At 39.9% G+C, this 122,507-nt stretch overlaps 7 protein-coding genes across 10 annotated transcripts in view; 6 read left to right on the top strand and 1 right to left on the bottom strand.

Moving 5' to 3' along the window:
- Nucleotides 1-22,856, top strand: part of LOC140947359 (uncharacterized) — a 27,773-nt gene extending 4,917 nt beyond the window's left edge. The window contains exons 4-22 of the mRNA XM_073396433.1: nucleotides 2,188-2,269; nucleotides 9,646-9,700; nucleotides 9,826-9,881; nucleotides 11,116-11,180; nucleotides 11,707-11,766; nucleotides 12,089-12,179; nucleotides 12,777-12,846; nucleotides 13,092-13,142; nucleotides 13,771-13,839; nucleotides 14,933-15,013; nucleotides 15,861-16,601; nucleotides 18,687-18,815; nucleotides 18,980-19,028; nucleotides 19,528-19,681; nucleotides 20,034-20,127; nucleotides 20,799-20,848; nucleotides 21,246-21,291; nucleotides 21,371-21,424; nucleotides 21,969-22,856. Coding sequence (XP_073252534.1) covers nucleotides 2,188-2,269; nucleotides 9,646-9,700; nucleotides 9,826-9,881; nucleotides 11,116-11,180; nucleotides 11,707-11,766; nucleotides 12,089-12,179; nucleotides 12,777-12,846; nucleotides 13,092-13,142; nucleotides 13,771-13,839; nucleotides 14,933-15,013; nucleotides 15,861-16,601; nucleotides 18,687-18,815; nucleotides 18,980-19,028; nucleotides 19,528-19,681; nucleotides 20,034-20,127; nucleotides 20,799-20,848; nucleotides 21,246-21,291; nucleotides 21,371-21,424; nucleotides 21,969-22,448 — 2,477 coding nt within the window. The 3' untranslated portion in view covers nucleotides 22,449-22,856. The remainder of the gene's footprint in view (nucleotides 1-2,187; nucleotides 2,270-9,645; nucleotides 9,701-9,825; nucleotides 9,882-11,115; nucleotides 11,181-11,706; nucleotides 11,767-12,088; nucleotides 12,180-12,776; nucleotides 12,847-13,091; nucleotides 13,143-13,770; nucleotides 13,840-14,932; nucleotides 15,014-15,860; nucleotides 16,602-18,686; nucleotides 18,816-18,979; nucleotides 19,029-19,527; nucleotides 19,682-20,033; nucleotides 20,128-20,798; nucleotides 20,849-21,245; nucleotides 21,292-21,370; nucleotides 21,425-21,968) is intronic.
- A 5,112-nt stretch (nucleotides 22,857-27,968) lies between these two features.
- On the top strand, nucleotides 27,969-31,306 carry LOC140948318 (carboxypeptidase D-like). Its single transcript, XM_073397546.1, has 2 exons — nucleotides 27,969-29,496; nucleotides 30,455-31,306. The coding sequence occupies exons 1-2, from the start codon at nucleotides 28,504-28,506 to the stop codon at nucleotides 31,220-31,222; spliced, it is 1,761 nt and encodes a 586-aa protein (XP_073253647.1). The 5' UTR covers nucleotides 27,969-28,503; the 3' UTR covers nucleotides 31,223-31,306.
- A 5,026-nt stretch (nucleotides 31,307-36,332) lies between these two features.
- On the top strand, nucleotides 36,333-43,252 carry LOC140947529 (uncharacterized). Its single transcript, XM_073396659.1, has one exon. It carries the CDS (start codon nucleotides 36,333-36,335, stop codon nucleotides 40,020-40,022), a length of 3,690 nt encoding a protein of 1,229 aa, XP_073252760.1. The 3' UTR covers nucleotides 40,023-43,252.
- A 3,816-nt stretch (nucleotides 43,253-47,068) lies between these two features.
- LOC140947391 (uncharacterized) lies at nucleotides 47,069-54,525 on the top strand. Its single transcript, XM_073396476.1, has 9 exons — nucleotides 47,069-47,196; nucleotides 47,281-47,425; nucleotides 47,536-47,701; nucleotides 47,815-47,965; nucleotides 49,572-49,707; nucleotides 50,087-50,266; nucleotides 51,492-51,583; nucleotides 52,103-52,175; nucleotides 52,895-54,525. The coding sequence occupies exons 1-9, from the start codon at nucleotides 47,110-47,112 to the stop codon at nucleotides 52,993-52,995; spliced, it is 1,131 nt and encodes a 376-aa protein (XP_073252577.1). The 5' UTR covers nucleotides 47,069-47,109; the 3' UTR covers nucleotides 52,996-54,525.
- Nucleotides 52,207-66,451, bottom strand: LOC140947393 (uncharacterized). 3 transcript variants are annotated; one of them, XM_073396480.1, is made up of 4 exons: nucleotides 66,310-66,451; nucleotides 64,616-64,685; nucleotides 55,843-55,888; nucleotides 52,207-52,393 (listed from the first exon to the last, which is right to left on the bottom strand). In XM_073396480.1, the coding sequence occupies exons 1-4, from the start codon at nucleotides 66,446-66,448 to the stop codon at nucleotides 52,337-52,339; spliced, it is 312 nt and encodes a 103-aa protein (XP_073252581.1). In that variant the 5' UTR covers nucleotides 66,449-66,451; the 3' UTR covers nucleotides 52,207-52,336. The 3 variants fall into 3 exon arrangements, with proteins under 3 accessions (XP_073252581.1, XP_073252579.1, XP_073252580.1); XM_073396478.1 differs by lacking the exon at nucleotides 52,207-52,393 and adding an exon at nucleotides 54,272-54,529; XM_073396479.1 differs by lacking the exon at nucleotides 52,207-52,393 and adding an exon at nucleotides 54,272-54,524.
- Nucleotides 66,404-77,154, top strand: LOC140947392 (uncharacterized). The gene is made up of 4 exons (XM_073396477.1): nucleotides 66,404-66,681; nucleotides 72,706-72,775; nucleotides 75,766-75,811; nucleotides 76,765-77,154. The coding sequence occupies exons 1-4, from the start codon at nucleotides 66,546-66,548 to the stop codon at nucleotides 77,035-77,037; spliced, it is 525 nt and encodes a 174-aa protein (XP_073252578.1). The 5' UTR covers nucleotides 66,404-66,545; the 3' UTR covers nucleotides 77,038-77,154.
- Nucleotides 77,155-91,535: 14,381 nt separating this feature from the next.
- Nucleotides 91,536-111,656, top strand: LOC140947280 (NEDD4 family-interacting protein 1-like). 2 transcript variants are annotated; one of them, XM_073396338.1, is made up of 8 exons: nucleotides 91,536-91,715; nucleotides 92,270-92,402; nucleotides 99,871-99,959; nucleotides 100,498-100,534; nucleotides 101,600-101,644; nucleotides 102,447-102,571; nucleotides 107,376-107,439; nucleotides 110,053-111,656. In XM_073396338.1, exons 1-8 carry the CDS (start codon nucleotides 91,683-91,685, stop codon nucleotides 110,160-110,162), a joined length of 636 nt encoding a protein of 211 aa, XP_073252439.1. In that variant the 5' UTR covers nucleotides 91,536-91,682; the 3' UTR covers nucleotides 110,163-111,656. The 2 variants fall into 2 exon arrangements, with proteins under 2 accessions (XP_073252439.1, XP_073252440.1); XM_073396339.1 differs by lacking the exon at nucleotides 101,600-101,644.
- The last annotated feature ends 10,851 nt before the right edge of the window (nucleotides 111,657-122,507 follow it).

The following is a 122,507-nucleotide window of genomic DNA, read 5'->3' as shown; positions in this document are numbered from 1 at the left end:
GGTAACCCTAACTGTGAAATTTGCTTGTAAACCAGAGCTATAAGTTTAACCCGCTTGCTAGGGTAGCCCTATAGCTAGCACAAGGGTAACCCTCTCTCCTTGTAAACTGGCCCTAAGTGTTTCATTTCATCAATCCTGTCCAGGTCTTGATGGTATGCTTTCCATCGACAATGCAAGCCACCAAGTTCTTTTTGAACAGAGAATATTTCCTCTGATCTTGATTTCAACGATTCGACCAATCTTTTGTTGGTGTCCACTTCTGCTGATGGGCATTTGATGTCAAATCATTCCTTTGTGAATACTGTTTGAACTCTCCAACTTTTCTTTGGGATTACAGCCACATATAGTCCCACTGAATTAGTAACCTCCAAGATCTGATCTTCGATTATAACAGTTAGTGATTTAATTATGAGACTTTCACTGCCTTTTATTGTACATACATACATGTTTACAAACAATCTCCTGTTTCCTTTGATTGACAGTTTTCTTGCCCAACGCGAATGTTTATCCACTTGGGAATCTTTTAACCAATAGGAATTTTCTGCGCTCAGAAAGCAAGTAAAAACGATTTTCATGGTCCTCTTGGGCAAGCGCTCCCTCTCCCCTCACATGTCTCCCTCGTGCACCCCTTTCTTTCATGTGTCTGCTACTTCCAAGCACCTGCTATGCAAGCTAGCAAGAGATATGCATCTTCAGCGGATATGCATCTTCATCTTCAGCTTTTGCCTATTGGAGTACCCCAAGGCAGTATATTTGGACCTTTATTGTTTTTAATTTATGTGAATGATCTTCCTGACTGTCATCTGGCAAGCGATATTATTCTTTATGCAGACAATACTGTACTCTATTACTCATCCAAAAGCGTCAGTGATCTTGAACATCACATCAATGTTGACTTGGGGACAGTGTCTGAGTAGTTCTCTAGAAATCTCCTGACATTAAATGTATCCAAATGTAATTTTGTTATCTTTGGAAGTCCTCAGAAACTGAATCGTATTCAAGGCATTTCGGTTAAAGTAGAGGGCACTAATATTGAAAGAACACAATCATTCAAATACCTAGGCGTAACGCTTCAACAGTCTATGTCCTGGGCAGATCATGTCGATGTTATCAGTATGAAGATTAATCAGAGAATAGGCCTAATGAGAAGAATCAGGAATCTATTGCCGCTACAAGCTAGAGTTGCCTTGTACAATGCCCTAATCCTCCCTCTTTTTGATTACGGAGACGTTATATGGGGGGACAAGAACAATGAGACCATCATGTCAGAATTACAGATTATACAGAATAAAGCTGCTAAAGTTATGCTGGGGCAACCACCCTGAAGCTCATCAACTGAAGCACTGAAGAGTCTAGATCTGAAGTCACTGTCCACAAGAAGGTTTTTTCATTGCTGCATTGCAATCCACAAGTGTCTTATTGGAGAAACTGATTTCAACTTTAATGTTACTAAAACTTAAGCTGTTCATTCATGTAATACAAGACGCTCTAATGATATTCGCTTACCCCTACCCAGAACTAACTGGGGTAAACAAACTTTTATTTTTCATGCCGCGAATGACTGGAACAGCCTTCCAAATGATTTAAAAGAGTGTAATATTTTATCTATTTTTAAATCCAAGTTAAAAACTTTTTTAAAAGATCTCAGCTAATTTTAAACCTTGATAGTTTTTGTATAATCTATTTGAAGATTTTAAATTTTTATATTTGTTTTACTTGTAAACATATTTTACTTTTTTCTTAATAATTAATTAATTAGTTAGATTAATGCATGAGGGCCCCAGTGAAAACCGCCTTGGCGAGTTGGGCTCCCTCTATAAATATTATTATTAATATTATTATTATTATTATTATCATTATTCAGCGGTGTCCAGACCCTTGTCAGAGTAGGGCTGGTTTTGTAAGGTTGGTTTTGTAAAGTTGGCAACCACTTTTATTTTTGCCACGTGGTGACCAAAATTGTTATTTTGTTGCCAGATGGTACCCATATCAAAAAAATTAATTTCAGACCCTGTTCAGTTTAATTTCATTTCCCCTTATAACATGACATATTTCAGTTAAGATATATCTCTTTGTTCATGAAGTAGAACACAATATCAGCTCCTGGAGCTTTAAATTGACTCTAACTTACGAAAGGGTTGGCAAGGAACAGGTTTTTTATTTATCTATGATTTGACTTTCTGTTAGAAAATGAGGATGTTAAGAGGACCACTTTAAGAGAATTAAAGGTACTTCGCATGCTGAAACAAGAGAACATTGTGGAATTAAGGTTTGTTATAAATAGATATATATCTTTAATTGGAAGGTTTAGTGTGTAGTATTATGGGATATTTTTATGAGCCATGCCATATTTTGGCAAGCCCATAGGGTGAGTCAAAATACAAGAGACGATTAAAAATATCCCATGATACTGTTTCTCCTTAGGTTCCTAAATTTTCTCAGTCCTCTTCCTAAAAAAGTCCAGAGTTCCCATTGAAAAAATCCCGTAAAAAAAGACAAACATCCACACAAGATTTTTTTTCTATGGCGTAAGCGCTCCTCCCCTAAATCCGGGGACTTTTATTTGAAACTGTCAATCAATCTTCCCGCGCGTAATGTAATTTCCGGTAAAAATGCACTTCCGGTTCGCTCTTACAAACAGTTCTTTTAGAAAAAAGGCACAAGAAATAATCCTTAACATTTTCCCCCTCCTGGATTTACATTTGACTGAAAATCCAACACTTCAATCGATCTCTTTTACAAACATAACCAAATTGTTCAAATGTTCCAATAACTGTTCAAATGTTAAAATTCAAATGTTCAAATGTCAAATATTAAAAGGTTCAATCTTTCAGATTTAGACTTAAGAGTCTCTGTCTGACTAAACAAATCATGAACTGTTCAACTGTTCCTACAAGTGTTCATGATGCAAATCTTTACGACTATAGCTAGTTAGTTCACTGTTCCGTCCGGTCACTTAGTAATCTTCAAATTCCAACGGTGAAATTCTGGAAATTGGTCTTCGTTTCACCCCTCCTTTGGTTCTAACGTCTACGACTCGTACTAGTCCATACATTAGCTATACGGGTATGTGCTGCCCAATGGGGTCGTGATTTTGAAGCTCCTAATTTAGAACAGGGTATCCATTTCAGAGGCGTTTCCTGGAACGGGGTATAATATTTTGAACGCACGAAAGCTCCAGTTTTGTAAGCAGCCATTTATCTTCTACTTAAAATTGTTGCTGATTATGAAGAAGCATTTATTTGATGTATAAGTTGAACAAATTTAAAAAAACGGGGCTATTTCAATTTACAAACTTTCTAGAACGAAGTATAAAAATTTGGCCCATTTCTAGAACGGGGTATCTGTTTTAGGGCGAATTCTAGAACGGGGTATAAAAAATTGGCCCATTTCTAGAACGGGGTATCAATTTTAGGGGAAATTTTTTTTAGTATGGGGTGCCAATTTGGAGTCCCAGGCGGCACATACCCACCCAAAAAATACCCAAGTGCGCCCCCCGGGGTCTGGATCAATTACCAACACCACGTCCCCCACTGTTAGAATCTTTGAAGGTTGGAACCACTTTTGCCGGTATCCAATACTTGGCAAATACTCTCTCATCCAACGACTCCATACTCTACGAATCAGTTCCTGTATTCGTCTCCATCGTCTACGCACACTGACTGCCGTCGTATCGACTGTGTCTGGGGCTAGCTCTCCACCCATTTGGCCAATTAAGAAATGGTTTGGGGTCAGCACAGGCTCGTCATTGACATCTCCACTAACCGTAGTTAAAGGCCTCGAATTTAACAAACTTTCGGCTCCAGTAAACATGGTTTGTAATTCTTCATCATTGACATCAAGTTCGTTCAAAATTGCATAAATTGCCCTCTTGGCTGACTTGATCATTCTTTCGAAGACACCGCCAAAGTGTGGCGCTTCGGGTGGGTTAAACTGTCACTCAATTCCTTGGTTGGAAGTAAACCTTAAAATTTTGTCTTGGTCCATGCTATCCACTAACTCCTTGATTTCTCGTGCTGCTCCGACGTAATTACTTCCATTGTCACTGAGCATCAACTAAGGCCACCCTTGTCTAGCCTCCATACGCGTCAGCGCATTTAAGCAAGCATCCGTCTCCAGGAAAGCAGCCATTTCCAAATGACAACAGTGTGTCTGTTAACACACAAGTAAGCAAAGGTAGCGCTTCACTCGTGGTCTACCTCGTCCTTGCATTGTGTAGAATAGTCCTGCAAAATCTGTCGCACAATTTGCAAATGGTTTCTGAGTTATCTCTAATTGAATTCTAGGTAATGGTGCCATTTGTTGTCGTGCTGGACAGCCCCTGAATCTTCGGTTACATTCTGCACATTCCTTGATACATTTCTTCACTTGTTGTCATCCTTGAATCACAAAGTACTTCTCTTGTAAATGGTTTAATGTAAAGTTCACTCCCATCTCGTGACCTTCCCTTTCATGATGATACTTCATGATTAACTTGGTAATGATGTGATTCTTTGGAAGGATGATTGGAAACTTTGAATACTCCATTGGGTCTGGTGTGCTCTTTGGTTTGACTGTTTCCACGTAATAGCTGCGTGCATTCATGCTTAGCTCCTTTTCCACGAGCTGTTCTCGTTTCTCTGATTTAACTTCTTTGTAAGCTTCTGGGGCTTTTCCAAATTTCCTCTCTGGCCACTCATCTTCTCTACGTTTTAGAAATGGGGGCCCATACCACCAGCAGTCATCCTTAACTAGCTCTTGAACTGAAGCTCCTCAAGTATGTCCCTTGATCCGCAGGGTTGAGTTTCGTTGGAACGTACCGCCATTGGTCTGGACTGCTCTCGTCATGAATTTCCCCAACCCGGTGGGATACAAAAGGTTTAAAATTTCGACTCGGTCCTTGGACCCAAAACCCGACATTTTCGCTGTCCACCCAAAATGTGGCCTTGTTCCTAGGAATCTCCAGTGCTGCACATATCTTCAGTGTCAGTCGGAGACCAGTCAGTGCTCCCATGAGTTCTAACCACGGAATGCTCATGGCCTTCAATGGCGCCAACCTTGACTTTGCTGCGACTAATCTTGTGCTAAATGTTCCATCTTCATACTCATGGCGAACGTAGGATGCTGCGGCATAAGCCTTCTCAGACGCGTCACTGAATGTGTGAATAGTAACATCTCGAAGTTCCTTGTCTTCCTTCAGACCTCGTAAAACACGGACCGCACCAAGTTCTCCAAGTTCCCCGAACCATCTTTTCCATTCCATTTTAAAATGATCTGGCAATTCTTCATCCCATCCGAGAGCTTCAATCCAAGCTTCCTACATCAGCATTTTAGCTCGCACTACGAAGGGCGTCAGAAATCAAAAGGGGTCATAAATTGAGGCCGTTTTCTTCAGCACGTTCCTCTTTGTTAATACCAATTCGTCTGGGGGTGGAACAAAGGAAAATGAGAACTTGTCTTCCTGAACAATCCACTCGACTCCCAAGGTCTTCGTCACTGGAAATTCTTTCTTTTCGAGATCCACTTTAGTTGCTCGATCAGCTTCTGGTATGTCCATGATAACTTCAGGCTTCTGAGAGATCCATTTGCAAATGTGAAATCCTGCTTTATCTCCAAGCTCGGTTAACTGCTGTCGCATCTCCTTTGCTGTTTCCACCGTTTCCACTGAAGGCATCAGGTCATCCATATAACAACTGTTCTTCACCGCTTCAGCTGCTAGAGGATACTCTGCTCTGTGATCATCCAAATGCTTCTGCCACACATACTGCGCACAAAATGGACAGTAACACCCTCCGAACACATATCTCAAGAATTCGTAAACTTCTGGCTCCTTGCTCTGATCCATATTTCTCCATAGAAACTGGTGTAGTGGCCTGTCTTCAAGAGTAAGGGCAAGCTGATGATACATTTGACTTACGTCACCCACCAGGGCAACCAGTTCCTTTCGAAATCCGACTAGAATGCTAAACATGTCCACTTGCAGTTTTGGTCCCGGTAACGCTTCGCTGTTCAAACTCTTTCCTTGAAACTTAGCTGACGCATCAAATACAATCTTCGTTTTCGTTGTAGTCTCGTCAGCACGCACAACGGGAAAATGGGAAAGTAACCATTCTTCAGTGGGTGTCGGCTCATCTGGCGGCACTCGGCGGATGTTATTCTTCTCCAAATATTCTTCAATGACTTTCTGATAGGACTCTGCTATTTCTGGATTCTTTGCCAATTTTTGCTCTGTGGACTCCAAGTACTTCTCAGCTAACGGCCTGTTGTTTGGAAGGCTTGGTCGCTCATTCCGCCAAGGAACAGCTACTATGTAATGATCATTCTCGAACTTGATTGACTTGCTCACTTTATGCCAGGCTGCTGTTTCATCAGTAGTCATAACCGGTTTAGGAGGTGTAATTCCCATGGTTTCCAGGTCCCAGAATCTCTTCAACAACGCATTCAAATCATCTGACTGTTCCACTGTCGGTGCCACTTCTCCAAACTGTTGCATGCGAAAAGTATGACACAAACTGGTGTTGTGATCTGCTCCTGTGTTCTCCATATTTATCCTCCCCACTGCCGTCCACCCCAGAGGACAAAGTCGTGCACATGGCTCCTCGGCTCCACTAATCACTTCTCTCTTGGGGTACATCAATATTGATAGTTATCAGTTCCGAGCAACACATCAATCTTTCCCCGACTCGCAAGCTTTGGGAATGGAATGTCTTACAAATGGTTCCAATTGCCCTTAATCCTAACCCAGTCAACTGCTTTCATCCCACCGCAGATTTTCTCAGAAGACTGTACTACAATCTTAGCGTCCTCACTACCGTCAACACTCTCTAATCCAATAGTGAATGTCATTGATGGAAAACGAGCTTCCTGATCATTAGCAACGTTCACAGTTATCAACTCTTTCTCCCCTTTGACTCCGAGCTCCTCAACTACATCTTCATTAACATATGTAGTGTCACTTCCCTCATCCAAGAAACAATTGACAAGAATTCTCTTCTTACCATGTTTCAAGATTGCTGGATCAGTTCGCAGTGCCACCTTTTCTGCTTTCTGTATTTTTAGCAAAGTTGAAATGGTGTTAGCATCCCCCTCCGTGCTAAGCCCGCCGCTTTGTTCTCGAGTTCCTTGTGACAGAATGTTGTCATCTCTGTTTGACTGGATTTCCACGCTTCCTTGAATTGTCCTGGCCAACTGAAGCTGGGTTGACTGGGACTGGGCTCCCTGAGGCCGTGTTCCTTGAGGCTGAGTTTCTTGAGGCTGAGTTCCCAGGGGTCGAGACTGAGAGTTGTTTCCATTTTGATTCCCATGTAACAACCGGTTGTGTCGGTCCCTGCAACCATCAAGGTTACACACCCTTCTTCTTGGGCACTCCCCTCCCAGATGATCATCACCCAAACATCTGTAACAGAGTCCTAGTTTTTTCGCCGTAGCCCATTTTTCCTGAATTTTTCTACTTTTAAAGACATCGCAATTCCATACAGCATGGTCTTCCCCACATACTTTCCATCTTTCCCTCTTTTTGTCATCAGTTCAGTTACCTCCAAAAGACTTACTTCTTCTGTTGTGAAATTTGCCGCTTGAATTTCCTGATTTTAAACCATGTTTAATTTCAGTTGCTTGAATCTGATATTCAGCCTCTTCTGCAGTCCAATCTTTGAGTGTAATCAGAGACTCGACCCTTCTATTTTCTTCTACCCAGCGAATGTATTGAGACAATAATTTCTCTGGCAGTTTTTCAAGAATGATAGTGTACAAAGCTCCCGTTTCTAAATCTGCCGCTCTGTTGTTCTCCTGTAGATTTATCACTGCCCTCTCCAACATGTCTGCAAATTTTTCCACTTCTTTTGAATTTTCCTCTCCGATTGGCTTCAGTTTTATTAATTCGTCTACATGACACTGAATTTCCCTACGATTTCCACCGTATTTTCTCAACAACCTCGACTAAGCAGCCTCATAAGCAGCCTCAGAATATCCTAAACCTTTAATCGTTTCTAAAGCTTCGCCCGCTAAACATGCCTCCAATCTCAACATTTTAAACTGAGCAGACATTGCAGTTGCATCCATGCAACTCGTAAATGTTGCGTTCCAGTGCTGAAATTCAGTTTTGTTCCCGCCAAATGTTGGAATGCGAATTCTTTCTAGGTTATTCACCCCACTATCAACCTTTCTTTGCGGCAAACTAGTGTTAGAGTTACTCGAGTAAGATGGTGGACTTACCGGCCGTGTGTTCCGTGTTACTGAAGTCAAGACGTGACGAGCGGCGCTAGCTTCACCTTCAATTCTTTCGTTTAATTCATCCGCTTCCGTTGTTTGTGTCACAGATTGCCGCCATCACCATCTCTATAACACTTGTTCAGGGAACTGTTTCTCAAAAGTCCCAATAATTAACGGGCCGGTAAAGCTGTTGATGTTTGCATGCAAGATAGAGCTTTCAATGGTTTTGCATCTAACATGACTAAAACTGTAAGTTAATGAAACAAAATGGAGTAGTTTGCTAGCCAGGAACTGCACTCTTATTCTTTATATTTCAATTTGAATAATTGATTTCGGGCTTGAAAAGTTACCTGGGCCCAAGGTCTGTTTTCATCTTCTCTGTTGTATTTTGATGTTTTAATGTTGTATGCTCAGGCTATTTTTGATAAATGTTGACATTTCATTGTTGTTTAGGCAACTTTATTCTTAAGAAAATTATATGGTTTTATTCAGTTCAAGCTTTCGGGAAACGATGCATTTTCTGCCACTTGCGACGTTTGTAGAAAACTGGTCAAACCAGTCCTCTGGAGTACAAATACTGTGAGATATTTGTATTCATTTTAGGCGTTATTTGTACAGTACTCTACTGATAAAAGTTGAATAATAAAACATAATTATATGAAAAGGCTTCTAGCAATGTGTTGACACCCATAATTTTCCATTTCCTTTCAACTCCTCTCTAATAATTTATTAATGAGTCAGTAAGATATGTACATGTAAATAAAGAGGTTCCTGGAAATATGACAAAATGATGTCTGTTAAACTTCTAGATTCGCATAATTGCAATAAAATATAATTACAATAAAGTATAATACAGTGTCTCCTTGTGATAAAGAGGGCCAATATTTTATTTGAGATGAGATGGTCAGTTACTTGTAAAAAGAAACAAGAAAAATTTGGAGTAGCAGGGTGGAAAGAAAGTCAGTTGTACAGCTTGCCCTTTGGGTAGCTGTGGGTAGCATGTATATACTAGCCCAAAAGTCATTTTATACTATCCTGGAAAACAATTTTGATGAGCAGGATTAATAATTGATTATTTATTTAACTAATTAATTACACCATTAGTTGATAAATTACTTGTTCAGTTAATTCAGTGCTGAGTGTAAGAATATCCTGGTAGGGACTGATAATCACTTTGTTACACCATAGCAAGGTGATGAAAGCTCAGTGTTTATTACAAACCTCCTTTGGCAGCGAGACTAGGAAGTCTTCCTTTCAAGTCAACATTATTCTTATGAGTAAAACTTGGCTTGCTTAAAAGGCCTAGACTTGGAAAGTTTTGATGTTACTAGTAAAAGCTTTCCAAGTTTTCCCATTTACACATGTTAAACTTCCCTTCCAAGGAAAACTTGCCTGAATTTGTAACTGGGTTCTTAGATTTATTTAACTTTTGACTTGATTTTTCCTTGTTTGCAGGGAAGCTTTTCGCAGAAGAGGAAAACTGTATTTAGTGTTTGAATATGTGGAAAGAGTAAGTTAGTGTATCTAGAAACAATTTTGTGCATGCAGTACAAATCATTGCGTACTGGTTCTTTAAAACATCATATGACAAGACAGTAATAACAGGATTTAAGAAGTTTAAAAATTTGCTTGTAGAATATGCTTGAATTGCTGGAAGAAATGCCCAATGGAGTTCCATCACACAAAGTGAGGTTAGTCAAAATTAAATTTAAAAAATAAATAAATAAAAAGCAGGGGTCTGATCCTACATGTAGGTTGTTTTTCTCCTCTGTTAACTTCTCAGGGTCTCTCGAGAGTATGGAATGGGTAATTATTAATATTTATGGGTCAAAAGTATAGTATGTAAGTTAAGTATATACTGTTCATGCAGCACCTCTGGCAAAAACAAAGTGTACATAATGTCCACAGTTTAGTTATCGGTATTCACTGATTTATAATTTGCTTCCCATAAACAAGCTACATCGTGTGTCTTTTGGTATTATGCATCCAATTCAAAATGATTGTTTTACCTTAGTTTATTCAGATGCACTTTTATGCTAAGTGCTGAAAGTTTAGTTGCAGTGTTATGCATGCACAGGTTCACCTGATTGGGATTTTTTATTTGTAAATTCCAAGAAATGAAATTGCATTGCATGGGAGAACTACATTGTATAAATCTTGACCTTTCCAATCTTGATTGCCAGAAATAGCTGTCAGCAACCAAAAAAACCACCTACATAGTTTTTAATAAACCTATGGGATTCTTTAGCTGCTAAATCGAACATTATTTATCCACATTCCTCCAAACATTCTTACAAACCTGCTCTCACAACTTCAGTTGTTGTTTTTGTCACTACTTTTTGACTTGTGACCTGATTGGTCTGATCCAGATGACTGGAAGGTTGTACCTTCTCCAGACGCAATTGTCTGCGGACTCTGATGTAAATTACTTCCTGCACTTCCCTGGTAAACCAGTATGGATGTGTTTCTGTGTATTCTTAAGTTCTTTGATCTGGTTCTTAGGAATATTCAAGTCCAGGAAAGTTTGCCAGCCCTACACTTAAAAAAAAAAGTGAGCGGGTTGGAATTATTGCAACACTGTAGGGTCCTAACCGTATTGTTTCTTATGAAACTTAACTACGATTCTGGCAGTTTTTAGTAATTGTTGCTAAAATTTATTGGGTAGTCCACAGACTTGCATTTTGTACTGGTGCCAAACTATGTGATGATATGACCAGAAAAACTCACAAATGTATCTTAATCAGTTGATGGATGGATCGTTACTAACTTAGTCTGTGGTGTCTTGTTTCATTTTCACCCTCCCATGTTTTGTCTCCTTGTGGCAGCTGGTTTGCAAATAATACTAGTATACATGCATTTTACATAATTGACTCTTTTAGAATACATGTAAGGTCACTGCTTATGCTTTAAATCTTCTCTCTCTAGGGGCTATATTTTTCAGCTCATTAAAGCCATTAAGTGGTGTCACCAGAATGATGTGATTCATCGAGGTATTATTCCCATTTTAAAACTTGTCATGATTGTTGGCTCTCCTGAAAATAGTATGTTTGCTTCTTAGGAAGATCCACTTGGCAGAATTGTAGGGGACAGTGGTGTCCTTGGGGTATAATGTCTTGTGCTTGATTAGTAGGATCAATATTTAAACAAATGGTTTTCACTATATTATGAAAAAAGGAAGTTGGGCTGTTTATTATATTCAGCTCATTTCAACTTGAAGCATGTCCAAATAGATTATATATTAGTATTCAGCCTTCAATAGTTACTGTAATGTGCTTTAAAGAGAAATAAGTGAGTTACTGAATATGTTATTTTTGTTTGAAATATTGACAGGACAGTCATGAACACAATTTAAAGTACATTAAATTACTTGAATGGGAAAAGTTAAATAACATCATACACCTCTACCTAGTAGAAAAACCTTTCAGTGCTTGATGCAATTGAAAGGTGGAACACGATTACTTGATACCGCAATGATTGAATTAATCTTATATATTCATTTCTACTTTTTGTTGCCAGATATTAAACCAGAAAATTTGTTAATTAGCAATGATGGCATCTTGAAGCTTTGTGACTTTGGTAAGATAAAATAAAATAAAATTCTTTAAGAAAAAATAGATGAGATTGTAAAAGTAAAAGTTGAAAAGTATTTGTGAATTAAAAATTATTATAAATTGTTGACATGTTATGTATGTTATGCATTTTACTTTCTGTTGCATTGTTAAAAACAGTTTTTTAAATGCTCCTGTCACCCAGCATCATCAAGTGTTGAGTAGAGTCTTACAATCAACTGTTGACTGATCAGTATGTTTGTTTATTATCTAAGCCTGTGGTATGAGGTAATAGAGAGCACATAGGTAATTTTCATTCACATTTAATCCTATATTTATTATAACCGCAGGTTTTGCTAGAGCCATGACTGTTAATGGCAGTGGTCAGTTTACAGATTATGTTGCTACTCGTTGGTATAGGTCTCCTGAACTTCTTCTGGGGTAAGCTAGGAAAACACATGACTTTATAACAGCAACCTCACGTTGTCATGCTTTTATTCTTAATTTTCATATAATTTCTGTGCTTGACACTCAAAATGAAATGATTTCCACACAAGAGGCACAAACTTTAATACCCTTCTTAGAGAGCAATTGATGTGCTCTAGTATTGCTTGGTGGGCCAACACTTGGCCTTTGCACAACACTGTATTAAGGAATCTTGCAGTTTCACTAGAATAAATATGTATAACTTTTAGCGACTAGAATTGCTCTGGTGACCAAAAATGAAAACTTGGAGGCCAGCTGGCCACAAGATTTTTTTCTGAAAGTTGAGCAATGAAGTGCCCTAGTAAACAACACCAGAAATATTGTTATTTTTATGAAAAGTTCTTGTTTTGAAAAGGAAAAGCCCATCAGGCGTGCAAAAACTTAACCACAAGCAGCTGCAACATGGTAATAAAGTCTGTAGTTTTCTTGCTTACTCGCATTTGTTGGTCATAACACAGTAAACATTCCTAAAATATTTTAGAGTGTTCACAGAACCTTTTATTTGGTTGATAGTAATTGCTACAACTCATAAAAATTTGGAAACTATTGCAGGGCACCTTATGGTAAACCTGTGGACATCTGGGCTATTGGTTGTATTCTGGGAGAACTCAGTGATGGCCAGGTAACAAAAGCATCAATACTTAATGTATGGATGCTATATAATAGAGTTGCAATTATATTGATTTTCTTCTAAGTGCTTCTAATAGAGTTCAGGTCATGAGATTGCAAAAATTGGCTCCCTTTGTGTAGATTAATTGTTTCCAACATTTACAATGTGTCTTCTAAGTAGTTATTTTTGTCGATGTTCTTGAAAATACTGTTGATGATAATCTCATGATACTTACTTTATTTTGTCCTTCCTGATAGCCTGTCTTTCCGGGAGAGAGTGAAATAGATCAACTATTTACAATACAAAAGGTTGGTGCATGACAAAAAAGTCATATTAGTTTAATCATGCTATGTTTTGTGAAAGGAAACTCAATAATTGGTTAATTTACTACCTGGTTAATTACTCAGGGTGACTGAGAACAATATTTCTATAGTTCTTACTGCACTAAACCTTTGCTTATACTGTTTGTGCTATAATAGACGCATCAGATACAAATGAAATTACCGTCCCAGGCAGTTTTGAACAATTCAATTTAAGTTCCTTTTATTAGCATTTATCAGGTTGTCAAAACAATGATATAACCTTCGATAGCCAAGCTTGGTCATTGCCATTTCTGTTATTAAAGTAAATTGTGATCAGTATATTACATTTAAAAGACAAGTTTTAGTAAAGGAAAAAGTTTGATGATTTCGTGGGGACTGCTCAGAGCCACCTCTAAAATGTCCAAAAAGATAAAGTGAAAGACATAAAATTTTCTTTATATATGCTTTGATTCTCCAAGATCCTACAATTTTAAGAAATGAGGGAGAAGTATAGAAACCAGTTTTATTACTGAATTTGACAGCCCTGAATTACCAAAACAATTTAATTGTAATATTACTTCATAGGTTTGTGGCAGAGTAGGGGTGTAAAATGGCAATATGTGAAATATTTCAGGTTCTAGGTGCTCTTCCACCTGATCAAATGGAGATGTTTTACAGTAATCCACGATTTAAAGGGCTCAAGGTAAACAATCATCTGATTAGCTGTTTAACATAGGTAATGGGTATATATTTTACAGTACTATGATGCAGAGTCAAAACCAGTTGACAAAAACTTAGGTTTTCAGGGTTTTGCAGAGCTCACTAGTGCTTTCATTCAATTTGCTATTCAGTTATATTGATGACATATATTCTCTATATCATGACATCTGCTGAAACAAAAAACTGCTCATTATTGGGCTGCCCGTGAGGGCAACGCCCAATCAAGAATAATTACCGTATCCATCTATGTCGAAAACAGACAAAATGGCGGGCGGAATACCCTGAGGGCTTTGCGTGTCCCATTCCCCCTTCAGTGGGGCCGATTTTTCGGGAAGGGGACGGCGAACAGATTTAGAAGTCCGTTTTGAAACGAACTCAAAATTATTGCGTGGATTTATTGGCCCTATATCTATGCCAAAAGATTATCAAAATACACTATTCGAATAAGGTAGTTAACCTGCACGGGAGCTGCGGAAACAATGCCCTTCCACGTCCTCACAGGGAAAGCTTCAGCTCGTTGCAATATTCTGTACCTGCATGTGAAAAGTCTTTCCTTTTAATACAAGAAAGGAATATGCTGTTTGCAGATCTTACCGTCAAATAGAAACATATTCACTTGGATAGTTACAAAGGCTTTAAATCCAATATCCGACAGAAAAAAACTGAAACTAAATTTGCTCTGCGAGTTTTAAGAAACAGTTATATAACAGTGTTTGAAACCCAAGAAATTGACCTTGTCACGTTTTATAAGTATTGAACGACAGTAAATTTATTTTCTGTCATGGGCAGAGCTGGATTGAAGGCGGGAAGAGGGTGCGTTATTTGAAGTCCCAGTTAAAAATAATGCCAATCGTTTCTTGTTTCAAAAGGATAACTTACCTATTTTTATTCATAGTGGTAGGAATTACTTTTCAGCCCTGGCTTAAAATGCACAATCGGCAGACCAATGAACCCCCAGCATGGGGGTCTTACTGTGGAGAGATGACTTTTTTTAAAGTGTAGTTGAGGTTCAACCGTTTATTATTTTATGCTTGTTGTGACAATGCACTAAAGGTTAATGAAACTTCTTTCCACAGTTTCCCACCACAATTACTCCTCAGACTTTAGGAAGGAAATATGCCGGAGTAATCAGTGGAATTATGCTTAGCTTTATGCAAGTAAGTGTTTTGGGTTCACATAGGCAGCTATATTGACGAAATAGTCAAGCAGAATATCAACAATTGCATTGCCAAAATAAGGAGGGGTGCCCAAACAAGAAGCTTCCAATATAGCAGCCAGCTCTTACATGGATACTGCTCTCGTGGCTGGCCTACATAAGAGCGCACAATCTGTGCGACTGTCTGGAAACCGGTCGTTTCGATACGAGTACAGTACGCTAGTACTGTTCGATACGGTTTCGAGCAGTGAAATTGCACAAACATTTCGTTCACTTCAATTATAGTTTGTGCGTGAACAAGGAAAACATTTTGGGTGAATATTCTTCGTTCTTTAAGCCAAGGACGTGAAACTATTTACACCTCGTCTGAGTAAGCGTGTATCGAAACGACTTTGAAATGAGCCGTAACCGAAAGTCTGAACGAGCAAATAGTTATCCTTCCTTTTCTTGAAAAATATATTGTTTGTTTGAAGTCCTTTCGAGTAATGCATATTCAAGTTTGCCTTGGGCCGTTAAAACGCTCAAGAAGTACAGATTTTGTCGAAAAAAGGTAGAACTACTCTCTACTTTCTGGAACAACTTTTAGCAACCTGCAACAGCCTGATTTGTTGCAAGCTGGACAGGCTTGCACGTGGGTGGTAAGATGCGCAACTTCACTTTTCAATTCATTTTTCAGCAATGTTACAGAACAAAAGTTGCAGGTTTTTGTTGCCCGTTTTACTTTTCCTTTAGCCTTACATGTGGTTTAATATGCGTAGGCGCCAGGATTCCTGCCGACCCCAAAGGAAATGCAGGCATACTTTGTTGTTCACTCTGTTGAATTAAAACTTACCTGGATGTGTTTTTAGGCAACACTACAGCTTGATCCAAAAGACCGATTTTCAATCATTGATGCTTACAATCACCCTGCTTTTCGACAAGAAAGGGAAACATTTGAAAGTACATTAAAGGACAAAGAGGGAGTTGAAATGAAACATGTCACAAGAAAGAATGACAGTGGTGTTAAATCACGACATTTTACCCATAAGGGAAGCTATTCACATGGTCTGAAACCATCTGAGAGTTCACAAAGTGTAAAAACACAAGCTCCTCAAGATGCAAAGAGTAATGCACATGGAAGTCTTCCTCTTGGCAAAGATTTTAGTGATGAAAAGAAACTCGTGATGCAACAAATGACATCTAAAGAGAAACATAAGGACACAATCGTCGATAATGTGCAAGTCATGAATAGAACTAATGAACATGAACCCTCGGAAATGCCGGATATTTCCTCATCTGTCACTAATGCAGAAATGTCAGACAGTAGTTCTTCATCAGTCAAGTCTGTGGTTTACAGTTCTGCTGATATAAAACCCCGTAATTTTGTTTCGCAAGGTGGCGGAAATAGCAGTTTGTCAAGAACAGGTTTTCAAGCAGAAGAAAGAACAAACAGAACTAATGTTACCCAAAGTGATATAGGTAGTGAAGAAGACTATAAAATGAAGGGTAAATCAGCTGCTATCTCTCACGCCAGTCATCTTGTTGCTGCTAATTACAGCTTTTTTCCTGGAACTGAAGAGTCTGAGTTTGAACAACAAAAGAATCCAAAGGTATTCTGTGAAGGTCAATCAGGCTATGTGTACATTATACTGGACAGCTCAGCATCCTGTGGACATGAACACCTGTCCAGTACGTGCGGTCACGAAGATTGGCACTGAAACCTATCCGATACGTGACAATCCACTTTTAAGACCAGTGCAGCACAGCCTCCCACCTTTACTGACAGAAACCGCTCTAAAATCACCGTTGTCATGTGTGAACAAAAGTCCGATCCGATTGGGCTTTGGTGCCGGCACAAGAGGTCCGTGGTATAATGTAGACATAGCCTTAACAAACGCGACAACGGCAGCGAGAACGGCATTGAAAAAAACAGTAGCTTTATGAACAACTGTGCGCTAGCCTGCGAGCGTTAGCTCTCTATTTCGAGTGGTGAGTAAAGCATGCCGCGCGAGCGAGAGGCGTAGGACCAGGGCGGATAAAGGTTGGGCGGTGAAACGAGCGCGTCCGAGCAAAAAGGTGTGATGCAGTGGACTGGGACTCTGCTTAGAAATGTCGCTTGTTTTCGACTTCGGTCAGGGCTTGCGATGTGGTTTGTACATTAGACACTGCCGCTGTCACTGAATTATGGCAGCTTGATTTATTTTCTTGCACTTCTTCCTCGTTCCTTTGTGCTGGTACGCTGTCTCCGAGAGGCAAATGTTGCTAATTTTTGCGGGAGGTTTAGTTGGGGTAGACAAACATCTCTTTCAAAGGGTTTCTTTTATTACTTCCATGACTCTACCACTGAATTATATTTTCGTTCTGCTACTCGCCAATGTCGATGTTATTTCAAAACAAAAACAACTAAGTACTGTCTAAAACACGAAGGAAAATCTCATCCATGTCATCCAAGGCAAAACTAAATGACAGCGGATCGTGTTTCATTATTTTATAAATGCGTGCAGCTCGCGCAAGGTGAAATTATGCTAATTTCAATCACCATCATCCTTCTTTTTAATTTTGAAAAAAACATCTCATACGTCTTTCTGTTTGTTCGAAACTTCAAAATTAGTTTCCCCTCAGTTTTTACTGTTTACCTTGTTTAGTTTTAGAGAGAAAAACTGAGAAAAAACCTTACAACTAACCTCAATAAATTTTGTTTACATGCGGTTGCCGGATTTGCAGCGCATTGCGCGAATCGCCATGGCGCGTTGCACCCGAGAAGCAAAGTTTGAAGAAGTACAACGCCACTATATCAACATATATCAATCTAATTTTCTGTTATGTTATATAAAATTTATCCCCCTTTAACATATGTAAAAATTGAGGTTAAGAAGTGTTAAGCTTTTGCAAACGAAACGGCGAAAGACGATTAGGTGATATTAAGTGGAAGGAGGAGGTATTCAACACTTTCAAATTAAACTCAAATTTTGGCATTATACGACCAACAAGTTTGACTTCTAGACGTACAGACACAAACATATGAAACTGTTTATTCATATTGTTATGAAACGAATTTATCTATTTAACATTGTAGCCTGAAATTACAGAAAGAAAATAGGATTTCCGGTTTGCAAAAAGGAAAATTTCGCCGGCCTTGAAGCGCACCGGAAGCGCGGAAAGAGCGCTCGTGCCAGTCCTACTCCGCATCACACATTAAATGAAGAGCGGAGCGCTCGTTTCACCGCCCAACCTTTATCCGCCCTGCGTAGGACGGACTTCTCACGCGGTTCCCAAATTGAAAGCTTGCTTGCAGGTTAACTCTGCACGTTCAGCACCCCTTTTTGTTCATGTCTTTGCCGTCACTGAGCGACTACGATGTGAAACTTTCTAATTTCACGTTTATGGTGGCCGTGAACCCAAGACAATGATTTTCTTTCTTTCTCAGTCACAACTTGGATGCAATTTACCTCCACACCAGTTCGTCAACATTTGACAAATTGCACGACGTGGAATAATATTGATGTATTTAAAGAAGCGCGAATTCACTGTGACCTTTTCGCTGCCAACGCCGTCGTGGTTTCTTTAGCTCTCTAACGTTACGTTTAAAATGAGAATAATCTTGTATGACACTCTCACATGCAGTCAGTCAAGAAATGGCTATGCTTCCGGCTAAATACATTGTGGCTATTTCATGGTTTGGATATTATTTTCAGGCTTATGGCTCATCCACAATTGCAGAGGAAATAAGAAAAACAAAATCTGTCATCCTTGGGAAGAAAAAAGACAGAGATGGGTCAGCTTCAGTCAAATCCAGACCACAACAGCATATTTCAAGAAATGAGGTTTGTAACTGTTACTGACCTGCACTGCTGCAGGGCAAGTTTTGTAGGGTAGGCCCGTAATCATCTATGTTGTAAGTTATGTTCCAGTTTTCCTTCCATTTCCTGTAGCCTCTCTAACAATATGTACGACTTGTTGTCTTAGTGTTAAAATTTATTTCCTGCAGGCCTCAGAGCATCAAACCAAACAATCAGGAGGTAATGTTCGACAGCAAGGTAAACCGGTTTTTATATAGCTGACTTGTAACTGAAACTTTTAGTTCACAAAATCAAGTATAGTATAATTATTGCTTTGGTTGAAGTTATTGGTTAGCCGTATTTTATGTTTGCTGTAATTGTCGAAACATAAGCGTTAGTTTATGCCACCTGAAGGACTACTAAATTAAGGACAGTGAGGTTCACCAGGATAATTTTGCTAGAAGTGAGGCGTTTATGCTCTACACACGATTTAAAAGTGCTTCTCAGTCACACATTAACACCAGGAGTAAGGGAGGCTCTAAATACCCTCCTTATCACCTGTAGGAAAAAAACAGCAAATATCTTCCGGTTACTGTGTCAGGGGAAAGGGAGACTGCAAATATGTCGGCCTCGCTATCCCAGAGAAGAGGAGAGATTCTAGTACCCTTGGAACAAACACCACGTCCAGAATGAGATGCACAAGGGAAGGAATGCCTTGAGAATACAGCATGCTAATCTCCCTTTTTGTTGTTGCTAGATTCTGGCACTTCCAGTCGAGAAGAAGCTCTTCAGCCGAATTTTTCCATTCCAATGGGTATGAGCACAGAAAGAAGAGGTTCTAAGTCAGACTTGTCAATACCAAACTATGATTATGGAGCTTCTCATGTGAAACAGCGTCAGGATTCACTGTGGTAATGTTTTCTGTAGATTGTGCAACTCGTTCCAGATGCGACAAGAATGCAGCAAGCTTGTTTCAGTTGAAATTCTTGCCAGCGCTATAGGAGCTACTTCAATTTGTCTTTTTTTAAGCTTACAATCCAACTTCCGACTCCATTCTTACTCCCCATTTTCATACTATCTGGCTGCCAGCCTAACAGCTTTATGGTTTTGAGCGGTTTACAACCTGATGGCCGTTCAACTTGCAAGGCAAAGCTAAAAAGCTCGCAAAGAAAAACAAGTCAGAGTGAAAACGGTAGATTACAACTTGGTTGGTAGCATAACCTCAACAACAAATGTAGCGAATGAACTGTGTTGTCCTTGCAGGAGGCAAGACTTAAGTGGAGAAGAAAACCAACCTAGGAATGTCTCAAGCCAAGAAAAAAGAGACAAGAAGAAAAAGAGGAAAAAACTTCAGCAGGTCAGTTAAAGGTTGCGTGCCTGATTCTCTTTGAAAGTCATGTGTTTAGGAGGAGATAGCTTCTCAAATACTCTGCCGTAGAAGCTTTCTCATTGTGAGGGAAAGGGGGGTGGGGGGGAGGCGTTTACTGCTATCTTTCCTCCACCCTTCACCAGTAAGTTGGCTGTGTTCATTAACTTATTTTCTCTTCTTTGGCCCCTGGCGTGATATCCGGTTGCGACCCTTCCTGCACTTTACAATGGGGACAGCGCAAAAAATCCCTCATATGGCCTATATGGGGATCTGCCGCTGAGCGTAAGGTTTTTGTCCTCTCCTTCTCAAACAGGGTATATAATTTCGCGTGAGTCTGTCCTAAACGAGGTATATAACTTTCGTACGAATCTGTCCTAATAGCTTCAAGACAAGACGGTGTGCATATTATTGTCCTTTTTCCTAAACAACGTAATAGAATTGAGGTTGTTGTCCTAAACAGGGTATGTATTTCTAGGATTTTTTGTTCTAAAATAGGGTCAGGGTTTGAAACCCTGAGCGGCTCACCTATACCTAAATTTTGGTCGAGTACCCCCTGGGGGGTTAGGCTATTCCAGCTTTTGGTGGGAGCAAGGCTGTGGTTGACTTTTCGTTTCTTCTTAGTAGTAGAGGGTCAATAATTTTGTGGTTTTTGTCTGCAGATGTCAAGTTTACCTCCTCAGTCCAAGCATCATCCTTTAGAATCACAAGGGTAAGCAAACTTTTAGGCCTTGTTATGAAAACAGAGTTTATTCAATGCTAGTCAACAAAACCGCGTTTTGAGTCTTTTTTCATTTTGGCCATCCCGGTGTCAAGACGTTAGGTAGCCAAGACTAAAAACCTTCATCTTCGTTGTAATTACACGCCCTTATCCTTAAGTGTGAAACTCTTAACCTCTGAACGTGTTTTACTGTTAGGCGCGGGTTTAATTTATCCCTCATCGATTTCTCTTCGCTCCTGTTACCAACACACTAACCCCTGAAGCAGATTTTTTTCCATCCCTGCCGAGTCTTATCGACGTTTATAACACTTTATGTTTATTGCATTAAAATTCCGAGGGAAAATATATCAATAAAAAAAGGTTTCTTTTTATTATTTTTTCCTTGTAGCGAATTAAGCAGAATGGGAGAGTGGAGTAGAAACACCGAAGTGCAGGTAGAATACAAGAGATTGCTTTATTTTTTTCTGCTGAAAAAGGAAACTGAAAAACTATCCGGCATTTTCTTGTTTGCAGTCTTTTGATATGCGTCCGCATAAAGCCATCGGAAAACTACCTTCCAGTGAAAAGGTACGTTTATATTATGCTACCAGCGTTAACTTTATCCCTGGTCATGTTGAGGCAAGCCTTCTTTATCTCTTAATGAACCGAGTACGTTTGGGGTTTGATTTGAGTGGCAGAATATAACGTCGTTGTTGTCAATTCACTCAGTCCCACGAGTTACAATTTTTCATCTATCGTGACAACTTTCCGTCCCATGCGAAATTGACGGAAAGTAAAAGTGGCTGGAAAGTTTCTCATTGGCGCGATTCATTTTTCCTTCAAATTAACGGGGCTTGAAGAAAAGAGAACCCTGGGTGACTCCCACCAATTTCCCGTAGGATGGAATGTCGTCATGTTTGATCTGATATGGCGCTTTCCTATGCTGAATTTTTATAGTCTTTGTAGAAGAATTTCATTGTGATCTGATGGAATTTGAAGGTTCAGAATAACTAAAAACATTGGCGTCCTTTTATTTATTTATTTGTGTTTTTATATTACAAAACAATGTTTTTCCCTAGCTGCCTTGTTCGTTAAATGCCTCGTTTTTTATTCAGTGTTTTCTTTTGAACAGGCTGTGTCTCACCTTGGGCCACTAACAATTAGTTCATCTCACAAACCTCTTGGAGAAGTTCGCCTTCAGCCTCTTCAGCATAAAAACTTCGCTCATCTAACGCATAACACTTATCCAACCCGCAAACCGCCGGCGGCCAAACGTGAAAGTCCTGAATCTCGTACTTTCGGTGCTCTATCCCCCTGGGCAGGACAATCCGCTTTGTCGCTTCAAGGCCACATTCATAAACAAACGTTATCAGAACCAGTGAATTTCACTTTTCCGGACAGACCTGTCAGTCCTTCTACTGAACATTTAGCGCCCTTACCGAGAAAAACTTCCCGACCTGCGTCAGAAAGCGAAATTGGAAATGAAGATCGAGACACTAAGTTGGGAACTCCATTTACTGGACTGAAACCTCTGACTCCTCCTAAAGAGATAACGACCAAATCAGGAACTCGTGTACCGGATTTAAACAAGCTGGAAGAAACTCCATTATAGCATATGCTCCCACCCGGAAAACACGGCGAACGCCGTTTTACCTGAAGTGTAATCTTGTCGAGGGCGTATATGGTTATAGTCCAATGTTATCCTTGGTTCAAAATGTTTCTTTTTTTATTGTCGTTGACCTTAAGACTATTAATGTTCGCAAAAACACAGTGGAATGAAGTTGAACACACGACTCATTGAACCCCAACATGCACACACCGTTAAACACTTTAATCTTGCTTTGACACATTTTTTTGTGGCTGAACACAGTTTTGCGGGCGGTCAGCGGTAACTTGCGTGACGGCGCGTGTTTTAAATTAGACAGACAAACATGGCGGCGTAAAAGCAATGGTGCACAGAAGACGATTTCTCAAAATCTACTCATTAGAATTTTGTGATATTTGGCCGAATTTTTCCATTTATCGTATTTTAAGTAATGAGAACTTTAAAGTGGAATTTGAACAGACAAATTTTTGTGACACATTTCATAATTACAGTACAATTAAATTATTGATTATCTGAAACCCTTCTGTTAAAATTTGGTCTAATAAGTTTCAAATGGTAATGATTAATTATAGTAAGCTGTGTGCAAGTTTATAGGAAAATCTAATGAGCGAATTTTATGTAAACTGAGAAAAAGTGAAATTTTAAGGTTGCATTCAATCGTTCATGTTGCCACGGAAACTACGAAAAAGTCAATTTTTACCTGTCAATCAAAATCTTTCATCAGTACATTTTTCACTTGCCAAGTTTCAGCTCGTGAACTGCAACCTTTCTCTTGCCATGATTTGGCAAATAACACATAATCACAAACTGTCAAAACTGTGTTCAGCCACCTTAAGGAATGGTATTCACTGAACAACAGCTCTTTGGGGTATTTATACAGTTCCGGCAGTTCATGCGTGGGATCAAAAACCTAACGACAGGGATTCTTTTTCAAAGACCTTGGGCAAGTAGGCTTTAGCTGTCTCTTCTCGACTTAGGTAGCCATTTTGATGGCCGCGTGTTTTGCTTAAAGGGACTATGTAACGAAGATATTGCTGTTTTAGGTCAATTCTGTGCTAAAGTCATTACTTAGTGTCTTTACTAATTCACAAACTGCTCCTGAAGATTTATGATGAACACATCATACATACAGCATCAGGGGGCGCTAACGATCATTTTTCGATTATTGTGCAGGCATAACATTAAAACTAGAAAATCCTTGCTATCCGTTGCAACAGACCATGGGGAACATTTTCCGTGCCTAAAAAAAGTCTTAAATAACAAAACTGGACCATTTTTTTTAGAGTTCAATTGATGCGCCGACAAGTTTTAGCTGAAAAAAAGATAGCAAATAGCGTGACATAGACCCTTCAAAATAGAATTTGGCAAATCTTTGCGGACAGCAACCTCGTTCCCAGGGTCTCTCATCTTCCCGCCCAAGCGAGAGAGGAGAGAGGGTTTCTCCTCTCTCGCTTGGGCGGGAAGATGAGAGACCCTGGGAACGAGGTTGTGCGGACAGTCTAGCACTCATGCAGTATAGTGACTTTTATATAAGGTTGCGCTGTTGAAACGTTTAAGGGCTTGTTTACATACATGTAAGTGGGCGACCCCAGGTAGGTAAGGCAACCCGGTTAGATAGGGTAACTCGCCTGTCCATATAATCTCTCATATGGTCACCCCAACTATGATGTAAACGTGATCAAATTGAAATGAGAGATTATATGGACAGGCGGGTTTCCTCACCTACCTAGGTTCCCCCACCTCCATGTAAAAAATGCCCTAAGTTAACGTTTCCTTACATGTTCAAGTCATAACTGTAAACTGAATAAAGGTTAATGACTTTGTTTTCTTGGTTTTTCAAAACCATCCAGTCCAACCCTGTTGACTTAAAAAAGTTTCCGTTATGGATGGCTTAGTATCGTTTCATTGTTAATTTATTCGTTTTTACGTAAACTACGAGAGAAAATTGTACAGCAGGGTGGCATAAATGTTAAAAATGACGTATGCAGACAGAATTCGCCGCTCGTCAGGAATATGTATGCCCTTTGATCTCACCAAGACGTTTTTAAATGTTATAGGTCAAGCAACGGTATTGTAGTGAAAAAGAGTTTTTGAGCCGGAATTCTCCTAGAGGATCTTGGATTTTTTCAGTCGCCGTTATTGTCAGTAATGTTTCTCAAATATTGTATGCCACGTTGCTCTGGCGCAAGGTAAATACCTTCATTTCAGTCTTCTTGTCTTTTAGGTGTATCTATCATGAGTTATCATCATGTCTGTCCACGCCGGAAGGGACAGAAGACCATAAAGTAAATACGCTACCTTTATTAAAGTATACTTTTAGGGTATGGTCCGTTTAAAGTTGTAAATATGTTGAGGTGTAGCGAAGTGTCTGCTGCACACACGTTATTTATACGATTTGTGGTTCGTAGCAGAATTATTTTGTAAAAGTTCGTGAAAGTTCGAATATAAAAGACAGTTTATTGCACCCTTTTGAGTGACTTTTTTTGATTCATGAACGATAGACAAAACTGTAGACCAGTACACTGTGGACAGAGACTTTCATGGAAAATCAACCCTTGCACCGCGTACCTGGACAAACCGGTCAACGACGGTAAATTTTGGGTAGATTAACTGCAACATACGCGAATAGCCGTAGCGTTCACCCGTTAGAAATGTTAGTCTTTAAGCTCAAACGCAATGAAAAACGCCAGCGATCAAATTCGACGGCTATATACAAAAGCTTCTGTTGCAAATGAATCCACTCTTTGTATTGTCGTCGAATTAACTGGGCTGCCTCAAGGTTTGCCTGCGTGCAGACGTCTCCTATTTCCTTTGTTGCACGGAGACGTCTGCACGCAGGCAACCTCAAGGTACACCCAGTTCGTAAATTTGGTTTCGGAATTTTTCGGTCTGCTACATAGACTTGCACACAAGTCGAGCTCAAAATTTTTCTCGAGCGCAAAGCGCGAGCTAGAAATTTTTTATGTTTTCGGTGGCAAAGCGAGCGAGAGAGCGGGAGCTCTCGCTGGGGCCTACTACCGAAAACGAGAGGCGAAGGACTTTGAGAAAGTATACCTCCTATGATGAAAAATGAACGCTTTTAATTATTAACCCAGTAACGCAGAGGGCGTTGCGTGATCCATAAAGAATGTTTGTCCATCTTCGCCAAGTCTGTTAGCAGCAGTTATTAGGGTCGTCACGCAACGCTCCTCCCCACTAAAAGGAATGTGTCTCTCTCGTGAGCAGCCGTTAGTGGGGAGGAGCGTTGCATGACGACCCTAATAACGGCTGCGAGGGAGACTAGTATAAAGATTGATTTCTTCCTGTTTAATGCAACACACGCCTTTTCGGAGGTGTAAATTTTTGATTAGGATAAAGAAGACTCGTTCGACGAAAATAGGAACTTTGAGAATTTCGCACACAAGTTCATCTCATAAGCCTAACTGGCGAGAGGGCAAATAAGCTGCAAAGCTTCGAGAACGCGAAGCTTCACCGGGAACTTCAAATACCAACTTGAGAGAAACAGAGCTGAAACAGTAGTAAGGCAAGTTACTTCCTAGTACAAGATTTGGTGACTTAGCATCCTAGAGCTTCACAGTTGTTCTCAATGTGGCCCAGAGTTTTTGCTTTTGTTTGTATCTGTATTATTAAATTTGTGCGTGATCTAGTGTTTTGCGTGTCTCCGCCCATTCAACAAGTACGATTGATGTTAGTATTAGTTAGTTTCGATAAACTTTGAAATTTCACAGCTCGCTTTAACATACATATCCTTTCATTGGGGTGGAAACTAAAAGCCATCGAGAATGGGAACTTTAAAAAACCTATATAAAGACTATAAATAGATTACCTCACATAGACCCACACACGAGATAAGTACACAACCCCTTAATTTTATTGAATAACGTGTTCTGAATACGTACACTGTAAATGTGAGGAGGTAACGGTATATGTAAGGTTTAAACTATAAAAAGGTCAATTATTGAGCTTCGAGATGAATCGCTTGAACAAAAAACAATTTAGGTTCGTGTCATCAGCACTATTACCCAGACTCACATTACGGTAAAAAAAACTGTCTTCAGCGACTGTTTGACCTATTTACATTTTTTTAAGGCTGTGAGTAATCTTTAAACTTTTCGAGTTCGCAAAATGCAAAGAGACAAATTCGTTGTTTAATAAGTTGAAGCAAGATAACAAGAAAATAGGAAAGAATCTTTAAACGTATGAATATTTTTGTCGACCATAAAATATAGATTATCTATGATCATCTATTTATAGTCTCGGTTGAATAAGGATCGGGATGGGTTGGGTGGGTTGTTTCCTTTTATAAGATGGTCGCTGTCTGTTCTGGTTAACTTGTCATTTTCATGTAGTACAATATTTCTGTATAGTCCAGGTTTTATGGCAGCCCAGTGAAGTCACCTGGCCTTTCGACGAGTCTTATTGTATTGTATAATGGCCCTTGGTATTACTTTCATTTGAAACGTCACACCGCACTTGTATATTTCGGAATTCTTCACTTTAATAAATGACTTTGAAGTTTTATTGTCCTGTTTAGAAACATATTTTTACACCTGAAGAAGGCTATTTTGGCTAGCCAGAGTAGTCTGAGTTTCATCCGATTGCTTCGCAACTCGAAGTAATCGGATGAAATTCAGGCTATAGCTTTCTCGCGTGGGTTGATTTTAACGCGCGCTCGCGTTTTGCTCGCTCTACTATCCCTGAGTAAAAATGGGGGACTACTCGTAGTCTAGGCTATAGCCTAAGCACTTGTGAAAAATTAGTATAGGGTTTTCACATGACGGCACAGTAGCCATTGATAATAGGGACCTTAAAATCCGACGACGGCGACGGAAACGAGGACGTCAAAAAAGCAAAGGTTTAATAACCAAAAAGAACAATATTTCACGTGCATCACACTTTTTTGTACATTTCTTTGCCGTCACTGCAGGACTGCGACGTGAAAACGGCGTGAAGATCCTAATTTCATGTAGTTTCAAGCTTTACAGAGGAAGATTTCTGAACTCAATGGATTTGGTTCTTAGGAATTCAATGTTAGGAGGGTTCACCTACATTTGACAAAGTTAGTGACTTGGAGTAATTGCAATGAAGATTAAAAGAACGCGAATTCACTTTTTCAGAGACGTTTTCGCTGCCGTCGCCGTCCTCAGTTCTCAAGGTCATTATTGATGTTCAAAAACAGTGAAATGGCGGCCATGTTGGCCGCTGTTCCAACCTGTGTCTGGTGGCAGTTCCATCGTTGTGCTTTAGCTAATTTGATCAATGCATTTGTACTTAAAGGAAGTGAAAATGTTTTTCCTCATCATATGTCTACTAGCTGGGTGAACTTGACGTTCATGGGATCAGATTCTGAATGTTAATAAATAGTCGAGGCTAAAAGTGTGCGAAAGGTGGCACATTTAAGAGAAGAGAGGTTTGTCTTCTGAACAAGATCTTTTAAAGAATACACTATGAAAATATCAGCCTCCTCGTCATACTGAGAAATGATTTTTTTTGTGAGGGCCAGAGAAAGATGATTCGCTTGAGAACTGAATACAAAATTTAAATTTCAGCAATACTTACTTTATAATCTTTACAGTGTCACGAATCTAAAGCAGTTAAAAAGCTCAAAACGCTCAAATGTCGGTGGCTCAAAATAACCCATTACAATCTTGGGAGATGATGGTCAGATTTGTCTTGTCAAAAGGAAACCAATTATCACAAGTTGTTCAAGAGGGCGAGGGGTAATGGTTTTAGTCACATCTTTATTCAGCCAACCTGTTTATTTTGGTTGGAACACTCAATCGCTGTAAAGTGGCAAGTAAACAATACCCGTGTCTTTCCCACGGTACCAGCCAATCAGGAGCGGACTTGTCCTTGAATCATTTCCACTTTTGAGGTTCTGTTCATCAGCTGCAATACAGGAGAAGGAAACTCGAAACATGACGTGACAGAGGCTATCGTAGGTTGAGGTTAAGAGGCTTTTCGAGTAGAAAGAACTAAACATTGTTTGATATCTTGGATGAACCCCTCAGCAGACAGTGAAAGCGTGTGCAGGTACCTCGTAAAGTTAATTTAGTGGACAATGGGCCGATTATCGCCTGTCCTGGTGGTGATTTTCATATTCTTACGGGTGTTTCTAGTCTCCTCTCGCCCAAAAAGCAGTAGACGCTCTTTAGGTGAGGAGGATTGGACGTACCATAACTATATGCAAATGACTGGATATCTTCAAGGCCTCCACAGACAGTATCCCAAAATCACTCGCTTGTACAGCGTTGGAAAATCTGTACAGGGTCGAAAGATGTGGGTCATAGAAATATCCGACAATCCTGGAAAACATGAGGCTGGTGAACCGGAGTTCAAGTACGTCGCTAACATGCACGGCAATGAAGCAGTCGGTCGAGAACTGCTCCTGCATCTTGCAAAGGAGTTCTGTGAAAATTACGGCCGAGATACAAACCTTACTAAGATGTTAGACACCACCCGCATTCATCTCATGCCAAGTATGAATCCTGACGGATATGAACTCGCCGCTGAGGGGAATAATCGCAAGGATTGGATCATTGGGCGTAGTAATGCTAACAACGTTGACTTAAATCGGAATTTTCCAGATCAGTTTTTCGGGAGTGTGACAGGACCACCTCAGCCTGAAACACTGGCAGTTATGAAGTGGATTCATGACTATCCTTTTGTGCTCAGTGCAAACCTACATGGGGGTTCTTTGGTAGCAAATTACCCCTTTGACGACGCTCCGAATGGCAAAAACGAATACAGCAAATCTCCTGATGATGACGTCTTTAAGGAGCTGGCCAAAAGTTATTCTATGGCACACCCAACCATGCACCTCAAAAACCCACCATGGCCGTGTCCTGAGGTCCCCCCGGATCACTTTGACGATGGAGTAACAAATGGTGCTGCTTGGTACAGCGTGTCAGGAGGGATGCAGGATTATAACTATGTGAACTCCAATTGTTTCGAGGTTACTATAGAGCAGGGATGTAAAAAATTCCCAGAGGCCGCTGAACTTCCTAAAGCCTGGGAAGAAAACAAAAGAGCGCTGATCGCTTACATTGATCAGGTAAGTATTTAAAATACCTTTAATTTCATGGCTTAAAAAACAGTGAGTTAGTTTTAAACAGTTTACCTTAACAGAAAATTGGATAGTCACTTCAATCTGGATCGTTTATGATTTCGGCGATTTCGTTTTTAGACTGGGGCTCTACTTTCCATTTATGGTTAAAAAGTTATCAGCAAAAACTCTTGTCAATATCTTCGCAAGTCTTTGCGAAAGTAAAAAATAGTTCAGATGCAATATACTGAATACGGTTAAGATATATAGCTAGACAGGAACCGAAGACATTTAGAGCACTTCGGAAAATAACGTGCGACGAACATGCACTAAAACGTTTGGATGACTTATTAATCAGACAGGCTACTTTTACATCAGGGGAGGATATAATTACAGCAAGGAGACCAATTTTAACAAAATTTACTTTAGAATATTACCTATAAATTTGGTTTTAAAATTCAACTTGTCGACCAAATTTTTTTTTGCAAGTCGAAAGAACATTTCTTGTACACCAAAACTTAGCTTCCTTAACGCACTTAATCGCATATAACTGAATTCAAACTATATCCAAGTAATTTAAGGCACCTTGAAAAAAAAAACTTAAGATAACGGAACAAAATTCACCGTTCGTTGGCGTCAACTTGATTTTTCCGCCTTCGCTAACACCGGGAAAACTCAGAAAGTTTCGTTTGTATTGTAACCTTATTTTCTTCCCGAAAATTACACCACAAAGTGAAACCGGCCGGACCAAGGACAACATACTGTACTTCTTTTTGCAAGAGGGCGATGTGCAAGTTCTTCGACAGGGAAGACCAGTAAAGCATTGCTGTGAAGCTTCATATTTGAAATAAAAAATGACAACAAAAACAGGTCCGCTATAAACTGCAAAAATGCTATGTTCTCCGATGAGGCTTCTTCCGAGGGAGAGTTGAGTTTAACATTCTTGCTTTTTGTTATATTTACCTAGGTCCATAAAGGAGTAAAGGGTTTTGTAAAAGACAGCCAGGGTTCTCCAATTCCTGGTGCTGCTATCTATGTTGATAACCGCAGAAAAGAAGTCATCACAGCTAAAGACGGTGATTATTGGAGACTTCTGCTCCCAGGGGGCTACAAGGTCACCGCCACCGCTCGGGGATATGAACCTCAAACTAAGGAAATTACCGTCACTGACAGGGATGCAGCGGAACTGAACTTTGTTCTGAAGAAATCCACTGGGGAAAACAGTAACATGGATGAAGAGCAACAAGACAGCGAGAAACCAAATCCGGTTGAGGATTCCAAACCAGAAGCCGGTTCACCAGTTCCTGCTGTCGACCTGAATTCTGCTGCCGCTGGAGAAATGACACAGGTGGGGAGTATGATGCCGAGTGGAGGAGACTACGGAGTGGTTATGAATGGAGGTGGAATGGAAAGTACCATACAGAACGGGCAATATGGGATTTCGAATAGTATGGGAAGCCCTATGGATAACATGGGAGGGGATATGGGTTTGGGGAGTAATGTTGACATGGGGGGCCCCATAAATGACGCGGAACTTGATAGATTTGCTATGATGTCACCATACGAGGCTGAGTCTAAGGATAACACCAAGGGATTCGTTCATGTTACAACTGACGAACACGAGCCGGCGATGCAGCATGCGAATTATGCTAATGCAGAGTCTAATGACCAAGTTGGTATGAGTGACAGCAACAGTAACATACTGAAAAAATCTGTCCTTGGACGACCACGTTAGAAATAATTCAACGTTATTTATCTCAGATCTTTATTGTATTTGTTGAAGTAACACATACCAATAATGTGAATGCCTCCAGAATGAATCGGGGGGGGGGGGGGGGGCAGGGAGGGGGGGCAGTTGAAGCTGCTCATTTTCCTTAATCAGTTAACAGCTATTTCGAGAAAGGATGTCGGAAAAAGTGCACGCGACAATCCCAAAAGGTATTGTGGGTGGTTTTAAGTTCATGGTTCTTCAAAGAAATTTGAAAGAATGGCAGGAGAGGCCATGGGAGTATGTTTGCGAGTGCTAAAGGAAAGCAACAAAAGTAGGTTCGACAGCTACAGTGTCAGGAACAGCGTATTGATCATATCCCATATTACCTTTCAGGGATTGTCGAGTGCACATTTTTTTCCAACAACCTTTCTCCAATTAGCTGTATACTGGTATTCCTTTATCAGTCGACACTCGGCTTGAAAGGCGTCTTTACTCTGCAATTATTTCGATCATCAATATATTCATAGACAGATACGTAAGTATATGTATATACAATGAAGTAAAACTTCGGTATATGCAAAAGCCAATTGCCTTAATGTGTCAGATGAGATTAGTGAGATTCGATTTAAAAAACAAACCTTCCTCGGAGGCTGACAGAGATAAACTTCGTCAAAGAAGCTGTCAGAATGATTAAAATGTTGTGACTGTAGCAAGGGGAGTCGCTAGGTTGAAGGTTGGCTATGTTTTGGTTTCTTAGAAAAGCTCTCTGCTGCTCTGGTTAAATTCATACACTATGATTTACAAGCAAATATTATATTCTTCTGTAGAAATACCTTCTTTCAATTGTAAATATGAATTTTTTACTCGCGGATATTTTATTTCAAGTGAAATGATAAGGATGTGTATTTGAATATTTTGATAATGAAGTGATCAATAAATTGATGAAACAATTGGATTGTCTAGAATAAATGGGTACAATACTAATTTTTAGGTTGTAAATTATGGTAGGCGGAATGGTGCAAAATTCAACGAATCAAAATCACTACCAACATCAAAAACCAATCTGCAGTTCAACATTTTTTTTCTGCATCAACAATAAAATCCGTCCAACTTCAACGATTAATATAATAATCAACATTCGCATGCCTAATTCAACAACTAGAGAAAATCAACATCAACAAAAAATCATCTTTTCTTCAACGACGATTTGCCTCACAACCAACATCGGACATCGACTTCAACAACAAAACACGTTCAACAATTTGGGGACGAACGACTGGCTATGGTCGAGGGAGGTTGGTACCCAGAAATTCTAATCACAGGGCATGCTGGGAAATAGAGAGACCAGGAAACAAACATGGCGGGATGAAGAGGACAGAATCAGGCGATGTGTCCGAGAGGAGTTAGAGCTAAATCTTGTATCTAGGACTAGAAATTTTATTCATTCGGCGGCTTCGAGTCCTGTACCTGAATTAAATAATGTTTTTGCGGGCCAAACTGCGCAAAGGAGCTCTTTTGGGTCGTCATCTCGACCGACTGTAAAAAGACAAAACATTCTTGGCCCGCTTCATGTGGTACTTTTACGGACAGAGACGCAGAGACGAATTCAAAAAGGCTGTAGAGGGTGCTCTCAAGTTCTTTCCTGGAATAAAAATAAAACCCGAGCAAGAATTGCGTTTTCAAAGCTCGTAGTTAAAAGGAAAGATGTTCTCGGAGTAGAGCTATAGAAAAGCCTCATATACCCGGCTTCTACGAGTATTGATTTCACAAGACCGGGACAAAGAAGACGATATCAGTGCTTCAGATGTCTAAGATCTGATTTATAACATCCTGCCGTTAAAAGCCGGGTGTTGTTTATACTGTAAATAAAATTAGAGCGAGGTTGCCATGTATTAAAAATGGATTTTCCCTCGGACGATTCTCGGCCTGATCTACATCAGCTTTTTAGCTGCCAGCCTCTCAGGAACCTGCTTATTAATGAGCGCCTGTTGTAACTGTGTAAACAAAAGCAATTTACAATTTTCCGGGCACACATTTATTTACAAACAGAGTGTTGACGATCTTACACTAGCACAATTCCTAAAACATGTTATAACTCCTCAAAAACGGCAGGTTTTCCATTGCAAGTATTCGAAAACTCCTCATTGGAGGTTTCAGAAGAAAACGAAATCGTAGCAACACAAGCACCGGAGGTCGGCCAGACAGTAAGGTGAGATTTATTTTAGGTGAGCTTTTTGAAGTTGACAACCCAATGACCGGAAGTGATTTTGGTTGGATGGTATCGAATCAAGCTATGTGGGGGTGGAAGGCTCCAGTAAAAGCATCTGTGTCAGGCGTTTCGCTTCTTCAGCTCTCTCCCTTTTTCGCTTCCATCTGATCCTTCCTGATACCCCAGGCTACAATTGCTCCTAAACTAAGACTAACTGTTCCAAATCTGTAAAAAAGAAGTTCCACCCGATACTTTGCATTTGGTTGCATCTATTTCCCAGCAAGCCCCATGATTAGAATTCCTGGGTCCCAACCTCCCTCGACCATAGCCAGTCGTTAGTCCCCAAATTGTTGAACGTGTTTTGTTGTTGAAGTCGATGTCCGATGTTGGTTGTGAGGCAAATCGTCGTTGAAGAAAAGAGGAAGTTTTGTTGATGTTGATTTTCTCTAGTTGTTGAATTAGGCATATTTCGAATGTTGATTATTATATTAATCGTTGAAGTTGGACGGATTTTATTGTTGATGTAGAAAAAAAAATGTTGAACTGCAGATTGGTTTTTGATGTTGGTAGTGATTTTGATTCGTTGAATTTTGCACCATTCCGCCTACCATAGTAAATCGCAGGGCAAATCACGCAATGCAGGATAAGTGGGGATTCGTTGCGCGCCCCTCGGAATCTCGTACCCAGATCTCTTCGTCCTCTTCCGGAGTTGCTTCATAAAGCTTTAAAAAATGTCGTTTTCATGTTAGGGTTACAATAAATTCCGACAAGCGACATGAAGATGGATTGAAACTGCGACAGCGACGAGGAAAATCACAAATACAATAGTGACAGAGCGACATGTTCTCCCTTTTCAATTCGCGAATAGACCTTTTTTTTTTAATTCAGGCTACGGACATACATACCACCCCCCCCCCCCCCCCGCCACCCCAAATAAGAAGGCGTCTTTAAATGAGTGGTCGTTTACCATTTACATATTTACACGGGCAAACCGGTCGGTTCACGGTTTCGGTAATTTGATCTAATTTGTGAGGCAAAATTTAATACTGGTAAATTTCGCCTCGGAATCGCGTTTACCATTTGCCCAAATCAGTTCCATTCAACGAAAAACGGCCGCGAAAGCCTAAAACTGGTAGCCTGCGTGGTATCAAACATGGCTTTCAAGCAACTTTCAAGCTGGGAACACGAATTCCCGATTGGAATATTCTGTCTGGAAAAACAGGACCACCTTTTCAGAAATCTCTTGCTCCAGAAAATGTTCCACCGGAACCAGCCGGAAAAATCCGAATTCCTTTTACTGTCGACTTTACTTTCCAAACAGATTTTCTGGGAACTTGGGTAAACAACCCACTTGCTTCGGGCAAACTGCGGGTCGGTTCACGGTTTGGATAAATGGTTTGAAAAGTTCGGGACTGGTAAATTTCGTCCCGGAATCGCGTTTACCATTTGTTCAAATCAGTTCCATTTACCTGAGAATGGCTTTGGAACACGAATTTCCGTTTGTAATTTTCCGTCCGGAATAAAAAGGACTACCTTTTTCAGATGTTCCGTTGCGCCCGGAAATTTTCTGTTGGGAAGACCCAAAACGTCGTGTTCCACTACTTTCCAACTGGATTTCCCGGTAAACAACCAGTGTGTTCCCAAATCAGTTCCGGTTTTAAAGATGTCTTTAAGCCAAAATGAACGTCTCCATAGGATGACAGAGACCATTGTCAAGTAGAAGAAAATGTGCACAAGAAACGTTTTACTAAAGCCTGTTTCAAAAAGATTACAATACACTTCTTGCCATTCTTTGTCCTTCAGATGCAGATTTTCAAGTTAACAGTTTGTTTCATTATTGAAAAAACCCAAAACTGTAGTCGCACATTTATTGGACGTGTGTCTTACTGGACGCAAAAACTACGTGCGAAGAGATTTTTTTAACATCTCATTTAGTTTACTCAAGTATAAAAACGTTTTCATCTTATATGTATAACGGTAGGTTTTCAAGTTAGAAGAAAATTATTTATCTATTCTTAAACGTTTCAGCTTCGCGTATCACTTTAAACCCTTGTAGTGTGAAACTAGGCTAACACGACTCACTTACTTAGCTCTGTTTTCAAAATACAACGCACCATGTACGTTTTTCATAAATGGTGAGAAACAAAAGCAAATACAACGCTGTAAATAGCTTTTAAAAGCGAAAAGATGCAATTTGTAATAGAATCAAATATGATCGATCTAAGCTGATCTTGCTTGCATTAGGAGAGAATGATCATTCTCTCTTGCTTGCATCCATAAAAACAAATACAGTGTGCAAATTAACATACATTATATTTACATATCCGATTATCTTTGAATGGAAATTTTCCAATGTAAACAAACCTGTGCATGGTAAACAGAAAATCTGCCGCTGAAAAACGCCACAGTTTCATCTGTGAACGAGTGTCACAAAATAGATACCAGCTCCAGGGCGAGAACAACTGAACACATGAGATCGAGGCAAAGTGTGCTAGGCGAGGCCGGTCCAAGATTGCGTCCAAACCGTGAAATCGCATACAGAACGGTTACTACTTCGTGTACGGTACACGAATAGTAGGCATTCCCCTTTCTCGAACGCAATAACAGAGCAAAGTTTGCCGGTTGCTCGAAGCCTGGTTAGCGCTAACCCCCCGCTAACCGTTGGTTAAGAGGTATCAAAATGTATAGGTTTCCATGGTATTTAACGCTGGTTAGCAATAAACAATCCTTCGAGCAACCCGGGCCAGCTGAGTAACAATTCCAAGGGGATTAATGCTGATAGTCGTCCTCGGCGATAGTGGTGGTTAATGGTGGTGGTTGCTCGGATAGCGCCAACTGGCCTGGGTACGAGGCAGATTCAGTAGAATATAGTCTAGTTCCCTGTTTTCCCAGAATACGCGCGATGAGTACAGTGGTTCTGTCATCATGTGTAGTGTTTCCACAATGGTTCCACTTTCTTTTTCGTTCTTGTCCTTCAGTCTCAAAATGTTGTTCGTGGCTCCTTTCTTGTTGCTCCGTCCAGAAGCGACGACAACCATCGTAGTTTCCCAAGAAAGTGGTAAGGATAACACCTCGTGTTTACATGAAAAAACGGTTCCATGTCGAACTCTCGACTATGCTCTAAGATACGTCGAGAATTCTTCGTTCAGCGGAAATGTATCGCTGCAGTCTGGGTATTATCCATATAACCTAACTGAACATTTTCACTTTATCAACAAGACAAATATTTCCTTAGCTGGAAATGGAGAGTCGAGCTTTGTGAAGGTTGACTGTCATCGTAATGGCAGCTTGTCATTTGAACGGAGCGAAAACATCAGGCTCAGTGGAATATTGCTTCATGGATGCGGTGGCTTGCATAACAGCACGGCTGGTGATGCGTTTGCACAATTAAATGCTCACATTCAGTTTCACTCGGCTGTCTTTTTTGTATACTGCAAGAACGTTGTCATCGAAAGTTGCTGGATAATCAACAGTTCTGGGATAGGAATAAATATGTATGACGTAGGAGGTGTGAAGATATCTCACTCCAGATTTGAAGGTAATGGTCACAATGAAAGCTTCACTTCGACAAATGTTGCACGTGCTGGTGGTGGCATTTACATGGAGTTTACGTACAGAGGGGGAGAATTTCCATTTGATCAAAATTCATCTTTTTTGGCTGACTTTGACAGTAACAACACCTTCTTTATCACTAATTGCACATTTAAAAACAATCATGCTCCTAAACAGAGCATAACAGCAGCGGTTGAAAATCCATATGGAGATCATCATTTTCCCTTTGGAAGAGGAGGAGGGGTGTCAATTTTTGTGAAGGGTGCTGCAGAAAATAATTTCATTGAGATAAGTCTTTGTAACTTCGCAGACAACCATGCTCTTTGGGGAGGTGGGATTTTCATTGAATATCAAGATGAAGTACAAAACAACACACTGGAAGTTACAAGGTGCATATTTAAAAATAACAAAGCAGATTTTGCTGGAGGGGCTATTAGGAGTGGTACACTTGCTACAAGTGACAAGCAGCAGTTACTTCCAAACCAAATAAAACATGAAGATTGCACGTTTGACGGCAATAAAGCAGTATTAGGTGGAGGAGTGTCACATCATGGAACTAATTCTTATTTGAAGGTTTTTAACGACGAAAGTATTTATGTTCAATACATAAACTGTGTGTGGAACAACAATACTGCAACAATGGGCTCTGCTATTGGACTAGCTTCCCCACGTCCTATAAATGGTCTTAGTGACTTGCATGGAAGGGGACCCATGCTAATCCACAGAATTGTTCTTGAGCACTGCAATGTCACTAATAATATGATAGTTTTGACTGAAGATGTCATTGGCCAGGGAGCAATCTACTCCTTCTCAACTCCAATTATTTTTAAAGGTGTTGATCGCATTGCGTATAATAACAACACTGCTATGGTGGTAGAAAATGCAGTTGTCCATGTTTTTGGACATGTTACCTTCAGATACAACATAGGAGGTCAGGGTGGGGCTCTAGGATTGTATGGCGCATCAGTTATCATGCTTATGCCACACAGTCAACTAAACTTTTTTAATAACACTGCGGTAGAGCGTGGAGGAGCAATTTATGTGAAGGATTCTGGGCCACCTGTGGTGGCTTTTGAGACCACAGAACTTAATACTCGTACCTGCTTCGTTGCTTACAACAACCACTTCAGTCTCAACAATGTCACTCAGTGGAAAACCAAAATAGTTTTTGGAGGCAATAAGGTGAATACTACTGGTGGTGGTGACTCTGTGTATGCCTCAACTCTTGATGGATGTCGGTGGGCTAATCAACCTCGCATAAACAATGAATCACTTGAGTGGCCCAACACAATTCTGTATTTAGATAGAAATGAAAGTTCGAAAGTACAAATTGCTACTGATGCATTCATGATTCAGATAAACATATCAGACTGGAAGGTTTCTCCAAGTGAGAGCTTTAATGCTACTGTCAAATTAATAGATGAGAAAAACAGTTCAGTGTTGGGTGTGGTGAATGTAACCATTGTTGATGGAAATGTAACTCTTGGTACAGCTTCAAATTTGTTTTTGATTCAGGGTGATTATCCCAAAATCAACAATTTGAGTCTAAAAGGAAAGCAAGGAAGTGATTTCAAGGTCCATGCCAATACAATTGCTGGTCGTGTTGTTCATAAATTCTCTGAACCTGTGATGTTAAGAGGATGTTATCCTGGTTTTGAGCAAAAGGATGGTGAGACATGTTCTTGTATGCAGGAGGCTGGTATAGCAAAGTGCAATGGTGACTTCAGACATGTTATGTTAAAGAGTGGATATTGGGGTGGATTTGTGGATGATAAATTCAGCACATACCCTTGTCCTCCAGACTACTGCAGTGATGTGTGTAGAGCCTCATCTTTTCAGTATGATTCTGAAAAAATTTGTACCACTGGCCGCAATGGGTCAAGTGTCCTGTGTGGAGCATGTAAGGACCACTACTCTGTGAACTTAGGTGATGAACATTGCCAGGAAGAATGCCTTAATAGTCACCTTTGGCTTCTCCTGGTATTTTTCATAATGACATTACTGTTAGTTTTGGTGGTTCTACGTATTGAATTGGACATCTTCACAACTTATCTCAATGCATGGTTGTACTCTTATCAAATTATCGCATTTCTTTTACAAGAGGGACAATATCTTGATCCATTTATCACATTCATCATTGGTGTGGCCAACTGGAGAATCAAGGGTGTTGGAGCTTGCCTTTTCAATGGAATGACTAACCTTTATAAACTTGGTATTAACTATATTCTTCCATCATATGTTCTTCTCCTACTGTTTGCTTTGGGTAAAATAGCAAGGTACCGTCCATCCTGTTATATAAACAAAAATGTTTCCCGTGCATTTTGTACCCTGTTAGTCCTCTGTTACACAAATGTTACTTTGATCTCTTGGCGTATTCTCCACTACGTTCCCATCAATGGAAGTTGGGTGTTGTATGCAGATGGTAACATTGACTTTACCAGAGATTGGAGAAAGCACTTGCCATTTACTATCCTTGCATGTCTTTGGATTGTGTTTTTTGTTTTATTTCTGCCATTGGTCCTTCTCTTTACCCCATGGTTCTTGAGGCGCATACCTTACTTAAACAATTTCAGATTGTTCTTTGACACATTTCAGAGATGCTTCAAAGATGAATACAGATGGTTTGCGGCATATTATTTCATATGTCGTGTTTTCATCTTGCTTATTGCTCTATATGTCCCATTTGGATCACTTAAGAGATCAATACTAGAAGCATCCAGTGTTATTATTGTTGTAACCTGCCTTTACCTTCGTCCTTACAAGACTGATGAAAATGACAGCTACAACTGGTTGAATACATTAGATGCTATTCTTCTCACAAATTTGTGCTTTGTCGTCATCTTCAGTTCAAGCGTGGTAAGTGATGCCTCAGACTCCATTCAAGATGGCCTTAAAGACACTGTGAATGTTCTAGCTTATGTACCATTGGTGTATCTGGTTTGCTTTATTTGCTATAATGGTTGGAAATACTTCTGTTCAGGCAACCTCAACAACTATTTTCAGGTGCCACCACAAGAGGCGGGATCAATTTCAGAAACAGTTCATCCACCCCAGCTAGTCTGAGCTGGGCAGTTTAACATCATGCTGTATCTCAGATCTTCCATTACTTCTAGCTCTTTACATGAAGTAATGAACAAACTAGGTGATGGTAACTGACATAACCTTGCCATGGCAGGACCATTCATTGTAGTATGGCTTCATTGTTTTTTGTTAGATGTAGATCACTTTTACCAGCAGGGTGCAAAGAAAATCATTTTTACAGCTTGCCATTCGGCAAGCTGAAACTAGCATTTACTAGCCAGATGTCATTTCAACTAGCCCCAAAAACTTCCTGACGAGCAGAATTGATTTCACAGTTCTTCTGATATTTGAATTCCTCAAAAACAATCACTTGTCCATCAGGCAAGTTAAAAACAGTATTCACCAGCCGATAGCAAAATCCACTAGCCCCAGGCTATCAGACACTACTTTCTTTGCACGCTCGCTGACCAGTAACACAACAATATAAAATGTTGCTCAGCAGGCTATTTTATGTCAGAGTACTAACCTTATGATACACTGTTTCCCAATATGGGTACAGTTAATTTACCCATATCTGTAACCGCAATATATTATTATGGGTAGGCTGCCTCTTACCATGGAGATGCAGCTAGGCTACCCAGTGGAAGTGATGCCATTTTCATATCTGGGAAATGGTGCTTGTGTTTTCTAAAACTACATGGCAAACTTGTTTGCTTACTTGACCTTGTAGAACAACTTGTATCTTAAGGTCCCTATTATCACCGGTTATAGCAGTTGATTAAGTTATACTAGTATAATCGTTCTTACTACAAACTAAACTTAGTCAGATTTATGATTTACTGAGACAGAGAACCTTTATTTATTCAGGTTGGGGAGGGAAGGGGAGGGTGCAGTTGCGTAAACCTAATATATTGTTTTGGTATTTACCAAATCAGTGGATAGCAATTTTCGCGCGTTCTGATTGACTCCCGTAACTCGGAATATCCTGGGATATTCACCGTTTTGTGATGGGATTCAAAATGTCTTCTTGTTTCGCGACTTTTTTGAGAGATGAAATTTTAGCGGTAAATAAATCAGCTGCGCCAACAAATACCAAGACAAAATTTGGCTTGTCGGTGTTTACTGGCAAGTAGAAAAAAAATTTCCCACTGAATTTGCAACAAAATAATAACAAATGATCCCCAGAGCACTGTCAATTAAAACGTAAACAAACTCTAACAAAGTGACGTCTTTTATTCACAAAAAGCTCCTTTTTGATTTTTATCCAACTGATTTGGTAAATAGTAAAACAACTATCCCCCTCAGGGTCGGTTCATAGCCCTAGATATATACCTCAACGTTTCGATTGCGTCCCGGTATACATGTATATCCTCCACTATTCACTTCCCCTTCGGGGGATAGTTGAATGATATTGCTAGATTTTCACTCAACTAAACAGGGACTGCCATTGGTTGATTCTTGATCACGTGGGCTTGACTAAAATCAAATGTTTCCCGATAGCGGGGGGGGGGGGCAAAGTACCCCGCTCGGGATACATCAGAGCACGTGATCAAAGCATAGTGGAAAATGGCGTGGCAGAAGGCGGGAAAAAGACTGCCAGTTTTCTTTTTCGTGAATGAACACAACAACACAAACACGAAGCCTCAAGCTATTGAAAAAGCAACGATTTTAAAAGTTATCCCAGAAGAGAAGCAGCAGCTAGTGGAGGAAAAAGATGCAGATAATATAAGGAAAGTACTTTGTAAATCATTCATTCAGTGGTTTTGAGAATTAGATTTGTGTTGTTATAAGTATCGAGTCGACTGTTTTGGTTCGCTCCAGTTATTCTTTTGTCGCTGTTGAAGTGAAAGTCTAGAAATATAACCAGTTAGTTTTGTTTGCCCGAGGGTCTTAATGTTTCCCGAGACAAAGTCGAAGAAGTCGACAAAACTAACTGTTTCCCTCGGGACCTGACATTAAGTGTATAATGTAACATCCCAAATTAATCAGAATATCAGTTGATCAAAACACTAAGAGTGCGTTCTCTTGGGATGATCTGGATCAGTCATGATTCAAGATCACTCAGATCACAGCACTTCAAAGGATTTGATGGATCCACCCTGGGAAAGGATTCATCGGTTTATTGGATGTACCATGATCATAGTGATCTTGGATCACTGATCCTATTAAATCTGGATCTTCCCAAAAGGAGTGCACTCTAAGTTTGGTCAGTATGGTGTGTGCTTGGAAAAGATCTTTGATTAATAATATGCTCCCTCTGTTCACAAATCAGTATGAGGTAATTTGGGAGGAGATTAAAGCAGTTAATTAGAAGCCACTTGAAGCTTTTTTTAGGCACTTTTACTGAAAATTCAAAATAGGAACAAACATGGCTTTAAAGTTTCTGAAAGACAAATCATGGGTCTGTGGGGAAGTCATAGTGTGGAACTTGTATGGTGTGCCCCTAAACGCAGCTTTTAAAATGTTCGAAGTTTTTAGAATGAAGGAAAATGTTACTCCATTGATAGATTCAGAGAAGGAGAAGTTCAAGAAACCATACACGGCACCCTGATCTCCAGTAGAGCAATCAGAGAGTTAAAGGGGCTTTGTCATGGAGAAATTGCTGTTTTAGATCAGTCTGACTGTGCTGAAGTCATCACTCAGTACCCAAACACAAAATGCTCCTGTAGAGTTATGAAGGTATGAAACAAATTTTATCAGGAAGCTCTAACCATAACCCTCTGGGTGATTTGTGCAGGCATAGCATTAAAACTTCAAAGAGTTGGCCAATCCTTGTCCATCCTTGCCTGAATCCGTAGCAAATACTGTCTTAAATAAGAGGGCTTGGCTGTTATTTTTGTAGTGTAATTGATGCGAAGACATGTAATAGCTTTTTGTAGCAAGTTGCTTGACATAGCCTCTTAACACTGTCTTAGGTCACGACGAAAGCCAAACCGGCTTGTAACGTTGGTAAAATTGGAATTTCATGGCAGTGACTTAGGCTAGTTTACGTCAGAGGAGGTTCTCACGAATTCGGACCATTTTGTCACCGGATTCGTTCACGGATTCATGAAAATGCAAATGCATTAATCCGGAATGAAAACATCCCGTTTTGGTCGCGTGTTTGAGTTGAATCCGGACCTGAATCTTAACTGATTACCAAGAGAGAATATTTCCTCTTGGTGAATACTTTGTATTCCAATGGATTTTGTAGGATTTCCTGATGCGTGTAAACGCATGCAAATCCGAATAACCCAAAAGTAATAATCCCGGAAACATCTCCTCTAGTTTAATATGGTCGCAACTCTTAAGTTGTATGTGACTATGCACATAATAAATAAACGCTTTGCATTTTTTTTAATTGGCCATTGAGAATATTGTTTTTTGAATGTGGCTTGTTATTTTGTGGGCATTTTTTTGGGTCGTAAACTTTCCTGAGCAAGTTATTTTCATTATTCACCAAAAAGGCCAAAGATGGTTGGCCGAGATGCATAAAAGACAGACGAAAGAAAAGAAGGAGACTGTTGTTTCTTTTTGCATTACTTTGTGAGATAACCTCATGAAGCTATTCCGAAGGTGAATACACTAATTAGCTTAAAACCCTGCATACAAAGGCTTCTTTTTCAAAATTAATAAGTAAGGTAGTGCAATTAAGTTTCTTCGCTGGATCAGAACGCTGTTTATAAACATTTCAAAAGCTAAAAAAAGAAACAAGATCAAAGCAAGTCAGCCTTCCCACAGTTTTGTTTTAAGTATTGCACCAATCAAGTTTGTCGGTTGTGCGGTAACCCACGCAGTTAGTGATCCGCGGATCCCAGAGAGTGAATGCAGCTTTACAAACTTTGCAAAGAAGTCCTTCATAGTCACAGGATCCACGGTAAATATGGCACAAGTCTGGGCTGTTCGCACTTTTCCACAAGTGAGTCTCATTATCGCCACTTATGTAAACTCTTTTTCTCACTGTTGTTAAACAACATTCACTGCAATTTGCATAGCAACGTTCAGAATTCTTGAAAACAATATTCATTACTCAAGGGCACCCAACGAGGATATAGTTCAAAACCACTTAACATAGCATTGTTGAACGTATTTTAGTGTTCAAACGGTAGATATAGGCATATTTTTATCCCCTAAAAACTTTTCATCTGTTCGGATTTCCTAGCTGAAAGTCTAGTGATCCGAAAATTATAGGGATAAAAACTTACCTTCTCGAAAATTTCAGCCAGGAAAAGGCTCCCGAAAATTCTAGGTGGCCTTTTTTAGGGTAAATATCCGTTTAAAATGGGTAATTATACCATTTTGTAGATGTTCGAAAATCCTAGGAGAGGCAGGCAAGCAAGAAATTTTACAACAAATGCTCCGAAAATTCTAGATCTCAAATCGTCTCCCGAACAGATATTTTCCCGAAAATTGCCGTTGGGTGCCCCTGATTACTTAGGAAATCAGTTTTGAAGCACAGTAAAATATCTGGCGAGTTTTCGTGGCCTGGGGCTGATGGCGCTTCTTGCGTACGGAATCAATATAAACGGTTTAAGTCCGGCCAATAAGTAAAATAGAACATTCTAAACAGATTCTCAGAGGAAATATAAATATTATCATTCGGTAATATGACATAGTTGCAAGGCGACAGGAAATGCGAATTGGTAACAAATGGCCGTTTCATACTAGAGATCTGAAAGTCGTGATAAGATGACTTCAACGTCAGATTACAATTAAAATTTGTCTTTGTGTTCTCAGCGCTAAAATGTTTGAAAATCCAGACGTTTCGGGACTACTGTCCCTTCATCAGACTTCAACGTCTGGTGTACAAAGACGGTAAATAAGACAGACGCATTTAAAAAACGTCTGACGATATTAACGTCTTCTGTCAACTGCGTCGTTCAGACGCACATAACAGACGACTTTAACGCCACAGACGTGGACGCCGTAAATTGAAACACATTTATGCCCAATTCGTCCAGAGACGACGAAGTGGGAAGACGGTCTGGGAAGAGTTAGAGCTGTGTATTTTTTTTTAAGGAAAACTCTATTTTTTTTACAATGCTATTTTCTACTTTGTGCGTCCCGTTTTTACACCAGTCGACTTTAATGCTCAGACGTTAAACACTTCTACACGACTGAAACGTCTCTTGCATGAAAACGACCAATTGCGGACTCTCTTCATGTGCTATTGCCTCTCTAGTCTGTTCGAGGCTCTCAGATAGTAGGGATGACGCGTAAGTGTAAGGTACGCGAAAATATAAAGCGCGTGATCTGGGAAGATCTGTTTTCGTGTTCGCACTTTCTCAATTTCGCGGACCCGACCGTGATCTCGGAGCCTCCCATATTTTAGTGGACCGCATCTCCGTCTTTATCGCCATACTACCAGTCTGTCCTGTGGCTTCAAATTATCTTGAATTCTCCCATCGTCGACCCATCGTCCTCTTAGTCTTCTCCAACTTCTTCCCTTCAAATATTCAGCTTTATCTAGTACATCCACTCTTTCTTAGTACATCCTTGACTGCGGATCTGATGATCTCACAGCTGGGTGTTTCGCTTTTATCCCGATCACGCTCCGCTCGGCTAGCAGTCGGCTCTTTCCAAAAGATTTTCATACAAGAACTTTAGGGGACTGCTGAGCTCGGAATGAGCGGGGTCTCATGCACTTCTTTTATCTTCTGTCTAATCTTCTAGTCACTAATACCAGTAACGATTACTCACTTACTTCCCCGCCCCATTTTACTATTTTTACTTTTAACTGCAGTGTTAGTTACTTAAACTCAGGCGTGGTTTCACTCACTAAGCAACATCCGAAACCAACACGACGACAATATAACGGACGTGGAGATCCATATGGTGAATCAAACGGTTTCGCTGGTAGCCATATTAAAGCTGGTGCTTTTCGTATCACTTGATTAACAAAATTTCCAGTCGACCCGCTGTTTTGATTTTAATGTTCTAGACTGTTCACGGTCCCCTATTTTTTCGTGAGATCGTTTACGTATACCACGTCTTACCGTCACGGGTATCTTGATTTTCAAATGTACCGAGGGGACGGGCGTCGGGGATTATAGCCCGTAACACATAGCGCTCGATCTCGACGATCTTACGGAAAAATAGAGGACTGTGATGGGCTCCTGGAACAGTCTATTATTGTTCGGGTTGCGGACTTAATCGGAGTCCCTTCCTGTCCCTCCCCTCTGCAGTGGCTCACAAAGGGGCATGGCGAGAGTGAGTGCGCGCGGCCACTGCTGTTTAAATTGTTTCATTTAACGATCAAATAGAAACTTCAACATTCCCCCCCCTCCCCCCAGCCCTCCCACGGGCATTTTACTAGCGAGAAACCGCATTTTTCACCAATTCCTCTTCTTTGGACTTGTGTTCAGCAAATTAGCATAAGAATGGCTGAAGGGCAACAAAAAGGCCATATTTTCCGACTAATCTGATGTAACTAGCTAGCTATTTAGGAATTGAATTTGGGAAATTTGACTATTTTACATGGAAAAAGGCCAATTTGAAACAAATTGGCAACTTTCTCTAAGGAATTTCTGTTCAAATGTAAACTATTAAAATAGATTAGAAATGCGAGAAAAAAATAAAGAAAAAATAAAGAAAAATCAAATGAATTCCGAGTGTGTTTGGGCTAGAGAGAATAATTTGCCTTGGTTTGGGTTAATACAAATATCCATTATTATAGTTTCTCTCAATCTTCTTGCCGTATAAAGTAATTTACTGTTTTTCTTGGTATTCGAAATGTTGACTATTCACGGCTAGAACGCACGGAGAGAATACATAACGAAAAAAATAAGCAAATACACTTTACCATTTATTTTTTATTGCTATGAATATTTTTTTTCTATTTCTTGCCGTGAGGATCAGTTTACTGTTTTTCTACTTACATGTACTTCCTCAGATGACGGATGAAAGCCATCCTGCTATATCCACATAATGTTGTTGTTTGATAGAGCACTGACAGAATATTGAATACCGGGCTATTGCCCGGAACATCAGTGAACGACAGTGAAAAAAAAAAATAAATAAAGTAAAAATAAAAATAAAAATATCAGCCAAATCGCGCGGTGAGGTATTCTTGTGACTTCCGCTTTGAATTGCATTTCCGCCTTTTTATGTGGAACACGCGCGACTCGCGCGACAGGGACGGAGATTGAAAATGACTTCAACAATGGCGCCGCGTCAAATTATACGTGAAGGCGTCCCAAATCCAATGCAAGCTTGGAGCAAAGAGCAAGTATTACAAGTAAACAAGACAAGAACGTAGATTTAAAATCAATTTCTCAATAATGATAGGAGAAAATAATCATGACTCTTTTTAATCCTCCAGTTGGACGAATCCGTACTGACGCCGGGATTTGCCTACAACCTTGCAAGATATTTTCCTTCGGGATCACAAGATGACCAACAGAAGTGCATAGAACTTATGCATAAGATTGGAGCGTCGTCGGACCCAGCAACGTGGTACTCAACAGGTGCAATGTGTTAAGCGCAATAGTGTCAAAAAGAGTTAAGCTTATCGAACTAATTTGTTGTTATTAAGCTTATGCTTATTATCTCACTCATGTATTATTCTTTCGAACAGAAGCTCGCGCGCGCACTCCAACACGACCCAAAAGTGTACCTCCACAAGCTACCCGTTTCTCCGAGAAAGCTCGACACAGCTATACAAAGAACCCAGAATTGTTTTACATGACCACAAACAAAAGAGAATTCGGAGGAAAGTTCGGACATCCAGCAGAAAATGCGAGGTAACTACCGGTCGAGTGCTTAGCAACGGAATGTGAACGGAATGTAAGCATATAAATGTTTATGGGATAGGTTGATATAGTTTTATTCTGGCTTTATTTTTTTCAACACATAGGCCAAATACATCGAAGATCTTCCCAAGTAGAGACAATAACAACTTCACAACATATCAAACTGACTTTAATACGAAGAAGGTCCGAAAGACGCAATCTATTCGAACAGGAAGCTCTTCTGGCAACAGAAGGAACAACCCTCACCCCGCAGAGGTAAAAAAAATAAACATTTAGTTGTTGATGATTTTTTTAATGATTTTTTTTTCAAATTTTGGTAATGAAATACACCATGAGATTTCCGTTTTTCCGTTGGGAAACTGCCCACCCATCTTCCCTAAGCCAGTATTATTTTTTTGCCCTAAGTGAGAAGTAAGTGTTACCATTATCTTAGGGGAGGGGTAGATGGGCAGTTTTACTAAGTTGTAAAACACATTCTGGGTTTCAGGATCCAGTCTCAAGCTAGAGTAGGGAAAGCAGATAAACATGGCCAAACAAACAGTGTATTGATAGGCATTTAATAGGTTTTTAGTATTGGCGACACAGTACCACCTTGCAAAATATAACACATAAAAAGGTTGCACAAAAATCAACACAGTTAATAAATTGATCAGTTGTAAAAGGCATTTTGGGTTTCAGAATCAGTCTCAGCTGGAATAGGGAAACGAAATGAACATGGCCTAACCAACAGTGTACAGAATAGGCTTTAAGTGTTAATGGCACAGCACCACCTTGGAGAAATGGAGCAAAAAAGGGATACAAAAATTGTGTAGCCTGTGAAAACATCCGTTTATCCTCGCTCTTCGTAGCTGGGGACGTTTCGCATGAAGGAACGTCTGCAACTCAGCGGTAGAAATTCCATACTGATGATGCAAATCAATGTTTACATGATAAATTCGGTAGTCATGGGGTTCCAAATATAAATTTGTCCAATTTTATGTGTCCTCTGGTTGATTTTGGTAGTGTTGTGTTCATCTGCCAAAGAGCTCCAGCAAAATTCAAATACTTCTTCTAGAGAAGACTATATTCCACAAATATTGACTGTTTTGTCAGAGATTCTTCACATTTACATTTGACCTCTGTCGCCTTTTGTCTTTGTCTGTCAAGACTGTCATTCGTAAACAATAGCTAAAACAATGAAACCACTCTGTTGACCAACCAGTGCTTCTGACCGGATTCCGGACACATTTTACATCATCAGTATGGAATTTCTGTCGCTGAGTTGCAGACGTTCCTCTGCACGAAACGTCCCCAGTGGCGAAGAGCGAGGAGAAACAGATGTTTTTGTAGGCTAAAAATTGTGCAGAGTTAACAAATCAATCAAACTAGCCTGCATTAGCCGGGAGTTCTGTTTTGGGTGAGCTCAGAGTTGGTGGTTTCTTTTGTCATAGTGTTAAAAAAGTTAACTAGTGTTATGAAACGTTTGATGACCCCTTAATAGAGATGACAACAATGGAATAATTACTCTCCTTCAGATGGCCAAAAGGTAGCCGTGGCCGCTTAATAGAGATTCAATTTAAAATTTTCTTCAACAATAATTATTTTGGGACTTTGATCACTGGCTGCTGAATAGGTGGCCACTTAATGAAGGTTCAAAACAGCTGTTATTGTCATGCTCAGTCCAGTTGTTGAAATAACCAGAAATACACATCAACTACTAAAAACAATCCTTTTTAAATAAATCTCATGTGCATAGACCAGATGCATTGCAATATTTTCGTCCATCAGACAGCAACCAACCCCCTCCCTCATCCGACATTTGCATAAAGGGTACTAGATTGACCTACATATAAATATTTATTATGAAAATAATATTTTGCAGGCCTTTATGATTTGGAAATTTCCATGCCGCTTTCCAGCACTCCTTGATGAGGAGATAAGTCCTGAGGCAATGAATGAGGTCTCTAAAGAGCAAATTAAATCTACGTATCAGTCTGACTACACAGGCATTCCACAAGGTAAAAAATAATTATGTGGGTATGGCTCAATTTCTGCCACTCTTCCAAGTCTGGTTCATTTTCACCAAGCATCTGGCAATTGAGCCTACAAATATGCTACATGAAAGAAAGAGTTTTAAAATTCAGGCTAGGGATGTACATCTTCCCCACCCCACCTCAAAAAAAGTGATCTCATTAGACCTTCTCCATCTCTGAAAAAAATAACCTAATTAAGAACCCATCTGTACACTTCAGGTGTGCAAAACTTTTTGTTTTGAGTGTTTTGCCTTCTAACATGTACAAGCAACTCCTCTAACTTTACTGTACTATAAGTAATTTATTTCAGGATGTAGCTTGCAGTTTGTATTAATTTAATCATCAGTTATCATGTTATTTGCAGGTGTGAATATCTGCACAGTATTTGAAGGAGATCTTGTACCTTCACTGTACAAACCACCCTACACCTTGAATACCACATCACGATACAGTTACCAGACACCTGCCCTGAAAGGCGAGATGTCTGAAAACTTTAGTCGTTTTGGATGCAACAAGAACAAGTACAAACCAGCTGTTGGTGCAGGTAGGTGAATAAAGACAACATCAGGTCAATTCCTAAGCAGCTTTATTTCCAAAGAAGCATACTGCAAGAAACTCATGCAGGTAACAAGAGTGTAGAAAACAACACTTTTGCACTCTTTAGGCAGGCCTAGCAATCGATTACATAACTAAATAACTGAAATTAAACCAGCAAGAGCCTACTGGCTGCCTGTGATAACCATGATAGGGGTTGCTTGAATTGGGAAGTCTCCCGTTTATACAACAGTTATATAACAGTTGTCTTGAGAAAGAGGGGCCACCCTTCCAGCTAGGTGAGTCAACTTGAGCAAGCGTTTGTACAAGAAAAAATGTTTACCACTTTGCTCAAACCAAAGGCTGACAACAGTGCTCACCCATGCTCTAATTCTCTTATCTTAACCAAGTTGACCTGGCTGGGTGAGCCAAAGTGGCCCAGCAAGGAGGATGACCCTACCATCGAAAAAGGCTGATCCAAATAGGCGAGTCAATCAACCTTCCAGCCAGGATGTGTACTGTGTATAGATCTAGCTGAGCAAACTGTTGATTTCTTATGTAATAAACAGTTTGCCAAGTTTTGTAAGGAAATGGGTAGGAAAAGTTGGCTCGCCCAGCTGGGTAGTCAAGGTATAGGCAAGTGACCCTTCTACCAAAGACAAGTTTTCTCTATATAAACAAGGTCTATTAAGTACTGGACTGAAAAAACTAAAACAACAGACAATGACAGACTAAGCCAGATACACATAGAAAAAAATAATTAAACTTTAAAACATGTAATAATAAAAAAATTATCATCAATTTGCAGTACATGTTGTTGTATATGTGAAAATGGATGATGATGTTGTTTTGTCATGTAACATTATAAACTGACAAAAATAGTAAAAATAAATTAAATATAATGAATAATTTTTATTATTTTGGCGGGATTGAACGGGTTAAACTTTGCAATTAACTAGCAGCTCATTTTGTAAGAGGGGTGATGACTGGTGCATACTGAAGGATTTTTTAATTTGACTTATAGTTTTACGAGGACTGAGGGTCATACCCATGAGTTTGTTTGTCATCATATACATATGATTTCTGCCTATCGCTGTCTGTGAGGAACCTCGTGACTCAGGGAATGAGGATCTGGAGAAAGGAAAAGGGGATGACACCCCAATGCTTGTGTCAAGTTCAGTTTCCTTACAGGACATTAATTTTTAATAAAAAGTGTTGTTTGTTTTAATTTTTAGTCCCTACAGTGTTGTATAATTCACCTCAAATGCACTTGTATGGAAGGACGCATTACGCCAGGGACTATGTTGACAAATCTGCTGCACTTAAGGTTATGGTAAGAGTTGTAATATAATCACCACACTTCAAACCTCACTTACTTTGTTCCTTAAAACCAATGGTACCTCAGGCAAGGATTTCAAAGACCAGCTATTGTTAACAACTAAATATTTGTATCTCTAGTCTGGTACTTATAAAAGTGCAATTACAACATAGTATCGATTCTGGAATCTTTTTTTGTTGCATGTTTGTAGTGAAGGGACTGATCTGGCTTTTTTAAGCAGCCTGCAAACCTGAAGTCTATTAATAATTATTATTGTTTGGCTTAGAACACACGACTTTAGCTCAGACTACAAGAACTCCCCCCCCCCCCCCCCCCCCCATACAAGCTTCTGTAAATTTATGCAACTTTGAGGGGCTGTATCTTCGCTTGGTTAAGATGTATCACTTTCAAACTATGGCAACTTTACTAATTTTAAGGTGCTCTTTCCAGTGGTGTTGAAGGGTCTATCTAACATTTGAAATATGCCATGCCTAACCATGCTTACTGTTTTGTGTTTGCTTGTTGTAGGAAAAAGAAAGAAGGTTTAAATCAGGCCCAATTCCAGCACTGGAAGAATACCTGAGAACTGCAAAACCACATGGTAACAAAACAGTCTTTTATGCCTTTGCAACTAACACAAAATAATAGAAAATTTTGTCCTTTTACTTATTATACCTGCATTCATGGTACTAAATGAGACATGTGAAGGGTGATGACAATGAAAGTATTGCTTCCTTCCTCCCTGACTTTTTTTCTCCACTCTCAATCTGTGCTTTTCCTAGCTAAACACTGGCTTCTACTTGCAACATGCCTCATAGGCTACATTATAACACAGATTAGGGACGGATAAGTGTACCTGTCTATAACTTGATACAATTTACAACATTGCATTTTCCTGTTTTCCATCTGGAAAAAAGTAGACTGTTCACAGTCCACTATTTTTCCGTAAGATAGTCAAGATCAAACGCTTTGCCTTTTAAAAGTAGTTTTGACACTTATCCAAGATGGCTGTGGCCTGCCCATAACAGAAACAGGGTTATTATTAAGAGCCGGGGGCCAGGATTTCCCCCAGCTACTAGGAATGTGGCCCCAGCTTATTTCATTGGCAAATAGAAGAAAAATAGAACCAGAAGAAACCCCTAGCTGCTTGATTCCACACCTACTTGTTATATTTACCCAGCAACTTAAAATCTTAGTGATGACCTTCACAAAGTGCTCGATCTCAACAATCTTACCAAATAATAGGGGACCATGAACATTCTAGGAAAAAAGTAATAATTATATATATATATATATTTTTTTCTTCTCCATTTATCTCAGAGAGGGAAAGCTTGTTGAGAAAACTGCAAAACATTGCTGTTAAAGATCGGAAAGAGAACCATGACCCTAACTGGCTCTCACAGTGGACTGGACCTGCATAGACCCACAGTATGTACAAAGGGCCAACAAAAGCTCTCCCAGGATCATAAAGAACTCAAACACATGCAGCTAAATCAAAAAAGTACTGACCCAATTTTTATTGTAAAGCTGCATACAACAAAGAGTATCATATTAATTTATTTCCCACTTGACAAAATGATGAATATTAAAGAGATTTGCTGCACCTGTATAAAATGCGTTTTGTGTCGACAACTTATTTAACACACCCAGTTCCCCAGATCAACACATTAACAGAGAGGAATTTGGAGCTGTTTTCCTACAACCTGAGAAAATCAGTGATACCGTAACTCCTTGAACAATGTATTTTTATTTTGCACAAAGTTCAGATACATCAGGAAGTGCTTACTGGTACTCAATTTTATTTTTCCCTTATTATGGCAAGAAAGATGTTGATTGGCTTTAAAACTCCATTTTGTTCATTAAAAGCCTATTAAACCTGAAGGAAGGACCAGTCATGCTGAATGATAATTCCATGTATGTTGTAATGTTAAGTTTTGTTCAACTGGCCTCTGCATACGGTGTACATCTACAGTTATTAGGTTATATTTAATGCATTAGGTAAAAGTTCTGACTAATAGTGAAATTATGTCTCAAGTTCCATCAAACATTTTTGCACACTGATTATCTATGACCAAATCTGAACAACTTTAATTTGATAAAAACATGGGAAGAGGGCAATAATTTGAATTGACTAGGACACACGTCCTTGAAATTTTCCCTTCATCCTCACTTAACCGGCACCTGCCACACAGGCTATCCAAATCCTAAAGGGTAGGGAGTCAAGGAATGCATACATAGGCAGGGGGTGGCCCATTTTGTAAGTACATGTAACAGTCATCCTGAGATATTTCAATTATATAATTCTGGCCGGTTTTTTTTGGTTATTATTTTTTGCCTAGTTCTCTCTGAGTCTGACATTACTTTTTTTGCAAACACCTAAGGAAAGGCCTTTAATGCATGTAAAAACTTTCTCTTAAATACTGTTAAGAATCATGAATCATTATTGAAATTCAAACTGCCAATGAGGAAACCAAAAACGGTGTGGAAAGCAGATACTTCAACCACACCTTTCTGATATTATGTAATTTACAAATTCAAATTAAGTGACATGTTAAGTTTAAGTTATATGTTATAAACACAGGTGCAATGTAGAACATGTGGTGAACTAGTGCCTGTAATATCCACGTCATGTACACACAAATTCACTCTCGCCGCTGTTTCATGCCTACAAAAATATTGTACAATACACTAGTCACATTATGCCTCCTTTTTGTGCTTCTCCATGTTGTTTATTAATGTTGAGCTTAATTTAACAATGCAAAGAAATGGCACTACAATCCAAATTGAATTTGGAATGACAAACAACCCGGCAAAAATAGGCCAATCCACATTTTCAAAGAGGACTTCTTCAGTACACAGTTGTGTGGCCATAAGTGTGAAGAGAATAGTTTTGGCACAGGTCATTGTGCTTACAACAATCCCACAAATGACAGACTTTACACTGGATTTTCTGTGCTGAAAAAGAGGTGTGATAGCTTAACATTACAATATGTTAATTTCTGAGGACAGACACTGAGGTGGATCCGGGCGTTTAAAGGATAATTGTGCGTTGTCTCATGCCTTTGAAACGATCCCTTTTTTAGCTATTTTACACATGAACTACTCTTAAAAATTTACAACGATCGAGACCAATAACAAATATGAAACCTGAAATACCGGTTATAAATTTGTATTTGTCATGTGCTCAAAAAATCACTTCTGATTTTCTTCAAAAATGGAATCAACACAGCATTTAAAAGCGGGAAAGGACTCTCCTCTGTCAATGTTTTTTCTTTTCATCACAGTCATTTTCCAAAAGATTAAACATATAGTATTTGTTAGCAATGTATGTCCACCAAAGGTTCTTGTCAGAAACTGCTCGTGTTTAGATGTTGTCATTTCGGTTTAATGGGTTCGAACGAACCACCCGAACCACCCCTGGATCCGCCCCAGAGACACATGGGCTGTCAAAATAGTGTGAAAAAAAAAATAATAATAATAACTATATATACAGTATGTTGTGTAATCCATGGAATAATGCTGAAAAAGTTTTTAAAAAAACAAGGATTTGTTTTCATTTATTTTTACCACAGGATACCCAACTTGATTTACCCAAAGTGTTTTTTAGTTACACCTCATGTCCAGTGTTTGAAATGATTTGTTGATCAACCAACTTCAAAAAAGGTTTGAATTTCAAAACTCATGGTGGTTGATGAAATAACAATTTAAAAAATGGATGGCTCAACTGTGCTAGATCAAATACATCATTTCTAAAGATGTATAAATTTCAAGCCTACAGAAAAAATTTAGAGGTAACGTACGAGGTAAATCTTTCTCAAATACAAAGTGCTTTGAGCTATCAAGATCATCAAGAAATTAGGTTCAAGGTCAAACATAAGCATAACCAAGAACTGACTGCAACTTGTGCTGAGTTAAAAAAATCTTTCACTGCTCAATTTTCACTGACATTTTGGTCTGACTCGCAAACAGAGTCTTCAATCCAGACCACACTACTCCCCTGCCTTCTTTGACCCCAAGAATTTCAATTCTTACAAGATCAGTAAACTTATATTAATAGAAACAAACAATGGAAACTACTTGGCTGAGAATTTGCCCCCGAATAACACAAATAAATGACAAATATAACTTCATCTGGAACACTTTGCTACTGTTTCCAAAAATACACATACATTTTGTTCCTGTCAAGGCTATGGATTTTAGTGTAGATCAGTTTGTATTGTGAAACTGGGTTGCCTGTGACTGTTACTTATGGTTGTTCCTTCACTCACCAAAATAAATGTCACTATGTTTAGGCATACTTCCACAATATTCATCCTACAAAAAAGAGAGAATGAGTAAAGGTGGGCACACTAAAAATAGGCCATTTCCATGTTGCCACTGAAAGCCTCCTTTTAAAAGCATTGAGGGAAGTTCACAGTCTTTTGATCATTTTTGCACTTGGCATCATTTTAAAAATCAAAGGAGTTGGAGCTCAGAAATGGCCTATTGGGCAATCTGTGAAGTGCTTATGATGCAGGAGTAGTATGAACAAAACTCTATTTCTTATAAAATATTCACACACTCCCAGGGAAAACATTTCTGCTAGCTTTTCTGTTTTGTTTACAATGTAGTTTATCATTAAGCCCCATACCTAAGAAAATGTGGTAATCTACCCATCCGAGAAATTTTGGTAATCACATGACCGTCTGCTCGCCCGCCGTCTGTCCGCACCACAGGCACACCAATGTAAAATAACTCAGTCAACATGTATGGCAACCCAAATGCAACTCAAGGTTATTTTGGCAGGAAATTGCATAGCCACCTGTGTCTTGTAAAGCAGAGACAACCGAAATCAATAAACAGGGTCCGAAATTAACTTTTTAATACGGGCGCCTACTGGCAATCAAGTATAAATTTTTGGTCGCCAGAGGGCAAATTGTGGTCGCCAAAAATCCCCCCTCCCTTTTTTTCAAATAAAAGTTACAACACGAATAAAAAATGCATGGTATGGACATTTTTATGCTCAAAAATTGCACTTCTTCTCCACAAATTACTTTTTGGAGATATAAAGCTATCTGACCTAGAACATAGGAACAAAAAGCTGTCTGCCCATGACTGCACTTATCATATCAAAACTCGTACCAGGCCACAACTGTACCACATTGCTCGTACCAGTCCACAAAGTACATAACGTACTTACCGTATTTCAGCTATGGAAAACAACATGACGGCATGGAAACGTGCAACTCATATTGATCGTAGCTGTTGTGGAGGTATTATTACAGGAAGATTCGTTTCATTTTTAATTAAAAAATATCAGCAGGACAAAAGTAAGACACCTGTTGGCAAATAGCTTCGAAGTTTCTCCGAACGTTAAAGTCCACAATAACAACCAGCTTTACAAGTTGCTAGCTGACGACCAGCTATGAAATTCTGGTCGCCAGGACTGAATTTTTAGTCGCATTGGCGACCAGGAAGGCGCAATTTCAGACCCTGATAAAGATAAAAACGGAAAGGCGAAATTGTTTCTGTATCTGTATTGCATGCAGTATTAAGCTTAGATTAATTGTCATGTCCACAAATTTGGAATGTAGAGAAAGGGAAAGAGGGAGCCGAAAAAGAGAAAGTAGGAGACTGGCCAGCAAAGCTCAACAGGAAAAAGAGTGACATAGAGCTAGAGAGAGAGAAAAAAATACAAAGGAGACATTTTTTGTTGGAAGAACAACATGAAAATTTTATAGCAGTGGGGAGAAAATGAGAAATGCTAGCGGCCACCAAGGTAAAAATGAGCAGCAGTAACAAAACAAGTAAATAAGAACACATGAAATTTGGTCCATAAAACGTGCAACTAGAAGTTGCTGGAAGTTTCATGATGTAGTCGTGCAAAACAACAGCAAAGAACAGGGTTTTCAATGAGATGTTAACCCATTCGCTCCTGGAGTTTTTGCCGAAAAACGCGTTTTGAAGCTAGCCGAGTGGTTTTCTGGTCACTGTCGTGCTATAAAGAGCTAAAACTTACCAAAAACCGGTTTACAGGTCGTACACTTCATGGCCTTCTGATCCAGATGCAAAATATCAGCTTGCGAAGTTCGGGCATGCGCAGAAAGCAAAATTTCGGCATAGTTTTTGGGTTTAAAAGTGACACAGCAGTCTTGACTTTTACTTTTCGCTTTCTCTCCTCCCCTCTTTTTTCGCTTTTCTTGCCTCATTTTTTTTTCTCTTGCTGGGCATTTAGTAGGCTTCATTTTGGTGGGAATAGTTTTTAGGAAAGCTTTTAGGATCTTAGGATTAGGTGAAAGGAAAGGTAACTGGGCAATGGAACAAGATTTTCATGGAGATTTTCAGGTCAATGTTACATGGTTTTTTGCCTCTTTCTCCGGTATCCTTGACTGAATTGTGCTCATTCTGGTATGGTTTGAAAGATCTCTTCACTCTGCACAAGTTAGCGGGCAAAGTTGTCCTTGACCGTTAAAACTGATGACGTCACAAAGGGTAGAAAGGACGTGGATCCGCACGGGCGGTTACGGGCGGTTCAGGGGCGAATGGGTTAAGTAGGTGGTAAAAGCTTTGGAGTAGGTGGAGAAGGAAAAAACTCGCACCAAAGGTACGAGTTTCTAGAAGGGTGGGGGTCTGCACCTCTTAGAATGCATTTCCAGCACCATCCAAACCATCTGCAGTGTTCAGCCAACAAAGAGAAACCACAAGCAAATGCAAACACAGGCTATGAACCCGCATCAAACACATCAATCTAAAGCTTCAAACAAAGTCAAGCGTTGCACAAGTTCTTTTGTTTAAACACGTATTGTTCAGCTCCTAATGTGAAAAGGTCAAATAGTTTCTTTAAAGTTATTTACACCACACTTTAATTTTTTCATTCTTGGTCTGTTTGCATTGATAAGCTTAGACCATTCACAGTCCCCTATTTTTTCGTGACATTGTTTAGATATACCGCGTCTTAGGTATCTTAATTTTCAAATGTACCGAGGGGGTGGGCGTCGGGGATTATAGCTCTGGGGGGGGGGGGGGGGGAGGGGCGAGAAAAATAGAGGGACTATAATAACATCACTGCAGCTTGCGTTCACGGAGCACGTTGTACCAGCAACGCAGGCGTTTTTTTTTAAATCACTGAAGATATTTGTAAAAACGCATAATTGATGCTAAATGCGTCTGGCATGTTTTTCATCACCAGTGGAGTTTCTTAATTAATGAAATGGTAAAAGGCGAGAAATTCCTGTCACGCCTCCTGAACGCGAGCTGCAGTGGTGTTATAACAGCCCCCCCATTTTCCTCGCTTCCTCCCAAACCGCCCCCGTCCCCTAAGTAGTTTTAACACTCTTGCAAGATAGCAGCCAGTAACACAAAGCGCTCGATCTCGATGATCTTAGAGCTAGAGGACTGTGAACATGTAGCGTGGGGCCTGAGCCCGAGTTGGGTCGGACATGCGCAGTTTAGGAGACCTACGACTGGTGTTACTGTTGTGCTAGTTTTAGTAAAGTGATTCGAACGCTAGCTGTGTTATTTGTGTTACATTTGGTGGCAGCAGTGGGATTTTTTGCCATGGAAGATACTGTGAAAGCTTTGGAAGAGAAAGTGGCGCTCCTCGAGGCGAAACTTGGAAAGAAAAGTGAAAGTAAGGCTGGTGCAAGCGGCAGTTCACCGACCACGTCGCCAGAAAACCCGCTTCGCATCAAACCGGAGAGCTTCTCTGCGACGGCCGGCGAAAGTTGGGTGGTTTGGATACGGAAATTTAAAAGTATTGCAGCCCTTAACAAGTGGAGTCCTGAGCTTCAATGTCAAATATTACCCACATACCTGAAAGGCCTTGCCGAACAGACCTATTACAGCCTGACTGCCGAACAAACAGCCACGTAGACGGCCGTTGAACGCGCTCTGACAGATCGATTTCATCCTAAGGAATCTCGTCAGGTACACATTTCCACTCTACGAGCTAAATTAAGACGTCCTGACGAAGATCTACATCAACTGAGGTGCGACATTTCTCGTCTTGTGGAGCTGGCCTATCCGGATGACCCCCCAGATATACTCAATCGCACGGCCAGAGATTTCTTCGTGGGTGCTTTAACCCCTATTATGTTGCGAGAGAAGGTGTTGGATTTAGGGCCCAATACTTTGGATGAGGCCCTAGTGGCAGCTCAGCGATATGAATCAAATCAAAGAGTGCTAAACAAGGGAAGTGCTCGAGTACTGTCTTCAACATCTGGGGAGCAGGAAAAGTTTGGCTCCCAACAGGGCACCCAAGAACCCCCAGCGTGGGCTAAGGAGCTTTTTCAACAGCAAGCTGAAATCTTAGAGAAGCTCAAGAATATTCCTCAAGGGAGGCAAGGTAGGAATGAAAGTTTAGAATCTGGACAAGGCCCCAGAGCATGTTTTAAATGCGGTAGCCCGACTCATTTTATTCGTGACTGTCCACATCAAGTCCGTCCCGACCAGGGAAACGGGAGATGGGCGGGGCGCAGCCGAAAGTGACCCCGCCCGAGAATCCAAAGGGAGCATTTTTGCCTTGTGATGTCAATGGTGTTAAGTCTCAAGCCTTATTAGACACAGGTGCAGAAGCAACAATTATCAGTGAAGACCTGTACAGTCGCTCTAAGACACATATAAACAAACTTGAGTCCGCACTGAAGCCTGTCCTGGAAGCCAATAACATGCCACTTGATGTGGTTGGAGAAACAGAAGTAACAATTCAGTTGGGCGCAATCAGGGCTAAGCATAAAGTGCTGGTGTGCCGAGGCTTGGCACAACAAGTGTTGATTGGTGTAGATTTCCTAACAACTCACAAATGTATTATTAACTTTGACACTAACACTGTCTACAGCAAGGAGGGACCCAACAAAATGGCTTTCGGATGCCTTGATAGAGTTTACAGGATCGCTGTGGCCAAAACCGTCACATTATCTCCAAATATGGTCGCAGACATACCTTGTGAGGTCCAAGGGGTAGATGACTTAGACGAATGTATGGGTGTACTGGAACCAGCGGACAAGTTTTCAGAAAGATATTCAGCTGGGGCCTTTCGGACGGCCGTGACTGTGAAAGGAGGTCGAATCCCAGTTCGTGTGTTCAATTACCTTAACAAGCCCCTCAAGATTTACAGTTGTAGCAGTATAGGGGACCTCTACCCATTAGCTGGCGAGGAGGGATCACAGGAGAAAACCAATGTGGGTGTGGGCTACAAGGTGGTACCCCCTACGGCCTCAAAGGAAGATGTTGAGGTTGGATTGGAAGCTAAACAATGTAGTGCGGTTTTTGTGAGGGACGCTGACGTTCACAGTTTATTGGTAGAAGAGATGTTCCCTATCAGCAGCGATTTGGTCCCGGAAGAGGAAAAACTTAGGCATTATGAGGTGTTGTCCACTTATGCTGACTGCCTTTCAAAGGGGCCGTGGGATTTAGGTACTGCGAAGGGCGTACAACATACCATCGACACAGGCTCTGCCAAGCCAATCCAGGTACCGCCGCGAAGAGTTCCCTTTCACAAAAGGCAAGAAATGCGCAACCAAGTGGATGAAATGCTCGAAGCAGAGATTATAGAACCGTCCGATTACCCTTGGTCCTCTCCGGTGGTTTTAGTAGCGAAACCTGATGGCAGTCAACGTTTCTGTGTGGACTACCGCGCTCTTAACTCGGTAACCAAGCGAGACTTGTACCCGCTTCCTCGGTGTGATGACATATTGGAGAGTTTATCTGGGGTAAAGTGGTTTTCTCATCTCGACCTCCTTAGGGGATATTGGCAAATTGATGTGGCAGAGGAAGATCGGGAAAAGACGGCGTTCGCAACTCCGGATGGTCTTTACCAATTTCCGCAAACTAAGTTTTGGCCTTACGAATGCACCTGCGTGTTTTATGGGGGGGCTATGCACCTTATCTTGAAGGGTTTATGCTGGTCAGACTGTCTAGTGTATCTAGATGATATCATTGTCTTTGGTCGAACACTACAGGAGCATAGGGAGAGACTGTCACTTGTGTTGTCACGCTTGGCAGAAGCAGGCTTGAAGATTAACCCCAAGAAATGCAAGCTTTTGTGTGAACAGGTGGTTGTGTTAGGTCACGTCGTGTCATGGGAGGGCATATCTACTGATCCAGAGAAAATCAAAGTCATAAAGGAGTGGCCGGAGCCAGTTGATGAGAGTCAGCTGAGAGCGTTCTTGGGGACGGCTGGTTACTACAGACAATTTGTGCCAAACTACGCCCACATTGCATCCCCTTTGCACCGTGCTTGTCAAAAGGGGGACCGTTTCAGATGGACAGCTGAGTGCAAGGAAGCTTTCCGGGTCATCAAGCACAGATTGTCGAGTGCTCCCATCCTGGCTTTTCCCCAGCTAGACGTACCGTTCATCCTGGACAGTGATGCCAGTGACAGTGGGCTGGGGGCGGTGTTGTCGCAGGTTCAATGTGGGAAAGAACGTGTAATAGCATACGCAGCACGCGCTCTATCAAAGGCTGAAAGGAACTATAGTACCACCCGGAAGGAACTGTTGGCCCTCGTGTGGGGAACGGAGCACTTCGAGACATTCCTTTACGGGCGATGTTTTCGGGTCAGGACTGACCATAGTGCTCTGCAGTGGCTACGGAACTTTAAGAACCCTAGAGGCCAGGTGGCTAGGTGGCTTGAAAGACGTTGTGACTTTGATTTCGAGGTGGAACATCGTCCGGGTCAGTTGCACGGCAATGCAGATGGACTGTCCCGCCTTCCCTGGGACGAGGGTGCATCGGTTAAGGTAGAGAGGGATGCCACCCTGATTCAGTCTGTGAATATGGAACCCTTGTCGAGAGAACGTATACGTGCAGCCCAAAACCAAAATCCTGTCCTGTCGCAAGTTGTGAGGTGGCTTGAAACTGGTGTCAGACCTGCTAGAGGCGATGTGGAAGGAGGGGGGCGCAAACTTTTGTCATACTGGTCACAATGGGGAAGGCTGTTTCTCAGGAACGGTCTGGTGTTTAGACGTTGGGAACACGAAGTGACAGGCCAAGAGATTTATCATCAAATCTGCTTGCCCGAGAGCGTCGTGTCACAAGTGTTGTGCGCCTTGCATAACGATCCTTCAGCAGGCCACCTTGGCGTCTCGAAGACTCTAGAAAAAGTGCGGAGGAGATTTTATTGGCACGGCATGCGGGAAGATGTCGAAATGCACGTTAGAAGGTGTATCCCATGTGCTGAAGTCAACGACCCTTGCAAGCTTCCAAAGGCACCCCTTATAAACATTAAGGCAGGGCACCCCCTACAACGGGTCGCAATAGACATTGTAGGCCCCACACCAAGATCTACCTCTGGCCATGAGTGGTTGCTGGTGGTCTCCGATCATTTTACTAAGTTTGCTCAAGCCTTCCCAGTGAGAAACACCTCAGCAGTCACGCTGGCGAAGAAGGTGACGGATGAATACATATGCCGTTTCGGGTGTTTCGAGGGTTTGCATTCTGATCAGGGAGCCAATGTGGATGGAGCTGTCTTCAAAGGACTGTGCGATTTAATTGACGCAGCGAAAACAAGGACAACGCCGTACCATCCCCAAGGGGATGGGCAGGTAGAGAGACTGAACAAATCTCTGGTGAAGATCCTTAGTAAGCTGATTTCTGACCATCGCCGGGACTGGGCGGACTTTGTGCCGAAAGCAGTTCTTGCTTACAACACTAGCGTGCATGAGTCGACTGGATTTACCCCTTAATGTTCGGCAGGGAAGCTATTCTGCCATTGGATGCTCTCCTTAGGTTCGAGACAACACGTTCCCAAGGGTCGGCACGGACATACCCCGATTATGTTGTTGAGCAGAAGCAGCAATTGGAAGAGACAGAGCAGATAGTGAGAGAGAACCTCAAGCGAGCGCAGAGGTCCCAGAAAGCTTATTATGACGCCAAGTGCCATGGTCAGCGGTTCCGTGTAGGAGACCGGGTTTGGTATAGAAACCGAACCAGGACGAGAAGGAAGAAATTCCTCAAACCCTGGTGTGGTCCTTGGAAGGTGGTGAAAGCTCTATCTGATGTTACCTATCGCATTGAAGAGGAGAGGCGGAAGCCGAGAAAACGTCGTCAGAGGAAGGTGGTCCACTTCAATTATCTGAAGCCATGCTTTTCGCCACCGGAAATCCACGAGAAGTCCTCACAGTTAACCTCTTCCAGCCATGCGGAAGATACGCCACAAGCGGAGAACCTGAGGAACGGGCAGCAACCGTCTCGAGGAAGCTTAGTTGACTCTGGAGATGTCGAATTGGAATGGCTGGAAAATCCAGTTGCTACAGTCACAGAGGTTTCTCAGTCCTTCCAGGAGCGTGAATCTAGTGGTGAATCTAGTGCTACATTAAGTACATCCCCTCGAACTGCTGACCTGCCGTGTCAGTCTGAGGTTTCTCAAGTGAGTGATGAACCGCGTCGTGAACCGTGTCATGCTGCGAGGCCGAGACGTGAGCGAAGGGAGCCTGTCTGGCTACGAGACTATGTTAGAACAGTTGTTGTTTACCCAACCTGGCCCTTGAACTTTGTAGGAACATTTGCATGCTTAAGTTAAAAATTCTCTCTTGTACTTCGGACCTTATGTGGGAGGGGGTAGTGTAGCGTGGGGCCTGAGCCCGAGTTGGGTCGGACATGTGCAGTTTAGGAGACCTACGACTCGTGTTACTGTTGTGCTAGTTTTAGTAAAGTGATTCGAACGCTAGCTGTGTTATTTGTGCTACAAACAGTCTATGTAAGCTTGAGTCAGTTGTCTCTTCCAGTCTCATTTCTGAGAATTACAGTTGAAACTCCTGTAAGCAGCTACCCAAAATGCTTATGGAGGGTGGTTGCTTATGAGAGGTGGTTGCACATGGAGGTTTGACTGTAGTATAAATTAAAAAGTTATCAGTAAATCATTACATTCCACTCATGCTTGTTGGATTATGAGGTGATTACAGTTATAGCCAATTGGCACCACATGCTTTTTTGGCTATATACACTTTACTATCTCGTATACAAAACATTCATGGAATGACAATAAGAGACTATTTTTTTATTTCCTTTGATGAGCGCACAGAGTTGCTCCATATCCAAAACAGTACTTGAAAAAAACCTTACCAGCTTTGGCCAATAACAAATGCATCTTTAAGATCTTTGTATCTTGCATCAACTTGGATGTAAATATTGTCTGAATACAAACAGAAAAATGACAGGACTTTTCACAACATTTGGATGTGTGAACAAGAAAATAATTTGATGGCATAACTGCTCTTTGGAAGTTCACTTATAGGATTTAACAGAGAAAGTATCCACTCCGTCGATATATTGCCTGTCACCTGACCTGAGTGTATAGGAAGGGGGCAACTCATGTAAAAGGTACAGGGATGATTCTCAGAAAATTACTGAGAATTATATTAAACCCCTACATGCCAGAGAGCAATCTCTGAATGGCTCTTGCTTCATTTTTTTTCCTTAGAGAGACTATAATAAAACAAGCCACCAATCAAATCTAGAATAAAACTTTAAGAGCTGAAGTGATTTAACCCATTTGCTCCTTGAAATTTTGAATAGTGTCATTTTAAGCTATTCAAGCCATTTATTTATTTCTCGGTCAATCATGGAGTTGCCATCAGGCCAATCAATATCTTATCCCATTTTCACTTTCATTTGCTAGGCACTTACTATACTAGGCCTCATTTTGGTGGGAAACATTTTTGGTAAAACTTGCAGGTTGGTAGTGAAAAAAAAAGTTTCATTTGAATTTACAGGTCAACTTTACATGTTCTTTTTTTTTGTATAATTTCTCCAGCCTGTTTGACCATGAGACGTGTGTAGCCGATGTTGTTCAGATTAAAATACAGTGAAATTTTGTCATAAAGGATCACTGTTCCTGGTTTGATGTTCAAACTCTTGTACCAACCAGGTTACTAAGTACTGTCTCGTGCGATCTGGGACATGGAATATGAGAGCACAACCACTGCCTCTTTCCACCATACCCAAAAAGATAATGCTCCGATCAAAAGTGATTTGGTAACTTGTAAAGCAATAAACAAGCTAAACTCAGCGTAAAAAGCCATCAACGTCAAAGTGACAACAATATGCTTTGAACAAATTTTTCACTTCTTGACTGCGCTCTACAAGTTTTTCTTGTTCTGGTGCCTCTTAGATGATGCAAGGAAATTGGTACCTAAAATTTAACCTAAAAATAATATGTCAGACTCAAGTGAGACACTTTCATATTTTCGCTTTGATAATTGGCCCCAATTGGTAATGAAATTGCTGTTTTTGGTAACATCGACGCAATCAATTTTCCTTTCTAACGCAAATCCAATGTTCATATAAAGTGCTATTTAGGCAATAAATAAAGTAGTGGCTGACACATTACCAACAAGCTGCCAACTGTCGGCTGACAGTCTGCCTACAGTTGGCGGAAAATTTTCACATAAGATGGTAACACAGTTGACCAACAGTTTTTTTGGGGAGCTGTTCACTTTTTCCACAGTTTGGACCCCCAATCAAAAATTCCTGGATCTGCCCCTGTATTGTAACACAAATTTCATATAAGTTTAGCCTTTACACGCTTATATCGTAAGTAAATCGTTTGTAAAAATATTTAGCTTTCCTCTCTGAACCTTAGTGAGAACTAAATGTGCACTTTTTACCCGACCCCTCAAGACCACGAGCATCCCTGTCTTCCTGTCTCTCCCATTTTGGATCAGCGTCCTCCCCTGTTCAAAGATCTCCAAAGATGCAGTTCTCCAGTCAAAAACAGAGGCGGGAAAATAGTGGGGTGTAAAAAGCGCCATACTCACATGGTTTGAAAAGGTAATTCCACTTTCCTCCAGGTAGTGTATGAGGGCGTAACAGAACAAAAAAGGCGTCAATCGCACAAATAATGCTGGAAAGAAGAAGCCAAAAGGCTACCCAAGATGGAAGATTTTGGCGCATCATGTTGAAAGAGTACGCATTAAAGCAGGGACCGTATAGCATTATGGGCCAGGGTTCCTCGTGACTGTGGTTGTTTCGTCTGGTTGAAGAACTCACGATAATGCAGCGAAGTCTACCATCTTGGGTCGTGTTTTGGCTATTTGTGACGGGTGTCGTCTGTACCATCGATGGCTTGTTTATAATTTTGCGACCGCATACATTACCTGATGGAAAATGGAACTACCTTGTCAAACCATGTAAGTCAAATGAACAGTCTCAAGACTGGGCAAGATTTCCATACAATAACCCCTTGAATTTTTATTCTGCATGTTGCAATTTCATACTTTGTCCCTTCTTTTTCTCACAAACAGTTTAATATGAATAGAGTCGAAACATGTTTGCATTATTAATGTATGGGGCTATACGGAAATCTTACTTGTAGCCTGCCTGCGTAAAGGCAGACACACGAGGGATTTTGCTCGAGGAGCATGCTCCCGGGGCACGCTCCGGGAGCAAAGCGCCTCCGTGTGTACCAACGATTTCATGGGTATACTTCATCCTCGGGAGCAGAATTTCCACCCCGCAAAATGCTCCACGATATTTAACAGGTTAAATTGCAAATTGAGCGAACTTGTTGAAAACGCTCCCTCGTGTGTACTGACACGTGCAAAATGAGCCTGGAGCATGCTCCGGGAGCAAAACCACTCGTGTGCATCGGCCTTAACAGGCGCTTCGATCTGAGCCAAGCGCGCCACAGGAAAAAATAACGGATTCCCATTTTTGGATATTTTTGGGTATTTAAAGAATACCCATAAAAATCCCAAATTTGGCAAAGTGAGACAAGTCCCAACCAGGGAATTCCCAACCAAGTTCCCAGATTGGGACTTGTCTCACTCTTCCAGATTTGGGATTTTTGTTGGTATTCTTTAAATACCCAAAACTATCCAAAAATGGGAATCCGTTATTTTTTCCTTGCTAGCAAGGCGAACGCGGAATTTTGCAAACAAACTAACAGTATAGTGGAACCTGGGTGAGGACAAAACATGGACCAGGGGTCCATGGACTCCCACCTTGGACCGGGTGCATGGACCCCCTGTCATGGACCGGGTCCATATGGACAGTTTTTTTAAAATAGTGATAAATGAACAAAAACAGAAATCGGTCAGTGTAAAATGCAGACTGCAGACTGCAGACTGCAGACTGCGGACTGCAGACTGCAGACTGCAGACTGCGGACCAGGGGTAAAATGCAGACTGAGTGTAAAATGCAGACTGCAGACTAAGAGTAAAATGCAGGCTGGGGTAAAATGCAGAATAAAGACTGTAGACTTTTTTAAACATTTGTGCTCCTTCTTCTTCAAATCGGTGAAATAGCTAGCCGGTATCAGTTACACACTTCGCTTCCTAGTCGAAGTGAATTGCACATTCGCCAGAAGTTTCAATGAACATCCAAACAGCTTAAGTCTGCGTACCTTGATTTGCAATACTTTCATAGAAGGTCATCCAAATTTCCTGCAGAACATCTTTTCTTTGTTGTTGGAATGACTTACTCCCGTTTTTATCGCCATAATTCCTGTACAGTATTTTGGGTCAGCAGCTTTCATTTAAGCGTAAACATCGTGGTGTTGTACCAGTTCACGGTCCCTGGTCACGTATATCGAAAACTTTGCATCAAAAGTTGAAGCGTGAAGTCTCTCGGATGGAAAAAAGGTTCAAGATTGTGATTATGTTTTCGGGTCGTTGACAACGTTCCAGAGAAGAAAGGAATGGATTTGTGAAAGCAGATGTCATCAAGTAAGTGTTCGTTTACATGTATTTGCGGGATTTTTTTGGCCTTAAACCCTTCCATGACTACAGTTTATGCTCGGTCTGCATTTTACTCCAGCCTGCGTTTTACTCTTAGTCTGCAGTCTGCATTTTACACTCAGTCTGCATTTTACCCCTGGTCCGCAGTCTGCAGTCTGCAGTCGGCAGTCTGCATTTTACACTGACCGAAACAGAAATAGAGCAAAAGTAAGATTAAAAACAACAACAACAACAAACAATACTTGATTGATGAGTATCATTCAATTGTGCTTCTATAATGTAAACACATGACTTTTACCTCACGCCAAAATGTTGCTTGTTCTGAATTGTTTCCTCTGACAGGTGGATTATGCTTTGGTGGAAAACGTTTTGACTGAGCAAATGTGAATTTTTTGCTGCTTACAGTGAAACCTGTATTAAGCGGACACCCTCGGGGAATGCTGTACTCTCTGCTTAATACAGGTTCGATAGATAATGTCATATGAGGTGTCAAATGCCATTCAAATGAACAGTGGAAACGTTCAGAATACTCCCTGAGAGACTAGGATGATATACGTTTGCATAAAGTGGACCAACTGATCATAGTACCATAAACATAGATTGCAACTAAAATTTGAAGAAATCAGATGAGCAAAACAAGCTCTATACAAACAAAAGGAAATAGAAAACAATACTGTACCCATGTGTACTGTGAAACTAATCAAGTCACGTTTTTTAAAGTAAAAATCGAAAAATTTGTGGGTGGCAATTTGAGGCAATCTTTTGCATTTCCGGTGTCTGGCATGTTGGATGGTGGAATTTAATTATTATTGTCAGTTTAATACAGGTTGGCAACGATAGAAAAATGACCATTTCAGGTACTTTTTAGGTGTCCGCGTCTCAGCTTAATAGAGGTGTCCGCTAAATAAAGGCTTCAGTGTATTTCATGCTGAGAGGTCAATGTTTGGTCACGCTGGGCCCAGCTTGTTAGCGTTTTTAGCAGGATGATTAATTCTCATGGATAGTGATTTACAGATCCAAACATCGAAATGTAGCTTAAACTGAATTTAGCTACATCAGCTATGGAGAATTGCGATGTGACTCAGTCACAATTGCTCTAAAAGCAATGAATTCTAAACTTCAGCTTGTTCATAATGTGAGTCTTTGTACGGGAGTGCGTTACATGTGCAAGCAGAGTACGTAAGCACAACTAAATATTTGTGAACAGCATCTTGACAAATCTTATTTTTGCACTATCTGTTTTTGTTCAATTCTCATCACTGGACCCGGTCCATAACAGGGGGTTCATGGACCCGGTCCATGAAAGTAGTCGTTATGTCGAGGGTTCATTATATCGAAAATCTCAATGTAACAAATTTTTGGGATAACATGAGAAATGTTTGTTTTATGGAGGTATAGTTAATTATTAATTTCCAAAGTCCAGCATTTCCGGATCTGAACAATTTCTGCAGATTATGAACATTTGAATACGAAGCTATCGTCTTTGTTCAGAGCTGTGCATAGCTATGGCACTGGAAACACAAGAATAGGCATGCAAAACTGCTTAAATCCACTGTACAGATAAATTTTCTACTCGTTGGTCTGTTTCACATTCATCTTCACCTATTTTTCGGTCACATGATGACATTTATTCGTTATATCTAGGTATTTTTTACGTTTGCATTTCTGGATTGCAGTGATTTTGTTACAATTTGCTAATAGTGGGTCCTGGGACTCATTTTTTGAAAAATTATGAGTCCCAGTCCAGAATCAACGCAGTGCTGTCAATTCTCCCAGATAATCCGGGAGACTCCAGGTTTTGGACCGCATCTCCCAGTCTCCAGATTAGAGTATGAAATCTCCTGGATAATCGCCGCAAGTTTGCCATTTCTTTTTGACTCGACTCTCTGACAATGAAATTTCAAATATTTTGCGTTGTTTGAACTATTTTAATGTTAAACTGTGAAAGGTTGGTCATTTCAAAAGTAGGTTGAGTTTTTAATGTTAACATTGAACATTTCCTCGCATACTCCGGTATGCAATTTTAATATAAGCAATAAAATGTGATTGGTCAAACTATGTTACAATGCCAACAACATCTGTTTTGAGCGTTTTAAGTCACTGCAAATATTCAAGACGATTGGAATCAACGAGTGTTTTTGCAAAAATGAGATCATGTGCCGTGCATTATGATGTCATCTATCATCCCTTCCCTATCAACTCTCAATATTTGTAAATGTTGGGGGTTGACAGCCCTGTAATGCATCACAGTTCAAAAAACAATGAGTCCTTACTCCTATATTAAAAGATGCCACAACCCTCATGAAACCAGACTATCACATTTAATCTGTAGAACATTATCAATAGAAAGCACTTACCTCTGTAATACATTATAGTCAGTGTACTAAAATCAAATTACAGTCTTTCTAGCAAAAAATAGAAAACAGTAACGTTTTCACTCTCATCAGAAACGTATCTTTATTGTCCCGGCATTAGAGCAAAACATTTTTGGGTGGGATTTTCTTATTTTCATACTAAGAGTAATCGGAGCTTAGGAGAGTGCGTTCGATATGTTTGCTAGGCGCACAGGTAGCAGTTGAAGGGAAAGGGTGGATGGTTCTTGCGATAGATAGCTATGGTTAAGGTATATTTTGAACGTAAGGGTTGCTTACAGCGAAACCTCGATTTAAACTGTGTATCATAATGAAAAGGTTTTGAAGGCTAGTGATCAACGTGGTATCGTATGGTTCGTCTGAAGTGCTTGTTATTTGAGGAGACACTGGCCAGAGTACTTCGGGCGTATAAAGAACTTTTTGTTTTACTGGCGCAATAGATGTTCTACATGGCGCAGTTGTTCGAAGGCCGATCAGAGCTTAACCGGGGTTTCTTTTTCTTTTTGTTAACAAACATTTCTTTCGATAATTTTCTGAGTTATTTTTAAAGGAACAGTATCCCGTTACTGCGCATGCGCCAAACTCTGATTTTGGACAGGATGTCGCGAAATCAAAAGATGCGAGGAGAGTAAGAGAACCTTCAAAAAATCCGTTTGCATCACGCTTGGCCGGGTCAATACTACACTAAAACTTCTCAGGATTACAGATCAATGATATATTGTTCCCGTTTTGAGTTTGCGTTACTTTTATTGCCGTTGGCCAGACGACTGATTTTTTCTTCACTTAAATTTCACTGATTATTAAAGACTACTTTTGTAAACCTAAGCATGTTATTCATTATTCATTTAACATTGACTGACTGAAATATTAGCAACCAGAATGTCTTCCTTTATGATTTCTGAAATTTTCTAAGCATTGAGGTATAGAATATACGAGCTCCCATAGCGTGTCTAAATTCACAATTTCCTAGGTGAAGCGTGGTCGCTGTCTTAGCTAGTCCAGTGTTTTGGGGGCTGGATCTTTGTATGTTGTCTAATCAACGATAATCCAGATGGTTACTAGAGGGTTAATGTTCGCATCACGTGAGTTTGCCGGCTGGTCGTCCTTTGGTATAAAGTTTGCAAATTCTTCTGATGCCATGCCTGCATGAAGTGTGCACCGCCTTTTTTCTTTTCAAGGCTTTCCAACCTTTGTTGGTCACATATCTCCATACTGTTGTGCTCGAAACTTTCCTTGCAGTCTTGTTGAATTATTATGCATATACTTATTGCTTTTTCGATAACATTTTTCACACAGTTTGTTAAAAAAACCCTGCCATCTACTCCTTGGTTTGTCTTGTAAGGTCTTTACTTTTGACCACTTGTTCTCTCATCTTGAAACAGTGTACACCTTCATTTTCGTGAAAGAGTAGAGAAAAGAACAGAAAGCACCAAAAAAACGAAAAAAGAAAACCTACAAAATGGGCAGGAAAAAATTAATATGGCGGGAAAAAATTCGCGGACGTAAACACGCTGTACATCCGAGGGTTAAGGGGCGAATGAGATTTCATTTCCGGCGTCTGCTTAATAAATAAAGAGTTGATTTGGGAATTTAAAACAGGATTTTGTGAAGGCAGCCTTAAGTAGAGCTATCCGCTTACAGGAGTGTCCGTTAAGAGACCTTTCACTGTAATCTTAAACTCAGAAGATCACTTTCCCTTATTTGGGTAGATTTTTCCAGTAACACTGGAGACGTCTAACATAGAAAACCATGTGTAAAGTTCTGTATAATGCCTTAAAGCAATCAGCAGTCTTTGGACGCAGTTTGTTGATGACTGTCACTGCATTCAGTTTTTTATGTAAAAAAATGAGTCAACCAAACTTTTGTCTCAGCAAGACTGTGAAGGCAAAGGAGAGATACTGTACACGGTAAGACCTTATGAAAGACAAGGCATGCTTATAACTCTCAGTGATTGTGTAACTATAAATGCAAAAATGACTGAACTTGCTGGACTGTACCTTAGGTTAGAGAGTGCTATATTTTAATTTCAGACATCATTTGATCCATAGGGGATATTCATTGTTAGACAATAAAGATGTCACCATTTATTGCTTTTTTGTTGTAGATAACATTTATATTGAAGTCGATGAAAGGTACAAGGACCTAAAAGATGCATTTGTTATTGGAGTAAGCTGGTGAGGTCTTTATGAAGGGGTTATACTTTAAATTGCCAAGGTCACCTTAAAAACATACTTTTGTAAATATACAAAATTATGTTGTCATGAATGTATGAATGTTATGAATGTATAATTGTTGACAGTGTGATGATTAAGTCTCCTTCTTTACCCAAACGTCTCTCATCTTTACCCAAACGGCCCTTATCACATGGTGTCCTCTTTTTGACAGGTGAATAGAATCTTCTTTTATTGGTAAAAAAACCCTGGATTTCTGGGGTCATCAGTGAAGTTAATGCAAAGATCATTTGTCGAGAAAGTGAAACAAAACAAAGCAATTGAGACCAAGAGAGACAAGTTACTAATAGCTGTTAAGAGATACATGTACTGTCAAAACTCCTGAAAGGAAACATCCAAAGGACTGAAACCCACTAATGAGAGTTAAGTACCATTGGGTTCATTCCGAGCTAGGAGCATGTATGCTGACACATCTACTTATTTACTTAAAAGGGTATAGATTGTGTACAGTTTCCTTTTACAGTCAAGCCCTGTTAATACGGACACTGAAGGGACTGCAGAAAGTGTCCATATTAATTGGGTGTCCATATTAAGCGGGTCATGTTATCCAAGTCAGAAAAGACCCTTTAACCTCAACAAAATACCAAAGAAGTTAAAAAGGACATGAGCATTGTGAAATTAAACTTCTCTAACTTTCAAAGATCCGTCATTACGTGGTTTAAGTGCGCGGAAACACCTAAAAATCGCTCATTAAGGGACCGATCGCTTATTACGTCCCGGGGGGGGGGGAGGATGGGGTCTAAGAGGCTTGATTTTGGGGGGTCAATTTTGAAAATGCACAAAATGTTAGGGGGTCAAAATATTAAGACACAGGGCTGGCACTCTAGGAAAAAGTTGTCAAACTATATTATGATTGAAGCAAATCCATGTTTCCTTCAGAAGTAGACAAAAAAATTTGCCTCAGTGTTTCTTTGTCAGCAACAAAATGTTATCCGTATAAAACTTGGCCCAGAAACCTATCAGCTATTTCTGCTACCAGGACTGTAGCATGCATGTACGCACATATGCCTATACATACAGCTGAAGTCTGGAAAAAATATATAGATTTTTTTAATTTCCTGAAAGCATTTTTATCATTAAATTGCGATAAATGTTTTGCATTATATTAGTGGTTTTGTTTTAGGACTTCCTTTAAGTGGAGTGAAATGGATCCGAATGTTAAGCCACAGACCTTGGTTGAGCCTTTTGACCAAGCCAACTCTAATTCTATCCCAGAGTATAATGTAACTCTCATAACTTTGTTGACTTTATCCTGTGTCAACATGCACAGCTGAGTGTAGCTTCAGCAGCATGGAGAGACTGCAAACTCCTTTATGAAGAACCATGACAGACGAGAGATTGAGCTTTCTTGCAATTCTGCACATACACAAGCACAAGGATGTGATTGATATTGATGGCATTATAACAGAGTTTGCCCATCTGAAGGGTACACATCTCGCCCTTTGCTTGTAACGTCTTTGATGGCGTCACTGTTTTACCCTTTTTTACCGTAAACAGTCTGTACCTTACCAATAACACTAGAGATAGATGGGTAAAGTAAACAACTAATTACTACATTTTAGTTCGTCTTTATTTACAGAAACTGTCCTGCAAAAAATGCAGGAGATGGCATTTCCGAGACCCCAAATTCCAAACTTTTCTGGGGGAGCATGCCCCCAGACTCCCTCAGGTTTGGCGTGCCTTCCGCGTGCTAACTTTTCTCCCCCTGCGTGCACCTTCAAAATCTCACGCTACGCTACCAACTACTAGCTTATGAAATCAATGCCCAAGGATGGAAGAAGAGACTTGGTCTAGATGGGGTTGGAGGGTGGGGGGGGGGTGCATTTATAAAATTGTTATTGCCAAGGGGGGTACAATTTTCTTATGTAATTATTTGGGGGGGGGGGGGGTTTTGATACACCACACTTTTCTGAACCCCTCCCCTGGGACGTAAAAAACGATCAGTTTCTTATATTATTACTTAATCAAAATCCTTCTCTGCATAACTCGTGCGATGCCAAAAATTGACTCTACAAATCATCCTGTCTGGTGTATGGTAGCTCTGGGATTATCGACATGCTGTCAACTGAAGGATTTTTACCTTCAAGAAGGAAAGGTTTATTACAGCACACATTTAATAATGAAATGTCCTCATTAGCAAGGTTGGCTTTCAATGAGAATTTGTTGACTGGGCAAGAAATAAGTGTACATTGTAAGAGCTTTGCCCAGGGACAAAGAAAACTGTCTGTAATAACGAGGTGCCCATGTTAAGTAGGTGTCCTGTAAAGTGGGGTTCGACGGTACATACAAGTTGCACCATCTTATAACATGTCAAATTTAATTTCTGGTTTATTTTGATGAAACCGAGTTTTTTCTAAGAGTTTCTGTTCAATTCTGTACCCTTATTTATAGATGATAATGTTTTAAGTAATCATCTGGGGTGTTCAAGCAAAAGAAAATCTGTTTACCCACATAAAAGTGGTCGTGGTCAGTTATGACAGCCCAGGGTTTGCTTTACCAGATCACTATTTTAATTCATAATTACTCAGTTTTCCTGTAATCAGTTGTAAGGTTAGTGATTGGGAACCAATGTTAGGAAAAGCTATGAATGATATGATCAATTTTATCTTTTGATGACCATCATAGCCTTGTTATGACCATCATAACCAGGGCAGGATTAGCTCAGTCGACTCGGTAGAGTGCTTGACTGCAGGGCTGGAGGTCGCAGGTTTGGCTGGAGCCAGACCAATATTCATTGTCTTAAAATAACTGATAAATGAAGGTACTACCTTTGCCCTGCATGCAAACGGCTAGACCTTCGCATGGCTCGGATAGCCATGTAAAATGGTAGTCCCGCAGTGTCCTCAAACTAGTGCTTTCTTGCTAAATACTTTGGTACTCAAATCATAATGCGCATTTTTTTTTTGCCTCTTATTTCTCGTCTCTCTTTCTAGGATGAACCTTGCAGAAGTTGTTCTGAACTTCTTCACATTAGCATTGGTAAGTATACATTGTACATGTTTATCCTTTTTATGTAAAATATATTTACCAGTACAAATTCTACCTCTAAAATGGCAAATGTTTTTAGGGCTTAGGGTTAACATCTTACTCTGAAAACAGATAAAAAATTTTGTTGGTGCTAGACACCTGGCCGCTCTCCAAAATGATTTTTTTGCGGGGGGTGGGGGCTGGGTGGGGAAAGGAGCGCTTGGAAGGAGCGCTGTGTTAAAACTAAAAACGGCTGCGAGGGAGGCTATAACAGAACTTGAGGAGAGATTTTTGTAAAGCACCTCCACCTTGTTTATAAATTTTTTCCCATGTAACTATTTTTTTTTTGCTGATAACAATGTAAAGGGGGACATGTGTAAAGGGTGATCAGGAGATTTTACCAGCGGCCTTTTAAGCTCAATCTATATCTTTCAAGTTTGACCCCAGACTCGACACGCCATTGATGTCCAAAAAATTCTTTGTGAGTGCTTCCTTTGTGTTCCCGTATTTATCACCCAGGACTCCGTAATTAAGAGCACAAACAGTTTGTATATATAACGGGTTTAAAATACTTTTGCCGCGAAGGGTACGTCATCCTCTTTGCGCAGAAAGAGGTTTCAATACTGGAAATCGTCGCTTTAATCATAAAAACTGAGGGAGGGCCCTGGCCTCAAGTTTAGGAACTTTGTAAATCCTAAAAATGTTCAAGAACAGTGCATGAATGGAGTAGGGAAATTGGGTTTATCCCACTGTGGCATCCATTTTAGAAAGTCTCTAAATGTTAATAGACTGCCCATAAGTTAGTCGAGCGAGCGGCGTAAACCCAGCAAGAAGCGCACAGAAAGTCAGCCAAGCGCCACCAAAACTGATCGCCAAGCGCGAAAAAGAGGATCGAAATTGAGATTTTCCTAATCGCAAAGGTCTAAAATGTAAGTTGATATTATTTTCCTTCCTTTTCTTTACAGCATATAAGTGGAAAAGCAGGACTGTCCATAGTGCTTACTTTCATGGTATCTACAATGACGTGGTCCAAAACAATCCTGTACTTTCTCCTCAGCACTTCGCTTTGTGGTGGTCAGCACTACATCAATCACAATGACTGGAGAACAACAATATTGTTGTACATAATCCCAAATGGCACCTGGATTATTATTCCATTTCTCTGCATGATAGCTACAGGAAGAAAAATGCTGGTTTTCATGGAGAATAATGATGCAAAAGCAAAGAAGTCTCGTTAATCTTTTTGTGTCGTACTTTCGCGGTACTTGGAGTCTTATTTCCAAAAACTTTGAATCCTACCTTTTTAAAAAAATACATAAAAAAAAAGAAAGAAATAAAGTATGCGTCACAGGCTATTTAGTACTATAGTTAGATCATTAAGGCAGTTGTATAAGCAGTTCAGTGTCGCTTATTATGGTGTTTCGATACAGTTTTTCGGAGACCATACCGATGTTTTTGAAGCGTCTTAAAAGTGATTTTGTCATCGTCCGATCGCTAAAACCTTTTCACCACTGATTGGCTATGAATTGAAGTTTGTCAAAATGCAGTTTTTAGTAAAATCGATATCACTATGACAACAATGAACAAAAAACTTTGAAATCGATAAAATTCGAATTTTGCGCGAACTAGACCTGCTACTGAAACTCCGACACCAGGAACTTATAGATAGTGTGGTGTTCAGCAAATAACCTCCTTGAGAGGTAAAAAATTCTGTATCTTTGAATTCAAATAAAACGCAAATATATTTTAAACCTTACATTTTCAATAGCCGTCATAAATTATTTAATAAAAATTTCTAAATAACTCAAATTAATCTTAAGTGGCGTGAGGAGGCTGCTTACTGTCATACTTCGATGCTAGGAAATTTTGGTGTATTTTTTTTCTTGCGATCCTGAAAACTAACCTGTTTTCTCACCACCTGTCTAAGTGCAACTTTGTTCTAAATTTCGACTTTTAGCGCTATTCTGAATATCTCTACAATGGCTCGACAGAAGTTTTTTTAAACCTCATCACATAATCTTCATGATGTATATATATGAAATTTTCATTAAGATTGATTTTTTTTAAAATAAAGTCAGTTATGTTCATCAGTTAGAAAAGAAACTTATGAATTCAAATAACAAAGTTGCCGATCAGGAAAGTAAATGGGAAAAGTTTCAGCTATTCTGCCGTGGTCCGTGGTAGTGAGAATTAGAATGCAAAAAAAAACTTATATCCTATTTTATAGTAGTAATTGTACCTAAACAGTCTTTGTGTCAGCCATTATTTATGTATAGCAGGAAGTGTATTTTGTGTACTTGTAGTATTATTTTATTGGTATAGATGTAGTAGTGCTTGTGCAAAAAAAAGGAAAAATTAACAACAACAAAAAAGATTGATTCACTGAAACACCTTGAAATTTCAAGACGAACCTAGCCTACGAACCGGCCAAAAATCCGCGTTACAACCATCCTCGGAGACCCAGGGGCAGTCAGTCGGGTCAGGAGAAAGGGCGCGACGAAAGTTTTCAAGTACAAGCGAAAGAGCCCCTGGGTACTGGCTCTCATCGAACCATTTCCAAAAATTCAAGCTCCTGATTGGGCACAAAAAAAGCTTTGTATTATTGTGCCCAATCGGCGAACAGTTTCTCCTGAGTTCTTTTCGTGAGTTCGTACACGACGGTTATTGTTTCAATCACGGCTTGTGAGGCTCATGCACCAAACATCCGCTTGAATTTTTGGAAATAGTTCGGTGAGAGTCGGTACCCAGGGGCTCTTTCGCCCGTACTTGAAAACTTTCGTCCCGCCTTTTCTCCCGACCCGACTGACTGCCCCTGGGTCTCCGAGGATGCGTTACAACATACTGTTTTGACGTTATGCTAATTAGTCTAATTTTTTCAAATTAATGCCCACCATACATACCTCCATGGCTTTTGACGCTACTTAATATTTATAATGTGAGGTATTTAGAACTTTTGTATTTAACATATGATCACCGCTATTGAAAATATAAGGTTTGAAATATATTTTCGTTCTATTTGAATTCAAACACATAATCTTTTACTTCTCACAGAGGTTATTTACTAAACACCAGACTTGGATCGCGCAAAATTCTGATTCTATTGATTTCAAAATTGTTGGTTTATTATTGTCATATGATATCGATTTTATTAAAAACTGTTTTTTGACAAACTTCAATTCATAGTCAATCATTTGTGAAAATTTTGTAGCGATCGGATAAGGATAAAATCACTTTTTATAAGGTGCGTGAAAACACTTTGTTTTTCAAGGAACGATTTTCATTCAATGTACTTTTTTAGCACGGTGACCAGTACTTTGACATGTGTAGTGTAGCCTGTAAAGAAACTGCTGTTTTTTTTAAAGTTGGTTCCAGAAGGAAAGTGTTTCTTCGCTTTATCTTAGACGAAAGGACAGCCAAAACACTCTTTTGTCAGACAAAGGAAAAGCAGAACACTGACGAAGAAAACAGATGCGACTCCGAACACCCAATTTATTCATTTAAAAGCAATATTTTCCCTGTTGGGACAGGTTATAGTGGATGTGGTGATTTTTGACAGGCATGACCTTCACACTCTGTTATAGAACCCTCTGTGTCCTGAAAACCGCGTACTAGGGAGCTTTGGGAACGACGCAAAAGCGTCTACTGTGCACCAGTTAGATCAGAGAACGCCGTCTTCGGCCATCAGGTCTATTCGTGATCTTGCTAATACGGAGGGGTATGGTGGGACACACGTTGTACCGCTTCCGTCTATAGTGAAGAAAGTCCAGCAGCTGATTGGCTTTTTTGAACACAGGCCGGCGCTGTTCAAAATGTAAGTCCTACAACTCAATATTTCGCCATGTGCCATTCTGATGGTTTCCTTGTAAAGAAAGAACAAGACAATGTTTTGCCAAACAAAATGTTTACGCTGCCGAGAGGTAAGGGGGAGGCTACAGCAACCCCTGTCCGCTCTCCAGTCCGCCTATGTTATACTCATTATTCCTTAAAGAATGGTCTGCGAATTCAGTCAAACCCCGCCCCTGATGGGGAAAGGACGCCCTTACATTTTCTCTAAATTCAATCCGCGTAACACGGACACCACTTTAATTTGGCGGGCATTTTCTATTGCCTCCCCCCCCCCCCCCCCCCCCCCCCCCCCACTCAGTGTCCGTTCACGGGCTTTGACTGGTCGTTTGACTGTACATGTACTGCATAATTACAGCATTTGATCTTGTATACTACTCCCTGTCTGTCCCCCGGTTTGTCTTTGTCCTTGACATTAGTACGCAGTCGCCGTAAAGTGGTTATCGGTTTGTGTGCAACGTATATTGTAAGGTTGTAATATACGTGCAATCGTTTCAGATGTGCCTTGATGTACGGTATAGTCGCTGTCGTAACAAGGTCAGAGTTGGACTGAGTGTTGGAATCACTGTGACTGTGAGTGTTCCGTCTAACAAAGTCCTTGTTGTAATTGTTCTTACTAAAAACATTAGGTGAGTAGCAAACTAGTTGCGCTCGTCTCGTCAGACTCCGGATAGTGGGATAGTAGTAGCCTTGTGAGAGGTCGGGTTATACGAAGACTGGTCTCAGAGTAATCAGTCGGAATGTGTCGGCGACTGCTTACTAATGTCAAGGACAAAGACAAACCGGAGGACAGACAGGGAGCAGTATCTATACAAGATCAAATGCTGCGACTGCCAGGCTTCTTACATTGGTGCACACAAATAAACGTTGAATTACCTTACCTGTGGTGTATAGTCGTCCTTTTGCCTCAAAAGCGGTTTTTTGAGCGATTTTGAATGAATTTGAGTTCGCCGTTGACTGTTCCATATAATAGAGGCAAAAGGACGACTATACACCACAGGCATGGTAATTCAACGTTTATTTATCATTGATTTATATACATAGTTAGCGATATATCGCTATAGGTGAAGCAAACGGTAAATCCAGTACATTTACTACAAAATAACAATCGGCTACACAAACAGATTGTGTGAGTGCCCTGTGATTGGTGAAACCGGCAGAAACCTAAGCACGCGACTGACCGAACACAAACGAGCGGCGAGGAATGGTGACCTCAACAATCACATTGCTGAGCACCATTTACAGACAAAACATCAAATTGACTGGGACTCTGCGACATGTATAACAGTATTCTACAGACTACTATCAACGTCTTACTTTAGAAAACTGGTTTACTAACCTACAATAAACGCCGCTGAATCGTAGCCAACAGTTACCAGCACCGTACAAACGGCTTATTGACGAGATCAAGCAAAACTAACTACAAGAGAACGACCGGAGAACTGACAATTTGACTAACAATAGACGACTGTTTAACTGTGACAATAGACGGATCGAAACGCACCAATTACTGGTTACGAGTCTTCATAGTCCAATAACATCACGGCTTAACTGGCAGACGACCAATACCATCGCGACGTAATTGACCAATCAGATCAATAACCAGAGTATAATACCATCAACTGACGTGATATAACTCACTTTGACTCTGAAGATGACTACCGCACAGGTTGTCGAAACGTCAGTCACTGTTCTATTCAGCCGGCTACGTTCACCCGGACGATCAAACTCAGCCTACTTTTGATCAATTAGCACTATTACCTATAATAACAAACTAAGGCAATGTCCACACGGCTATACCTGATGGCTTTTCGTGCCGAAACAAAACTGAGCTGCTCAGATCCTAGCCTCCCCCTGAGGGCTATCAGGATCTTTGACTGTCCACTTTAGAGATAGGCTCGTTGCAGGATCGCCCCGTTACAGAAATCGCGTGTCAATTAACTAAAGTTAGACTAGAGAACGAACTGCTGATACAATATGCTCTGTTAAGGCTGGGGAGTTACTCCTAGGAATTCTTGATTGTGGTGCCCGATTTTCCAAATCCTGACCCTAAGGCTATTTCAGCCAAATCCGTTTTCAGGTTTGTAAGGCCTCTAAAATCTGCACCCGTTTTCAGACCTGGTCTCTAGGTAATTAGGGACTTGTCAGAAATTAACAGGAGGGGAGGGGGGGGGGGGGGTGGAATTTTAAATTTGGGTTCGGAAATGAGGTGACCCATCCCTGCAATGGGAGTGAAATTTTCTACCCTCCCCTTGACCTTGGCCTAAAATATCATGACCCTATCGTGTATAAATGATAAAATCTAGTTCTTGCAATACACTAGGGTGAGGTCAGTATTATGAAAGCTCAAAATATATTTCTAATCTGTTCTTTGTAATGCCATATACATACATTTTAGATGACAGCATTAAGCTGAGTCTGACTCTGATTCTGACAGCTGATCACTCGACTCTCCTATTTCTCCCATGTGTTTTTTTACAAAATAAAGAACTTTTTTTTTCTGTGGGTGAACCTCTACATGAATACGGACACATATTTGCATGACGCTCCCCCTTTTAACGGCCAATTTTTCACGACCCCTCCCTTTTCTGCAGTCTCAAAAAGTTGTGACCCTCCCTCTGTTTCCACCCCCCTCCCCCCTGCTAATTTCTGATAAGTCCCTTATGTCATCATTAATTCGTTTAGAATTAAAGCCAAATAGAAGATTTCTTAGAATCCACTTCGATTTAGATTTATTACTCTTTCTTCTCTCAGTAGTCATTTGGAAATGAAACGACACACGTTCTTACACTTTTGTTGTCCCGTCGAAAATCATACCCGTTTTCAGGCGCAAAAACCATACCATTTGGGGTGGCACATATACCTAATATGGCTTATATAAAGGAGTACACCCCCCGGGCAGTAAGGTTAACTACTACAATTACTTGAGTGATCGAAACGCAGTAACAGAGTCTGCGTGTACCGAACCGTGGACAAAGTAAGAATTCCAAACTGGAACTGTTCCAACGAACAAACAAAACACATTGCATATACGCATTACCGATGTAAGACGAAAAACGTAGGTTGAAAAAGAAACTGGAATGGGCGCTGCGTTCTAACTCGCGTTACGCCTCACGGGCAGCCTCCTCCTCAGGCGCTTGGCTTTTCGCATGGTAGAGGCGAGCACGAAACGCGAGTGACTGGTGATGAACCGCAAGGTACCATGGGGATGGTACAAGCAGTAGCTGACAGGCTTCTGCTTCTGGGGTAGTACTTGGTGTAAGACTGCCCAAAATGTCCCGGGCCACCGCCCATACTGTTAGTGCTGTAGTAGTACCTGTGGTACCTGCAGTAGCTGTGTAGTACCTGTAGTACCTGTGGTAGCTGTAGTACCTGTAGTACCTGTAGTAGCCCTGTAGTACCTGTAGTAGCCGTAGTAGCTGTAGTAGCTGTAGTAGCTGTAGTAGCTGTAGTAGTAGTTGTAGTACCTGTAGTAGCTGTAGTAGCTGTAGTACGTGTAGTACCTGTAATAGCTGTAGTAGCTGTAGTACCTGTAGTAGCTGTAGTACCTGTAGTAGCTGTAGTAGCTGTAGTACATGTAGTACGTGTAGTAGCCGTAGTAACTGTAGTACCTGTAGTAGCTGTAGTAGTAGTTGTAGTACCTGTAGTAGCTGTAGTAGCTGCAGTACCTGTAGTACGTGTAGTAGCTGTAGTAGCTGTAGTACGCGTAGTAGCCGTAGTACCTGTAGTAGCTGTAGGACCTGTGGTACGTGTAGTAGCCGTAGTAGCTGTAGTAGCTGTAGTACCTGTAGTAGCTGTAGTAGCTGTAGTAGCTGTAGTAGAGGTAGTACCTGTAGTAGCTGTAGTAGCTGTAGTACCTGTAGTAGATGTAGTAGCTGTAGTAGCTGTAGTAGCTGTAGTAGCTGTAGTGACTGTAGTACCTGTAGTAGCTGTAGTACGTGTAGTAGCGGTAGTAGCTGTAGCACATGTAGTACGTGTAGTAGTCGTAGTACCTGTAGTACCTGTAGTAGCTGTAGTAGCTGTAGTAGCTGTAGTACCTGTAGTAGCTGTAGTAGCTGTAGTAGTTGTAGTACCTGTAGTAGTTGTAGTACCTATAGTACTTGTAGTACGTGTTGTAGCTGTAGTACCTGTAGTACCTGTAGTAGCTGTAGTACCTGTAGTACGTGTAGTAGCCGTAGTAGCTGTAGTAACTGTAGTACCTGTAGTACGTGTAGTAGCCGTAGTAGCTGTAGTAGCTGTAGTAGCTGCAGTACCTGTAGTACGTGTAGTAGCTGTAGTAGCTGTAGTACGTGTAGTAGCCGTAGTACCTGTAGTAGCTGTAGGACCTGTGGTCCGTGTAGTAGCTGTAGTAGCTGTAGTACCTGTAGTACCTGTAGTAGCTGTAGTAGCTGTAGTAGCTGTAGTAGAGGTAGTACCTGTAGTAGCTGTAGTACCTGTAGTACCTGTAGTAGATGTAGTAGCTGTAGTAGCTGTAGTAGCTGTAGTAGCTGTAGTAGCTGTAGTAGCTGTAGTAGCTGTAGTAGCTGTAGTACCTGTAGTGACTGTAGTACCAGTAGTAGCTGTAGTACGTGTAGTAGCGGTAGTAGCTGTAGCACATGTAGTACGTGTAGTAGTCGTAGTAGCTGTAGTACCTATAGTACCTGTAGTACCTGTAGTAGCTGCAGTAGCTGTAGTAGCTGTAGTAGTTGTAGTAGCTGTAGTAGTTGTAGTACCTGTAGTACTTGTAGTACGTGTTGTAGCTGTAGTACCTGTAGTACCTGTAGTACCTGTAGTAGCTGTAGTACCTGTAGTACGTGTAGTAGCCGTAGTAGCTGTAGTAACTGTAGTACCTGTAGTATGTGTAGTAGCCGTAGTAGCTGTAGTACCTGTAGTAGCTGTAGTACCTGTAGTACCTGTAGTACCTGTAGTACTTGTAGTACCTGTAGTACCTGTAGTACCTATAGTACCTGTAGTACCTGTAGTACCTGTAGTAGCTGTAGTAGCTGTAGTAGCTGTAGTAGCTGTAGTAGTTGTAGTAGCTGTAGTAGGTGTAGTAGGTGTAGTAGCTGTAGTACCTGTAGTAGCTGTAGTACCTGTAGTAGCTGTAGTACGTGTAGTAGCTGTAGTAGGTGTAGTAGCTTTCCAAGCATTTATATCGACTAGTCTATCGACCAAACTTGGATAATTATTAGGCGTAAGGCAGTGAAACCGAGTCCATACTCAAAGGGATTGATATAAACTACGGTCGATTTAATGGGCGAGAGAATATATAGAATATAAGCGTAGGTATGTGAGTCCTGAATGGAACCTTCTACAAAGTACAAAAGACGATTTGCACAAGCTTATGAAAGGAACATCAAGGTTCACACACATTTGATGAAGTTAGTGATATATAGGAATATTTTCTAGCTTTTATATTTTTACGCGGCCTATCTTGTTCTTACGACTGTGGTGTCCCATGCTCAATTGCACAAAATTGACCCGGCGAGGCTACCAGGGGCACCCAAAGACAATTTTCTGCTAAATATCTGTTCGGAGAAGCAAATATTGCCAAGAATTTTCTTTTGCTTGGGGAAGACTAAAAATTCCTAGATGGACCTTCCATTCATTTACAATTTTCGATGCTTTATACCTAATAAATTCCCTACGAATTCTGATTTTTAATGTTTCAAAATCAGTTCCCAGGTTACAATATTTTTCTTAAAAAATGGTCACCTAAAGTTTTTTTTGGATTCTAAAATGTGATGGGGAGAGGTAACCAGAAAAATCCTCACTTGCGTAAATCGTTAAATTGCAACTAAAATTTTCGCAAAAGTAACACTGAAGCCTTTGTAATTGTGAAAACTGACTTTCCTCTAGGATGACCGGTCAGACCGGGAGGGCTTTCTTAAGTTGCTCGAGATTTTCCAAAAAGTTTCACATTATTTCTCAAACAAATGCTCAAAAGTTGTCAAAACCAATCAAAAGTTGCTTATTGCAACAAAACTTACTCAAAAGGTTGCTCGAAAAACAAAATCTTTGTTTGGTCTGAAGTTATGAAAATATGCAAATTGTACAAACAAAAGTAAGATTTCTTAGCATTTTCGTGCAATTTTTTCAGCGCAACCAGCGTTGCTTAATAACTTTGTCCGGAGTTAAAATCACGAAAGAAATGTAATGAGCCAAAAAAATTCCTTAATGACTTTCTTCACCCGAGACACTCGAGTCAGACGAGTGAGAATCTGCGTCAATCATTTAAAATTTTCTGTAAAAACGACTGACTTATCTTGCGCCCTTAATGTGCCTCAGGGGAGGAGTATTTGTCTCCTTTTTTTACTGGTAATTCGCAAATTGTCTACAAAACATTGTGAAATATGTAACAAAGGCTTATTTAAACACTAAGAGCTGCTCCGATATCACAGAATTAGATGATAAAGTTCTAGAGAAATCTTAATCAAAAAGCCAATAGTTGCAATAAAGGAATGAAGTTGTTCCAAATACGAGAAGTTGCCAAAAAGTTGCCTCATGCTTGTGGAAATCTCTAATAACCTAAACGATAACAATTTTGTAGTGCCGCTTAGAATGCATTTCTAGGGTGCAGAAAAGAAAACTCTGGACAGCGTAAAAAGTGTTTCCAACGTACTTTAAAGGAGACAGTCGTTGGGTGCCCCTGAGGCTTTCACCCTTTACTATGTGACATCACGGCACTGGAAAGCGAGTCCGGAAACGTAGTTGGAAAACGATATATTCACCTTCCCCACCCCTTCTCGCGACTTTAAGACGACCGAGTGTGACTGACAGGAAAAAGCCAACAGAGAGACTTGTATTCAAATGTAAAAAACGTTTATTGCCACATTCATCGATAACAAGAGCTAATGATAACTAATGATCAGATACTTTTCTTAAAAATTGAAATTATTCTTATTGAAGTCTCTACCTAAGTAATGGGAAACTCATAAGTTTCTCGAGCTAACCGCTGCTCTATTTAAATCACTTTTCCCTGTCTATATCAAAGCCTTTGATCCTTAGGTATATTATGGTACAACTGTATCCAATGATTGAGATTTGAGGCACTTTCGGGCTATAAAGTTCAGCTATTCCACACTTGGTGGTATTGTTCGGCTAGAGTGGTGTACTATGTTGAAAGACAAGCCCTGTTGGTGGGTTCCCTAGTATTAACATGCGCAAGGATGTAGTTCAAGAGGGTCCAGTGGTGCCTAACCCTGACCTAAAAGAATGACATGTCTTTGTTCCCCGCAACCAATTATGAAAGACCTTCCGAGCAGCTCCTACAATACTCGTTCATGACATCACCCATTATTATAACCAGTTAAAAAACTAAGTTCCTGCAAAGAAAATAAGTGAGTTCCTCCATATCTAGTGGGCGTCTTTCTTATACAATAGGAATATTGGCTTGCCCGCTCTATACCCACCTGATTGACTCATGTGGAGACTATTACGTGTTCAAACTGAAGGCGAGCTCTCCATTCAGCAAGTTTAATAGAGCGCTACACCTCTGTTAGCGATTGATGAAGTGCGCTGCGACTGCCCCCTGAATTTTTGGCATTGCTTGTGTCTTGGGTGTCTTGTGATCTTATTACATTGCCTTCCGATCCAGCCCAGATCTAGTTTCCGGTCCTGTTTTGGGTGCTTGGCCACTATATTTCGCGTTATACTACGCATTACAAATGTTTTTACAAGCTTAATTACATCAATTCCGTCCAGTGAATGCCTTTAGTTGTAAAAAATGTCCAAGTTTGCAAAGACAATGGTGTCATCGGAAAACTGTTATAAGCCACCTTAAATCGACAATGATAACTAATATAAAAGAGAAGGCCCTTCAGGCGTTTTCTAGTATTCGGAAGCAGACACGACAGTTCTTAATAAACTTAATCTTCATACCGCATCCCAAATTCTTGACACAATCATATACACCTATTTCAATAAAGGTTGCTTTGGGATTTGGTCATTGAAATACAGAATACAATGCAATGCTTTGCTTGAGTGACCACCAAACAATAGCTTTCGAAGATCAAAGCACGATTCCCAAAGCAACCTTTATTGAAACAGGTATATTCACTGGATATCCCCCATGTTAAGGGGTAAGGTAAGGGTAAGGTAAGGTAAGGTAAGGGGGATGTGCACCGAGCAAGATTTTAAAAGTGGGATAGTTCCCCAATAGAAAAAAAAATCACCTCAAATTCTTTAAACGTTATTTACAAGTAAACAATAAGGCCTCTAACATAGCTTGCCGAGCTGAACTTGGTAGATTGCCGCTGCTTATCCCGAGAAATCAAAACATTATGAACTATTTTGTTTATCGAACCACCAACGATAAGGACTCTATCGTCAAACAGTCTTTCCTTATGTCAAAGAATCTACATTCTATGAATAATTCCGGATATTATTGCAAATTCATAAACATGTTTGAACAATACAATCTCATCAGTTTAGATACAGAATCTTTAGATAATGATAAAATTGGACGATATACCACAGAAATGAGAGAGAAATATCCGGTATCTTTTTTGCGACACAGTCTTGAAAATTAAAACAAATTTGAATTTTATAAAACTTTTAAAGATGAATATTCTACAACTGATTATCTCTACCAGGTAAGACATTATGATGAATGACAACATTTTGGTTAAGTTTAAAATAAGTAATCACAAACTTCTGATTGTACAAGGTCGATACCAAATAGATCATTTGTCAAGAGAACATAGATCAGGTAGACGATAAGATTCATTTCTTCTACCACAAAAAAAAAAACAACAACAACACAGTACAGAGACAGGCATTCATTAATCAAATCAATCGAATAACACCGGACTTTGACAAGAAATCATCTCCAGAAAGCATGAAACTGATAAAGGATTCGAAGAACCATGATGTAAACGAGTTAGTTATGGAGTTTATTTCCTCCTGTATGAAAATACATGATTCAATGTTAGTAATACAGTTATTTTTTTTTTGGTTCATTATTGGCGTTGTTTGTTTTATATTTCGATTGTAATAGGTATGCTTTTGCAATACTGTACAATGATGCGGTCATGCAAAACTATTACTATACTACACCTACCACACGTACTACAAATACTACAGATACTACAGGTACTACACATGCTACAGGTACTACACCTACTACAGATACTACTGATACTACACCTACTACAGCAACTACAGCTTTTACAGGTACTACATCTACTACACCTACTACAGCTACTACAGGTACTATAGGTACTACAGGTACTACAGGTACTACAGGTACTACAGGTACTACAGCTACTACACCCACTACAGACACTACAGATACTACAGGTATTTCACCTACTACACCTACTACAGCTACTACAGGTACTACAGGTACTATAGGTACTACAGCTACTACAGGCACTACGGCTACTACACGTACTACAGCTACTACAGCTACTACAGCTACTACAGCTACTACAGCTACTACGGCTACTACAGGTACTACAGCTACTACAGCTACTACAGCTACTACAGCTACTACAGGTACTACAGCTACTAAAGGTACTACGGCTACTACACGTACTACAGCTACTACAGGTACTACAGCTACTACAGGTACTACAGCTACTACAGCTACTACAGCTACTACAGCTACTACAGCTACTACAGCTACTACAGCTACTACGGCTACTACAGGTACTACAGCTACTAAAGGTACTACGGCTACTACACGTACTACAGCTACTACAGGTACTACAGGTACTACAGCTACTACAGCTACTACAGCTACTACAGCTACTACAGCTACTATAGGTACTACGGCTACTACACGTACTACAGCTACTACAGCTACTACAGGTACTACAGGTACTACAGCTACTACAGCTACTACAGCTACTACAGCTACAACAATACTACAGGTACTACAGGTACTACAGGTACTACAGGTACTATAGGTACTATAGGTACTACAGCTACTACAGGTACTACGGCTACTACACGTACTACAGCTACTACAGCTACTACACGTACTACAGCTACTACAGCTACTACACGTACTACAGCTACTACAGCTACTACAGCTACTACAGCTACTACACGTACTACAGGTACTACAGCTACTACACCTACTACAGGTACTACACCTACTACAGCTACTACACGTACTACAGCTACTACAGCTACTACAGGTACTACAGCTACTACAGCTACTACAGCTACTACACCTACTACAGGTACTACAACTACTACAGGTACTACAGCTACTACAGCTACTACAGGTACTACAGCTTCTACAGCTACTACAGCTACTACACGTACTACAGCTACTACAGCTACTACAGCTGCTACAGCTACTACAGCTACTACAGTTACTACAGGTACTACAGGTACTACAGCTGCTAAACGTACTACAGCTACTACAGGTACTACAGCTACTACAGCTACTACAGGTACCACGGCTACTACAGGTACTACAGCTACTACAGGTACTACAACTACTACTACAGCTACTACAGCTACTACAGGTACTACAGGTACTACAGCTACTACGGCTACTACACGTACTACATGTACTACAGCTACTACAGCTACTACAGGTACTACAGCTACTACAGGTACTACAGGTACTACAGGTACTACAGGTACTACAGCTACTACAGGTACTACAGGTACTACAGGTACTACAGCTACTACAGGTACTACAGGGCTACTACATGCAGCTACTACAGCTACTACAGCTACTACAGGTACTACAGCTACTACAGGTACTACAGGTACTACAGCTACTACAGGTACTACAGGGCTACCACATGCAGCTACTACAGCTACTACAGCTACTACAGGTACTACAGGTACTACAGGTACTACAGCTACTACAGGTACTACAGGGCTACTACATGCAGCTACTACAGGTACTACAGCTACTACAGGTACTACAGGGCTACTACATGCAGCTACTACAGCTACTACAGCTACTACAGCTACTACAGGTACTACAGGTACTACAGGTACTACAGCTACTACAGGTACTACAGGTACTACAGCTACTACAGGTACTACAGGTACTACAGGTACTACAGGTACTACAGGTACTACAGCTACTACAGGTACTACAGGTACTACAGCTACTACAGGTACTACAGGGGTACTACATGCAGCTACTACAGCTACTATAGCTACTACAGGTACTACAGCTACTACAGGTACTACAGGTACTACAGGTACTACAGGTACTACAGGTACTACAGGTACTACACAGCTACTGCAGGTACCACAGGTACTACTACAGCACTAACAGTATGGGCGGTGGCCCGGGACATTTTGGGCAGTCTTACACCAAGTACTACCCTGCTTCTGGCCCTGAAGACCCGCTGAAAATTGACCTGAAACCTGATTGACTCAGTTTCCTAACCCTAGTCAGGGGCACCAAACGACGAGTTCCTCCTAAATGCATGGAAAACACTCTAGAAATGCATCCTAAGCGGAGCTAGAAAATTTGTATCTGTTCGGTCATCCGAGGGGTAAATCGAGTCTTTACGAAATTACAAAGGCTTGAGGACAATTTTCCCGAAAACTTTAGATGCAATTTAAAGTTGTACGAAAGTAACAATTTTCCTGATTCCTCTCTTCATCGCATTTTCGAATACGATAGTTTTAGTTTTCCTTTTTCGATGAAAAATAGCATAACTGGGGAGTGAAATGCGAAAAATAAGAACTTCAGAAAACCGTGGGAAATTTTTTAGTTCGAAAATTGTACACGAATGGAACGTTCATCTAGAAATTTTTAGCCTTCCTCAAGCTATAGAAATTCTTTAGGAAATTTTTGCTTCTCCTAACAGATATTTTACAGAAAAGAGTCGTTAGGTGCCCCTGCCTAAAGAGATCTTCAGAGTCATTCTGCCGAGTTTCATGGGAAATGCACTGGTATTCCTGTGCAGAGACAGATTGTTACGTCACAGTATATCTCATTCTATGTTCGGGTCCGCCATATTGGCTAATGATTACTTTAATTTAGTGTGAGTTTTGTCCAGAAAAAAGTAAACGTGAGAGCCGATTAAGGGCAAAAAGCTACTAAAAGCTGTGAGGCTTTCTTTAGAAGCTCACCATGGCCTCGAATCAGCGACAACGTTATGAACCTGTACGTATGAAGGTCGTTTGTTCACTTTGTTGGTCGAAATATTAATTTATCCAGACATTTTAATTTAGCTTAAGCTTATTTGTCTTTTTTACCTTGTTTGTTTTGCTTAAAAACATTGGAGTTTTAACTATAACTTTACTTAAAATAATTTTAATATGTTTCTTCAAACCTTTTTAGTTTTATGATGTCGAATGTGCTGCGATTATTTCTTCTTTTATGCTCTAATATCAGAACAGTGGAAAGAAGACCTTTTGTGCTATGTACATGCGTCATGAATGTTGAGCTTAAACTTACAGTAGACAAAGGTGCTATGCTGCTGAAAGTACTTTTTAATGATGTACATTCAGCCGACACAGTTCCGAGGACGCTAAACGAGTGGCAGGAGGATTTCAAGAGGCGATATTTGTAGCTAGCATTTGGAACAGGAATAAAATAATTATAACAGATGGAAGATGGAAAATAGTACATGAAATAACAACTTAGTCTTATAACCGTGACTTTCGTGTGTGACTAGAAAACACAAAGTAGAAAGTAATTTTTCTGTTTCGTTTTAGGTATCAACCAGTGAACCACCCTCCCCTCCCCCAGTTCCTGTAACTTTGACAATATCTCCACCTCCTGATGGTGCTGCACTGTACTCTCCCCCTCCCCCCTATGAACCGAGCACTGAACAAGACACAATAGCAGGTAAAGAATTTACACAATACGTTTGTTTAGAGTTTAATGTCAGGAAAACATTTGGTCATGGATATAATGCTTGGTTCAAAACATTTCAACACATTATTTCCCTTCATCTCAGATAATGCTAACTTGAGAAAAAGGAAAGTAAAAATTAAACTTGTGAACTGTGCAAAGAAAGTAGTGTCCTATAGCCTGGGGCTAGTGGATTTTGCTATTGGACTGGTGAATTTGGTTCTCAACTAGCCCAATGGGCAACTCGTGAAGTTTTTTAAAGAATTCAAATTATAGAAGAACTGTGTAGTCAAACCTGCTCATCAAAAAGTCTTTGGGGCTAGTTAAAATGACTTTTGGGCTAGTGCATGCTAGCTACAGCTAGCCCAAATGGCAAGCAGTAAAACTGACTTTCCTTGCACCCTGCTTGTGTAAAAAGTTTCAACCAAAAGATTGTACTGTATGAAAAACAAAATTCAGATGATGGTTGTGTTAACTCAGTTGTTATTATGCATTCACATACAAACAGATGTTAAGTTTTTAGTGTATAATCTTTGTTGTCTGTCATTCTCTCTTTTCGATCCTGTTATAAATGTTATATTTGGCTCTTACATAACACCTGCATGTGACATGCCGCTTGTTTGGAAGCATGTGTGTTCTATGACTTCTAGCCCAAATGGCAAGCAGTAAAACTGACTTTCCTTGCACCCTGCTTGTGTAAAAAGTTTCAACCAAAAGATTGTACTGTATGACAAACAAAATTCAGATGACGGTTTTGTTAACTCAGTTGTTATTATGCGTTCACATACAAACAGATGTTAAGTTTTTAGTGTATAATAAATTATGGCATGGTGGATTCAGTGGTCAGCAAAATTTTCTACGTACTTGTAAATCGGATACAGCCCAAACAAACCAAGGCATTGTTCAACCTGAATAACTAAGGAGAAAAATTGTTCTTACCCAAGACTCGCCCTGGACAGGTTTTGAAAATTTAGAAACAAAGATAAACGGACTAATTTAAAAGCCCAGTCAAAATGTGCTGGCAGACAGCAATTTTGCCGCTTCCAGTTGAATATTTGCTAGTTACTCAGCACAGGTTGAATAATTTTTAGGCCTTTGCTACTTTCTACTCTGGTTTTTTGGCCTACTGTTGTACACCATTTTGACGAGGCTGAGTGGAGAACCCTTTACAAAAAGGGCATAAGTGACAATTTTGCTGGAATTATAAAGTTACTTTGCCAGATTCTCACATGTGAATATTTTTTCAAACAACACAGCCTTGAGGGAGCTTGCAAAGCAGGCATATTTGGCTGCACTAGCGATGTACATTCCTTCTATTGCTCTGCTACCATCTTGGTTGATGAAATTGACAAGGGGTTGGGGCTATCCAAAAAATGATTGAAGGGAGAGGACCAAGGTGGAAAGGTAAAGAAGGGCAAGAAGAGGGGAAAATACTCCTGCATGCATCCATTTGGGAGCTTAAGATCAAGGATGCAATGGCATTTAGGACACTGTGACCAATGAAACGAGAAAGGAATTGTTAGTGTGGGGAAAATAAGCTTATTATTTAGGCGTTGCCCAAATAGAGTAATTGAGTTCACTTGCTTTGATTCAAAGTTGCCATAGGCAAGCAATACATGTGAATGTAAACATGCCAAGTAAGCAAGCCAAGTGATGCAAATGTCTGCCGTGCGTTGTGTCACAACACAGCATTTGTGTTTGTTACATATGTAGTGTTGTCATTAGAAGCTGGGACCCAGGTACTAGCACCCATTTACTTTGATCAGAGTACCCGGCTTCTTTTTCCCCAATTAATATGACAAGTACGAAACTGAAAAAAAATCAGCGTAAAATAAAAATTAAGTCATTCATGTAAGTTGAATATTTTCTTTAAAAAACCTTTTTATCAATTTTCTCGCATCAGATCCTTGACGTGACTTTTACTAGTACTTCAAGAAAAGCAATCTTTGTTGTCTGTCATTCTCTCTTTTCGATCCTGTTATAAATGTTATATTTGGCTCTTACATAACACCTGCACGTGACATGCCGCTTGTTTGGAAGCATGTGTGTTCTATGACTTCTATGAAACAGCTTATAAAAAGTTCATCATGGCAAGCAAACGAAAATCTCAATGTGTCCTGGATAATTTTTTTTGTGTCCCAGAAAAGGTCAAAATGTTGGTTTTAGAATTTTAATACACTTGAAGTTTTGCAATATTTATCAATGTAGTGAAATTTACATAAGCGCTGATAATTTTGCATTTGAGAAAGAATAAATAGAGCGCATTGACCCTAGCTGATCCTACACATGAAATTTGCATCTAAAATTTTAAGTCCCCGTGTTTTTCCGGTTTACGTGTGCATTGGACCATGATGCTTGGGTTTGAAAACATTTTATTGTATTTAGCAATTTTATCCCGAGAAAATGAATGTCAAATTTCCCAAAATTACATCTTACACATGAAAGTTTTAGAATTTTACCTGTAAAATCTCAATTCTTGTGAAATTTGACATTTATTTTCTCAGACTTCCATGAGAACTTTTCTTTGGTGTTACTACAGATGATTTATTACATCTTTAGCCCTTGAAAAATGTAAAAAAGAATGAAATATTCTTTAAATTATTCTGGTACAAGATATTTGTCCACTGAAAACTAAAATGACTCAATTTCCTGATGGATTCCTTCTTAAAATACTGGTGTCAGTTACACTCATCATTACTAAGTTGTAGTGACTTGTATCTTGTTTATTTGTAAGAAGTAAGGGAGGCACCCTAGTGTGTTGTTGTCAATGTTGGCTCTGTCTGTAAAAATAGCTAAAAGGTGTTACCCAATTTGCAATACACATGTGGCATGTTTCCCAAAAGAAATTCCAAACACCAAATAAAATCCTCTTAACAATACTTCTAACCCAAAACAATGCATTGCAAACGTTTTTCAGCGCTAGCTACACAGTAGAAGATTGAATGAACAAATTCTTGGAGAGCAAAATGAAATTTTTTGTTGTAAAGTGGGTAAATGAGGAGTGATAAGAAAAGGATAATTTCCTTTCCAGAATGCAGGAAAATGCATTCCCGGGAGTCAAATTTTTCAAAATTTTCCAGAGGAGCCCCGTACTCCCCTAGAAGGTCAGGCCTCCGGCCCTCGCCATTTAGGGTACCTGCCTACTTTACCTCATATGCCCTTCAACTTTGAGAGTTAATGAAACCCCTGCATACGTCCCACAGATGATGCACAGCAACAAAATTTGCAATAGAAAACAAACTTTCTGCAAAAACAAGGTACACATTAGTGAAACACTATTAAATAATTAAAATTTTCTCTTTGGAAAATATAATCGTCCTCACAGTACATGGAGTGAATGGTTTGGCTTGTTGCCAAGAGTTTGACAATATTTTACTCTCAGTTGTTGAGTGCCAAAGAAGATGTCACACAAAATTCCAAGATCTCGTGCATAAGATAATTAAGAATAACATTGAATGATGCATAATTTCATTGCATATTTTCAGAAAGGAGGTGATTTCTTAAAATCTTATCGAGCAAAATGACCCCATAAACAAGTTCTATTCTTTCACGGTCGAACCTTAAAAGGGGCAGAGTCCAACATCTGCACTTGCAAATTTATAACCCTTGCGTTAATCAGATTAAGTCATATTCTCACATACACGAACCACGAAAGCAGCAAATTCCAAAGCTTTCATGTGCAAACTGGGTGACGATACAACTCACAGTAAAGGCCTGATCACATTTGAGCCAGGGAAGCAATGTGCATGAACAGTGTGTTACCCGCTGTCCTATTTTTCAATTGGTTGATTTGCCCTGCAAGCGTGATTACTTGGAAAATTTCCACCCGGGAAATAGGGAAACACAAAACTGGGATCCCAAATTACTGGGTTGGCTCGATTGTCAGATAAGTGCAAAAGTTGATTTTTGTTGCTTTTATCTAAGGTGCCATGTTTTCTGCTTCTATAGACAGATTTTATGCTCTCTCCTTAACCTCACTGATTTTTCAAAGCTCCCGAGCGCACACACAAAATTTCAGTTCTCCCTCTCGACATCTTCATACCCCCTTCTCTTGATTAAATGATCTTTTGGGCTAATCCATGTTCTCTTGATACAAATAGTATCAAAAATAAGTGAAAAACAATCCTAAACAAAAAACTTAACAAATGAAGTGGTGGTTGTGAAAAGTCTTATACTTGTACTTATTTTAAATTTTAAAATAAGTACGAGTATGTTTTTCGACTATTTATAAGACTTTTCACAACCACCACTTCATTTCAACACACTGTCACTACACTATCCCTTCATAACCAAACTAACACTTCCACAACTACCTTACTGCAACACCTATGAAAATCACTTTTACCTCCCAAAGCAATAATTCTTTGTTACTTCATGTTAATTTCTACGAGAAACAAGTTTCACTGATTAACAAACTACAGTTATCATCTTACCAATTCACATCCAATATAACTCCATGCCTTCCACGTCACACATCTCAACCAACGCCTAAAATATGCAACGCTACTGCACTACTCATACATACCTAATACACATAAAAAACTTCACATGCCTAGTACATTGACGTCCAAATATATGCTCCCACAGCGTCTTGTTGTAAGTTTTGCAATGGGAGGTCTGTCTGATGCAGAAAAAACAAAACAAGAATGCTCTTAGTAGCGTTGGGTCTCGCTTGCTTGGAGATGAGTTTTGTTGTCAAAGGCCCCAGTGCCATTATACTACTTTTTCATTTGGAATACAAAACGAGTGTTGTATGTCATAATGTATATACTCAAAAAGTAAAAATTGCAAGGAGAGACAGGCCGCACATCTTAGCCTCAAACCGGTGTGAAACCTTTGAAAACCTTCTACATATTGATATTGCTCCATTGAGGAGTACTCTTTCAGGGATTCTACACTCGAAAAATTGAACGATGATTTTTATCGGTATCAGGGGCCCATGACTCTGTCAGTATAAATATACATAGCTTCTTTGTACCGGACCAAGGTACAGCTCAGTACAGTATATGTTCAGCACAGGAAAAAAGTGTAAGTTGAACAGAACCTTATACAACACACAGTTAATTCAGTTCGCGCGTATTCCTGTTGAATTTGTTGTCCGTTTTATAAGATATCAATATCGCATGAAAGTAATGACATTTTCCATAGCTGCTTAGTATGTACTTTTAATATCTCCGGACAGTCTCAGAGTACAATGTTTAGAGTTGTACACAGCATACATTTTAGATAGGTAGGTAGGTAGGTAGGTAGGTAGGTACATAGTGTAGGTAGGTAGGTAGGTAAGAACCTTAGTTTATGGCACGATAAAAAGATCAGCATTGCTGGTGGGGTTGTGCATACAACAATTACAAGAAAAATAAGGAGTACTGAAAGCAAATGTACACTTAAAAATTAAAAACTGTTAAAAGTTTTTTCTTGTATTACAGTATCACCAGGATAAAGCGTTTCATTTTCCTGGAAAATTTCACTTTTTCGTCAAAACAATCACTGACTCAGACAGACTCGGATTAGTTTACTTGAATTTAGCGTTCAGTACAGCGAAAGGGGTTATGTTCTGTGAAATTTATCTACAGTCTGCTGCCCACATCATCACTGATCCACGATTTATTTATTTATTTTATTTTCAAGTTCTTTTTAACTGATCCTTGATCCCTGATTTCTCGATCCTCGATCCTCAATCCTCGATCCTTGATCCTCGATCCTCGATCCTGATTTTCCAGTAAACCTTGAAGTTTTGCTCATTAAGATTATTCTTTTTTTTTCACCACTAAAGTGATCAGTTGTTCCAAAATAATCATTGCTCTCAAGCCATAGAATTCTTGGACCAACCTGTTCCGGAAAAGCTCGCTGTGGGATTTCTATTAACTATGGACATGAAGTGCTGCAAGTAGAGTGTGCGGTTAGTCAAGTTCAAAGCTACCCGTATAAACACATCCGTGACATGTTAGGGTGGATTTCCACTGATGCGTTTTTGGCTCCGCACGTTAGCGCACGTAAATTTTAATCATGTAAATCAAATAGAGGTAAGACATAAAGTATTGAGATTAAACGTCAAATTAAGCGAGTTTCTACTTTTACGCTTACATAATTGTACGTGCAGCCTTTCATACATTGCCATTATTTTATTTGCGAACGCAAATTTTTATTTTCTCATCCTGCTTGGGGATGTGCCTGCCTGTCGTGGATAATTACATGAAAATCAAGGGCCTCCATTCGAGGAAAATTTATGTGTCATTGCCAAACTTACATGCGTCATTTCAGTCATCGCCGAAATAAACTGCATTCTCATCACAAGAGCCATTTCCATACAATGAAAGTCGTCACGATTCTTATCTCCAGTTTCCACGGTCTTCGCTAAGAACGCGGGGCCTACAAACTAGGTCCGACGAAAAAAAAAAAACGACTGCATTTTAAGAGTCTCGCTCTGCTCAAGCAAGCGAGACTAAGAAAAATAAAACATGGGAACATTAGAATTCAAAACATGCTGTTATTATGCTTGTATGTGAACAAATCATTGACGATGCCTAATTTCTTTTGTTTTATGAGAAATGCATACTGCAAAATCCACCATTTCCCCACTCACATGTAAACAAAGAACCACCCGAGTGTATTAAAAGCAGATTTCTTATTATTTCTTATCTTAAAGCTTTGTCTCATTTGGAGTGCTCATCTGGTGTCATCCCCAAAGCTCTTTCCTCATATCTCAAGACGGTTGACCAAAATGAACCGATCGCTTATCAGTGAAGAAATGTTGGAACTGGCATTTATTCAGCGCAGAATTTTTTTCCCACATGCTACTTTGTTGTGCCAATCTCTTCTTTGCTGTGTAGCTTGGCTTATGTTTGCAACTTCTCTGCATAGGATAAGCTAAGTCATGGGTGGTCTTTTGTCCAAAACATCATGCAGTTTCGGTGGTTCATTTGGTGCTTTTTATTGATGTATTGCTTACTGTTGGTGGAAAATTTGTGGCTTTGACCTGATGCTTACACTCGGACATGTTTCTGACAAAAATCAACTTTTGCATTGCCAGCTACATCTTCCAAAACTTGTCAAATACACAGTCACGTCAATTTCTTTGTTGAAAGTAAATTTCTGGCTTCTAGTAAAAGACAACTTTCTGTTCATTGGCTGTTTATGCATTTCCACGAAAGCAATCAAGCACAGCTCATTAGGGGATGTTAAGTAATTTTATCACCTTCTAACATTTTCCTCTCTCTCCCTCAGTCCAGCTAGAGTGGCTTGACTGTAATCGCCTTATTGTCAGTGTTGATTTGTTTAACATGCCATCAAGTTCACCAAAGCATTCTGCCAGTGCCTTTGATATGCAGTCATTTTAATCTGTGTCTTGCCATTCCAATGTATTCTAAATTGATTGTGGCTAAATTTGATGTTCTACAGAACTATGATTTAGAGTGTTGCATGACATATTGTACAGCTGTAGTACTGTGACAAATTCTTTCAGATTCTGATCTCCCACCATCGTATGATATTGCTGCTAAACTACCAACCTATGAAGAAGCAGAAAGGGTAAAGGAGCAATATACTGATTTGGTAAGATTATTTTCTCTTTTTATGTATATAGCCTGTGAGTAAGCTTTCTAGGGAGCTCTTGGGTAAAGGGTTGGGGGGGGGGGGGGGGGAGGGAGAGTGTGAAGTCACATCTCAGGAATTAAAATTCCACCTCGGCCTTTTGAGTGAGAGTGGGGGATTGGTTTTGAGGGATGGGGGTTGAAGTAAGGTAAATTTTGTCTTAATACCCAGAAAATCACTGCTTTATAACTTCTTTCCTTGATGGCTGAATTAATAGTTCTAAAACATGGAGCTGCAGGGTCTCCCAAGTTTCAAAGCCGTGGATAAAAAGGAAAAAGTTATGAGACAAACTTTGTCATAGTTCATTTTGCATGTATCAATTGTGGAGCAAGTCAGATTCATGTACTCTCTTCTTTTTGGATAATTATGGTAAAAGAAATTCTGCTCTGATTGATCTGGGGAGCTTGTTTTCAACTTCTTAGTGTAAACCAAGAATTTGTTAGGGGCTCAGTGTTTAATGGAGATAATACAGTGCTTGATTTACTTTATTTATTTTTAGGTTGAAAGGAATGCTCTTCTTATTGATGGTGGAATAGGTACAGTGAATTTCCTTAACTTGTACTTATACCTACAAAGCTGCAAAAACTGTATACGCTCAAACCTCCATGTGTGACCACGACCACATTTTGGGCCGACGGTTTTATAACTTTGCATTATTTTAAGCTTCTTGTAAGCAACTGCTTGACTCCGCATGGTCTGATCTTTTTGTTCACTACAATGTGTGCACCCTGCGCTACTCAGAGTATGCAAAGAACCTTTAGTGAGAACATGGAACTACACATATCATAACTTAGAGATTGCATGCAATAATTCTCAGACTTCCAAAGAGTGGATACATTAGGATCGGGTTCTCCTCTTGGAAGGGACCCCTTGTGGACTGATTCTCATAAGCGACTACCTCCCATAAGGTGACCACTATCTCTTTGCATTCTGGGTGGTCACTTACAGGAGATTCGTCTGTAGAAAAACATGTACTTCTTAATTATTAAGAAGTACAAGTTATTCTCATAAACAGGGTTCGCAAATACGCCAAATTTGGCGTATTTTACGCCAAAATTGTTCAGATGACTCCACAGAGGTTACGGAGGGAGTCACTTCGACTTCAGAAATTTTCGGTAACAAACAGGGAGCCACTTTGACTCCAGAAATTTTCGGTAACAAACACAGTTTTGTTCCTACCTTTTTCGCAACAAATGTAATTTACGTTAATTGTAAACGTTGTAAACCTTAATTAAATCATCAAAATTAAAGAATGATACTGCACTACAAAACAGGAAGAGGGTAAATTACGATCAAAGTTTACTTGATGACCGCCATCATGGATTTGAGCTTTCTAGGTCAGTGGACCCCCACAGCTACACCGTGTATCCATCATGATAGTTATTCATGCCAGGACCACGTGCTGTAAAGTCTGAAAATGGCTTTTTTCGTTGTGATACTTGACTCCAAATTTTCCAAAATTACTCCAAAATTTGTGAAGCGGAAGTCACAGTGACTCCACTCATCAATAAAATTTGCAATCCCTGTTATAAACATTTTTCTAGCAACAAGTTTGTTGATAATTTAATCTCATTTAGTTTGGTGCTCTCTTTTTGTTGCAGAAGTTTCTCTTGGGAATGACTGGCTATTTCTGATTTGTTTTATCAGTGAGTCATCTTAAATCTGAATGTCCAGTAAATAATAATAAATTCATACTGTAAAATAGACACTGGCTATGGCCAACATAAACACCCCACTATCTTCAACTGAAACTGCCATCAGTTGCATCTAAGCATACATGACTGTTCAGTGTTCAAAAGTAGAGTGGAGCAAACTAAATAGATGTAAAAAAACAATGATAAATTACCAGCACTTACATGATCATTCTAGATAAAATGCTTGGGAGACCTATTACATGGATGTTGTGAGTTATTTTATTGACAAATTCAGTTTCCTGTGGATAAAAGATATTTTTGTATTTGTCACCTTTATTTGGTATAGGGAATTAATGCCTTACCAAATTATCAGACATTTCAAAACTTGGTGTTAATTTTGAGTTGCATTGGTTTTTGTAAAGGTGAATTTCTGGCCATTGATTAAGTGGAGCATTAATTTTCACAATGTTACTGTAATTTCCATTATTCTGGCCCCAAATTCTCAATACATTTCTGATGTTCTTACACCTAGGAGAGAAGAGTATTTTATGAGGGTGGAGATCCACCGGTAACAGTGAAATTGTAAAGAAACCTTGGCCAGATTTCGCTGCATTACCCCCTTCATTCATTTAGGGAAAGTACCACAAACAAAGTCTTAAGGTCTTTAATGTTGCATTAATTTCCCTCATTTTGAATTGTTACCCTCTCTTTCGTGTTAATTTCCAATACGTTAATTTCATGGAGCATTAATTTCCCATAATGAGGTTAGCAATACCAGTATCTAATGTAATCAACATGAACTTTATCCCTCTAGTTTCATTTGTTTTTAACTGGCTGGGTTTCTTTGCTGCATACTGTATGACCAAGACTGTGGCTGGGAGGTATGGAGCAATATCTGGCTTTGGACTCTCAGTTGTCAAATGGGTTCTTATTCTGAAGGTGAGTGGTGAATTCAGTTACAGTTGGCTCCCGGTAACTCGAACCCTCTATAACTTCAACCTCCCACTAACTTGAAGCAATTTTCATTTCCCTTCAGATCATTTTCTGTATAATTTTACCCTCAATAACTTGAACTCCTGATAACGCAAACTTTTTTCTATTTCCCTTGAAGGTTCGAATTATCAGGAGTCGACTGTACTAATTTTATAATTGTCGATAAGTTCCAAAGTTTAACCATTCGTACCTTTTATTCCACCTTGTCACCCACAGAGAGATCATGTGAGATAGGATTGCGCCTGCGTGAACTCAGTGCATTGTTGCCTTCTTTGTGAATGGTCGTGAATTATTTTGTAATTGTAAATTGGGTCTTTTTTGTTGACACAATGTCAACTAAATCGCCTTCTGCCTCTTCTAAAGAAGTTTGAGTGGAGGTGTACCCACTACCCAGTGAGAAAGCTGATAAATGCTCAAAACTCATATGAAGATGGAAATGAAGTCGTAGATGATTTCCGCCGCAACGAAATGGCAAGCGCTCGGTTTGCCTTGTTGCAAAAATGATGGAAAAAGGTTTTTCTCAGATGACCGAGTGATTAGCGACCATCTTATCTCGTACTTTTGAGAAATATGTTGTTAAAGACAAGGTTGAGGTCACTGAGAGTGATCCCAATGACAATAATCTGTCAAAAGACCAAGAAGTTTGCCAGGAGGAGGTAACTTCAAAACAACCTTCAGCCATGGATGTTGATGCAACGGTCCAGGACGTGTTGACAAAATGTTGAAGAAAGTGGCACAGATAAACCACCAAACAACACCACTTCAGTCGAAGGTTCCTAGAAAGTGTTAAGAATCAAGTCGAAGGAGACAGGCCCTCCCATTCATTATGAACTTGCAAGAATTGTGATGGGTCTTGTTCGAGACAGCAAGCTGAAAGATAATCTTCAAGAAGAACTTAACTTAACTTAACTTAACAAGTACCCTCAGCCTGAAAACTACAAAGAGTTGACAAAGGTTTGTGTTAACCAATTGATTTGGGACAACCTCAGTGCTACCATTCAGTCACAAGATTTCAAAAACACAAACATCTAATATGAAGGGCATGACAGCCCTCACTTGCATCACTGATGCCATCATGAAAAATGTCACCGAGATAAAAGGTGGGAAAGTGCTCACTCAAAAGGCCATTGATAGCCTTTCCCTTTTTGCACATGCCAATACTGAGCTGAACACAAGACAAAAAGGGAGCTCTCATAAAACCAGACCTGCATACTGATTATAAGCACCTTTGCTCAGCCTGTATACCAGTGACTTCCAAAGTTTTTAGGGAAGATTTGTCCAAACAAGTCAAAGATATCTGGAAAGTTATGTCTGCTGTCTCTCACCATAGAGGTCAAGGCCACCTGCAGTTTGGATACTTGTAAATCTCAGTCTTCTGCTGAAAGAGGAAAATTTTTTCGTGTGAGAGGTCAATAGAAGCATTTTTTTGGTTGGTGATTGACTACCAATTGCGGCACTAAGAATTCAGACAGCCTCTAGCAGAAGAGTCAAAGAAACTGAACTCAATTTCTGTTGGCTTACCAGAGGTAAGTTCTGATAATTGTTTTATAAAACCAGATCTAGAGCTAGCAGGTAGACTGAATTACTTCCTCAAGGACAAGGCTGTGAATAGATATGTTCCACAGATACTTGAAACAGTGAAAGGTGTCAATGATCAGTTTCTTGGCACCCCTCCTACACGCGAAATAAGCCGTGCACACGAAATCAAGTCGACTCTGAATGAGTGAAGAAAATTTCCGTACAGAGTTGAGTAGAGTTACATTTTACGACTATATCATATATCCTAAACTTTAATTATAGTTATAGATATGAAATAAATCTTATCCGGAGAATGTACACAGCCAATTCATCGATTCTGTACAGCAAAGAAAAAACTGTCCGGATACTGGGCACATGACATCAAAACTTAGTGAATGTTTCTGGCTTCCGTTATTCCAAACAAATCGAATTTCAAGAAGAATTTATAAACTTTCTGAAAACCTGACTTCCTTAAGTATCTTCACTTTAAAAATAAAACAGTTTCTTTGAAACTATCACACATTACCCTCCCTTTCCTGAGCAGCACTAACTTTACTGCGCAGTAAACAGCGTAAATATTAGCCATGAAAAGTTTACTCACCTGGACAGAACGGCGTCTTCTGCGACTGTTTCGCAAGCTTTCAAATCGCCAAAACTTTCATCTTAAAGCTGAAATGTTCAGCTTTCATTCGAAATACTTTGTTTACCTATAACTGAAAAGAGCGCCTCAAAAATTGAGTTCTTTTTCAAGTGTCCGGATACTGGGCAACATACTGTATTCATCTAGAAAATTAACTAACAAAAATGAAAATATTTTTAACTTTGTGACTGGAGGTGTGTGAACCCTGATGCCTGTTTCAATGCACGAAGTTTTGCAAACAATGGTTCTAGTTTCATTTCACCCATGATTTCAGATCAAATTTCTGCAATACAGAGCGACTTGCTACATACTGATAGCAACAGGGTTCGAAATTGACTTTTGTGTCCAGTTGCCCTTTGAGCAGCCACACACAAGACCTGGTTTGTTTGCCCATGGAATAATTTGGTTGTCCAAGTCAACGTGAACCTCAGCCCGTTTCTGAGGTATTTAAAATTATTACAAGTTTTATTACTTTTCACAAGAAAATGGAAAACAGAGTTAACTGTCAGTGTATTTCATGAGAGTATCTTAAACGAAAAAAATTATTGCTTTTGACAAGCCCCTGCCTCACGTTATTTAGAGTTGTTTTTGGTCCTGATAAGTAACAGAAAGCTTAGAATTTGAAAAATGAACACAGGGTTGTTCTGAAAAACAGCCAGGAAAAACCTGAACATTGAAACCCACATAAAATAAGCATTTAAAACATAGCGTTTACACTTGGGTCAAATTTCAGCCACAGTCGATCAGTCCTCCATGACTCTTGAAATGTACGGTGACGAACACTTTTGTTTGAACTTTCTCCAGTAAATTCTTGCGCCCCTAAGTCTGTGACAGCGGCCGTGACACAGAGCATATTTCTGCGTTTGTTTTACTTTCAACTATTTTCAGTAATAATTATGACCCTCGCCTCTGAAGCAAAAAGCTGTGATATGTATTCCTTTAGGGGCTAATGCCTTGGCAGATTGGGATGTCCAAGGGGCAACCACTATGCACAAATTGCTTGCCCTGTTGATGATTTTAGTTGTCCGGGACAATGGGACAACGGGACAACCGCTAACTTCGAACCCTGCAACTGAAACAACTTAACAGCATGGAAATTTTAATTTATTTCATGTTCAATACAATCAAATGTGACCAGTAAACATGACCAGCAAGACGAAAGGTTTACCGGTCAACTCCCCAATCAGTCCGGACATTGCCCTTTAACCGGCTGTTATTTTGTGCCCTGTCTTAAGGGTCTAACTTTAAAACTTACTGTGTTATTAGCTTCGATCACTGCCCAAAGATTAGTCCTTGATGACAATTATATGACTGATAATGGAACCACTGTAGCATTTCAGCCACAGGAACATTTCAAACAGTCCAAATTAGGTTCAAAAGGTGGTGATTGAGCTTAAGTCATATACAAACCCATGGTTGTGTGTGGTGACCACTCTTAAAGAGTACTTTATTATTTAGAACTATGTCTCAAAAGAAGAACCAAAGTCAACTATTACTTAGTTATGTAAAGCAGTATAGGCCTGTGTCTAGGGACACGGTTAGCCGCTGGGTTAAAGACCCAATGTTCAGGAACTGATGTAACCACATTCAAGTCTCACAGTACTAGATCGGCTTCAACTTCTAAGGCAAAGCTTATTGGTGTTCCATTGTCAGATATTTTAAACAAGGCTGGGTGGAAGTCAGAGTGAACCTTTGCCAAATTTTATGACAAAAAGATTGTTGAAGACATTTGCCGATAAGGTTTTGGAGTAACCTTTTACTTTGGAGTGGTTTTGCCACCCTGTGCATCTGGCTTTGAAATGTCACATGATCCCTCTGTGGGTGACCAGGTGGAATACAAAAGTTTAACTAGACTTACCGGAAGTTGAAGTTAGACTGGTATTCAACCTGTCACCATACACAGAGGGATTATGTGCCCTCCCTTGGGTCCCACCCTATGTTGCAACCTGACTGCAATGCACAGAGGTGGGACTAAAAAGACTGAGTTCACGGAGGGACAATGCTATCTCACGTAATCCCTCTGTGTATGGTGAGAGGTGGAATCCCAGTCGAACTTCAACTTATGGAAAGTCTCGTTCAACTTTTGTAATGATATTGAATGCAGAATATGTATACAGGATCATTTAATTGTGCTAATTACAGTAGCCTTCAGACTTTATTTGATTAAAAGGTAGATAAATGAAAAGGGTTTTGAGTATTATTAATTTTCATAGCCAACTTTTGAGACTTAGTAAATATACAAAATCAGGCTCGTTGTGACTTAAAGCTCTTAAGGGGGCTTTATATGTTATTGAAACTAGTACTGACATTTACAGTGAATGAAGGTGCATTCATAAGTTTTTCCCCCAGACAATAGTGCCTCTGTGATACAAATAGGAGCATACTGGCATATATATATATATACCTTCAAGTGTACAGCCGTGAAAGCTATAAAGGTCAAATAACTCAAATATGTTTAGTTTCTCCTTATTTTCTCATAGAATTCTGTTGATAAATTGAGCTCAAACTGTTTCAGTTGTTTTTTGACTGTATGCTTTGATTTGCGTGCATGAAATTCTGTTATGCTTATTTTATTTTCTGTTTGTTTTTCAGAATGCAGCTTCTGATGAAGTGATAGTTATTCACTCATGGATTTGGTGGCTCTTCCTCGCCCTTGGTAATGATATATATTATATATTTATATACCAGTATATATAATATTTTATCAGGGGTTGCAAATTTTATTGATGAGTGGAGTCAGTGTGACTTCTGCTTCACAAATTTTGGAGTCATTTTGGAATATTTGGAGTCAAGTATCACAACGAAAAAAGCCATTTTCAGACTTTCCAGCACGTGGTCCTGGCATGTATACACTATCGTGAGGGATACACGAAGTAGCTGTAGCGGTCCGCTGACCTGGAAAGCTCAAATCCATGATGGCGGTCATCGAGTAAACTTTCATCGTAATTTACCCTCTTCCTGTTTTGTCGTGCAGTATAATTCTTTAATTTCGATGATTTAATTAAGGTTTACAACGTTTACAATTAACGTGAATTGTATTTGTTGTGAAAAAGGTAAGGACAAAACTGTGCTTGTTACCGCAAATTTCTGGAGTCGAAGTGGCTCCCTGTTTGTTACCGAAAATTTCTGGAGTCGAAGTGACTCCCTCCGTAACCTCCGTGGAGTCATCTGAACAATTTTGGTAAAATACGCCAAATTTGGCGTATTTGCGAACCCTGTTTTATATAATGGATCACGGGCATTCATAAAAAAAAATAGATTTCTTCATAGTAAAGACATACTCAACACAAATTAAGAGTGTGATTTTACAACTTTTTTCCACCTATATTTTGACCGAATACACCTATGAAGCTGGTGTATTTGGTCGAATTATAGGTGGAAAAAAGTTGTAAAATCACACCCTTCATTTGTGTTGAACATATAATAATGTGATATATATTAATACTGGCAGCACACAGGAAGACCACCCTCTGTTAGTGGGGGCCGTTGTTGATTGAAATCTGAGCAACGATCTTTTGTTATTTATAGAAGAAATACATATGAACAATACGGTGACTATAATTTGTTCCAAAATGCAGAATTTAAAGCAAATTTTTCAATAAAAGTTTGAAGAAAATGTTAACTGAGTCATGTGTCATGTTTTTTTCGCCATCCCGTGCTGTTTTAAGCGCTATTTTGCGAGATGAGTATTTGACCTCGGCGGATAGAACTAAAGAAGGAGACAAGGCAGGCAGCAATCAGCCGCCGGCGCGTGACCCAGTCCAATTTAAGCTGGAACTGACGCCAAACTATTTTATATCTTACCTCGGAAAAACCGGCTCCCGATCGACTAGATATGTATCCATGCCCCATCCGAATGAGAGCTCAATCCTTCCAAAATTTCTCGAGAAAAGCGATCCTGAAGTTACAAGACCAGCTTTCTCAACATGACCGGTGCAAAAAACTCAACCAAAGGCATTTGAGTTATGCGCGTCGATTCAAATCCACCAATCAACGTATCGCTACCGTTGGCAGTTCAAAACCACAACCTCGCCCCGCACAGGGATGTTTGTTTGGTCGCGATAGGCTGATTGGTGGATTTGAATCGACGCGCATAACTCAAATGCCTTTGGTTGAGTTTTTTGCACCGGTCATGTTGAGAAAGCTGGTCTTGTAACTTCAGGATCGCTTTTCTCGAGAAATTTTGGAAGGATTGAGCTCTCATTCGGATGGGGCATGGATACATATCTAGTCGATCGGGAGCCGGTTTTTCCGAGGTAAGATATAAAATAGTTTGGCGTCAGTTCCAGCTTAAATTAGACTGGGTCACGCGCCGGCGGCTGATTGCTGCCTGCCTTGTCTCCTTCTTTAGTTCTAACCGCCGAGGTCAAATACTCATCTCGCAAAATAGCGCTTAAAACAGCACGGGATGGCGAAAAAAATATGACACATGACTTAGTTAACATTTTCTTCAAACTTTTATTGAAAAATTTGCTTTAAATTCTGCATTTTGGAACATATTATAGTCACCGTATTGTTCATATGTATTTCTTCTATAAATAACAAAAGATCGTTGCTCAGATTTTAATCAACAACGGCCCCCACTAACAGAGGGTGGTCTGCCTGTGGGCAGCAGTGTTGTCGTCATTAGCTGCCTTACTGGTGCTTAATTTTGCATTCAATTTTTTTTACACATCTTTATTGTAGGTAGATGCAATGTGGAGACAAACTTTCACTTTTCATCATAAAATGTTTATATCAGTTCTTTTGATAACCCCCCCCCCCACCTCCCCCCTCAAAAAAAAAAAAAATTACTAAATTAATTGCATTCCTTCTTGGTCTGAAATTGACCACAACCAAGTGAATCAGAAAAAGTTCCAAGTTTTTAGGTCAAATACCATTTTCACTTTTTACTTTATTAATTCAAATGTACTTGAAAGGATGCTCTTTAAGGAAATTAACAGTTAACCTGTGTGCTTGACTTCCAACATTCTTTTTTAAAGTTGTACGTTTTAGGTAATTTTATGATTTTGTCCCACTGGGTCAGGTAATGGCAAATGACAATCTCAAAACACACAGAAACATGTTCTAGCATGGTGGTGAAGTGTAAAATACTAATCATTGCTAATAACATTAGTTCATGTTTTTCACATGCTTTACCCATATAGGCAAAATATGACTTTCCCAAACTCTTCAACATAACTGAAACTGAAGTCACTTTTAGTATAATTAGTCTTCTGGTTGAATGCATCACATATTCAATGATTACTCTCATTTTTTGGTGTTTTAGGATGGTTAATCTTTGTGCGAAGCATTCTGGTGTATGTGCACATCAAGTGGTGGGTAAAGAAAGGTTGTCGTTCCTTTCCTCGTTACTGGGGAATTCCAGGAAGCAATTAATTGAGCATCGTTTCTGCATTTGGAGGCAAATTTAAGGGAGTGTGTTATAGGGCTATTCAAGATTAGTAGACAATTTTCTCTTTATTAAGCACTGACTGTCAATAATTGATTTTAGTAACAACTATCGTACACTACTAGTGAAAGTATATGTAACTGTTATGTTAGTAATTTGTCAACCACGTTAGTTTTAGTAAACACCAAAGCATACCTGATCAACACTTAGGTAAGTATTTGTTGTGTACACCACACAAGGAATTTGCAAGCAGCGTAAAGTGCTTGCATGTTACTCCTTCTTATTCTTTATTCAGAGATGGTTGCCTGGATGGCTCTGCCCAACTAGCCAATTTGTGTGGTGTATGATGTCAATCCCTGATTTCCTTTTATCAATGTGATAGTGTCAAAAAAGAAAAAAAAGTGTCAGAAACATTGTGGATTTGTTGTTAGTGATAATGACCAGCAGGAAACTAGACTAGGAAGGTATGAAACTACTTCAATGCATTCTAAATATGTTTAGGATTCCAAAATGTGCAAGTCCAGTTTGGAAATACCTGTATTTCACAACCCTTCGACAAATAAAGAAATGATCAAATTAGATTTATCATTTGTAAACAATAGCAAGATGTTCCAACACTGTTCAATAGGGTATTCAAATGAATCCAACAATTTTGGATGAAGCTGAACTAACATGTTGGATGCTTCTTTTTCAAGCTTACTCTGTGTGGCTTAGAACTAGTTAGAAGAATGTGTAATCTTCAAAACAATTATTATTCATTCTTGCAGGTCAATTTGCTTGTCATGTTCTTGACATTTCAATAAGCATTAGATGATATTGATAGTAAGATATTAAGATGGAATTCATCAGGAAATTGAGTAATTTTAATTTTCAGTGGACACAAACCTTTTACCATTAATAATTTTAAGCATATTGCATTTTTTTCACATTTTTCAAGGGCTATAGATGTAATTAGTAATCTGTAATAACACCAAAGAAAATTTCTGATGGGAGCCTTCGAGAAAATAAATGTCAAATTTCACAAAATGAAATCTTACACATGAAATTTTCAGAATTTTTTCGGAGTTTTCACATTTTTTGTGAAATATGACATTTGTTTTCTCAGGCTCCCATGGGAAAATAATTGTCTTTCTGTTATTACAGATAACTAATTATATCTTTAGGCTCCGTGCAAACGGACGCAACATTGTTGGATGTTACATGTTGCGTCCGTTTGCACACCCTGTTGCATGTTGTTGAATGTTGTTGCGTGTTGTTGCGTAAAGTTTGAAACCGGTCAAACGTTTAGCCCCGTGCAAATGGACGCAACATTGTTGGCCTGCAAAGTGTAAAAAATAATGCGATATTGTTAAATTTTTCTAGTACAAGGTTTTTGTCCACTGAAAAATATAATTAAGTTCCTAATGGATTCTGGCTTAAAGATATAACCAGTACAAGACCTACAAGGCCCGTTATTAAAACTTTGCTTTATTGAACTGCAATCAGTGTACCACAAAGTGTCTTTATTGAACATTGATCATATTCCATGAGGCCACATTGGATACAATCAAGGCGGTATCTAAGAGGAGCAAGTCGAGTGAATGTTTTATTAATTTCTCAACCTTCTCTTTCACCCAGTGTTACTTAATTTACAAAACTTCTCTGTAATTGTGCAGGACTCAGACACACCGTTCGTGTCGCACTCGTTCACTAAGGTAAAAGGTATAATGGCTGATGATAGCCGAGATCCAGTGAACCAACGAAAAAGCTAAGCCCCGTGCAAACGGACGCAACATTGTTGGATGTTACATGTTGCGTCCGTTTGCACACCCTGTTGCATGTTGTTGGATATTGTTGCGTGTTGTTACGCAAAGTTTGAAACTGGTCACACTTTTCAGCCAACAGCTCCCAACATTTCTTTTGTTCCGTGATCGCCGAAGCGTTGCGCAACAATGTTGGATCCGTTTGCACACCTCTTCCAACATTGTTGGGGCCACGCACACTCGTTATGCATGGTTTGCAAAGACTTACGGGTTGTATCCTTCCCACGATGCACTGCAGGTCCCAGCATTGTTGGGAGTTGTTGCATCCGTTTGCACACGACTGCCAACACACACGCAACAACTCCCAATATTGTTGGCACAACAATGTTGGGAGTTGTTGCGTCTGTTTGCACGCAGCCCTAGAAATACATTATCCGAGGTTAAGAACTAAATAAAAGCGATTATTGTTGGTAGATGATTTTTTTTGTAGTATAAACTAAAATAATATTATTATGTATAGTAAATGATGTTTAGGTCCTAGGGTTGGCCAAATTCTGTTTTATAACCAGCCCTAAAAGTCACTGATGGTTTTTGTAATGCAGGACTTTAATTGGTGTCTGGAAACCGGACTTATACAACCATTCCGCAAAAAAAATGGCGTCAGATTCATCCCCTCTTACCTCACTTCAGATGACATATTATTTGGAATTTAAATCTCAAGAACAAGGTTTGAGATTGGGTCTATGATATGTTAAATGGAACTCTGATTTGTGCCCTAGGAGATAATGGTGTTAGATTTATCTACCAGTTCTGCTCCCTGTTACAAAAATTCTGGAGATTCTTTATGATCGTCAAATTCGGAAACAGATTCACAATGCGCATGTCAGTTGTAGTTAACTATTTAGCTGTATTGCGAATACTATATTATGTTCAACGTAAGGACTGTCGCTGTGCTGTTGTAAACGGCGTTGATTACATTTTATTACGAATTGATTCATGTGAACTTGTATTAATCAGCAAAAGTAATTAGTAGGCAGGCTCTGACTTGTAAGAGTTCTCAGTAACGCCAAGAAAACTGCGGAGTAATAATCCTTGAAGCCCGAACATCATGCGAAGCCTCTTCACTGGGCTGCCCGGCAAGCCTAGTCATAAATTCGGTTTTCGGTCGTCTGTGTCGGAAAACCGTCTTCCGGGGGAGGGAAGACACGAGGGTCTGGTACCGAGTTGCCGATGAATGGCAGATGAATCCTAGCCTGCGTAGCAAGCGTTTCCGTTTGGTTTTGGCACAAAGAAATACCAAGGAAGGGGACTTTCAGTTTTGACCGCGCGAGAAATGAAACGAGAGCCAAAAAGTTAAAGAGGGGGAGGGGGAGGGGAAGGAAGGAAACGCTTGCAGACAAACCCCTCGATTTTGAAAACCTGCGTTCGCCAGCGAACGCAGCGCCTGATTGGCTCGGCTAGTCGAACAATGTTGACATGTGTCGATCAAACGTTTGTTTCATACTGAGAGGTCATGTTTGGTACGTGACACGCATATTAATTCTCTGTGGTTATTGTTTATTCTGGTCGGCCAGATTTTCCCTCCAATGCAAGAGCATTTTATTTAACGGCTTTTGAAACACAAAGCTCTTCTTGCGACTTTATAAGGGTTTTAGGTCGTTTTATTTGTGTCCTGGATCTGAATAACTAAAAGCGATTTTCTTTTGTCAGGGAATGCGATGGTTTCCTGCAATGTTTTGTTATGCTGGGCCCAGCTCGTTAGTGTTTTTTTTTGCGGGATGTTAAATTCTCTCGGATAGTGATTTACAGATACAAATTTTGAAGAATGGATTGCACCTTAAACTGAAGCAACATCAACTAGGACGACCTGCATTGTGACTCAAGCAAAATTTCTGCTTGGTTCTCCACGCGAACTTTCAGTTGCCGAGTTAGCTTTGTTCTAGGATGCTTTTACAAGAGCACTCGAGTTGTCTGTGCCGTGGCGACAACGGTAAGCCGTTCTGTCTAGCTGATCTAGACTTGAATGCTTGTCACATCTTACCATTTCAAATCCAACTTTCTAAAGGTTAAGAGCTAAAACTTTAAAACTTCATTCACCCTCGCGGTCCTTCCTTTTAGACGGATTAAGTAGACAAATGTACAAAGCCTGCATTGATCGTTCGGATTCCTTGAGATTTCACCAGTAACGCCGTCCACGCGCTCCAAAATACAAAAAAAAAAATTATTTTGGTTTCACAAACGCGTCCTCGATCTAAAGTTCATTTCCGCTCCACGGAAGGCCAAACATTTTATTGGTCAATTATGGCAGTTGATGACAGCATCAAATGTCGGTTCGCGAACTCAGGCGTGACAGACCAAGTGGGTGGTTTTCAAAATCCCGGGGTTTGTCTGCAAGCATTTCCTTCCTTTCTTCCCCACCCCCTCCCCGCTCTTTTACTTGCGCCACTTTTCTCGCGGTCTTTGACTCTCGTTCCTCGTTCTTTTCTCCTAAACCGTACAGAAACGCTTGCTACGCAGGCTAGATGAATCCTGATGTTACGCACGTCCATGAGCGAGGGACGTGACAACTTTGCCATGTTAGAAGACTGGCTTTTCCTTGAAATATTTCCTTCTATGTAATGCAACACACGCCACTTTGGAGGTCTAAATTTCGGATATTGAGGATAAAGAAGACACGGACAAAAATAGGGACTCTGAGAATTTCGCACACAAGTTTAAAGCTTCACCGGGACATCCCATCCGGGAGCTTCACAGAGAGCGACTTGAGGAAAATAGGAGCTATTACTGACAAGGTTTGGTGACTGAGTAGTGCATACAAGTGTAGCCCACGTCGAGGTTTCAGGGGGTTTGCTTTTGTTTGTATCTGTATCTTGCTAAGCTTTTATCATTAAATTTGTACATGATCTTGTGATCACAATTCTGTGTTTTTGCCCATGGGTGAGGACAGAACATGGACCAGGGGTCCATGGACCCCCACTTTGGGCCAGGTCCATGGACTAATTTCATGGACCGGGTCCAAGGACACTTTTTCTTAAGTTTATTTAATTTTATTTAATCTATTTTTATTTTATTTTATTTATTTTATTTAATTTTAATAAGAATTGAACAAAAACAGAAATAGAGCAAAATAAGATTTGACAAGATGCTGTTCACAAATATTTAGTTGTGCTTACGTACTCTGCTTGCACATGTACAGTCGACGAAGAAGGAGACTGTAAAGCCAACGCGTTCCCGTACAAAGACTCGCATTATGAACAAGCCGAAGTTTAGAATTCATTGCTTTTAGAGCAATCATGACTGAGTCACATCGCAATTGTCCAAAGTTGATGTAGCTAAATTCAGTTTAAGCTACAATCCACTTCTTCGATATTCGGATCTGTAGATTACTATCCATGAGAATTAATCATCCTGCTAAAAACGCTAACAAGCTGGGCCCAGCGTGACCTCTCAGCATGAAATACACTGAAACCTTTATTTAGCGGACACCTCTATTTAGCGGACGCGGACACCTAAAAAATACCTGAAATGGTCATTTCTATTGTTGCCAACCCGTATTAACCAGACAATAATAATTAAATTCCACCACCCAACATGCCAGACACCGGAATGCAAAAGATTGCCTCGAATTGCCACCCACAAATTTTTCGAATTTTACATTAAAAAACGTGACTTGATTAGTTTCACAGTACAGTATTGTTTTCTTTTTCGATTGGTTTGTATAGAGCTTGTTTCGCTCACCTGATTTCTTCAAATTTGAGTTGCAATCTGTGTTCATGGTACTATGATCAAATTACTATCCATGAGAATTAATCATCCTGCTAAAAACGCTAACAAGCTGGGCCCAGCGTGACCTCTCAGCATGAAATACACTGAAACCTTTATTTAGCGGACACCTCTATTTAGCGGACGCGGACACCTCAAAAATACCTGAAATGGTCATTTCTATTGTTGCCAACCCGTATTAACCAGACAATAATAATTAAATTTCACCACCCAACATGCCAGACACCGGAAATGCAAAAGATTGCCTCGAATTGCCACCCACAAATTTTTCGATTTTTACATTAAAAAACGTGACTTGATTAGTTTCACAGTACAGTATTGTTTTCTTTTTCGATTGGTTTGAATAGAGCTTGTTTCGCTCACCTGATTTCTTCAAATTTGAGTTGCAATCTGTGTTCATGGTACTATGATCAAATGGTCCACTTTGATAAAGAAATTAATGCAAACGTATATCATCGTAGTCTCTCGGGGAGTATTCTGAACGTTTCCATTGTTCATTTGAATGGCATTTGACACCTCATTTGACATTTATCTATCGAAACCTGTATTAGGCGGACATCCTGTATTTTAAAGCGAACACTACAGCATTCCCCAAGGGTGTCCGCTTAATACAGGTTTCACTGTAAGCAGTAAAAAATTCACATTTGCTCAGTCAAAACGTTTTCCACCAAAGCATAATCCACCTGTCAGAGGAAACAATTCATAAGAACAAGCAGCATTTTGGCATGAGGTTAAAGTCGTGCATTGAATAATACTGATCAATCGCGTATTGTATGTTGTTGTTGTTTTTAATCTTATTGTTGCTCCATTTCTGTTTTTGTTCATTTCTCATTATTTTAAAAAAACTGTCCATGGACCCGGTCCATGACAGGGGGTCCATAGACCAGGTCCATGAAAGTGGTCCATGGACCCGGTCCAAGATGGGGGTCCATGAACGCCTGGTCCATGTTTTGTCCTCACCCTTCGCCCATTCAGCAAGCACGCAATATTGATGTCAGCATTAGCGAGTTTCAGAAACATGCCTTTGAAAGTTTTCAGTTCTCGTGATGTTTCTTGATATTTCTTTTACCATTTTATGGAGACGTAAACTGAAGTCACCGCAAAATGGAAACTTAAAAAAGCGTATAATCCATTTATCTCGAAACATAACACACATGACTTATACGACCTTTATTTTCATAAAGGTGTTTTGAATACGAACGAACACAGTCAATGTAAGGAGCAAAAACAGCATTAATATAAATGAACCATAGGGTTTTAACTAATATAAGGGTCAATTGTTGTGCATTGAGAAAGAGAGACTTCGCTTGAAGATGTGATCAGAAGTAAACAAAGGCATAATAGTGCATCACGTTCAGTCTTTTTAATATCCAAGGAGTCACTGTGAATAGTGTTTCCATATTGTTTAGCTGGCACAAAAACTTCGGACGAGTTATAAAGCGGCATAGTTATCTTCCATGAAGAAAAGTTAGTCTTGGTTGAGACAAACAGAACTGGAGCGAATTTTCAACTCACATTGGTATCAGGTAAAAAATATGTTATCGATCGTTTCATCTATTTACATTGTTTGAAGAGCGTGCTGGTGAACGCAACATGCGAGCCAGAAATCTTTTAACTTTTTTAGGTCTCAAAATGCAAAGGATTTTATTCCTTTAAGTTAGAGAAAAATACCGTGAGCAAAATCTTTAAACTGAAAATTTTTCATCTTGTGGAAAAAATAGTGCGTTTTCTTGTAGCCTGTGGACCGCAAATTAGGATCGCACTTTTCACAAACGTGCGAATTCTGTAGCCTGCGTGGCAGGCGCAAAAAGGGGAGGGAGAGGGGGAGGGAGAAAAGCACGAAAACCCTATCCCCTACCCGTTTCGACGGAGTCTATCTTTTTGTCGAGGGTCGAGTGTCGAGGGTTCCATGTCGAGGGCGAGGGTACCATGTCGAGGGTCGAGGGTAACATTTTTTTTTCCAATTTTTTTTTTTTGGAAAAGGTAATAATTGATGCGATCAATGTCATTAAAACAAAAAAGAAGAATTTCAAAAACAAATGGCGCGTGAACATCTTCTAGTTGTTGGGTGGGGGGTGGAATAGATAAAAGCTCCGGGACATCCATAAAGACAATGTGATGTTGTTGTTGTTGTTGTTTAATTTAAAATAGTACGTGGACATTCGAATTCGCTTAAAAGTAAAGAACCTTCTCCCTTCCTGTGAAGGAAGACAGGTTGTGCCTAAAAAAAATGTCATAGAGCTTAGGGAGGGGCACCGAACGACTGTTTTCTGTAAAATATCTGTTCGGAGAAGCAAAAATTGCCTACAATTTTTTGTTACTTGAGGAAGGCTAAAAATTTCTAGATGGCCGTTCCATTCATGTATAGTTTTCGTAGCTTATCTAATTAATTCCCTACGATTTTCTAAAGTTTAGTTTTTCACATTTCAGTCCCCAACTTAGTCTATTTTTCGTAGAAAAAGGAAATCTAAAATTTTCGGATTAGAAAATGCGATGGAGAGAGGAATCAGAAAAATTCTCACTTTCGTCAAACCTAAATTGCATCTAAAATTTTCGGGAAAATAATACTGAGGCCCTAAGTGATTTCGAAAAGATTCAAGTTGCCCTAGGACAGACCGAACAGATACAACTTTTATAGCGCCGCTTAGAATGCATTTCTAGGAGGGGGGTGAATAGGTCCGCGGATCGGCGGATTTGGCCTTAAAGAGCTCACGGATTGTGGATTTCGGCGATAAATCGTGCGGATTCGTGGATTTGAGAAATACCGTGGATCGCGGGTCAGCTGAAAGTTTTGGCCCGGTTTCCGGATTCTGTCAGTCTAGAAGTTCGGATTGTGGATCGGATCATCAATTTTCAGTCGGCCTTGGTCAACGTGCTGGTGTTTTTTCGGCTAAAGTTCCACTTCCGAGGTTTCCGGAAGAGACGTTCTCGTGACCCGACGCATATACATGTATTCTAGTATAGACAGCGTGACGAAAATGACGTCAGGCAACCTTGTGCATGATTCCTGCATGGTGACACATGGTTCAGGTAATCGCGGTTTTTAATGCTAAGTGACCTGACAAGATCTGTGAATGAGTTCGTGTAAATTGTCTAAATTGCAAAATGGAAACTAGAACTATCGAGTGTGTAGCCTTTTTCTACCACGCTGGTGCCAAAGGCGATGACTTTATTCAAAAAAATAAGGTCGACGCTGCGTCGATTCCAGTCAGTAGGGAAGTGTGGTGAAGCTACGCGAGCACGTTCGGTAAGTTTTATATTTGGTTTACTGACATGCACTGATATAAATTATGTTCTTCGAAGCTATTTCAGCTAGATTGCTTGTCTTGATCGTTAACTTAATAGACCTTTTCATGGTTTCTGTCGCCATCTTGGTTGAGGGCAAACACAGCAAAATTTACAATAAATGTATGGTAAAAGAAGGGAGTTTGATGCTCTATAATTTGAGGATCTTTGAGGAAAGTTGACATTCTGAAATTTCCATGATTTACCAAGTAAAGATACTAGAAAAACAGTTAACCAATTAAGTTTGAAGGGCATCGGTTCGCTGACAAGCGAGAAGTCTTTTTTAGAAGAAATATTTTACGCAATACCAGATACTTTCATTTTGCAAGCTTGCAGACTATTTGATTAGTCAAATCTGTATTGTTGGACGAAAACTTTTTAAACATGAAGTCCCGCATCTGTTGTGATTACAGAACAACTATATTAAGTGATTCATTTTTTTATGCTACAACGCTACTTTCTACATATACCACGACAATTTTTTAAAGTGACACGGATTCGGATTTGAACAAAAATTAAGTCGGATCGACGGATCGGGCCTTAAAATACCGCGGATCGGCGGATTTGCATACCCCTATTCACCCCCCTCTTCTAGAGATTTGAAAGTACTCTGGATAAGCGAAAAACCTGGGCGAAAAAGTGTTTTCAATGCATTTAGGAGGTAACCGTGGTTGGGTGCCCCTGCTTCGCGGCTTATATTTCAGTCACGTCTGCCTCTTCTCTGCCTTGCTTAGCCTGCGTAGCATGGCGGTTTTGTCGAGCCGGGCGCAGGAGCGGCGCCCGCCTTTATTACTTAGCGCGCCCAACCAAAACTGCCATGCTACGCAGGCTATGCCTTGCTTGGCTGTTCAGTGGGGTAGTTTGAATATGTATATTTCACCGATTCTTGTTTTTTAAGCTATCCCACTGTATGCGACCGAATTGTCGTGCTTTCAATGAAGTAGAAACTCGCCATGAAACTTTAAAATACAAGTCATCGATAATCACGGACACCGGAAATCGTGACCTTGGTACGTTAAGGTGCGTAGCTAGAGTGATAATTTAGATGGTTGATGCTATCGCCCGAGTCGCGCCGCAATAATAAACTCCTTTAATTGCCAACGTTATGTTCTGCAGAAATCAGAGGTGTCTGCGCAAAAACTTTCTTAACGGCTTCAGCGATTATTTCTTATTTTACACGAAAAGGGGAGCTTTTATTCACGAACAGCGATCAGGTCGAAGCAGACCGATTATGCGAACTTTCAAAAAAGAAAAAAAGAGTGTACACTATATGAATATTTAAAGAAAAAAAAATTCCGCAAAAGACAGACTTGGAATACACTGTCCAGTTTCTTGCATGATGTTAAAAGTAGTAAATTTACATCAGAAACCACGGAAAAATAGATCACAGAGAAAGCTTGAATTGAAATAGAGTACCGAAGTATGACGTCATAGAAAATGAAATTTGTGAAATTATGGGATTTGTTAAGCTATTCTGAAAGAACAACGTCCAAGACGACTACTCGCCAAAAATTAGCAATTTGGGGCAGATTGTCTCTGAGATATTAGCCCAGTTATGCTCCGATGACTCCATACAAATCCTTCTAAATCTTGCCTGGTTCCTAATCTTATGAACCAAGCCAAATTTAGAAGGATTTGTATGGAATCGTCACAGCATAACTGGGCTAATATCTCAGAGACAATTTGCCCCGAATTGCTAATTTTTGGCGAGTAGGCGTCTTGGACGTTGTTCTTTCAGAATAGCTTAACAAATCCCATAATTTCACAAATTTCATTTTTATGACGTCATCACTTCGGTACTCTATACCAGGGAAAATAGAACCAAAAATCACTCCAAAAACCCAATGCCATTTTTTCTTGCCCGACCGGCCGAAAAATTGTATAGGAATGGCCTTGTGTGACTTTGTAACATTTCAAATAGTTAAACAGAATTTGCAACACAGTCGATTTTTTTTTTCGGAAATAAAAAATGTTTATTCACGGTTCAAGATAAACGGCGGCATTATCGCAGTACTCCGTTTTTTCCTATTCATGTCCAACTTGGCAAAACAACAGATCTTTAGTAGAAATGTGTCAAATGTTAAACAATTAATTGGATCAATGGGAGACATGTTTTTTTCCTATTCACGTCCACCACGTCCACGTTCACAAATAAATATGACCGATTGTGGCCTAGAAAGATTTGTATTTTACTGGGAAAGCGTCGGCAAATGCCGATGTTCACCTCACCGAAAGTCGCTACAAGGCATTATTCTATTTTAAACCTCTGCGTTAGTGGGTGGCGATTTCCATGCGAGTTCGCGCATTTTAATAGCTCTGCAAAAAGGTAGACTCTAACGATTACATTGTCCGTTTATGACAAATTTTATGACACATTTCACAACGCAATAAAAGTTTTTTCCTTCTTGTTGGTTGGACCAGAAATTCATAATTCAACGCACTCATTCTTGTTTTACGACATTTTAAATTTTGTTTACAACATTTTTTCTAAAATCAGTGTTTTCAAGTAGCGTGCTCTTTTCGTGGTATGGGTTTCCGGGGTGTTTTAAACGTAATTCTTTGAAAACAAATTGGGATGTTCCGGAGCTTTTCTCTATTCCTCTCCCTCCCCCCACCCCCCACCCAACAACTAGAAGATGTTCACGCGCCATTTGTTTTTGAAATTCTTCTTATTTGTTTTAATGACATTGATTGCATCGATTATTACCTTTTCCAAAAAAAAAAAAAAAAAAATTGGAAAAAAAAAATGTTACCCTCGACCCTCGACATGGTACCCTCGCCCGCGACATGGAACCCTCGACCCTCGACCCTCGACAAAAAGATAGACTCGTTTCGACGTCTGCTACGCAGGCTAACTGTGGACCGCAAATTAGGATCGCACTTTTCACAAACATGCGAATTCTGAAGTTCAGAAGCCAACCGACGATCGCGTTTTTCGCTGCTGTCAATCATCTTAACGGACCTCTTAGGAAACAAAAGTTTACTTCACGGGTTCAAAAGGTCATGGTTTGTGATTTGTGGATTTCGATCCGTTTTGTGTGTTTCTCTGTTTCAAGGTTCGTTGCTTGTGATCGTAATTATGATTGACGGCAGCGATAAACACAATTGTGAAGGTGGCTTTTGAACTTTAGAGTTCGCATGTTTGTGAAAAGCGCAGTAAAGTCTCCGTGCAGTCAGTGAGGCCCCCGGATCAGGCGGGATCAATCGGCAGTTAACTGTCTGTTTTAGCATAGTTGTTAGAGGAGACTGGTTATGAAAAGCGGCAAACATCAATGATAAAAACAACAGTGCTGCAGTTTATGTTGGAAGCATCCTGAAAGTGCACAATCCTTTGTTTTCTGTTGGCAAATTGTTACGGAATAAATTAATGCAACGTTTTTATTGGTCATTACAATCAAAATGATAGGAATTCTTTTGAACGTTGTGCACTTTCAGGTCCACAAAAACATATAACAAAGGAGTCTGACGGGTTTCATAACCATTCCACTCAATTAACTATGGTTTTAGTATACTTCTGGTTTT

The sequence above is a fragment of the Porites lutea genome, chromosome 9, assembly GCF_958299795.1.
Source record: "Porites lutea chromosome 9, jaPorLute2.1, whole genome shotgun sequence".
NCBI lineage: Eukaryota > Metazoa > Cnidaria > Anthozoa > Scleractinia > Poritidae > Porites > Porites lutea.
Note: the sequence above shows the minus strand (reverse complement) of the source record. Positions and strands in the feature narration are given on the sequence as shown.

Excerpts from the sequence above, each read along its gene's own strand:
- LOC140948318 (XM_073397546.1), top strand. The coding sequence starts at position 28,504 with ATGGGCCGATTATCGCCTGTCCTGGTGGTGATTTTCATATTCTTACGG. Across the intron at positions 29,497-30,454 it reads TGATCGCTTACATTGATCAG|GTCCATAAAGGAGTAAAGGG; the intron begins GTAAGTATTTAA and ends ATATTTACCTAG.
- LOC140947529 (XM_073396659.1), top strand. The coding sequence starts at position 36,333 with ATGTGTAGTGTTTCCACAATGGTTCCACTTTCTTTTTCGTTCTTGTCC.
- LOC140947392 (XM_073396477.1), top strand. The coding sequence starts at position 66,546 with ATGCAGCGAAGTCTACCATCTTGGGTCGTGTTTTGGCTATTTGTGACG. Across the intron at positions 66,682-72,705 it reads GAACTACCTTGTCAAACCAT|ATAACATTTATATTGAAGTC; the intron begins GTAAGTCAAATG and ends TTTTTGTTGTAG. Across the intron at positions 72,776-75,765 it reads TTTGTTATTGGAGTAAGCTG|GATGAACCTTGCAGAAGTTG; the intron begins GTGAGGTCTTTA and ends CTCTCTTTCTAG.
- LOC140947391 (XM_073396476.1), top strand. The coding sequence starts at position 47,110 with ATGACTTCAACAATGGCGCCGCGTCAAATTATACGTGAAGGCGTCCCA. Across the intron at positions 47,702-47,814 it reads CATCCAGCAGAAAATGCGAG|GCCAAATACATCGAAGATCT; the intron begins GTAACTACCGGT and ends TTCAACACATAG. Across the intron at positions 51,584-52,102 it reads ACAAATCTGCTGCACTTAAG|GAAAAAGAAAGAAGGTTTAA; the intron begins GTTATGGTAAGA and ends TGCTTGTTGTAG.
- LOC140947280 (XM_073396338.1), top strand. The coding sequence starts at position 91,683 with ATGGCCTCGAATCAGCGACAACGTTATGAACCT. Across the intron at positions 99,960-100,497 it reads AGGAGCAATATACTGATTTG|GTTGAAAGGAATGCTCTTCT; the intron begins GTAAGATTATTT and ends ATTTATTTTTAG. Across the intron at positions 107,440-110,052 it reads GTGGCTCTTCCTCGCCCTTG|GATGGTTAATCTTTGTGCGA; the intron begins GTAATGATATAT and ends TTGGTGTTTTAG.
- LOC140947393 (XM_073396478.1), bottom strand. The coding sequence starts at position 66,448 with ATGATGCGCCAAAATCTTCCATCTTGGGTAGCCTTTTGGCTTCTTCTT. Across the intron at positions 64,686-66,309 it reads GAATTACCTTTTCAAACCAT|ACAATATTTACATCCAAGTT; the intron begins GTGAGTATGGCG and ends GTTTGTATTCAG. Across the intron at positions 55,889-64,615 it reads TTTGTTATTGGCCAAAGCTG|GATGAATATTGTGGAAGTAT; the intron begins GTAAGGTTTTTT and ends TCTTTTTTGTAG.